Genomic DNA, 144,179 nt, shown 5'->3' on the forward strand with positions numbered 1-144,179 from the left:
AATGGTGATTGAGGGCGATGAAGGCGCTAGCCCAAGCCCATCTTTGGAGGGACTTACCCAGTCGTGGTAGTACCCTCTTCCTTCTTATTCCCTTTTTCTTTAGGTAGAGGCCTCTTCTCCTTTCAAGTACCTTAGATTGTAAAAACCCATTCATTGCCGAGGGCGATGAAAGCGCTAGCCCAAGCCCATCATTAGGGGACTTGCTCAGTCCAAATAGCACTTCCCTCTTTAATTTGAAAAACTTGCCCAGTCTTTTAGTTGTATATCCCTTAAGACCTTAGGTTCCTCTATTCATTGCATGGGCAATGAAAGAGACATCTTGAGCCCGCCCTTTAAGGAGACAAGCTATGTCTCAGCAGAAAAGTCAAACCTTTTGGAGTCAGGCTTTGTCTCTTTGGTCATAGTGTTCTCTCTTCTAGAAGACTTGCCCAGTCTCACTAACACCAAGTTTTGTCTCATTAGTGAGTCCATCCCTAGGAGACATGCCATGTCTCGTTTGCACCTCTCTTAGAGTCACCAGTTTGAGAGTCTGTCTTTAGCATAGGAGTCTGTCCTTAGTTAGAGAGTCAATCTTTCAGGAGTCAGTCCTATCATCATAGGGGTTAGGAATCTGTCCAACCTCTCGTCAAGTCAGGTGTTTTTCTATCCATTCTCGTAAGGTATAGGATGCTGTCCAACCCTTGCAGAGTCGTGATTCTGTCTTTTTCCCCCGCAAAGCATAGGATGCTGTCCAACCTTTGCGGGATATCAGGAGTCTATCCTACCCTTATGATGATAAGATTCTGTCCTCTTGTGTCAAAAATTCAAAAACACTTAAAAATATCTGAAAAACCAAAAATCTCAAAAATCTTGAGTCATTTAGGAGTAGTTAGGAAAATCATTTCCGAACTACGTTGGCTTGATCCCTTTCAACAGAGTACGTAGTGCAACTTGGGATTCATATCCCAAGTCCAGCCAAACCTTTAAAAATAAACCTTTCAAACCTTTCAAAAATACAAAAATTCTTCAAAACCTTTTCAAAAAGATCTTCCCCTAGAGTTAGGAATCTGTCCTAGATATTTGGGGTGTTTTAGAGTTAGGAGGCTGTCCTGATTTGTTTGATATGGTGTGTCATGTCATGTGAGTGTCCCTAGAGTTAGGAGGCCTCGAGTTGATCGGTTAGACATTTAGTCGAACCGATGGCTAGACTAGGAAGCATATAGTCAGCCCATGGTTTTCCTTAGAATGCACAGCCTAGTTACACATAGGATGTAGGGCCCACCTACATTAGCTTAAGGCTAATCAACTTGCATTAGTTAGGGCATATAGAGAGTTCTGAAAATTACAATTCGCCTGAACTTAAGCAATCGTACAAAAAGCTTTAAAAATTAGTTGAGTCTAGTGGATCGAGTCTTGGATAGCGGTTCTAGATGGCTAGGCATCGTAGTTAGAATAGGTCATCGAACTACGTTGACTCCGATTCTTCCCGAGGCCGGGATATGTAGAGCAGCTGGGATGGACGGCCATCTTGGTCCGAGTCAAGTCGCATTAGAGTTTTAGGATTCATCTTGTCCAGTCATATATAGAGTTGATTTGTGTTGTATGTTTTGCTGTGTTTTCTTACTTTCATGTACAGATCCTATACCTTTAGCTGTAGCATGCATGTGTTTGCACACCAGAACTTAGACATCAATTAGGTATGACACTCATAATCTAGCAATTCTTAGGCGACACTACTTCCATTTATTTTGTGTGTGCTTATTAATCATCTCCGAGACATACATGATTAGATAGACGTCTTCTCAGAGATATTCGTTCTCATTTCATATGACTTTCGCTCAAAACTCTTCAAAATCAATAATAAATGGCATAAGAGACCAGGTGCTTGCACTTGGGCGGACGAGGTGCTCTTTGGACCTTCCAAATTCGTAACCAGGCACGAACCTTATTTTATATCTCTGGTTATCCGTTGCAACAGAGCATAGTATGGGATCCTTAGCCCACTTCCTTGGATGACGACTCTTCTTTGTTTAAGGTACGCCTCGAATCTGGGCTAGTCCCCGAATCGAGAGGTATCTCACCTTTTATCGCCACTCATGCTGTGAGGGGCACTTCTTTCGAGAGTTCCTTGGTAGAGCTCTCCATTCACGTGGATGATCCTAAGACTAGTGGGGGGGCACGTCCCCCGCCCCTCTCGGATCGGGGTCCACAGTACTATATGCAATGATTTGGCAGCTATGGAAAGAACAAAACAATCGCATCTTCAAGGAGAATATGCAAGGATGGGAAGAATAGCATGAGATATTAAAGTTGACCTTATCCTTTGGGTTAGGTGCAGAATGAAGCACCGTGTTATAATGTTGGTGAGATTCCTCAGATTCCAACAAAGCAATTGGGTCTGCAACAAAGAAGTTGGGACTAGGCAGCAATGAAAGTGGTTTTTGGTAATTTAGTTATTAGCAGCATTTTAGATGATCTGATGGATTACAGCATTAGAGAGACAAAAATATGAAAACGTTGTGCCCACTATAGGCACTGCATAAGTTAAGCCATGTTGTCCAACATCTATTTCCATATATCCAGGCCCCAAGGCGTTGGAGCCAAAAAAAAAAATCTCTAGATGCACGCATTTACCATTTGAAACTGTGTTGTTGGCTCCATATGAAATTGGAATATTTATTAGATTATTAATTATCAACCACACATGTAGAGTTTGGACCATTAAACAGGTGGTCATCCTCTACTCTTGTCGGCTCTTACCATTTTGAAATGAAACATTTCTATTTTAGGCCCTGTTCACTTTCAGCTGTAAAATCACCACAACTAGTTAGTATGCTTTCAAAGATTGTAATTTATCAGGTTAAAGTAATGGGTATAATAGATGTCCTACTTTGCTTCTATGAAAAAATGACTTGAAATCAGTGTTCATATTCCGATCTTTGCTTTGCTCATATGAGAACAGTGTGATGATTTGGACTGTTGATAACAGATATCATGTTGGGACTATTTAATGCAACCATAAGACACTGTTTACAAATTTCATTCTTTGGTTTTGTGAATAGATTTCTATAATTCTTGTAATTCATAATCATGTTTACTGCCTTGGTTATGTGACTGAATTTATTATCTTAAATTAAATCTGTCATGTTTCAAGATACAATTATTGCTATATTCTCAGCTACACACACATCAGATAAAAAACTTAGATTTTGAAATGGAGTTAGGTTGAGTCAATAACCAGTTTTGTGAAACATCTGAGTTTTAGGCCCTATTCATTTTGGATATTGAGTCAATAACCAGTTTTGGACTTTAAATTAATACTCAAAATACAAAACAAATAGGATCTATGTGTTTAGTCTTGAGTTCAATAATCAGACGTATGAAAATTTGTACTCTTGAAAACACATGAACTACATCTCAGTGTATGAAGGAGAGAAGGAAAGGAATGATGATGTCCTTGAGCTTGCCAAATTAGGTTTCAATCTTGTACAAATCTTAAACAAGAGAAGGCTGAGGAACATCACAATTTAAGTTTCATTACCTAGGTTGTTCATAATATTGCACACGTTCAGTTAACCCTTTGGCTTTATCTATTGGAGTAGTAAAATGACCATCTCTATCCTTTCCACATTTTGCAGGTGGTGGAAGGAGATTCACCTTGCAGCAAAGCTACCTAGCTCCTTAAATTGCCGATATGTAGAAGCACCTTTTAGAAGCTGAATTCTCCATATGTATTCATCTTTGTTTGGGATTTGTAATACATTCGTAAAATTATCCATATGCTACTGTTTTGTTTTATACACGGGACTTGCGTAGATATTTTCAGTATTCTTTTGGGATGATTTTACATGTTCTAGTGTGAAAATAAGGACGACTTGCATCAAAGGCTATTGTGGTCTTTCAATCTTATTAGAAGATATACCAATAATCACTTGAGAAATGATGCAGGAAGAACACAATTATGCTATAATAGATTACTGTAATAATTCGCTACTCATAACAGCAATTAATTGAGAAATAATCCAACATACAGGGCCTTAATGAGATATGCTTTTGCTTAAGGTCCTGTTCGTTGTAGATTGTGATAACTGACTGTGGGCCCCAAACTGACTATTGGACTCAAAATTACTACGCACAATTGGTTGTCACGATAAAAAAAATGAACAGGGAGATTGTTTTGTAAGAAAAACATTTTTTGCTTGAAATTTTTTTTTCTTAGGAAGATAATATGTTTATGGTTAAGATAGAGCCATAAAGGGATATCATGGCAAATTGAAGTTCTACTTCAGGTTATATGCCAACGGTTTCAGGTTATATTTTTTTTGAAATGGTTGTTTCAGGTTATATTAATTGATTTTAGGTTGTTGACTTAGCTAATTTTAGGTTTATCCTTTGTCACAATATTCCTTGCAACAAAAATAAATATAGAATGAAGCTAATACTATCTTAGACGATAAAAAAAAGAAAAAATTTGTTCATTAACAACACCATACTCATGGAAATTTTAAAGAGAGTAACTCGACATGGACATTACATTTGCGTTTCCTATAACCTGTAACACACACCTTAAAATTATGAATCAAGACAAACCTTTCTTTTTAGTCAATAAAGTGGTATTCAATGAATAACCAACAAATAAATTCTGTCTTAAAAACTCACACTATACTGCTCAAGGATACTATGCCACTCAAGTCTCATAAATCAATTTCTTATGAACAAGTTATGATGAAGTGATTTAAGACATCTTTAGGGACTCGGTCTATTTCCTCAATGGCCAAGAAACTACCTTGCTTCAAATTTCCAAATCAGTCCTTAAATTACCGAAATTCAATTGAGAATACACAAAGAAAATCCAAATACTAAGGAGATGAAAACTGATTTTTAGAATGTTATCATGCAGTCAATGTGTCAAACAAGATGATAAAGTATTGTTGCTGTCCTGAATTAATGTTTCAGCAATTATCAGAGACTTTTGAAAGAAAGAATGCTTGAACTAAGCCTACTGGACCATAAGACAAATGATATAACTATGCGAGATTCCCAAAATTGAATGATATTTTAGAATTTTGAACACATGCAAGCAAATGATCCAAAATCGAATTTTGTACGTAGCAAATATTATATAACATGTACAGAACATACAAATAAGAAAACAGTGAATATCCTTTCCATGGATGTGAATATCTACTCAACAAAATCATGTACACGCATAAAAAAATGACATAAGCTATCAATGTATTAGATTATACAACTGTCATGCGATGCAATGTGCCACTACCAATTAAACCTACTGAATCTGATGACACTACTACCTTACTGGATATGGTGACATTGCTACAATCCAAATGACTTATATACACAAAGAATTTAATTCAACTAGAACCTCAATACAGTACACATACTCCAATGAAAACTCAGGATAAAAATTTGGAGGTAAATCCATATTATAGTGTAAAGTCGATCCCAAAGATGAATTAAACAAAGTTAATTTCAAGGAATAAGTCTTGACCTCCAAGCTCGAAGTAAACTTTCAAATAAAATTTCTTTTCTATCTCTTTTGTTTATTTACTCAACAGTCACATATTCACACACATGTATACGCATACATACTCTCACATACACACTCATATATGTATATGCACATACACATACATACTCACAAACACACATAGACTTGCACACACACACACACACACACACACACACACACACACACACACACACACCTATACGCTCACACACATACATACTCACACACTAGCACACTCACATATAATATTGTGGACCCCGATCCAAGAGAGGCGGGGGACGAGCCTTCAGAAGTCTCTAGATCATCCACGTGAATGGAGAGCTCTACCAAAGAACTCTCAAAAGAGTGCCCCTCACAGCATGAGTGGCGATGTAAAGTGAGATACCTCTCGATTCGTGAACTAGCCCGGATTCGAGACGTACCTAAAACAAAGAAGAGTCTCCATCCAAGGAAGTAGGCCCTGGATCCCATACTATGCTCTGATGCAATGGATAGCCAAAGATATAAAAAGGTTCGTGCCTGGTTACGAATTTGGAAGGTCTGAAGAGCACCTCATCCGCCCAAGTGCAAGCACATGGTCTTTTATGCCATTTATTTACTGATTTTGAAGACTTTTGGGCGAAAGTCATATGAAATGGGAACATATATCTTCGAGAACACGTCTATCTAATCATGCATGTCTCGGAGATGAAAATAATAAGCACATACAAAATAAATGAGAAAAGTGTCACCTAAGTAGGTTATGAGTGTCATGCCTAATTAGTGCCTAAGTTCTGATGGACAAACACATGCATGCTACAGCTAAAGGTATAAGGTCTGTACATGAAAGTAATAAAACACAACAAAACACACATCACAACTTGATTCCACACACGACTCGACACGAGAAATCCTAGACTCTAATGTGATACTTGACTCGGACCAAGATGGCCATCCATCCCGGTTGCTCTACGTATCCCGGTCTCGAAAAGAATCAGAATCAACGTAGTTCGACGACTTATTCTAAACTACGATGCCTAACCATCTAGAACCGCTATTCTAGACTCAATCAACTAGACTGACTGGTTTTTAAAGCTTCTTGTACGATTGCTTAAGTTCAAGTGAATTGCAATTTTTAGGACTCCCTATATGCCCTAGCTAATGCAAGTTAGTTAGCCTTAAGCAAATGCAGGTGGTTCTTATATCCTATGCGTAACTAGGCTGTGTGTCCTAAGAAAAACCATGGGCTAACTAAATGTTTCCTAGTTTAGCCATCGGTTCGACTAAATGTCTAACCGACCACGACTTGAGGCCTCCTAACTCTAGGGACACTTACACGACAAGACGCAGCAAATCAACATAATCAGGACAGACTCTTAACTCTAAGACACCCCAAACATCTAAGACAAACTCCTAACTCTAAGGGAAGATCTTTTTGAAAATGTTTTGAAGAATTTTGTATTTTTTGAAAGTTTGAAATATTTATTTTGAAAGGTTTGGCTGGACTTGGGATATGGATCCCAAGCTGCACTACATACCTCGTGGAAGATAATCAAACCAACCTAGTTCGGAAACAGACTTTCCTAACTACTCCTAATGACTTGAAGACTTTTGAGATTTTTTGGAATTTCTAGATGTTTTTGGAATTTTGATATGTTTCAATGTTTTTATATTTCAAATTTCTGATGTTTTGAATTTTCAAGAATTTTAACCCTTTTAGCCAAAAGGAAATAAGGAGACAACCAGAACGAAAACAACACTTTTGTGATCCATAGCCTGGAGAAGTGTCAGATGAAAAGATGGAACCCTTTTAGCCTAAGGTTGTCCTAAACAAGCAAATCGGTGTCTCAAATAGATGATAGAATTGGTGAAATCCTGAGAAGGTGTGAAAACCTAAGAAGACTAAGTCAGAAATGATATCTTGCACGGCTCTTTTCTGAAAGAATCTGCAAATGAGACAAAGCTTGTCTCTCAAATGAAAATGGTCATTATGATCAATGAGACATAGCTTGTCTCCTAAAAGAGAAGAAACGACTAGAGAATGAGACTGGGCGAGTCTCCTGAAAGAAAAAAGATGAGACTGTGAGAGTCTCCCTAAATGAGAATGACCATCTAATGAGACACTGAGTGTCTCCTATGGAGGGCTCCAGATGACTCTTTCATTGCCCGTGCAATGAATAAGGACCTAATGGTTTCAGGGTTCTTGTATAAAAGATTGGGCTAGTCTTATAATAAAAAGAGGGGAGCATTATTCAGACTGTGCAAGTCCCCTAAGGATGGGCTTGGGCTAACGCCTTTATCGCCCTTGCAATGAAATAAATGCTTAAAGGTATCCGAAAAACTAGGTCAATCTTTCTCTAATAAGGTAATGCTCTAGCATGAGACTAAGGGTTAAAACAAATGGTTGTATACATGTCATCATATAAAACCAAAATGGTTAATGCTCTAATGAAACCAAAATGATTTCCTTAAAGGATACTTTTCAACTGAGACAAAGCATGTCTCCTAAAAAGGGAAAACAATAATTGCAAGCTTACCAAGGGTTAAAACAAATGGTTGTATACATGTCATCATATAATGCAATGCAAGAAAAAAATAAGAGTTGGGCCTAATATTCTCCAAAACATAACCTATAAGAGTTAAGGCAAAAGAATGGATTTCTAATATGCTTGAGATGAAGACTACCTAGGCTGCATGAACAGATAGGTATCCCAAAAAGTTCTGGAAACCATAAATTTCACACGTCAGTAACAGATTTTTAAAATAAAAAAGAGGTAAAATAAATGTAAGATGCTTCATGAATCACAGTAATGAGAGATCCCTGAATTTTCTTCAAATTTTCAGTGGAAACCATCAATTCCTTCTTCCAATAAAAAATGATTTTTTAAAAAAAAAAATTCTTCAGATTGAAAATAGCCTCTTTTCTAGTCAAAATGGGGACCAAAGAATGGAAAGGCTTTGCTAAAAATAAAGCACCTAGAAGGCATTGTGGAAATGATGTAAGACAAGGCTAACCAATTTGAAACAGAGAGTAAAGGTCTATCTGAGGCTAACTTGAAGCTCATTCAAGAACTAACAATATATAAGATCAAGATGAATGGGGTATTTGCTAAAAATTAACTAAAGTCAAAGAGATATATGAGTAGCAACAAAATCATGCCCAAAACAAAACTTTGAACATTCACATCAAAGCTAATTGATAACAACCAAGTTATTTTACCTTATTGATGGCCATATTTTATTCACCTAAATATTTATCCTGAGCAATCTAATCAAAAGAATAACTCAAACTACACAAGAACCCGTAAATGCATCCAAAGCCAAACGTCAATATCACCTCTAAATTGCTCAATACCTTATTTTAATTTACAGAATATAGTATATAAAGTAGTTGGCAAGTAACTTTCATGAATGTTTAGTAATTTTTGGTCAATTCATAGCATTATCAATTATCGAAATAAAATTCATTTGCAAAACTTTGTGAGGAAACAACCCTAGTAACCTATGACAATCTGATCATGTGCATGACATTGTACATATTCATGCCACCATCAATGAGCAATAGCACTGATGAAGTGATCGGGTGTAGGGAATAAATGTTAAAAACATTTCTCACATGGATCCTTTTCCATTCAGGTGTTGACTACTATGGAGTAACAGGGAAAACCAAAGCATCAGAACTTATATTTCCTACTTAACTAATTATAAAATGATTTGATACCTAATTTTACTTTCCAAACAGTACTATTTCATCAGCCATGGGCACTAGAAGAAGTACATTACTAACCCCATTCCCACCAAATATCCATGATCTGTAGCAAATTGTAAACTCACAAGTGAGGCAGATTATCAACCATCAACCATTGCAACAATAATGTGTCACTACTACTTGTGAAATAAAAGACCAAAACTTCACAAATCCCTCTATGGGAGAATGACATTTAAAGCCCTTCCAAAGGATGCTTCAAATTCATAAGCTCAAATTATGGGTATCAGCTCAGGTCCAAGGACAGGGAACAAATGAAAAGGTAACATTGATTCCATGAAACAATTTACCATAGCAATGACATCACTACAATCTTGGCTTTATAGTCACACTCACACACACGCATGATCTACACAGGCACATTCACACATGTAGACACCCCTATTTTGCTTCGTTTTAAAAATCAAAAGATTTGGTAGTGTCATCGAGTCTTGAGTTTGTATTCCGCATTAGATTAGGCATTCATGCATTTTAGGGTAAATTTCATATCGTTATAGGAGTTTTGAAGTTGATCCGCGATCCTAAAGGTCTCTAGGGGGTTGTAGACACCCCATTTTGCTCTACCTTAATCGATAAAGAAATTAGGGTTTGTTTTCCGTCGGTTTTCCAATGTCTTTCTTTCCCGCATCCGTTTGTTACATTTCTAAATATTTTTGGTCGTTTCCGTCGTGTTTCGTATTTTCCCGCTAAATGTTGAGAAGGATTATTCAGAAAAATCTAAACCAGAGAGAATTGGGACCCGTTTGGTGGGCCCGCATTGGGTGCTTCGATTAAATTTGGATCGAGAAAGTTGGACCCATTTGGTGGGGCCGCATGATGCATTTTGATTAAATTTGGACTCGTTTGGTGGGCCCGCATTGAACATTTGTTTAAAATCGAATCAACCGAGGGCCCACATTGTGGGGCCCGCGTTGTGGGGCCTCAGTGGGGCCTCTTGTGAGGCCTCTTACGAAGAGCAATGATGGTAGCTCTCCACTAAGAAACATGATGGGCCCTCCACTAAGAGCAATAATGATGGACTCTCCACTAAGAAACATGATGGGCCCTCCACTAAGAGCAATAATGATGGACTCTCCACTAAGAAACATGATGGGCCCTCCACTAAGAGCAATAATGATGGACTCTCCACTAAGAAACATGATGGGCCCTCCACTAAGAACAATAATGATGGATTCTCCACTAAGAGGGACAACATGATGAGCTCTCCACCAACATATCTCTCTCTCTCTCTTTCTCTCCCTATATATATCTCCCTTCCCATCCATAAAAGAGAGGAAAAAAAAAAGAAATTTATCTTCCATTATCTCTTTCTCTTCCATTATCTCTTCTAATCACTCCCTCCAATCCCTTTCCTCAATATATTCTTCCATCCCTCTCCCTAATATTCTTCTTCCATTATCTCTTCACTCCCTCAATCACTCCCTCTAAACACTCCAGAGAAAGCGAAAGACGGCGGAGCGGATCGGCGGCGGCAGGATTTTTTTATATTTTTTGGATTGGGCGGAGATCTTCATCACAGGTAGGTGCATTGTTCTCAAAATATTTCTGTATTTTTCCGAATTTTTCTGATTTTTTCCGCAAATTGTGTTTTAAAAATGGAAAACTCTTCAAAAAACATCTTTTGACGAAGAAAAATTAAATTATATACCAAACAGATTCTAAAATTAATGAAATTTCGTGGGAAAATAATATGTTACTGATTCATTTTACCATGAATTTGTAAAGATTTTTGGAGTTTATTTGGTATATTATTTAATATTTTCTTTGAAACTTATCAGATTTTAGGAGAATTTTTACTAACATCAGATAATCATTAAAATTCATAAATTTTTTACAGTAGTCTTATCTTCCATATTACTTGTTACTGTAAAATTTTCGTGTGATTTGGATCTGTTTTAATATGGGATGTAGTGTTAATTTATAATCTGGTCTGGAAATTGTAAAATCCGAAATTGGTAGTAAATAATTTCTACAATTCATGAAAATCTCACTGCATGCTATTTTGATTCATATAGTATTTCTGTAGAAATTTCATAGAATTTAGAGTTATATTTCTACTAGTTTATGTGTTAATTGTGCAATCTGGACATTTAATGGTTTAATCAAGATTAAATGTGAATTTAATGTAAAAATATGCAAAACTCATCCTGTAAGCTACATACATTTTCATCTTGCTGCTGTAGAAATTTCAAATCATTTCGAATTTATTTACAACAATTTCACTTGTAAAACCGCTCATATGCTTAAAATTGATAAAATCCATGGAAAATTCGAAATTAATTGAAAATCATATAAAAATTCCTAAAGAACTTTAAAATTCTGTCACATGTTCACTCCTTAATCCATTGAAACAGAAATTTTAGGATCTTTAGATTTTCCTGGAAAAATGGCCCGTGCATCCATAATCGTATCCCAATTGCAACTTGATCTTTGACAATTTGAATATTTAAGTTATAGCATGTTGTTGGCTCCGAGGTTAGTGTCCACGGAAATCCTGAGATTCTGCCAGGCAATAAGATGCTATAACCTAAGTATTAAATTGCACAAGGAAAGAGCGCACGATTCCCTCCTTTGGATGCCATTCAAGGCCGAAATTGGTGAACCCTAGAACCATTGGTAATCCTTAAATGTCTAGAAACTGAAAATCTTCGAAATCTGAAACTCATTAACCTCGAGAACTTAAATCGATTTATCTTGTGTCTTTCGGAACCATTGGATTATGGTTTCCAATCTAAGAACCATTAGAGCCCAATTTAGGAACACTGGTGTCGTGCCGTGTCCTAGGTTTTAGGGAGTCCTAGAGTTAGGAGTCCAGCCTCATCACGGACGCTTGCTATGAATAGCAACCGTACCATAGGTCTAGTTACACTAGTCACCCAATCTTTCCTTAAGACAAGCCTAGTAAACTAGGATGTAGGCAAACCTGCATTAGTCTAAGGAACAACTTGCATTTAGATAAGAATCATACAGCATCTTAGATGAAATCCTAAGATAATAAAATCCTCAACTTGAATTAAATAACTACTTTTAAAACTGTTGAAACAGTCAAATCCGTTTAAGTCGGTGTCCTAGTTGAGTTAGGCATAAGTAGCTTAGCTTAGGTGCACCGAACTACGTCGACTCTGATCCCAGTGAGGCTTGGGTACGTAGGCAGCTTGGATGTCTGATGGCATACCACCCGCGAGTCGGCACCACAATAAATTGTGGTGTTTTGTATATTAATTTTCTTGTAAATACTTAATCAAATCAGTTAGGGTTTTCCATGAAATTAGAATTCTAGGAGAACTTTCACTTAGAATGAATCCAGACAAATTAATAAATCAAGATACACATCTAGGATTCACATTGAAATTAGATTCTAGGATGCATGTCACTTAGTTCGCACATTAACATAGAGTTGAATGAGCCATTTAAAATAAATTTAAAAGAGTTAGCTTTTGGAATCGAAGACCGATTATCGGACAAGAATGGTGCATGTGGTGGATAACTCCCCATACCTTCCATTCTCGTAACCAGGTAGCGAGTCTAGATTTCTGGTTAATTATGGGTCCTAGATCCCACATCTAGGTGGCGACTCTGTCAGTCTCTTTCGTGTGGAATTCGGATTGCCTTAGTGATCCCAAGTCCACAGGAAAGACGAATTCAAATCAATATTAAAATGCACACGCCAATCGCGTGGGAACGAGAGACCAAAGGAGAGCGCGCGGCGGCTCGCGCCGCACGCCCCTCTCGCGGGATCATGTCCCACAGGGGTTCCGTTGGCCTCCGAAAGATGTAAAATCAAGTTTTCAAGCAAGTGAAGAAACCTGCTATTTTTTGGATTTTTAAGGTTTCCTTCATTTTCGCCCATTTTTGCACTACAAGGGTATTTTGGTCATTCCCGGTGTGTCTTGTCTGACCCCCGAGTTATATTTGAGAAATCTTGAGTGATTTTACAAATTTTGAAAAAGCTGCTATTTTTGGAAACTCATGGGGCTTCCACATTTTCATCATCTTATGGATATTTCAACCATTTCTCATATATCCAAAACCACCTTGAGGGTACGGCTGATGGATTAGGAGTAATTTCGTAAGATTTGGGAAACCTGCTAAATTTAGATCTCTCAAGATTTTCTCTTAGTCTCGCACTTCGGGGGTATTTTAGACATTTTCAACATATGATAATATTTGGTCCCTAAGTTGTGTCTAAGAAATCTTGAGTCCGTTCATAAATTTTCAGAAATCTGCTATTTTTGGAATTTCTCAGGGTTTTCCCTAGTCTCGCCAAATTCTAGCACCTCAGGGTAATTTGGTCTTTTCCTGTGTAATTCTTTTGATCCCTGAAATATGTCTGAGAGATTATGAATGATTTCCTGATTTTTTAAAAATCTGCTAAATTTAGAATTTCTCAGGGGTTTCGCTTAATTTAGAAATTCTGAGTGTTGAGGGCATTTTGGGTGGGTATTTTCAGTGGATACTAAATGATCCTGTTTAATATTGCTCACCGAAAGGACCCAATTTTAAAAGTTTCTATTTTTGAAGTTTGACAACAAAGACTTTCCATTTTTAATTTTTCCTTTTAGGGGTGAACCAATCTGAGGGTATTTTGGTCGCATTTAGATGTCTAACAGTCAAATAGGGGCATTTTGGTCCGAAAAGTTATTTTTCAAAAAAGAAGATCCGATCATATGTGAGGGATGCATCATAAATGTCAAATGGGTTGGGTCCATATATAGAATGTTGAATTTAGAAAGATTTTATTGAATTTTTACGAAAAAACCTGAAACCCGTGTGAAATGGCCCATTGGGCTTTAGCCTGCAAAGATGGAGCTCATGTGGGTTCACCCATATGGGTCGACCACCATGGTGAGCGCCCCACATGGCTGACCCACATGAGTTGAGCACCCAACCTTGTGACATCATATTTGTTAAAAGAAAAATAAAAAGAATAAAAAATAAAGAAGGAAAGAAGGAAAGAAGGAAAAGATGAATGATTGCTTAAAAAGGTTTTCTTCCAAAAAAGTAATGTGGTATGAGAATAGCATGTCTTGAATGACAATAAATTAATATTGGAATTAAATCCAATTTTGAAACAAGAAAGAAAGAAAGCAAGAGTGGAAAATTGGAAACAAGCCAAAAATGGGAGCTCTCACATTGGAAACTACTATTTCTCTCCTAATCCTAGCTTTTTTGTATAAAAATCAAAGCAAACAATCCTAGAAAGGATCCCAAAAAAAATTCCAAATTCGTCCTTTTTCTCTCTCCTAAAAAAACAGAGAGAAAAAAACCTCTTCTCTCTTGAAGTGTTCATCTCTCTCAAGGGTTCTTCACAAAAAGGATTCTTAAATTCCCTTTTCTTCTTCAACAAATCACACATCAAGGATCTTTGGGGTGTTCTTTGGGTCTTCTTCATCATATAAAAGGGTGTGATAAAGCGTATACCTCGGATCTACGCACCCTAAAGACAATGAGCGCGATCAACGGTAGGATCTTTATCTTTGTAATATCAAAAGTAGAAAAGTATGCTAGGGTTTTACTTTTGATAGATCAAATCAATGAATTTTTTCTTAAAATTCTAGTATGTTATAATATAGATTATAATTTTTCAAAATCCAAAATTTCACCAAAAAATTAATTTTCCTCCATTTAATTATGATTTTCTTTCGTTTTTAATTCAATATGGATTTAAATCAGATTATCAAAGCAAGTGTTTGAAAACGTAGGTTTCTTTAAAAACTGATATTTTTTGGGATTTCTATAAAATAAAATACTACTGGAAACTTAATTTTCAATCGCGGTTTGGCCGTTTTAATTTTCATTCTATTTTTCAAAAAATAACCCCAAAAGGGGTTATTTCTTGATGAACGAAGCCAAAAGTATATCAAACCATGTACAAAATTTGTAAAATTTTGTTTCCAAACCAATGTTGTGATATCCAGACCACCAAAAAATTTTGGATGTTTTTGAATTTTTTTAATCCGGTTTTAAATTAGTTTAAATTTTGGCCATTTTTAATAAATATCAAAAGGTTTTAAAAATTGATGAAACTCTCCGGAATTAATGTTCAATAATAAATTGAATTTCTCATGATATTTTTTTTCGAAAAAAGGTTTTTTTTATTTGTTTTCTAATCGCTTCTTCGTTTTACGTGTCGTAATTCTTTTTTATATTAAATTAATAAAATTTCGAATCTTTTTCCTACAAACCAGTAGTTTAGGCCATTAGAAGGTTAGTGAAAATTTTAAAAAGATTTTACAAAGGTTTAATATGATTTCACAATTTTCTTTTAAAAAACCGGGTTTTAATTCCTAGGAAACGAAATCCCCATTTTATTTAAAAATCAATTTTATGGAGGAACATTAATTATTAGGTCTTGAAATTTTAACAGTAACTCATATAACCTATTTATATCTACTGAAATTTGTACATGATTTTAAGATATCATTTAATCTACTTTGTAATTGATTCATTCATTTTATCCGAATTTTGTGTGAATTTTATTAGCATCAAATCTTGATAAACACCTTTGAAATTTTTACAGAAGTCTAATACCATGATTCTATCTTTACTGTAACAGTTTTACTTGATTTGAGATTCATATGCTATGAGTTGATTCGTTAATTTGTAATCTGACCTAAATTTTGGAAATTCAAAAATTGATAGTAAAACTTATTCCAAATTCATGAAACTTTTCCATTCGTCTAAACACATTCATATCTTATTACTGAAAAAGTTGCAATGAATTTGGAGTTTGATTGCTTAGGGTTACTGTCTAATCCTAGCAATCTGGTCTTAATGTTAATAAATCACAACTTAATAGCAAATCAACACAAAAGTCAGTGAAAACTTCCAGAAAATCCTAATTTTTCATCTTATATTTAACCTTAAAATTGTTTGAAACAGAAACCCTAGATGTTATAGATTCCCTTTGTAAATTGACTATGCTGTGACCGTTTAACTGCCGAGATCGCATTCATAATGGTATACTAGTTGTGATCGTTCCTGTATAATTTGAGCATGTAAATTATAGTAAGTTGTTGGCTCTGAGGTCCACTGTCCACGGAAATCCTAAGAATCATGCCAGGCAATAATATTCTATAATTTATGTGTTAAATTATACAAGGATTGAGAGCACGATGCCCTTCCATGGATGCAACTCAAGGCTGAAATTTGCCGACCATAGAGCCTTTGGTATTCTTTAGATGTTAGGAATCGAAAATCTTTGAAAAATTAAAAATCATTAAGTTCAACAAATTGAGTTAACTCGATCCATTTCTTTGGAACCGTTGAATTGCGGTCTCCTATCGTAGGAACCTTTAAGGCCCCCTTAGGAACACTTACGTCACGTCATGTCCTAGGTTTTAGGGAGTCCAAGAGTTAGGAGTCCAGCCTCATCACTGCCGCTTGCTATGGATAGCAACCGTGCCATAGATCTAGTTACACTAGTAACCCAATTTTCCCATAAGACGGGCCTAGTTACCTAGGATATAGGTTAACCTGCATAAGTCAAAGGGACGTCTTGCACTTAGCTAGGACCATGTAGCATCTTAGATGAAGTCCTATGCTAATAAAATCTTCAACTTAAACTAAATATTTTTTCTTAAAACTGTTGAAACAGTCAATCCAGTCTAGATCGGTGTCCTAGATGAGTTAAGCATAAGTAGCTTAGTTTAGGTGCACCAAACTACGTTGACTCTGATCCCAGTGAGGCTTGGGTACGTAGGCAGCTTGGATGCTTGATGACATACCAATCACGAGTCGGCTCCACACATAAGTAGTGGGGTTTTGTATATTAATTTTTTTTTAATTCTTAATTAAATCAACTAAATATATAAGATTTCCCCCAAATTAGAATTTTAGGAGAACTTTCACTTAGATTGAATTCAAACAAATTAAGAAAATCAAGATACACATTTAGGAATTACATTGAAATTAGATCTTAGGATGCATGTCACATAGTTCACACATTAATATAGAGTTAAATGACCCATTATCGGTCAGGAATGGTGCATGTGGTGGTAACTCCCTGTAAGCCCAATGGTTCCCACCTTGACATTCCCATCTTATTTTGATGATTCCAATATACAAGTGATTTATGATCACTAATGTATTTGAATGTCTAAGTTGTAGATCTTAATTGAGCTAAGAAAACATTGCTTGGATTGAGGCCAAGAAGATCTCATTGGACCACATCATGAAGGTCAAAATCATCGAAGTCCAAGACGATGAAGACTTGAAGAATCGCATAAAGATCGAAGACAATTTAGATTGTATAAGATCCAATCTTAGCTTAGATTTTTAGAGGCATAATTAAGTTAATCTCACACACCCTAAATGTATAAGAGATTGTCCTTGTGGTGTTCCAACAATGTGGAACCCTCATAACAATCCAAACTTGGTGTAGAGTTGGAAGCCCAAAAACAGGAATTGAAAATCTGCTTGTCATAGGCTTCTCGGAGCTCCGAGCTTGGAACTCCGAGAGAATTCTCGGAGCTCCGAGCTTGGAACTCCGAGACATTCCTCGGAGCTCCGAGAAAAGGTCCAGTAGCCTTTTTTCAATTCTGTTTGTATTCCCGGAACTCCGAGATTTTTTCTCGGAACTCGGAGAACACTATAACAGTCGAATTTTTAGCCGTTGGGAATTTTCCAAGAATTACAACAATGCCACTGAACGGTCATATTTTGGTTTTCCTATAAATATGGGTATTCCTAACATACCAAAAATCAATCCTAACACTCTAAAACTTTACTTGAACATTCAAAGAGTGAATCAAAGCTTATTTATGCCTCTCATCTTCTAAGATTAGGATTTGGATCATAGGCTAAATTTGTACATCTTCTACTTCTTGTAAACCCTTGTGAGGGAATTTTTTTGGTTCTTTCTTTCTTATTCAAGAACTTTGTATCGGGCGAGTGTTCGGAGAAGCGTAGCCCACTCTCCGTGGTGAAGATCGCCACCAAGGTTAAAGGCGGTTGGAATTTTGTAATCGGCATTGATTTTCACCGAAGTTAAGAAGATCACATAGTGAAGCCATCAACGGGTTTGGTTGGTGGAGTGGAGTAGGCCTCGCGTTTTGAAGACCGAACCACTTTAAATCTCGGGTGCACTCTCTCTTGAACTCTAGCTCTTTATTTTGCATTGCACCTTTAGATTTAACTTGTGTGCTTGAATTTCATTGTTGATCTCTTAATTTCAAAATTAGGTTTGAGGTTTTTCAAAAGGTTAAAACTTGCTAGCAACCTAATAATTCTCACTCCTCATTTATTGCCAATTCGGGACCACCCTTGGAATTTCACTCCCCATACCTTCCATTCTCGTAACCAGATAACGAGTCTAGATTTCTGGTCAATTATGGGTCCTAGATCCCTCATCTAGGTGGCGACTCTGTCACTCTCTTTTGCGTGGAATTCGGATTGCCTTAGTGATCCCAAGTTCATAGAAAAGATGAATTAAATCACACCTTGCTAGGCTCGGTGGCTTACCCCTGCCCTTATGGGTACTAGGTTGCACGTTTGTTTGCACCCTATGGCTTGGTTGCTGTCTGCTTGGTTGGGTAATTAAAATCAATAATAAAAACCACACGCCATTTGCGTGGGTACGAGAGACCAAGAGAGAGTGTAGCGCCTTGCGTGCTGTCGCCCCTCTCGCGGGATCGGGTCCCACAACACATAATTATTTATACAACACACACACACACATACACTCCTACACCTACTCATACATTCATACACTTACTTAAATTCATAAAAAACAGAGAAAAACTCACACATACAAACACACAGGGATGTACATAGACATTTCTATGACTAAACAACAAAGGGAGGGCTGCTCATATCAAAATAATGTGGACTACCATTATCAAAGGTATGTGTTGGCTGCCACTATCATAAGGGTGAGGTGGTGGCTGCAAATACCAAAGTGAGGGGGCTGCCATTATAATAGTGTGAGGGCTGACAATATCATGATGAGAAAGCTGCCATTATCAAAATTGTGTAGGGGCTGCCAATATCAAAGGTATGTGGGCTTCCCTTATAAAAAAAACGTGGGCTGATTGCAGGAGTAGATGAAAGGGAAGATGAAGATGGGGATGATAGTAATAGGGTTACAAATACAGAGTCTAGGGGTAAGAAAGGTGAAGAAATTCCAAGAGTTTTGCGTAATTAAAATGGTGGAGTTGGAGTGAAGCAATGTACAGGTAATGAATTCCCAAACAAAGAGTAAGTAGATAAAATAAATGAATTCCAACAGCTAAGCCATATAAAAAAAACCTCCTAAGAGAACAACTTCAACAAGTTCATATATTTTTTTTTACAAGCTCCCTCCTCTTTCTCATTTTTATAAGGTTCTACTCTCATGTTAGGGCAATTTTATTTGTATTCTAAGGGTATGTAGAGAATCACCAAGTTGGCTTACACAATGAAAATGGCAAAACATTAACATATTCATATCAACAATATCATGTTACATTATCTTCAAAAAAACTATCTTGCACAGAAACATCCCTTGTATCAATTCATATGTACCAACGAGAGAAAAATCATATAAACTATATGCCGAGCAACATTTGATTAAACCGATATTATTCCACATATACTGATAGAAAATGGACCAGATAAACTCTAAATAGATCAAAGTATTGTCCACCTACTGTTATTTCACACGCATAAAAAAATGATCTATATACATATCCATGTTCAATATCCTCAGTACTTTGCAAAAATCATTTGGACTTCGAAACTAACCAAAAAGAAACAGGCAATGGTTTGCCAAATATTAAAGCATTATTATGATAACACCCCCCATGACCATACATAAAATACTACATGACCAAGAATGAAGCATACCTGACAATTTTCTTGTCACTTAATGAAAGAACAAAGTGTCACTGTACATCATCAAGTCTCAACGGCAAAAGAAGTTGCTATTGTGTAAGCATTTGTAATGCTAACATTCAACATGAAAGACTAGTGTAATTACTACCATATTTTAATAATAGTTCCCTTAAGTATAGCAATCTCAGTGTCCATTTTTCAATAAAAAGAAGCAGACAAAACGTGGATGTAAATAACAAGAGATTCCATTTAATCATATGGTTCTACACACTAGTTATATCGATGAAAAGTCAGAATAGAGGACCGACATCCCCTACATGAATACTAACAGTCCCAACCAACATATGAATGAGGAATCACATAATTAGTGTGCACAAACATCAGCTCTTTGAGCATGACATGAAAATGATGTCTTTTCAATCACATTTCTAAAATTATAACCTCTTATTTTAACTTTTACCACTCTAAAGATTAATCATAGCTTATCATTGAATTAAAGGAAAAGTAAGGAAGATCACCTAAAATGACAAATGGCAAACCAAACATATGCCACAATTCCAGGATCTTATTTTGTACTTCATAAACAGAAATAGACATTTGAATAAGAAGACTTACCTCAAGCTGTTAGATGAAGAAGACAATCCTCGGATCTGAAAATGGACTGATTTGAACTTCTTCTTTTTTCTTATTCTTCTTGTTGATTATACTTCGGCAATAAAAGAACTCCACAATGACAAAACCACAGGTGATGAAGCATCAACATGCAGAGCAATCTCCAATGACATCGTTAGACTTCAGTGAGGATCGTATGATCAGATCTGAATTGAAATTCTGATGCTTTTCCCTCCTCTTTCAGATTTGCAATGAAAATGAAGCTTCTCACACACAGTATTTTTCCTTTTCCGCTTAGATCTAGAGGTTGAAGATGATAAGGTTTCTAAAGAAAATAGTTGAAATTAGGATTTTTAACTAACAAAAGATGAAGAGGAAGTAGATCAGATGAAATAACAAGATGATATATAACTGAAAGATGTGCCAGAGATCAACCAAAATTTGAGCAAGGATGATAGGAAAAACTGAGGATTCAACTTGAAGAAGAAGAAGAAGAAGAAGAAGAGGAGGAGGAGGAGGAGGAGGAGGAGAAAATCAGCCTGAGCTTTTGGCTGGAATTGTGACCAGAGATTGAGGGAGAAGAAGGTGAATGGTTAGGGTTTCGGCAAAACGAGATCTTCTCTCTCTCTCTCTCTCTCTCTCTCTCTCTCTCTCTTTCTGCGATTTTTCTTTTTTTAGAAAAATGAGATTCTCGATTTTTATAGAAAAAGAAAGGCTCTGATATTGGCACTACCCATATTGATGGGCGCACGATTTAGCGAGAAAAATGATAGGCGCACGACTGTATCGTGTCCTATCCGGATTCGGATCGGCTCTCTCCAGGATAATTCATCCCCCTTTTTTGTATTTGTACCATGACATTACCTCGGTTCGTTCGCTAGGCAAACGCACTCGGATTTTGACGAAATTTTGCAGGGACCTAGATGGGACCCTAAGCTAGCTTAGGGTGAAATTTGGGGCTTTAAAACTTTGATTTGGTTGGGTTTTGCACAAACATGGGGGATTTAGGGCACGGTCAAAATGGGGTGTCTACAAATATACACACACGCATACATCTCACCTTACAAAAACCAACAGGGCTTGCAAAATCAAGGGTGTAAGGGCTTTCATTATCAAAGAGATCGCTGCCTAAACAAGGCTATAAGAGCTACCATTATCAAGGAGATGGCTGCTAATATAAGGCCAGAAGGGCTGCCATTATCAAGGAGATGACTGCTAATACAAGGCCCTAAGGGCTACCATTATCAAGGAGATGTCTAAGCTGCAATTATCAAGAGAGAGTGGCTGCCATTATCAAATGGTGTGTGAGGGCTGCCATTATCAAATGGTGTGTGGCTGCTATTTATCAAAAGGTGTGTGGCTGCCATTATCAAAGGGGTGTGGCTGTTATTATCAAAAGATGTGTATGGGCTTCAAATATCAAATTGATGAGGGCTGCTATTATCATGGGGATGCAAGGGCCCATCATCATAAGGGGTATTGGCTGACCAAATCAAGGGTGTAAAGATCAAATAGAGTCAACAACTAGGATCAATTTATGTATAAAGACACAAGAAGAAGCCAGTTGAGGAAATACAACTATCAAAGTACATAAAAAAAATGCCAATATCATAACTAGATGAACCGAAGTATGCTTTGTCTTAAAAATTCAACCATTCTTAAATTCCATGGTCCCATCCAAAACCTGATGTTTAAGCTCATCATTCATTTTTCTTCTTTTTGTTTGAACTGGCTGAAATTTAATAAGAGCAAACACAGACATACAAATGACTTTCTTTTGTACAAAGTGAATGAAGGATAACAAAAGAAAAAACATGTCCAATTACTAAAGAAGGACACATAAGAGGTGACTCAATTATGACTAATGCAATCCAATCCTCAACTGAATAACCCTCATAATCTTTTGGGCTCAAACATAAGAAGAATCTATTCAGTACAGAAAGTGAAAGGACCAAGTTTTGGGTTTAGAAATTTATCCTAAGTGATTTAGAGAGTGATGAGGTGAGATTAGTGTTTATTAATTATTGAAAGATATGGGGGTAGTTTGGTAACTATACCAGGGGATACAAGTGTAATTAGTAAAAAGGGTAAGGGGGTATTTTCGTAACTTCACAAGGGGACACAAGAGTAATTAATAAAAGGCTAAGTGTAATGTTCAAGGACACTTTGGGTATTAAATGTTAGCATGGCTTGGGAAGAGAGAAGAGTGACACTTGGAAATCCAAGTGTCATATCTCTCTCATGCACTCTCATGCAAGCATACAAATCAAGATTAATTCATTTTAATGTTGAAAAATTGAAGAACAATTCATGCAAAATAATGGAGAGATACATATAATGTGATTTATGGTCTCGAAGAGTTTGCAAGCAAAGTTTGATTTCAATAAAGTGGAAATAGAGAAGAAATTTCATCAAATTGTAAGTTTATTCTCATCTGCCGAGATTATTTTTATTCCTGTGAATTATACACTCAGTTTTAGGAATTATGATTAACTACAAAGTTGTATAACGTTTTCTTCTAGTATGATTGCATATAAATTTTTCTTGATTTGGTTTTGAATGGAGAAAGTTATAGCAGTTTTACTAAACTGCAGTTTAGAAAGACATGAAATGGTGATTTTCATCTTTTTGGGTTACTTCCAGAAAGATTTAGCCGGAGTGATTAACATAAAAGTTTCTGGAAAACTTATTTAGAATATGTTTTATGTTTATAACTTATTCTAGTTTTGAGTGTACAAATAGATATATGGATTTTAAGATTTCAGTTTTAATTGAAACCCTATTTCAAATATCAGGTAGGAAAAGTTACTTTTCCGGCAAGAATTGGCTGGAGGTGTTAACATAAAAGTTTTTGGAAATATTGTAAAAAAAATCTTTTATGTTTTATGATAAGACCATTTCTAAATGCTTCAAGAGTTATAGTTATTATAAGAGTTCAGTTTTGAAGGAAAAAGACAAATTTTGTGCAGTTTGATGTTTTAACTTTTACGGCCATTTGCTGTGTAATTTGGCCGTAGTTATATACTAAACAGATGTTCTTTGGTCTATATTCTACAAGTTCTAAGTTTACAAGTTTTAAAAATTCATCCATTTGATTGGAGTTTTTGAGGGTGCAAAATAGGGGTAATATGAACTTTTGTTTAAAAGTATATTTTGGGTTTGAATCGTAGTTCTACCACCACATATGAGTTGTGCTGGATGTTTAAGACCAAAGAAAGGTATTGATTTAGAAAATCCTAATGCTGTAGGATTTGAAGAAGAAAAAGAGAAAGAGGAGAGAAAGCGAAAGCGAAAGGGCAAGGATAAAGTGATTTCCTGTAAGTGATGTGGTACCTGTCAGTATGCATTACTTGTTATGCAAACCAACAAAGCAAAATGCCTGTGATGTGAATAAGAAGAATTAATATTTTATATATATATATATATATATATATATATATGTCCTTGTTTGAATGCTTTTGGTTTGTTTGACTGGTTTGTCTGACTAATATATGTCCTTGTTTGAATGCTTTTGGTTTGTTTGACTGGTTTGTCTGACTATTCTTCTTACTTGATAAGTTAGAAGCTGATGCAATGTGTTTAGATCCGTTCTGGTATAGTTATTTGACATACATCAAATTTGAAACTCTGCATCTGCACATTATAACATGGTCCCTCCAGTGGTGTATCTGGACATGGTCCCGCCAGTGGTGTATCTGGACATATGGTCCCGCCAGTGGTGTATCTGGACATTATAGTATGGTCCCACCAGTGGTGTATCTGGACATCATATTCATTTTTAATCCGAATCAGCATTTGAGTTTGAATTTGAAATTACACTTGAAGTTGTACTTGAGAATGAGCATGACTAAGATATATTTCTGTCAAGATAAACAAGTTATATTCAGTCTACTTTGATCTATACTGGAAAATGCTATATAATATCCTGCTCAGTAGCAGTTAGTGATATACTGCTAGATTACTATATTACTTACTAGCCCTGTGCTAATGTGCGTGATGTTGCACACTTCAGACTCCGAGGTATTTCCTGTCTTCGACCCGTCTGTTCCGAGGCCAGAGTACCGAGGTTGAGTTCAAGAGAACGTGGCTATACAAGAGTGAGTAGGGCAATGTATTTTGGTTTTGTTGTTATGTATATGTAAAGAGACCCTGTGAGGCTTGTATAAATGAAAGAAAGTTTCTTTCATTTCGTTGTCTTCTAGTTATTTGTGGATATTATGTTTATATTTGGAGGCCTTACACATTTGCCGGGTTCGCCTAGTGAGTGTGCGGCGCCTGTCTCGTGCCCCGAGAGTTCCCGGGTCGGGGGCGTGACAGGTAAGAATGGTATCAGAGCATAACGATTCATAAATATTAGGTGAGAGTCGTTAGATAAGGAGCAACTTATGGTAGCACAATTGACTTGAGTATGCCGGGGACGCCTGGTTAAAACAATAGTTAATTGTGCAAAAAGAAGTCAAACTAATAAACTTGTATCTGTCTGTAGCGCAGGATGAGATATGAGTGTGTTATCTTGGCTAGTTATTTTATGAAAAGAGCTCCATATAAGAGAGTAGTTATTTTAGTGACTTGTTCTTTGAAACAGGATGAGACCCCATACGAGATCGCAGGGACACGTCCCTGAGGTGGCCCCAGCTGAGAGGGTGGAGGCCAATCCCAGTCCGTCTGAGAGCCATCCAGAGGTTCTTCCAGATTCTGTTCCCCAGGAGGGAAGAGCGAGTGATTCAGAGAGTATTCGTGATTTGATCAGAGAGGAGCGTGTTTTACTTCGAGAGGTTGTTGGTATGGTTAGGACCCAGCAAGAGCAGCCCACCCAGTCGTTGAGCCGGACCTCTGTACTTGGTCACGGCATTTTGGATTACATGAGACTCGCTCCACAGGTGTTTCGTGGGCCAGGTACTGTCCAGGAATCTGAGTCCTGGATGGAGAGTGCTGAGATGGCCTTCCAGGCAATGGGTTGTTTTGATGAGAGAGAGAAGGTTCGCTATGCGACCTTCATGCTTCAGGATAGTGCTCTCCATTGGTGCAGAGGTGTGCTTGCTGACAGAGGTGAGGAGAGACCCTCAGTTACTTGGCCTGAGTTTCGTTCCGCTTTCCGAGATCGATTCTTTTCAGCCAGCAGAGTGTGCCAGCTTGAGCAAGAGTTTCTCTCGCTCCGCCAGGGCACGATGACTGTCGAGCAGTATATTGCCGAGTTTGATAGATTATTGAGATATGTTCCATGGATTTCTGTTAGTGCTGAGGTGAAGACCCGTCGCTTTGAGCAGGGTCTTGGACCTCATATTCGCCGAGGTTTAGCTTCATCTTTTGGAGCTAGTTTTTCTGAGTTGGTTGATCGGGCCAGATTCGCTGAGATTGTCTGGAGAGAGACCCGAGATGAGTTCAGAGAGAGTCAGAAGAAAAGAGGGAGCCTATTTGTTCAGGGATCGAGCAGTGGTGTGAGGCCTCGATCGTCCGGTAGCTATCAGAGTTCTGCATTTCCGCCTCGTCCGCCGAGTGTTCCAACTTTTACCCAGGAGGTGCAGAGTCGACCCCCTCAGTCTGTTTGTCGAGTTTGTGGGTTGGGTCATTCGACCCGAGTTTGTCGGAGAGCTTCCGGAGCTTGTTTTCGCTGTGGCCAGCAGGGCCACATGATTTCTCAGTGCCCCATGGCAGACTCTACATCTGCCTCCTCTTTTGTTCCGAGACCCGGATCTTGTTTTCGTTGTGGCCAGCAGGGCCACCAGATGGCTCAGTGTCCTATGCCAGAGTCTGCCTCTGCTTCTTCCTTTGTTCCGAGACCGCATCAAAGACCTCCTTTTCCATCGGCTTCTTGGGTCCCGAGAGGATCAGCACAGTCTGTAGGGGGCCAGAGACCCCAGTCTTCTCAGAGTTCATTCTATCCGCCTACTCTGATTGGTCACCAGAGTGGTGGCAGACCCAGAGCGCCAGGTCGCGTATTTGCTTTGACTCATCAGGATGCTGAAGCATCAGGCACGGTGGTGTCAGGTACGATATCTATTAATTTCTTTCCTGCTTATGCTTTATTTGATCCGGGGGCTACCCATTCGTTTGTTTCTACTACTTTTGTGCTTGAGCATGGGCTTCCGTCAGTTCCTCTTGAGGTTGACTTAGCTATCAGTACACCTATCGGTGGAGTTTTGTTGACAGATAGGATCTGTCCTCAGTGTTCTATTCGTATTTTAGATTGAGAATTTTCTGCATACTTGATTATTTTAAGCTTCCGAGATTTTGATGTTATATTTGGTATGGATTGGTTGTCTGAATGTTTCGCTTCCGTCGATTGTCGGGCGAAGAGAGTCTGTTTTCGAATTCCAAGAGAATCTGAGTTTTGTTTTTGTGGATCTGATAAGAGATCTCCTGTAAGACTGGTGTCAGCATTACAGATTCAAAAATTGGTTAGAAGTGGGTGTTCTGCATATCTAGCAGCAGTCGTAGACACCAGTATTTTTGAGCAGAAGTTAGAAGATATTCCGGTAGTGCGGGATTTCCCAGATGTCTTCCCTGAAGATCTTCCGGGTCTACCCCCGGATAGGGAGGTAGAGTTTGCTGTGGATCTTGCTCCTGATACCGTTCCAATTTCTAGAGCACCATATAGATTGGCCCCAGCAGAAATGAAAGAGTTGAAAGATCAATTGCAGGAGTTTATGGACAAAGGATTTATCAGACCCAGTGTGTCACCTTGGGGTGCACCTGTATTATTTGTTAAGAAGAAGGACGGTAGCATGAGACTATGTATAGACTACCGGGAATTGAATAAGATGACAGTAAAGAATAAGTATCCGTTACCACGGATTGATGATTTGTTTGATCAGTTGCAAGGAGCCTCAGTCTTCTCTAAGATTGATCTTCGTTCTGGGTATCACCAGTTGAAAATCAAACCTAATGATGTGGCAAAGACAGCTTTTAGGACTCGGTATGGGCACTATGAATTTCTAGTGATGCCGTTCGATTTGACAAACGCCCCTGCAGCTTTTATGGATTTGATGAACCGGGTATTTAGACCCTTTTTGGATCAGTTTGTCATTGTCTTTATAGACGACATCCTGGTGTATTCTATTGATCGAGCCCTGCATGAGAAGCATTTAGCAGTTATTCTTGAGACCCTTCGTCAGCATAGGCTATATGCAAAGCTGAAGAAGTGTGAGTTTTGGCTTGATCAGGTGACCTTTTTAGGTCACGTAATTTCAGGAGAGGGGTTAGCAGTGGACCCCCAGAAGATAAATGCAGTATTAGATTGGAAGCAGCCAAGTAATGTATCTGAGATCCGTAGTTTCTTAGGCCTGGCAGGTTATTATAGGTGTTTTGTAGAAGGCTTCTCCCGAATTGCAGTACCACTTACCAGACTGACCCATAAAGGGATCAAGTTTATTTGGACAGATGATTGTGAGCTTAGTTTTTCCGAACTAAAGCGTAGATTAACATCAGCCCCAGTGTTAGCACTGCCTATGTCTGGTCAGACCTTTTCCATTTATACCGATGCTTCAAGGAAAGGACTTGGCTGTGTATTAATGCAAAGTGGCAGGGTGATAGCGTATGCTTCAAGACAGCTAAAGCCACATGAGGCAATTTATCCTACCCATGATTTAGAACTTGCGGCAGTTGTATTTGCGTTAAAGATTTGGAGACACTACCTATATGGTGTATTGTGTGAGATCTTCACGGACCATAAGAGTTTGAACTACATTTTTACGCAGAAAGAGCTGAATATGAGGCAGAAAAGATGGCTTGAGTTGATAAAAGATTATGATTTGACTATTAGCTATCATCCTGGCAAAGCTAATGTAGTAGCTGATGCACTTAGTAGAAAGTCATCAGTGGGGTTAGCTTGTTTGCTAGCTCATTTACAGGTCCGACCTACTTTACTTGATCAGATCAGAGAGGCTCAGTTAGCAGATCCTGAGTTGCAGGATATTCAGAGGCAGCTAGAGACTGGTGTGGAGACTGACTTTGCAATGCACACAGACGGTCTATTACGTTTCAGATCCCGTGTTTGTGTACCCAATGATTTAGAGATGAGGAGACAGATACTTGAGGAAGCACATTGTACTGGGTATACAGTTCATCCTAGAGGTACGAAGATGTACAGAGATTTGAAGACCACCTTCTGGTGGAGTAATATGAAAAGAAATGTAGCTCAGTTTGTGGCTCGATGCCTTATTTGTCAACAGGTGAAGGCAGAACATCAGAGGCCAGCTGGACTGTTATGTCCCCTCCCTATTCCTGAGTGGAAGTGGGAGCATATTACTATGGATTTCGTGTTAGGACTTCCACTAACTTTCAAAGGGCATGACAAGATTTGGGTAATCCTTGATCGACTCACAAAGTCTGCTCATTTTCTAGCAATCAGGACAGGCATGACACTTGAAAGGTTGGCTATGCTTTATATAGAGCAAATTGTCAGATTGCATGGTGTGCCAGTGACCATAGTATCAGATAGAGATCCTCAGTTTGTAAGCCAATTTTGGGGTAGTTTACATCGTGCCATGGGCACCACTTTGTCTTTTAGTACAGCTTTTCACCCCCAAATCGATGGGCAGTCGGAGAGGACGATTCAAACTCTTGAGGACATGTTGAGATCTTGTGTTTTAGACCTGAAAGGATCTTGGGATGATCATTTGGCACTGATAGAATTTGCTTATAACAATAGTTATCAGGCCAGTATACAGATGGCACCTTATGAGGCCTTATATGGCAGAAGATGTAGATCTCCCATTTGTTAGGATGATGTTGGTGAGCGACAACTCCTTGGTCCTGAGTTGGTGCAGATCACCTCTGAGAAGGTGAAATTAATTAGGGAACGTCTTCGAGTGGCACAGAGTAGACAGAAGAGTTATGCTGATGTTAGAAGACGTGACTTGCAGTTTCAGGTGGGTGATGCCGTTTATTTGAAAGTGTCTCCGATGAGGGGTAAGATGAGATTTGGTGTTCGTGGAAAACTAAGTCCCCGATATGTGGGTCCCTTTGAGATACTGGACAAAGTGGGCGAGGTAGCTTACAGGTTGGCATTGCCACCAGCATTATCAGCGGTCCACGATGTTTTCCATGTCTCAATGCTTAAGAAGTGTCTCTTTGACCCGAGTAGTGTGATTGAACTGGAGCCACTAGAGTTGGCAGCTGACCTATCTTACGAGGAGGTGCCAGAGTGTATTGTTGATCGAAAAGAGCAAATTCTCCGTAGCCGTTCGATTCCCTATGTTAAAGTCAAGTGGCAGCATCACTCGACTGATGAGTCTACTTGGGAGCGTGAGGAGGATATGCGAGAACGCTATCCGTTTTTGTTTGAATAATTATATAACTTTTATGTATATATGTGACACTTGTTTTGATATTTAACTCTAATGTTGTTGTATATTTCTTTTAAAATAATAATTTCGAGGACGAAATTTTTGTAAGGTGGGAAGAATGAAAGGACCAAGTTTTGGGTTCAGAAATTTATCCTAAGTGATTTAGAGAGTGATGAGGTGAGATTAGTGTTTATTAATTATTGAAAGATATGGGGGTAGTTTGGTAACTATACCAGGGGATACAGGTGTAATTAGTAAAAAGGGTAAGGGGGTATTTTCGTAACTTCACAAGGGGACACAAGAGTAATTAATAAAAGGCTAAGTGTAATGTTCAAGGACACTTTGGGTATTAAATGTTAGCATGGCTTGGGAAGAGAGAAGAGTGACACTTGGAAATCCAAGTGTCATATCTCTCTCATGCACTCTCATGCAAGCATACAAATCAAGATTAATTCATTTTAATGTTGAAAAATTGAAGAAAAATTCGTGCAAAATAATGGAGAGATACATATAATGTGATTTATGGTCTGGAAGAGTTTGCAAGCAAAGTTTGATTTCAATAAAGTGGAAGTAGAGAAGAAATTTCATCAAATTGTAAGTTTATTCTCATCTGCCGAGATTATTTTTATTCCTGTGAATTATACACTCAGCTTTAGGAATTATGATTAACTACAAAGTTGTATAACGTTTTCTTCTAGTATGATTGCATATAAATTTTTCTTGATTTGGTTTTGAATGGAGAAAGTTATAGCAGTTTTACTAAACTGCAGTTTAGAAAGACATGAAATGGTGATTTTCATCTTTTTGGGTTACTTCCAGAAAGATTTAGCCGGAGTGATTAACATAAAAGTTTCTGGAAAACTTATTTAGAATATGTTTTATGTTTATAACTTATTCTAGTTTTGAGTGTACAAATAGATATATGGATTTTAAGATTTCAGTTTTAATTGAAACCCTATTTCAAATATCAGGTAGGAAAAGTTACTTTTCCGGCAAGAATTGGCTGGAGGTGTTAACATAAAAGTTTTTGGAAATATTGTAAAAAAAATCTTTTATGTTTTATGATAAGACCATTTCTAAATGCTTCAAGAGTTATAGTTATTATAAGAGTTCAGTTTTGAAGGAAAAAGACAGATTTTGTGCAGTTTGATGTTTTAACTTTTACGGCCATTTGCTGTGTAATTTGGCCGTAGTTATATACTAAACAGATGTTCTTTGGTCTATATTCTACAAGTTCTAAGTTTACAAGTTTTAAAAATTCATCCATTTGATTGGAGTTTTTGAGGGTGCAAAATAGGGGTAATATGAACTTTGGTTTAAAAGTATGTTTTGGGTTTGAATCGTAGTTCTACCACCACATATGACTTGTGCTGGATGTTTAAGACCAAAGAAAGGTATTGATTTAGAAAATCCTAATGCTGTAGGATTTGAAGAAGAAAAAGAGAAAGAGGAGAGAAAGCGAAAGCGAAAGGGCAAGGATAAAGTGATTTCCTGTAAGTGATGTGGTACCTGTCAGTATGCATTACTTGTTATGCAAACCAACAAAGCAAAATGCCTGTGATGTGAATAAGAAGAATTAATATTTTATATATATATATATATATATATATATATATGTCCTTGTTTGAATGCTTTTGGTTTGTTTGACTGGTTTGTCTGACTAATATATGTCCTTGTTTGAATGCTTTTGGTTTGTTTGACTGGTTTGTCTGACTATTCTTCTTACTTGATAAGTTAGAAGCTGATGCAATGTGTTTAGATCCGTTCTGGTATAGTTATTTGACATACATCAAATTTGAAACTCTGCATCTGCACATTATAACATGGTCCCTCCAGTGGTGTATCTGGACATGGTCCCGCCAGTGGTGTATCTGGACATATGGTCCCGCCAGTGGTGTATCTGGACATTATAGTATGGTCCCACCAGTGGTGTATCTGGACATCATATTCATTTTTAATCCGAATCAGCATTTGAGTTTGAATTTGAAATTACACTTGAAGTTGTACTTGAGAATGAGCATGACTAAGATATATTTCTGTCAAGATAAACAAGTTATATTCAGTCTACTTTGATCTATACTGGAAAATGCTATATAATATCCTGCTCAGTAGCAGTTAGTGATATACTGCTAGATTACTATATTACTTACTAGCCCTGTGCTAATGTGCGTGATGTTGCACACTTCAGACTCCGAGGTATTTCCTGTCTTCGACCCGTCTGTTCCGAGGCCAGAGTACCGAGGTTGAGTTCAAGAGAACGTGGCTATACAAGAGTGAGTAGGGCAATGTATTTTGGTTTTGTTGTTATGTATATGTAAAGAGACCCTGTGAGGCTTGTATAAATGAAAGAAAGTTTCTTTCATTTCGTTGTCTTCTAGTTATTTGTGGATATTATGTTTATATTTGGAGGCCTTACACATTTGCCGGGTTCGCCTAGTGAGTGTGCGGCGCCTGTCTCGTGCCCCGAGAGTTCCCGGGTCGGGGGCGTGACAGAAAGAACATAGGAAGACCGAGAAGGGATACTAACACGGGCACCCTAATCCTGGTAATAATGCAAAAAAACAATTTGTCTCTTTGTTATATGATGCAATGCGCAAAAGGCCCCTCAAACCCCATGTTTCGAACTCAATATGATAGATGGAGAAATAAGCAAAGGTCCAAGTAGCTCAACGATTATCCACATACAAACAACCTCTTAAACCACTTTACATTAATTATAAGGACAGTTTTAATGAAATTATTGCAATATTATCTGCTGAACATGCTTGTTTAGACAAGGATATGAATCAGAGATGAATGAGAAACCCAAAAGAAAAAAACGATGTGCAGGGACTCTAGATTGATTTCAGGATTCCAAGCAACACAAGAAAAATCATTGATCCATGACCATGTATTATGATTCTTTATCTACCACTCCAATGACAAATCATAAGAAAAAAAATGATTAAATTCCACTTCACTACTCTTAACTTTAAAGATTGAAAGCATGAGGAAGGCAAATAAATACTTACAGAGGCTATTCAGAGAAGATGGAAGATGACAATAGAGACTCGGATTTGCAAACCTTAGTTCTTCTCCTTGTGCTTGCCCTAGATCTCCACCATTTTGCAGCCACTTCTTCTCTTTCTCTCTAAAACCCTCTAAAATTCCCTCAACCCTTTTTGCTTCTTCGTCTAATCTTCCTCAAATAAGTTATAAAAATCCTGATGTCTTGAGAATTCCAAACCTTCAAACAAATGATTGCAATAATCTGAAGCTTTTGGAGGTGATGCCTTGTTGAAGAAGATGAAACATTTGGATCTTAGAAGAAATTAATGAAGCTTATTGATCGATTGAAGAGAAATACTTGGAATTGATCAAATCGGAGGGAAATAAAAATGACAGGATCTGGTTTTGGATTCGTCGGAATTCGAGAGATCTTGAAATTTCAAATCTGATATCTCATCTAGAGATGATCTTGATCACCTCTAATTATAGTTTCCAACACAAATTTGAGGCAAAACGAAGTAAAGCATGAGGTAAATCCATCAGATTCCGATCTCACTAATAAGAATTGGTCGGAGAAAAAGTATCGTTGAGGAAAAATAGAGGTTGAACCAGCCAGCCAGAATTTTGCAGAAATGGCAGGAAAAAATGGTGTTTTGCCGTCGAAAACAGAATTGGCTGGGGGAAAGATTGGCTAGAGCTTGAAAATGATGAGGAAGGGATTAGGGTTTAACAATATGATTTCTCTCTTTTTCTCTCTCTAATCAGGTTAGAGGAAACCCCAATTATAAAAAATGAGGCCTTAAGTGGGTATTTAAAGGCATAATTGGGGATTGATATTTGCACTATCAGTTGATGGGTGAACCGTTGGGTGGAAAATTTGATAAGTGCACATTGAAATCGTGTCCTATTCGAAAACTAGGTCTGCCTCTTCCAGGATAATTCACCCCCCTTCTGTAATTATACTACGACACTTATCTCGGTTCGTTCGCTAGGCAAATCAGCTCGGATTTTGACGAAATTTCATGGAGGCATAACTGGGACCCTGACCTACCTTGGGGTGAAATTTGGGGCTTTAAAACATTGATTTGATGAGGTTATTCATTTTCACAGAGAGGTTTAGGGCCCGGTCAAAATGGGGTGTCAACATCACTTTTTTGATTTTTTTTAACAAAGGCACCAATTCAACCCGCATATTTTCAATCCTACGCCTCCTTTATGCTTTTTAACAAAAGGCACCCATTAAAGCCACATAATTTCAATCCTGCCCCTCTTTATGATTTGTTAATTATGGCAACCTCTATAGATTGGAGGGCTAGGATCAGCCAATGGAAATGATTTTACTGGCACAACCTATGATGCTGTGTTCCATCACATGGACGGTTTGGATCAACCTCTGATATGGTCCGTTCAGTTTTCTTGCTGCCTCTCCCCGATATGTGTCCTTCAATCTGACGGTGCTTTTCCATCCAGAAATCTACTACAGTTCCTTCTTGCTGGAAGGTGATGGACGAGGGAGGTCGAGGTGGGTTTTCTAATTCAAGAGCGAGAGGACGTATTAATTCTTCCAGACGAGGATCTCCTCATTCTCACGAATCTGTAAGTTGTCTTTTCTTTTGTTCTGTGTTTTGTGTTTGTGCTTTTCCATCCGGAAATCCACAACAGTTCCTTCTTGCTGGAAGGTGATGGACGAGGGAGGTCGAGGTCGCTTTTCTAATTCAAGAGCAAGGGGACGTATTAATTCTTCCAGACAAGGATCTCCTCAGTCTCACGAATCTGTAAGTTGTCTTTTCTTTTGTTCTGTGTTTTGTGTTTGTGCTTTTCCATTCGGAAATCCACAACAGTTCCTTCTTGCTGGAAGGTGATGGACGAGAGAGGTCGAGGTGGGTTTTCTAATTCAAGAGCGAGAGGACATATTGATTCTTCCAGACAAGGATCTCCTCATTTTCACGAATCTGTAAGTTGTCTTTCCTTTTTTCTGTGTTTTGTGTTTAGCATCTTAGACCCAGTTTATTTTCTTCTTTAGTTTTTGTTGTATTGAAACTTCAAAATTGTCTATTTTAAAGATTGTTTTAGCAGTTGGGAATGTTTGATTACTGACGTTTATGAGGGAAATCACATGAATTTAGGAATCCAAGTTATGTTTCTTGTTCTGTTTAACAATTTAGTAAAAATTTTGAGATGGGTGTTGATGGTTACTTGGAAGATCAAATTTGATTATGTTGTTATTTCTTTTCATGCTTATTGGTAACTGTTTTGTCGACCAGAGATTGTGTGAATTTGGGATATTCGTTTGGAAATTTACAAGTTAAAGGAAAACATGCAAGCTTATCTTTTTTTGTTATTGGAATCAATTTCTTCATAGACTTGTATTTTATGATTATGTGGTATTTAAATGTTTGCATGTGACATCTATCCATATAAAGAAAAATGCAATATGAAACGTATCTGTTATGCAAACTGTTTTATTTTACTTTTAGGTTTTTGCCTTTTTTTTTTCAGAAAAATGTGAAATGGTATATGCTCAATAACAACAAGCTCAGAGATGGAGTTATCAATAAATCAAGTATGAAGAATCAGTGAAAATAACTGTAACCAGTTCAACAACTCAAGACAAAATCCTCACTAATTTGCACTGTGAATCAAGAGAATCATATAAGGACAGTGTATGATACAATGTTAGGATGGATGATTATTGCCGAAAAATAATAGTAACCTACAAAGATGCAACGAAAATAGCAACAGTCAACCATTGATGCCGGTTTTAATTAAAGGTTTGTTGATAATTAGTCCACAATGAAATTCAAGAATCTATCAGATCTCTATATGTGGCAACCTCAAGCAAGAATAGTGAGAAGGACAATGATTGCAAATTCCACACAATCAATATAATAACATATAACTATAGTTATCCTAAACAAAAATAATAAACGTGAACTAAGAACCTATTAGTCAAATTTATCATAAAAAAACCCTATGAATCAAATTTGAAATTCACATAGAAGTGAAAGAATCTTAGTTGCATTAACGAATTGCCTAAGAGGCTATCTAGGTGGGGTTGTTCCTCTAGCTCCATTGATTGGAAAGCTTTGTACCTTAACCTTGAGGTTGTAGGCTCAATCCTAGGTTACCTATGAAAAAAGATACAATTTGGGACAATTCAATAATAATCAACAAAGCACAAGATGAAAGAAGTGTTGAATTTGAGTATTGAGCAGGTTATACAATTGAAATGAAACCGTACCCAAACATGTAGTGTGCTGCTGCAAATCAAGGTGCCTATTAAGTAATGAATTGGTGTAACAATATTCACAACCAGGATATGGTAATTGTCACGGGGTAGTTTTGCTCACATGAAAAACACAACCTGTGATGGGTCTCAGCCAACTCACTCGAAACTGAAACGAAAGATTCCCAAGCCGGCAGAATTGAGCTTTTGAAGACTGCCCTTAACTCTTTCCAAATCTTCTGGTCCTCGGATTTTTGCCTTCCAAAGGGAACCTTAGACACTATCGAGAAAATCTTCTGGGATTATATTTGGGAAGGATCAAAAGGAACGAAGACATACCATTCCATCGCCTGGGATAATATATGCAAGCCGAAAGGTGAAGGAGGCCTCGGTCTCAGAAAGCTTGAGGATGTAAGCAAGGCCTTCCAAATAAAGCAATTGGGGCATCCTCTGCACAATAACAACTCCCTCTGGTCGATGTGGATTAAGGAAAAATATATCAAAGATAGAAACATTTGGACTATACCTATTCCATCGAAACCTTCCTGGGCCATTAGATCCATCTTAAAGTCAAAGGGACTATGCCAAATACCACAATTGCTATTGTGCTGGAAAGGAAGAGGACATTGATATTTGGAACCAGCCTTGGCACCCTAAAGGCATCCTCACTGATCTTCTCAAGAAGATGCACTGACTCCTCCCTGTCGGCAGCCAATTCCGTAAAGCAGCTCCATCATCATCAACAATGGATCCCTACTCTGGGAAAAGACTCCCTCAAAGTAGAATTCAAAATCCTCAATGAAGCTCTCTTTAGTATAGACAAAGAGAATCACCCTATCTGGAAACCTCTCACCGATGGCCCTTTCACAACGCAAAGTGGTTGGCACTGCATTCGCCGCAAATCCCCTAAGCCAGCATGGACCAAATCTCTATGGATTAAAGGCCAGGTTCCGAGATACTCCCTTGTTACTTTGGACCAAGCCTGACTCCTATGCAAAAAAAATTGGGAACCAAAGATTGATTGCACGTTTTGAACTCAACTTTGGACCAAGCCTGCCCCCCTATGCAAAACTGTGAAAGAAGATGTCAATCATCTTTTTTTCAAATACAGCTACTCGTCTTGGATAAGGAGATCAATCCTATGGAGATTTGGCACCAGGAGAAAACCATTTTCCTCTCTAGCCAAAGAAGAAAATGGCTCAGAGATCACTACCCAAATGAAGGTCAAGCCACCATTGCAATTAAACTCTGTTTCTCCACAACAATTTACAAAATTTGGACTGAACGGAATCTCAGGCTTTTTGATAATTGCCAAAATCACAAGTCTCGTATCCTTAGAGAAATCATCACCGAGGTAAAATTGAAAATCAACTGCCTGAAGATTGAAGAGGATTGCAGCCCATTAACCATCTCTGTTGCTTCAAACTTCAAGTGAAAGCATTGTCCAAAACAGAGCAGCCCAAAGAATTGCTACTGGTGAGCTTCGGAACTTGGGAAACTTAAAATCAACAGAGACGCCTATTTGGATGATGATGGCAGTGGTATCAGGGTCATTATTAGAGACAATAGAGGAAGGGAAATCGCCATGTTCTCGTTAAATATTGATCGTGAAACCATATACGAGTCTCGCCATCAAACATATTGAAATTGCTAACACACTCGGAGCCGGTACAATTTGGGTGGAATCTGATTCCAAGTATGCGGTCAGCATTCTTAATGGTACCTCCTGTCGACCTTCTTTCCGGACGATGGTATCCTCATCGTTGGTCGGCTCTTTTACATGCGACAGTTTCCCCGTTGACCTTCTTTCCGTGCGATGGTATCCCCATCGTTGGTCGGCTCTTTTACAAGCGACGGTTTCCCCGTCGACCTTCTTTCCAGACGATGGTTTCCCATCGTTAGTTGGTTATCTTCTTATCTTCAGGCGACGATGTTCATGCCGTCGACCTTGTCACCAGACAATGGTTTCCCCATCGTTGGTTGGTTATCTTCTTCTCCTCTTCTTCTTATCTTCAGGCGACGGTTTCCTCGACGACCTTGTCTCCGATGGTTTCCCATCGCTGGTTATGTTCTTCTATTAGCGTTGTGCTGCGTAGTGTATTCCCGCTCGTGGTGCTTTGTCGTTGCTCATGTGCGCACCTTTGGTGTGCCCTTTTTTGCTCGATGGATCGTTGCTAGCCTGTCGAGATGTCAGCACTCCCGCCGTAGTGCTGTTGTTCTCGACGATTGTACTCTCATGGTGGTGACCGTTATCTTTTATTATGCTTTCATTATGTATTCACCACACCAGTTTGAGGAGTGTTATACCATGCTAGATGTATGTATGAGATTATGTACTTTTTGTTATTTTTAGTTGTTGTTATAGTTTTCTTTGTACCATGCTGGAGTTCCATAGCATATATACTCTAGTAGTTTGAGGGGGGTGTTGAGTAGTGTGTTAGGGTAGTTAAGCCATTACTTGTAACATTAGGGGTATTGTAGTCATTGTACACTGTTGCCCTATTTGGGGCCTATATATACATCATATACATGAGGAGCTCCCTAGTGGAGACTCTCTATATTATCTACTCTTCTTCTTCTAGCCCGAACTCCATTTCTAACAGATGCATAACCCTAGCTTACCCATCAAAAAAAAAAAAAAAAAGAAAAAAAATGAAAAAGAAAAAGAAAAAACTCAAATGAAAGAGAGAAGAAGGAAACACACACGGGGACAATAATTTTAACGTGGTTCGACAACTCTTTCCCTATCCATGGGATATAATATTATTGCATTCACTTGGGATCACTCACCCTCACAACTTTTTATAATATCAGAAGGGAACTCAGCCCAAAAAGCCCCAAACTTTTAAAACACAAGGGAAACACACCCAGACATCTTGCCTTTACTGCATGGGCATATTCCTACATATTTGCCAATTTTACAACCACCCACGATCCACTTTGCACATGCATTGTACAATTACACCCAGTCTGCTTACAAGTGGCATAACTGCCTTACAACCTCCCATGCATACGTGACATGTGCTGCAACCATGGTTTTAAATTTCGGCTGGGACCGAAACTGAAATCCCCCTGAACCCGAAATTTCAGATTTTCCCAAATTTTGCCCAAAATTTCGAGAAATTAATTTTTTTTCAAAAATATAGTATTTTTCTCTTTTTTTATACCCAGATCTAAACCAACCTTCTCTGCCCTTGTCATCCATACATCCTAACCTAATCCTATTTTCACCCCTTTATTATCTTACCATATTTAAACATTGGTTTGGTACGAAGTTATGTACTTTTTGGTAGATCTGATTTTCTAGGACAGATTTGCCGGTGATTTGAATTGTATTTATTAGAAGACTATTCTGACCATTCAAAAAATAAATAAAAATCATTAGAAGACTATTTTCTTCGTTTGGGATTATTGTATGGAGCCTGTTTGGATGAATTGGGTTTCTTTTGATGGTTGAATTCATAAGATTAGTGTTTCTTTGAACATCCTTGCTGTTGTAGCCACCACAACACCTCCTTCTCTTCTCCTTTGTCTATCTATATCCTTTTCTTATTCTCTTTAGATCACTCTAGCCTACGACTGTGATTTGCTCTTTTTTCCCGTTCTTTCTCTTCTTTCTTCTATATTTCCTTCTGTTTTTCTCTCTCATATGTTTGTTGAGATTAGCCCCCTCTTCTCACTCTAGGTATTTCTATGCTCTTAAAAGTCACCTCCAGCAGGACGATCTAGGCCTTAGGCTCGGCATGCCATCCCTGGTACAGATGTCATCATTTTACTTCCTTATAGCCTACCTCATATTCCACTCCATTGAACCTCTCCCTTTATCTTTTTAAATGGAATGGATTTTGGTTTCCCTATATCTTTGCACATTCTTCTTCCCATAATCATCCCTACGCTTGAGACCCCATCACCATACCAGATCCACATATCCAACATTACTTCCTTACCCCAGTAGTCTTGTTTGGGCCATAGTTAGGCATTTTGTTATAGATCTTATCTCTTTAACAGACGTGATTGAGATATGGTTTTATTCATTAGTTAGCTGCTTTCCTTTTTTAACACTTATTGTATGGAACTTGTCTAGATGATTTAATTTCTCTCTCTTGAATGACTTTTAACGCTCTGAATTTCCACGAATACTCTTTCTGCCTTCGATTACCATGTCATGTTTAATCGGACTTGGAATGCACGTTGCTGCTTTTGTTCAACTAAACCCCATTTATGCTCCAAAGTTCCTAGGAAAGTATCTTGTGAACCCTAAGGTTTGCGCTAGATATGCTTGCCAGCACACTAAAATGTAATAAATCTCGTTAAAATGATCAGAGCATAGGTTTTAGTTGAAGTAAATATGCCTAAAATTATTAAAAATAAAATCAAACACAAAAATATGGTCAAATCTTACATATCTTTATGTTATGGGGTGCATTTGAATTTGCGCAAGTGATTCACAGATGCATCACTGACATGACCAGTACATATCTTTTGGTCTCCAGTCGATACAATGACTAATACCATTATTGATTCGAAAGGCCTTTTCTACTTTAAGCTTCCCATTTGCACGTCATAGATTGGTTTCCACATTTATATTTCGAAAATCTTAAGCGAAAGGAGCGTTTACGTCATTTGTAATTAATCACTTTAATTGTTAAGTGACCACAATGACCCACACTGTAACATAAGGTAGTCCTTGTATTTCTTGGGCTTGATGCGGATTAATTTCCTTGATGAATATGAATATTCCTAGTTTATTTGTAGTAGGATTAGATAGAATCAATAGAATGAGGTGCCTAAGTCAGTATGAGTTGACTGTGTTATTTGGTAGTTGTCTTGTTAATATTTTGTAGAAAATAAGAGTTCTTAGAGTGTTATTAATTCTGTTTGAAGAAGGAAATTCGATGAAAATGAGTCTTAAGTTGATAGGAGTCCTAATAGGGGTAGTAATTGGGGTTTACAACTTGATTTGGGTGAGTTTTAAGAGTCTTAATCCTCAATCATGAATTTCATGGGGTTTGACGTATCTATAAATTAAGGCTTATGGTCTAGGCTACCATGATATGATTGAATACAATTGAGTTTCAACTCCAAAGCTTGGTTGCGAACCATTGCTCTCTCTCTCTCTCTCTCTCCTTTTTTAAAGGAGCATCAATCCTCCATCATTCTCTTTCGTTCCTTGTATGCTCATTCTTTCTCTTCCAAGAAGAGTAATCTGCGAACCCCAAATTCTCATGAAGTCGGATGTACATTGTCAAACAAGTATTCAAGAGGCAATTGTCTTCACTCATCTAGATCCAAGTTTATATGAGAGGATTGGTGGCGTGACAATCACTCGACTTAAAACAACAAACGAGAGCCTCACTCGTGATGCAACGATAATTTTGACATTGCGTAGCCTGCTCATGTTATTTAAGGATTCGGAAAGCAGTCGTCATCCTTCAGAGTTGGTTCCGATAGAAGTTAGCCCATGAACACATAATAGTCCCACATTGGAAGCGGAGAGAGAAAGTTTCTGGGCCATATGTGTAGACCCCCACCTTCTTTGTGTAGATGCATTTTATGCGGAAAAGCAAAACCGGGGAGGGCTGCGGCCTAGAACCGGACAATATCTACGTGGTGGCCGGGGCGTTACAGAACATTATCTAGGGGATCAAGAGGCAATTTTTACTATTTAATTGCGATTGCGTGACTGGATGTTTACAAACCTCATGGAGCAGAGGATTTGCGTTTCTTTCTGCCTAAGCTGACACATTATTAGGAATGCATCAAAAGTGCATCTGGTGATCACACTAGTTCAAACCAATGACATGACTGTCCAAAGCTAGTTGTGCAGTGGAAGACTTAATCTGTTGGAAAGGACAATCATATACAACATGAGCAAATATTTCATGCAAAGAATTCCCACCGTCATTCTAAACATTATGTTCGACATGCTCAAATCTTTTCCAGGGGGTGGTATGATGTGGACCATCGTAGGGCTTATATTCTAATTTTAAAGTGTCCTTTAGTTGTCTTTGAAGTCTCTTAAGTTATAGGAGGGGTATCATGATCTTTTCCTACCACTATCACTTAGTTTCTTCAAGTTAAAGGTGCTTCAAATGGGGCTCACTATCACTTAGTTTCTTCAAGTTAAAGGTGCTTAAAATGGGGCCCACATACTTATTACGAAAAATCTTAAGTGATTGGGTGTTTATGTTATTTGTAATTAATCACTTAAGTTATTAAGTGACCATAGGGTCCCACATTGCAACATAAGGGAGTCCTTATATTTGTAGGACTTGAAATGGTTTAGTTTCCATGATGGGTTTGAAGAGTCCTAGTTTATTTGTAGCAGGATTAGTTATAGTTTATGTAATTGGAGTCCTTATGTCATTAGGAATTGGCTAAGTCATTTGTCAGTTGACAGTTGTCTTGTTACTATTGGTAGAAAATATAAGCCGTTAGAGAGTATTAAGAATTTTGTTTGAAAAAGAGAAGTCCACGAAAAAAGTCGTAAGTTGATTGGAGAACAAAGAGTAGCAATTGTGGTTTATAACTTGATTTGGGTGAGGTTTAGGTGGTCTAATCCTCCCCTATTCATGAATTTCCTGAGGTTTGAAGTAAACATAGTTATCAAACTCTTACGAGTCAACCCTCGAGTCGAGTTGAGTTGTTGGGCTTTCGAGTCGAGTTGAGTCGTTGGGCTTTCGAGTCGAGTTGCATGGGCGAGTCGCTTCAATTGAAGACTCTTACGAGTCATTTGGTGACTCTTACGAGCATGGTTTTAAATTTTGGTTTCGGTACCAGTTTCGGACCCCACCGAAATCGAAATTTCAGACGAAATCCGGCGAAACGAAAAAAAAAACATTATTTTATTCGTTACCAAATTTTGGCCAAAATTTCAGTAATTTCGGTAAAATATTAAATTAATTTAAAAAGAAACAGGTTTTTGGGTGAAATTTTGGACTTTCTAATGAAATTTCGAACAAAAAGAAATTTCGACCGAAATTCTGAAATTTCGGACAAAATAAAATACCATTTCAAGTAGGTGACATTTTGGTGCCGGTCCCAACCGAAACCCGAAATTTCGGATTTCGGTCGAAATTTAAAACTATGCTTACGAGTCGTTATGAGTCGAGTCGAAAAAATAAGACTCTTACGAGGCGTTCTTGTTTTGATGGTTGAAAACTTGGAAGTTGGAACTTAGAACTTAATTTTTTTGAATGGCAATTGCATTAAATGCGAAAAAAGACCGAGGAGGTCTATACAAATAAAGAGACAGAAAAAGAAAAAGAGAGACAAGAACAAGCTCCACTGCAAGGGTCAAGGAGGAAGGGAGTCAAATAGCTCAAATGTCTCCCTAGAGGCACCATTTCTAGCTAAACTGTCCACCACACCACTAGCTGACCGCCTAGATGGACATAAATCAATGCATCTCCCACCCTATCTTGGATCTTATCAAAGAAAGAGGCAAATCTCCTAGGGAAGGAATGAGAGCCACTAAGCTACCTTATCACATTGAGCAAGTCTCCTTCTACCACTACCTTATTCAAATCTTCATTCTCAAGACACCTTATTCCTTTGTAGATATCACACATTTCATCTTCATTAGTGCGAGCGACTCCAATGGGACCCGCAAAAGCCCATTTCATAGCTCCAAATTCATCCCTCAAGACCCCCCAATTCCAGGAAGACCAAGATTCCCCTTGCTAGACCCGTTAAAGTTTAGCTTGAAAAAGTCATGTGCGGGAGGCTCCCAGTCTTGGACAATCTTGTGTTCTTGGCCTGAACCACCACAAATTTCCTTCCAAACATACCATAAATAATGGGCAGATGCAAATCTAAAGCAAGGAAGGGTTTTCACCCATGATTAAGTCCTAACTATAACTTAATTATTTTTGTGCATGCAAGTTACAAGCATATAGTTATTTATATTCTTGGCTTAGTGCATCATCTATGTGCTTTTGGGTTATATTTTTTACATGCTTCATCTTTTGATGTATAATTATAATTTTTCAACTAAATTTCTATTCTTGTCAAAAACTCTTATGAGTCACGAGTTATAAAACTAAGAAATCGAGTTACAAGTCGAGTCACAGGTTGACAACTATGATTGTAAAGGTCTATGGCCTTAGCTACCATCTGTCACAAATATCATTCTCGGGAATTTCTCAGCAAGGGAAAATCTCGAGATGCATTATTTTTTAAATTTTTTGGGTTTATATTGGGAAAAAACGAGAAAAATAAAATTATTAAAAAATACATAAAAATATAAATTTAAGAAAAAATATAAAATAAAAATATCGTAAAAATATTGGGATAATACTGTCATATTATTGCGTTATTTCATGATACAAATGAAAATATTGCTATGTGTTTAAAATCTCTGGATTATTTCGGGATTTTAACGTTTTAACAAAATGTCGTGATAAAAACGCTATATTTTGAAAATATCGGAAATATTTGTGACACAAGCTACCATGATATGCTTGAGTAAAATTGATACTCCCAAGATTGGTTGCCGACCATTGCTCCTCTTTTTTCTCCCCTCTTTAAGGGAGCAGTAGCCATCCCTCCTCAATTTCTTTTTTTCCTTTTACTATCTTTCTTTCTCTTCCTATAAAAGTAATTACGACCCTCGGGTTCACATCACAAGACATGGTCACTATGACTATTTCAGAAGGAATTTACAGACTAAGATATCGTTTTGTCTATTAACATTTAAAATTGTATATAAATTTTCATCACAGTTCCCCTTCCCATTTTTTCATAGATTGCAATTACTTTTTCTTAAAATTTATTTTGTTTGGCTTTTTCAAACATGTGCCCACCAGACATTTAATTCTCTGGCATACATAGATCTCACTTGGTTCCAATCAACCCACCTTTTATTTGTCATGCCTAGGAAATTAAATCCGCACCTTAATGTTGGAAAACATACTATCCTCCCAGTCGAAAAATATGTCATTGAAGCCGTCATATCCAATAATCATGAATAGGTTGCCGCAAGGAGAACGGTTTTTCCCTATCAATCAGAGCGATTGTGAACTTGTTGAGCATGTTGGTGCCATTTTCCGTGTTAGAGGCACGACAAGTAAAAGGGATTGTGGATCCAGTGTGGTGTAAAAAGGGCATATTAAATCTTGTTGTCAATAGCCTGCAAAACATGAGTGTTTTTTGGGTCCTAGGCAATGCATTCGGTTTGCAGAAGTAGAAATTGTTCGGTCGCCTCTTGCTTTGGTGGAATGCTTCTAAGTTTGGAAGTTGTGTGCAAGGGTGGTCCAAACTTTCGGTGGGGCTATGAGATCAACGAATGGGAGCCCATGGGCCATGGCTAGATGTGATGGGTGTACGAGGTGGACGTCGCAGGTAGATTGCGCGTGGGCAATAAGGTTGTGGGTGGGGAGTCGATAGATTTAGAGTGAGTGATTTTTCTTTTGAATGATATTGAGAGTGAGTGATTGCCTATGAAGCACGGGTACGGGTACGGGGTACGGGTACGACACGACACGGGTACGTGGGTACGTGATTTGCCAAAAAAACCGGGTGCGGGTACGTTCGGGTACGCCGAATATAATAATATATTTTAATATTTTATTATATATTTATAAAAATAAAAATAAAATAATTGTAGAGCAATCAAATAACAATAACATCACCAAAATGGAAAATTCTAATATTACTCTTCATTTCATAAGTGATTAAGTTCCATATTTCATAACATGAGGCATCAATACATCATTCATTAGAAAAAAAAGTCTGTCACCAGTGTGTTGACCAGTGTCTGACAAGATGAATAATTTTTAGAGACCAAATTATGAGATTTTTTTACCGGACTTTTGGGATTTAATAATGTTTGGACAAAATAGATTTTATGAATTTTTAAAATTTGAAAAATACCGCACCGTTTGGAAGTTAAGAAAGTTAAAATTTTGACCCGACCCTTTTTCTTTGAATTTTGTACTAGAACTGGAGAGTTGACTTTTTTTCCTTTTAGATTTGGGTGTTGAAACTATTTTTAATAAATCCAAAAGGGGGTATTCCGTTATTTACATGTAAATCTTAAGTAAATGGACAATAAAATAGTAAAGACATTAAGTAAATGGACAATATATTTATTGTCCATTTACTTAATGTCTTTACTATTTTATTGTCCATTTACTTAAATGGTTTACATGTAAATACCGAGTGCAGGAAAGTAGAGAGAAGTACAGGAGAGGAAAGAGAAGCAGCAGGAGAGGAAAGAGAAGCAGCAGGACGTGTCGGGTACGCGAGGTGCGCACCCGACACGCATTTTTTTTTTAAAACAATGGGGTACGTACCCCGGACGTACCCGGACGTACCCGCACCCCATATGTGTCGGGTGCGGGAGCCCCGGGAGAGTACCCGTGCTTCCTAGGTGATTGCTTTCGTGTTTTATACTTTTATTTCTATCCTTTAATGTGTTATTGTGTATATGTTAAATAAGGGCATTTTTGACTTCATCCATCTCATTTAAATGAGTAAAAGAGCAAGCTCCACAATGGGAGGCATATAGTACACAAACACTCTTCTCTCACTTTCCTTCTTCTTATCCTCTATTTTCCCTCTTACTTTCCTCAAATTTCTACATGGTAACAAAGTGGTACTTAAAGGGAGCCCATATTTAATCTCTCCACTTTCGACCAGCATTTGAAAGCACTGCAGTGGCTTGTTTGGAGTCTAGACTAAGAAGAAGAGATTCTCCCTTTCAAGGCTTACAATTTACCTCATCACTATACGTCACATCAACTGTCAAATTTGAGACATGCTTTAAAACTGTATGCATTGTTGCCAGCGTGGGAAGCGAGTGCGTGAAGCGGGAGTGGGAAGCAATAGGTCTTGAAAAGAGAAAATACATGAAGCGAAAAACACGAAATAAAGTAAAGAGAAAGAGTGTGGGAAGCGTCAATGAACGTCTACATGAAGCTTGTAATAAGCCTTATTAGAAGTGAAAAAAAAAATGCATAGAAAGAGGGGGGTTAAATTAGGTTGCGTAGGACGAGCTAATGTAAGTAAGGATTACAAGTAGTAAAGAAGACTTCTAACTGATTAAACCTTAATATGATTTTTTAAGTTTTAAATACACTCTTTTATTAAATATGCTCCTTTAACATTGTCAAAAGGAGTAAAAACTCTCTTAGAAAAAAAAAATTGTTTAGATAGGAAGTGTACTATTAATTAGGAGGAAACACGTAGGAAATGTGTGGGAAGCCTGCTTCCCTAAATTTGGGAAGCAGGAAGAACTAAGCTTCCAAAACGAGTGTCCAGGGAAGCGAGCTTCCTACTAGGAAGTGTCCGGTAATTATGATTTCAACCATCGACTCACCTGACTCCCATGGCCGAGTTCTTGTCCGAGTTCGCATTTTGCCATACCAAGCAAATCAAAGCTCCTTTGACTCACTCGAGCTATGGTAGCATCAATCATTAAGTGCCCAATTTGACGGAGTACCCAGCCACATCACGTCATGCCTAGTTTATTAGGACTTGACTTCTTCGCATTTTGGCCCACATTCCATTTTTTTCTTCCCATGGAAAATCCTCCCATGCTCCAATTTCCAAAAACTAATGACATCCCTCTTCTACTGATTAATGACATTGATGGCTCCCTCTACTTGAATGCGGATCTTTCCTATAGTGATCCTACAAAACAATTCAAAGTTTATACTCGTAAAGAGAAAGTTGCTATTCAAACAACAACGTTAGTTCATCATCATCAATCAGGGGCCTTGTTTTCATGTATTGTAAGTATTGCTCATATCATATCTTTTTACATATCCATCTCCACATAATTTATCTCGTGACTACCCATTGCCTTGTACAAGTGTAAGCAATCTTGTACTTCTTACCATATCATTAACTCCGTTTCCTATGAGTCCTTGTCTTCCTCTTAAATAGCTTGTGTTTGATTGCTTCAGTTTTTATTTCCACCAAAGTTTTAGATGACTTGGCTCTTCAATAGTTGAAACGAGCAATGATTGAAGAAATACAAGCATTAGAAAAGAACAACACTAAAGATCTTGTTGATTGTCGAAAGCTAAACATGTGGCTGGTGATGATGGGTTTACGTTATTGATCATAAACCTAACTGTTCAATAGATGGATACAAAGCTCGATTGGTACTTTGGTAGCATAAGGGTTTACTCTAAACCTAACTAAGAGTGCTTCTATCATTGTCTGTCAACAGAGGCTGGCCTCGTCACCATCTAGACATGAACTACGCCTTCATTTAGATCTTCAAGAAGAGGTCTGTATGTTTATTCCTCTAGTTTTTTATCCTAAGGAGCGTGCGTGGCTGAAGGGAGGACGAGGAGAGAAAGGCAGGGTGTTTAGGCTGAAAAAAAGCAAAATATGGACTTAAACAAACACCTCGTGCATGATTTGACAGGTTCTGCTCAACAATGGCATGCATAGGGTCCGAGAGAAGTATTCATTAAAAGGGTGAAAGGAGCACCATGATCTTAGTGGTGTGAGTAGATGGTATATATGTAATGTGTGATGACGCTTCATTAAAAGGGATGAAAGGAGCACCACCATCTTGGATGAGTCTTTGACATCTAACACCTTGGCCATATTGAAGATTTTTTGGGAATGAGGTGGCCAGATCAAAATGTGGGATATTCATTTCCCAACAGAAGTATGTGCTTGACCACTTCAAAAAACGTATGTGTTTGACCTATTTAAAGGAACAAATAGAGCAACGATAAAGCCTACAGAGTACCCCATGGAGTCGAATCATAAATTTCATTATCAGCGGGGTGAATTGATCACTGATCTAGGATCCTACCAGTGATTTGTTGGTAAGCTCATTTATCTTAACTACTCGCGCTATGATCGTCTATGTTGTGCGCGCAGTTAGTCAATTTATGCATTCTCCTCATTCTACTTATTTGGATGTGGTTCTTGGGACATCTTCAGGGGACTTCCCGAAAAGATATCCTAAATGTCAAGTCGGGACGTATGAGCATAGAAGGTTATGCTGATGTAGATTGGTCCGGCTCGCGTACTAATTGGTGATCCACTTGTGGCTACTGCATGTTTGTTAAAGGTAGTGGGTCACATGATAAAGTATAAAAGTATGATGTAGTTGCAAGATCTAGTGCTGAAGACAAATAAGAGCTATGGCTCATGCAAATTGTGAGCTAATGTGGCTTCAGACACTCCTCGTAGATGGGAGTAGAGATTGACACTCCTATGCAGCTTATTATGACAACTAAGCAGCTTTTCAGATTACCTCTATCCCTTTATTCCATGAGAGAACCAAGATATAGAGCACTACCCTATGATCGAAACATTAGCTTGCTGACAAGGTGATGAAATTGATAGTGATTTATTGTGATTTGTGGTTGTGCAAGGAAGCTCAACACACCCTAAAGAACTAAGGAATCTGAATCAAGTCGGTGTTCCAATGAAAAATATGAGGACTAACATACTATTCTAGGATTAGGTGTGACTATTGGTTTTGGTTGTGTAGGCTATGACTACCATTGGGAATTTTGTTTTATTGTCAGTAATTTAAACATTTTATTCTATTTCAGATGGAGGTGCACTCCGTTGTTATGAAATGTTGCATGATTGAACTAAATCCGCATGTACAAATTAAGATATCGTTGGATGAGCGTAGAAGTCTTCCTTGTGAAGTGAATTTCCTCAGAAATTAGTTCGATGCTGTATGGACTGCTCCATTTTCGTAAAAATCTATTTCAAGATGTGAGATGTTTCATCTGTTTTTTGGGGTAAAGGGATTCTGTTTGTGGAAATCTAAATTCGGTTTCAGCAGAAATAGAATTCTCAAGTTATTGGCTTCTTTCTTTCTCAAAAACCTAGCACCCACTTCTCTCCTAAAATATAAGATCTGAGAAGTCTTTGAAAATGTGGACTCCATTTTTATAAGCTAGACTCAACTCAACTCAACTCAACTTAACTCAACTCAACTCAACAAAGCCTTTGTCCCAAACTAGTTGGGGCCGGCTAAATGAATCCTTGAGAAAAAATTCATGAAGAAGGTAAAAGGAATCTACCCGGCTCTAATCCTGGTTCTAGTTGGACGTGGATCATTCTCTTCCATTCTATCCTATCTAAGGTCAAGTTCTCTGTTATGTTCCTAGCTATCAAGTCTTTCCTCAATGTTTCTACCCAAGTTGTTTTTGGTCTGCCCCTAACTCTTTTTACTCCATCAATTTGGCACGAGTCGCCTCTTCTCACCGGAGTATCCAAAGGCCTACGTTGCATATGTCCAAACCATCTTAAGCGGTACTCTCTCATCTTCTCCTCAATTGGTGCCACCCCCACCTTTTACGAATGTCTTCATTTTTAATTCTATCTAGCCTTGTGTGGCCGCACATCCATCTAAGCATTCGCATCTCCGCTACACTCATCTTATGCACATGCTGCTTCTTGGTGGCCCAACATTCTGAGCCGTACAACATGGCTGGCCTCACAACTGTCTTATAAAACTTTCCCTTCAACTTGGTAGGGATTTTAAGGTCGCACAGAACTCCTGAGGCAAGCTTCCGCTTCAACCAACCTGCTCTTATTCTACGGTTAACCTCTTCTTCAATCTCTCCTTCCTTTTATAAGCTAGACAACAATGGAAAATAACAGAAAAAAAACATCCTCTCATGGAAACTGACAAAATATTCCTATCAATGGGGAAATGACAAAAATACCCTTATCTTATGATTGCCATATCCAGCATCTGACATCACCTGCACTAATCAGAATTTCACTGCCCAATCCATATAGTGCGGTAGGAGAGTCCAATCTGTAAAGAATTGTTATCGGTGTCAACTGTGAAAAAAATCAATTTAATGTCTAAACATAAATTTTAGTTTTATATTTTGACGGCAGGCAATCATCTTTTCATCGTCGTATTTTTATTTGATAATTTGATAATTTGATACCATATAGTTAGGCGACGAGTCAAGTTGGCGTCGGCTTCGGCTTCGGCCCTAAACCCCCCCCTCACGCACGCGCACACACAACCCACACACGCATGCACGCACGTGCCCCCCAGAGAGGACTTTTTTAATCTCTTGAAAATCAACTTGTAATGGTATTTTTGTCTTGTCATTAGAACGGTTTTATCCCAATGGTTTGACCATTTTTTCCTCTTATCCAAGACACGTGGAACATGTCTTTGGACTGCACTGGTAGTGAAAACGAGATTTCATTTTTCTAGAAATCCCCTATAATATTTTAGTAGCTGAGTTATTAGGTTGTACATACTTTTCAAAAAGTTAAATTTAATATAGAGCATTCACTGGATTTTCCAAACCATTTTGATGTCAGATGATGATTGTGAAATTGTTTTCCAAACAAATCTTATCCAAGTTTCATAAAAAGTAAAAGAATGTCATCTAAACAGTGTAATTAGATTTTTGTGGAAATGAAGGATGCCACCCAGACATTGTAAACTTATTTAACTGTGTGATCTGTAAATATATTTTAACTGAATTCCATATATTTTAACTGAATTCCATTTCAGGTAAAATCGATTTACACCTGCAATCTAAGTATATAAATGAGTTATAGAACCATTGTTACTATAGCTTATAAAGTAGGGATTTGGTAGGGACTTTAGCAGGAAGGCATTTTGCAGCTGGCTGTTTCAAGAGAGAGAAAACACCTCAGATGAATTAAATGAATAAGACAAAATCTGCTTAGAAGGGAGCCTGTGTGGTTGCTGTCCCATGCAACAGCCAGCTGCGAAATGCCTTTCTGCGAAAAGTCTCTAGCAAATCCCTATAAGGTAATATCATGTCCTACATTCTTTTAGATATTGCCTTCAAAGAATTGCCTTCAAATTGTAAAGTTTTTTAATAACTTGTATATGGTTTCCTTTTCTGGGTTGTTGAGATATTTGAAAATTTAATTTTGTGGGGTACTTCTGAGCATGTGGGGGATCTACTTTATCCTGCGTAATTAGTGAAAATGGTTTCTTTTATTATTATTGCCCTTGTGTCTAGTATCTAAAATCATCTCACATTTATTTGATTTTGTTAAACTATAATAACATATATTAGTGTATACTGGCAATTACCTGATAAGATTATTTAACTGAACATTCTCTTCTTGAGCTGCATGTTGCCAAGCTTTAACTGTGAGCTTGAATTGGCTTACAGGTTTCCTCTCATAAGGAATCCATTTTTAAAAAGGATGGGCCTTCTTCAACTGCTAGTGGTAATGATGACAAACCATCTCAAATTGGAGAACCCAAGAATGGGCAAAGTTTGCAGGACAAGGTAGTTGTTGACAGTTGTAGGTTAGAAAGTTCCTCTGGCTTTGATATCTGCCTGATTCCTAAAAGAAGCCCGGTGAAACTAAATGCTTCTCTACTTGCAAAAAACAAAGAAAAAAGAAAGCAACTTGAATGTTCTAAGGATGGTCCCAAGTCCTATGAGCTGAGGTCTGGAATGGTTCTTCTTAAGAACTTTATCAAGCTTAGGGATCAGGTGTGTTTCCTCCTGAAATTATTCTGTAAGCTGTGTGCATTCTGTTAATTTTTAATAATTTTCATCTATAGTTAGGTATTCCTTTTTCTTCAACTGTGTGCTATTAACTGCTATTTATGTCATTTAGTGTTGTGTTGTGTCTGGTTTCTTTTCAATTTTAGTTTTTTCTCCGAATGGTAGAGCATTTGTTTGAGAAAAAGAAAGGCTATGAAGAACTCATAACTGAGGTGGTCTCGTGCAAAGGAATAAAAACAAGACAAAACCACATCCTCAAGAAACATCATCAAAAGGGAAGAGGTTATGCTCATCAATTAACTAGGATGTTTGGAATGTCTATTGCGTTTGATACCATGCTGCTACATTGGAGTGTCTATTGCGTTTGATTCTATTTTAAGGGCCAAAATTATGAAATCTCAACAGCTAGAATTACATGCTATGCTTTATGCATAGTTGGAGTGCGGGAAGCGAAAGCAAGAAGTGAAATCTCTTGGGAAGGGAAGAAGCTGAAAGAAGTTGGAAAGCATCAAAGGAATTGAACAGGACGCGAAGAAAGTGATAAATACGAAAATTGAAATAATTGTGAAAATAGTGACGACTACAAATAAGTTTTAATAAATAGTAACTATACAAGTACATAACTACGTATACACACAATAAAGTGAAATAATGAAGTAATCGATGTCAATCTAATGATTCTACTCTAGTTACTTATTGGCTAGGAAGCACGGGTACTCTCCCGGGGCTCCCATACCCGTACCCGACACGTATTGGGTGCGGGTACGTCCTGGGTACGTACCCACATTTTGAAAGAAAAAAAAACCCAAATTTGGTTGTTGGGTGCGTGTCGGGTGCGCACCCACGCTTACCCGACACATCCTGCTTCTCCCAGTTGGTGTAAATCCTTCCTGCTTCTTCTCTCTCCTCCCCTGTACTTAGTATTTACATGTAAATAACGGAATACCCCTCATTTGGATTTATTAAAAATAGTTTCAAGACCCAAATCTAAAAGAAAAAAAAGTCAACTCTCATGTTCTAGTACAAAATTCGAAGAAAAAGGGTCGGGTCAAAATTTTAACTTTTGTAACTTCCAAACGGTGGGATATTTTTCAAATTTTAAAAATTCATAAAATCTATCATATCTAAACATTATTAAATCCCAAAAGTCCGGTATAAAAAATCTTATAATTTGGTCTCTAAAAATTATTCATCTTGTCAGGCACTGGTCAACACACTGGCGATATACTTGTTTTCTAATGAATGATGTATTGATGCCTCATGTTATGAAATATGGAACTTAATCACTTATGAAATGAAGAGTAATATTATAATTTTCCATTGTGGTGATGTTATTGTTATTTGATTGATGTCCAAATTTTTTTTTTTTAAATTTTTATAAATATATAATAAAATAATAAAATATATTATTATATTCGGCGTACCCGAATGTATCCGCACCTGTTTTTTTTGGAATATCACGTACCCATGTACCCGTGTCGTGTCGTACCCGCACCCCGTACCCGTACCCATGCTTCATAGCTTATTGGCAACCTTGGTCTATATGAAGTTATGAACCGTTTTTTTTTTTTTTTGGAGGTAAGTTGGGAGCGAACCTGTGACCTCTACTAAGGTAGTATGCTGTAACTATATATAAAATTAAGATTTAAATAACTATATGATTTTTATAATAGATTTATGATTCTATTTTAAGGGCCAACAATATAACTTCTTAGGGGCCAGTATTACATGTTATGTTTTAGGCATAGTTGGCAGCACGGGAAGCGAAAGCAGAAAGGGAAAGCTCTTGAGAAGGGAAGAATCAGGAATCAGGAAGATGTTGGGAAGCATCAAGGGAAGCAAACATGAAGCTCACAGACTGATAAATATGAAAAAATGAAATAATTGTGAAAATAATGACGATTACAAATAAGCTTTAATAAATAATAATTATATAAGTACATAACTACGTATGCGCATTAACAATTACATACCCAGTAAAAAGAAATAATGAAGTAATGGATAGTTAATCTAATGATTCTAATCTAATCAAGGTTTTAAATTTCGGTTCGGTCGGCAAGGAAATAGAAACATTTCGGTTTTGGTGGAAATCTTGTAAAATCACGGAAATGTATGGAAACATATCAAATGGTGAAATTTTCGGATGAAACTTTGGGAAATGCTAGAATAAGCACAAATACATACTTAGAAACTATCACATAAGCAAGAAAGCAATCCATAATGGTTTTATCACATGAACACCTAGTGACATGCGTTGGTCCCATCGATTGAGGCTGCAAGGGTTTTCAACTCAACACCTAGACAAATGCATAATTCATCTAGTCCAGAGTTTCAAAATCTGGGTAATGGGTCTAGAGTCTAGACTTCGATGTTTCAAGTGTGGAGAAGCAGTGCACAAGTCTTCAAACTGTGGAGGGCATCAAGTAATTGTTTGGACAAGGGAAAACAATGGTGATTGAAGAGGAAGAACCAAATTTATGGGGTTGATCACGATAAGGAACCAGTCTATCTGCTGCTGCCGATGGGCTTCCAAAAACTATCGCATTAGATAGATGTGTGGAGTATTTTGGAACCATTTCTTGAGCGATTCTATGGGAGAAGATGGGAACTGAGATTCAATATTCCAGTGACTACCATCCTTTGACCCTCGTGCCAAATTGGAGTAAAAAGAGGTAGGCGTAGACCGAAAACAACTTGGGTAGAAACAGTGAGGAAAGACTTGATAGCTAGAGAACATGACCTTGGATAGGATAGAATGGAAGAAAATGATCCACGTAGAAGAACCCAACTAGAACCAAGATTAGAGCCGGGTAGATTCCTTTTACCTTCTTCATGAATTTTTTCTAAAGGATTCATTTAGTCAACCCCAACTAGTTTGGGACAAAGGCTTTGTTTAGTTGAGTTGAATTGAGTTACCATCCTTAGACCGAAGATCAGATGAAGGTATTGAACTAAAGCCTTGGAAAACCTTTTGTGTGGTATAATTGATTGCCAAAAGACTCATTAGGACTTGCTCATTATCCAATCCAAATTTTCTTACAATGATTGAGTAAACTAGACTAGTGGAAAATTATCGTTTGAGATCGTTCATAGTGAAAGTTTGAGTCAGGTTCTCATTTGGTTGCTTTACCATTGCATGCCTGTCATAGAGAGAATGTTGAAGCATTTGCTGAACTTATGCATGATGACATCCGAGCTCATATTAGACACAAAATGACAGCTGGCAAAAACTAGTATTGGCAAATTATCCATTGGATCAATGACAAGCCGTGTACGATCAAACTACCAGAACATTATGAAATTTTTTCCTACATTTAATAACGTAAAATTTTTCAATATTTATAGAAAAAATGCTGCAAAAAAGAAAAAAAAACATCGCACTTCAATGAAATCAGTAAAGCTGATTGTCTATATTCTTGACAAAAATATCACTCGGACTTGAGGCAAGAACACTATCATATATCGTGTTCAATGGTAGAGCATACCTGCTACTGATGTCACATGGTGATGGGGACCATCCCAGTTAAATTTCTTAGGGTTTTAAGTTGTCAACATCGGACTATGGCAATATTTTCATTAGGGTGCCAATATCACAAAAGGGTACCATTGCTATTTGATGTCATCGTAATTGATTGGGTGTCACTATCATTCACCAATGCTTTTGACACTTATGGCCACTTAACTCACAAGAGGGCCCATTTAATTATTTCATGGGATTTAAATATTAGTTAAATCGAACCTATGGCATTTTCACATGGGAGTTATTAGGATTGACTTAGTCTTTGCCACATGCCGTATTCCTATTGGAGCTTGTTTATGTGATTAGGATTAGTGATTTATTTTAGAATGTTGAATAATTCAAGTGACAAGTGTGACAAGGCTATTGGTAGGATAGAATGCCTGTAGTAGGATGAGACCTGGGATTATTTAGGGTATGAGTCTATAATTATGCAAGTAGGAGTCAGAGTCCTTTTGCAACCGTTTATAAATGTAAGGCCTTTATCCCTTTTCCAAATCACTGTTGAATGATTGATTTAGTCCCAAACTTGGTTACTTTCATTCCCATGAGATCTTGGATTTTGCACCAGTGTGTATTCCGATCCTTTACTGTAGTACTTTCTTTGAGCTTTCTTGGTTTTAATCCTAGCCCTAGTATCGTGTCCATGACCTCTATATCCCCAACCTTCCATCTCCATACCCCTTACCAATCACCATCAACCACCTTTTTCACCTTTCATCTATCATACTAATCTGCCCTTTCCATCCTTTAAATCCTCAAGCCTAGAACCCAAAACCCTAACCCACGACTGTCTTGCATATATTTTACAGGAGACTTTTTCAGATATCTACCTAGATCGAGAGAAGTGGAAGCTTGCCTCAGGAGTTCTGTGCAACCGTAAAATCCCTAGCAAGTTGAAGGCAAAGTTTTATAAGACAGCTGTGAGGTCAGCCATGCTGTACATCTCAAAACGTTGGGCCACCAAGAAGCAACATGTGCATAAGATGAGTGTAGCGAAGATGCGAATGCTTAGATGGGTGTGTGGCCACACAAGGTTAGATAGAATTAAAAATGAAGACATTCGTAAGAAGGTGGGGTGGCACCAATTGAGGAGAAGATGAGAGAGCACCGCTTAAGATGGTTTGGACATATCCAACGTAGGGCTTTGGATGCTCTAGTGAGAAGAGGGGACTCGTGCCAAATTGATGGAGTAAAAAGAGGTAGGGGCAGACCAAAAACAACTTGGATAGAAACAGTGAGGAAAGACTTGATAGCTAAAGACATGACCTTGGATAGGATAGAATGGAAGAAAATGATCCACGTGGAAGAACCCAACTAATCCAGAGCCGGGTAGATCCCTTTCACCTTCTTCATGAAATTTTTCCAAAGGATTCATTTAGCCGATCCCAACTAGTTTTGGACAAAGGCTTTGTTGAGTTGAGTTGATTTGAGTTGAATTGAGTATACCTAGATCAAGAGATTAGGTGCTGAAGTTGTTGAATCAGAATCCGTGGGAAAGCCACACAAATATTTTTTTTTTGAATGGAAGAAAGCCACAATTATTGATTTATGATATTTTTGGATTTCTAGGGATCCATCTTGATCTGATATAATTTAAGTCAGAAATTTTCTACAAACTACTGTGATTAATATTGGGATTAATCATGTGATTGTGCAATTGCCGATGTAGTTTTCCCCCTAGGGCATCGACACTAACCATGAACTGCATTAGTGTAGTCACAGTTATCTTTTCTTAGTTTGCGTCTGTCCTTTGTTGTCATTTTACATCAGTGGTAGTTTTTCTAGTTGGATTTTAGTTGTAGAAGGTTGTCTATAAAATTCCTTTAGTCCTTTCATTTTGTAGGAGACTTTGAATTTGAATATGAATTTAGATCTGAGATTTTGGCTCGGAAAATTTTCTGCAGGGAGTAAAAATTTCCTGCTGAGATTTATCTGTGGAAGAAGAGAGTCCTAGGCAGGTGAACTTAGCCTTTCTCTAGGCAGGTAAACTTTGCCTTTCTCTCAGTTTCTCTGCACTTTCTCCTTGTTTCATGCAAGGATTTATGTTGCTTTAGAGGAATTTTCTTCCCCTCGCAATTCCAATTTAATTTCAATTCAAGATCTTTGGAAGACCCAAAGTTCAGCAAATTCTGCTATTACAAAAGTGTTCTCTGTTGATGTTTGCTTTCTCATTGAAATTTGGTTTAGGTTTCATTCGAAATCATGCGATCTTTGAGTGCATTTCTCACTTCTCTGTTACATTTCAATTTTGTAAGAAATTATGTGGAATTGAGCTTGGGATCTACACAGATTATTGTTCTCGGTTTGTCTTAGCTGAAATTCGTGTGAACCGAGAGCCAGATCTGAAACTTGGAAATTTTCTTCAGATCTGGAGCCTAGCCACTCCAATTCTCAGATCGGGATTGAAATTCATCCCCGAAACTCGTTTTTAGGTGAAGTCTTATTGGATTTGCAGGAACCGAAAAATCATTGAATCTATCGTAGCAGAACTCCCCTACAAGATTTGCTAAAGTTCACAATTACATTGTTGTTAAGAGATCTGCACGAGTCTTTGTTACATCTGAATTTTATGATGGAAGTCCATTGGATTTGAAGAACAGTTCCTTTATATTTTCCTGAGAGAAGAAACCCTAGATCTTCTAATTTTGGCTGCTGTTAATTTGTGCCAGAAAAGTCTCAGCTGAGAGCTTAGTTGTGGTCTGAGAATAGGGGCTTCTTGTGATTGTTGGTGACACTTCGATCAATCCATTTGAAGGGCCTGTCTTTGTTAATTGGCTCTGATCTTCTATAGAAGCGTATAATTGTGGAGTTTAATCACAATTGATGACTAAAAATTCTCAGCTGAGAGCCCTGCTAGGCCTGAGAATTGTAGAAACCAGTTTTCATTTTTACTGAGAGCCTCTGTTAGACTGAGAATTGAATTTGAGTTTTTCCATCACAGATATAAACATTATTTGAGGGCTATTAGTTTGATCTGAGAATTGAGGCAATTTAGATTAAAATTTGGCTACCACAAGCTCTAATCGAGAGCTAGTTTATGTCCTGAGATATGATGCATATTGAGTACGGAAATCATGATTTCGTCCCTTAGGGGACATTTGGATATGTGGATTTTAGAATCCAGGTTGTAGCTTGAAAAACAGTGTAAAAGAGGGTTCATGATCAAGCTCATGTATGCTCTCCGGACAGTGTTTCTTGGATTTTTAGTAAAAAATCCAAGTTTTAGAAATCTCTCCCACATCCTGAGATTTATAAAACCTGGAAACATGGGATGATCTCCTGCTCTCTTGTTGACGAAAAGAAGGGCTAGAAACGGCGGCTGGTCTCCTCTCGTCTCCCAACCACGATTTGGAGGAAATCCAATATTCTAAAATCTGCGTATCCAAACGGCCCCATAGACTTTTGTTAATGGTTGATTTTAGTTGTACTAAAAGGCTGCAGCCCTTCCCATTCTAGTGACAGGTTTCAGCACAACAATGTTATGGTTTTCAAGGCTTTTATAACCAGATGCGATCCTTTTATAGTTTCATTATCTTTGAGGGCGTATATCTTCTTTACAGAAACTACTATAATTAAAATTTTCTCACTACTCGAGTTATAGTAATTAGTAATCAGTGACTTGATTGGTTATCATTTCTCTATGTACTTTTTATATTTTGAATTATTGTGTTATGTTGAACATCTTCATCTGTATATTGATTGCAGGTTGAAATTATCAGAAAATGCCGAGAACTTGGGATTGGTTCTGGGGGTTTCTATCAACCGGAGTTCTATCAACCGGGTAATATGGATGGTACAAAAATGCATCTACAGATGATGTGTCTTGGTAAAAATTGGGATCCAGAAAGAAAATTATATGTAGACCGACGCCCATTTGATGATGCTAAACCTCCTAGTATCCCAGTTGATTTCAAGCATTTAGTTGAGGAAGCAATTCAAATTTCTCGTTCCTTTATAAATAACAGCTCCAACGACGTAGAACATATGCTTCCTAAAATGTCACCTGATATCTGCATCGTCAACTTCTATACTAACAGTGGGAAGCTTGGTCTCCATCAGGTGTGTGAATGATCTGAATTTTTTTAATTAATATCAATTGAATTATGTTCATTTTATTATGGTTGTTTTGAATACGTTATTCATAATGGGTCATTTTAAATATGTTGTGCACTTTTTGTTTTTAATGCTTTCCATTTGAAGTGCAAAAGTTTCCCTTTAGTAGCCCTCAAACTCACATAACTGTAAATAAATTCACCCATAACTGTAAATGACTACCTCGATACAAATATTATGTAGGTCTGCCGGTAGATTATATTTTACTTGACATGTTCTACTTTGTGCACTTCTAATTTCACCATCGCTGCAACAATGAAAACTTTTTTGACTTGTTCCTTGTAATGAAATTATGTAAAATTGTAATGTTTTTTAAGCTAAGAACTACATTTTCAGTATCAATAAAATTTATGATTTTTTGGCAACATTGGTTGTTCTTCACATAGACAATTTGACAAAAGTATACGAGAAAGGAGTCATGCTACGAAGCACTAACTGCTTTATCATTTTTAGGTTGTCAGTCTGTGTCGATTGTTTGGACCACCATGGGTCGTGTCCATTGCCTCAAAACCATGATTAGATGATCCTAAGCCATTGATAACACCTTTATTAAAATGGCATCTTTTAAGATTCTATTTTTTTAATGAAAATGTTGAACGACTTACGAAAAGTATTGAATCCTGAAATGTTAGAAATGTACGAAATCTCGAACTTCTGAGAATCTCAGAATTTGAAGCTTGTCGGATTGTGGACCAAGTCTTCTACGGAAATTGCAAATTCAGGGAGTTATATGAAAAGTTCAGAACACTGAAATTTCAGTGTCTTAACGAAATTCTCAGGCAATGTATACCTCATAAGGTTCCCATGCAGACTGCTTCTTTCACGGACCATGTAACCAGTTGTAATGATATTGGTCTTTTGCTTCCATTTGGGAACTTGCAGACCACTACTTCAACTTGTTGGATATCTATGTGTGTTTCTATGTATGTATGCCATAAGGGCATAGTAGTCTTATCCTCTTTCCCATCTTATATATACTTGAGTGAAGGGGAGAGACCCTAACTCATTATATTCTCTCATTTTGGTTCTTCTCCAACATGGTATCAAAGCCTTAGGGTTTTTCTGCCGTAGGGACCAAATTGGAGATTCTTCTCCTTCTTCTTCTTCTTCTTCTTCTTCTTCTCCACTCTCTCCACCCAACCCTATGACCTAAACCCATTTCCCACTCTCTCCACCCAACCCTTCCCTCCTCTTCTTCTTTTCCTTCTCCTTCCTCCTCTCGCCCCCCCTGGTTGCCCCCCTGCATCCCACTGCTGCCCCTTATTCTTCCTCTCGCCCCCTGCGCCCCCCTGGTTGCCCCCCTGCACCCCACTGCTGCCCCTTCTTCTTCCTGCGCGCCCCCCTGCGCGCCCCCCCGGTTGCCCCCTCTCTCTTTCTTCTTCTTCTTCTTCTACCTCCTCCACTCCCGCCCCCCCACCTGCTGTCCATCTTTCTCCACTCCCTCTTTTCTCTAAACCCTAAACCCTATTCATTACCTTATCTAACTCCAACCCCATACCTCTCCAACACTCAATCCCTCTCTTTCCCACCTTCTCTATAACCTAAATCCCCACCTTTCTATCCCTCGTCTTCGCGGCTCCGCATGACTCGGTATTGGCCCGAGCCTTTTTCCTCTTTGATGCTACATGTGGCTTGTCTTTCTATGCCTTTTCTCATTCTCTTTTGTCGTCGGAGCCGCGCTCGTTTGATGGAGTTGCCCTTGTGACTTCTCTTTGTCTCTTTTATTTCATCTCCTTTCGGGCCGTCATGAGCATTTTCTCTTCCGATGGATCCATCGAATACTTCAGATCCTCCTCTCACCCTCCCTTACTGACAGTGTGACTGATCCTCCCGGGGCTTCTTCTCCTTTGAGCTACCATCCCACAGTGTACTCTCCCTCTGTTGAGCATTCCTTTCCCCAGATGCCTTTGGAGCGCCTTGATGGCTCCAATTATCTTAGTTGGAGGAGGGCTGTTGAGACCTATCTTCTCGCTCGCGGCAGAGTGTCTCTTATTGAGCGGGGACCTCCACCCTCCTCAGATCCATCCTACGACCGGTGGCGTCAGGATGGTGCGATGGTTCGCACGTTACTATGGCAGAGCATGGCTTCTCATATTTCTCGGCCGATGATGGACTTGGCGACTACCAAGGACATTTGGGAGCATGCTGCTCTCATGTTCTTTGGGGTTGATAACCTCACTCGCATCCGTGCGACCTACTCTGAGTAGATTCGTCTTGAACGTCGCGACTTATCCCTCTCCGACCATTACAGCCGGTTTATCTCTCTATGCCCGCAGTTCGATGTATTTATGCCCCTCACTTCAGATTTGACGGTTCTAGCTCGTCAGCGGGATCAGCTTAGGGCTATACACTACCTTGAGTCCTTGGGCCCGGACTTCTTACCATTCCGTCAGCAGATGATTGGCTCAGGGGCCATCCCCTCTCTCCCAGAGATTTACTCCCGTGCTCAGCAGTGTACCCCGGGAGCCTCCTCCACTATGCTTCCTTCAAAGGGTTCCGCTCTTGCTTCTTATGATACTGGGACTTCTTTCGGTCGTGGCACTGGTTCTTTTGGTCGTGGCACTGGCTCCTTTGGCCGTGGTCGTGGTCGTGTGATGGGTGGTGGCCGTGGTACAGGTGGTCGTGGTAGGCCATATTGCACTCACTGTCAGAGGGATGGTCACCGTGTTGACACTTGCTTCGTGCTTCATCCAGAACTCCGTCCCCTACTGATGGCACATTCCAGTCTTCTGCTTCAGATATTCCAGACGAGCCTTTTGAGTTCACCAAAGCTGATTATGAGGAGCTTCAGCGTCTCCGCCTTAGCAGCCACCCTCCATCCGCGGGGGTTGCCCAGTCAGGTAGTGCACCTGCTTCCCTTCTCACTAGCTCCAGCTCCTGGATCATTGATTCTGGGGCATCCAACCATGTGACGGGTAACTCTCAATCCCTTACATCATTTCAGTCCTTTCCTTCTCATTCTCGTTTTGTCACTCTGGCTGATGGTACCAAAGTCCCCATTTCTGGTACTGGTTCTCTGTCACCCCATAAGGGTCTAACCCTATCATCTGTCTTGTGTGTTCTCACATCTCCTTTTAATATGTTATCAGTCAGTCAGCTTACTAAATCCCTGTTCTCACATCCAACCATGTGACGGGTAACTCTCAATCCCTTACATCATTTCAGTCCTTTCCTTCTCATTCTCGTTTTGTCACTCTGGCTGATGGCACCAAAGTCCCCGTTTCTGGTACTGGTTCTCTGTCACCCCATAAGGGTCTAACCCTATCATCTGTCTTGTGTGTTCTCACATCTCCTTTTAATTTGTTATCAGTCAGTCAGCTTACTAAATCTTTGCATTGCTCTGTCTCATTTTTCCCTTCATATTGTGTTTTTCAGGATCTCTCGACTGAGAAGATGATTGGAACGGGTCGTGAGCTGGGCGGCCTCTATCACCTCCAGTGCCATCCCTCTCCCACCATTTTGCGCAGCTCTATTGATGCCTATCAATAGCATTGTCGTCTTGGTCATCCATCTCTTCAGCGCCTCAGGCAAACTTCCATTGTCTCCTCTAGCCTTCAGCCATTTCAGTGCGAGTCGTGTGAACTCGGGAAACGCCATCGTGTGTCGTTCCCTTCTAGGCCTGATAGTAGAGTTTTGAGACCTTTTGGGTTGGTTCATTCTGATGTATGGGGTCCCTCGAGGACCAAGTCATTTTTTGGATATACATACTTTATTGTCTTTGTGGATGATTTTAGTCGAATTAAATGGGTTTACTTAAAAATCGTTCTGAAGTGTTTACTGCTTTCTGCACCTTTTATGCTGAAATTACTACTCAACATGATTGTCCCCTTAAGTGTTTACGAACAGATAATGCTAGAGAGTATTTTTCCTCTTCGAGTGGGTTTCAGGACTTCTTAGCCACTTGTGGCATTCTACACCAATCCTCATGTGCATACACCTCTCAGCAAAATGGTGTTGCTGAGAGGAAGTTGCGCTACCTTCTGGATATGACACGTACTCTTCTTGTTCAGATGCATGTTCCTAAGGTATATTGGAGTGATGCCATTCTTACGTCATGCTTCCTCGGAAACCGTCTTCCTTCGTTAGCCTTAAGCAATCAATCCCCATTTTTGGTCCTTCACCCTCACGGTGAACCATTTCCTCTTACCCCTCGCGTGTTTGGCTGTGTGTGTTTTGTCCACAACCTGGGCCCAGGTGTGGACAAACTAGACCCCCGGGCTGAACGGTGTGTATTTTTGGGTTACTCCCGCACCCAAAAAGGATACATGTGTTACAGTCCTAGCCTTCGTCGGTGCTTTGTTTCTGCCGATGCTACCTTCTTCGAGTCTGTTCCATATTTTGCGAGTCCGCCTTCTCCACAGGTCCCTTCGGTTCCTCTTCCTCTCCCAGTGCTTCCAGATGTGGTACCCTCTCTTCTTGCCCCCACACAGGCTCCTCCGTCTCCACCTCCTCCTCCGCAGGTTCTCGGCCCCGTTAGGATCTACCAGCGCAGATCCCGTCCTCAACTGTCTCCAGCTCTGCCTGCGCCAATCTCGTCCCAACCAGAGATCACAACACCTACTTCACAGGTATTGCCGCCTTCTGGCCCTCCACTAGATTCTCCCATTGCATCTTGTACACGCTCACGTACTACTGCTCACCCTCTGTCGTCTTATGTCTCTTATGACTGTTTCTCACATGCATTTCGTGGCTTTGTAGCTTCGTTGTCTTCTATCTCCTTGCCTAAGCCTTTGCAGGAAGCACTGACACACCCTGGCTTGCGGGATGCTATGGACGATGAGATGAGCGCCCTTCAGGTGAATCAGACTTGGGCTCTTGTTCCCCCTCCTCCTGGAGTTCACCCAGTTGGATGCCGATGGATCTATGCCATCAAATATCTTCCTGACGGCACAGTTGAGCGCCTCAAAGCGCGCTTGGTTGCTAAAGGATACACTCAGACTTATGGGATTGATTACACTGACACATTTTCCCCTGTTGCCAAAATACCCTCTGTGCGTGTCCTTATCTCATTGGCAGTCAACTATGGGTGGCCTCTTCCACAACTTGATGTCAAAAATGCTTTTCTCCATGGCACTTTGGTTGATGAGGTGTATATGGAGCAACCTCCAGGGTATGTTGCTCAGGGGGAGTTGACCACCTCTGTCTGCCGTCTTCACAAGTCCCTATATGGCCTCAAACAATCCCCTCGTGCTTGGTTTGTTAAGTTCAGTGATTCTCTCATAGGATATGGTTTGAAGCAATGTGAGGTGGACCACTCTGTCTTTAACCTCAAATCTGATGCTGGATATGTCATTCTCATAGTCTATGTAGATGACATAATCATTACTGGGAGTGACTCTTGTGGCATTCAACTATTGAAGAGTTTTCTTCAGAAGCAGTTCTCTATGAAGGATCTTGGTCGCCTTCGATACTTCTTAGGGATTGAGGTATTGTACTCTGGTACAAATGTTTCCCTATCTCAGTGAAAATATGTGTTGGACCTTCTGGATGAGACTAGATCCTTGGGGATCAAACCTGCTAGTACTCCCATGGAACCAAATAAAAAGCTCCTTCCAGAAGAGGGAGGCTTATTAGAGGATCCTGACAGATATATGAGACTTGTTGGAAAGCTCATACATCTTACTGTCACTCGTCCTGATATTTCCTATGCTGTAGGAGTGGTCAGCCAATTCATGAGTGACCCTCGTACCTCTCACTGGGCAGCTGTAGTGCATATCCTTCGTTACTTGAAAAGTGCTCCAGGGAAAGGGCTACTTTTCAAGAAACATAATCACATAAAGATAGAGGCCTTTTGTGATGCTGATTGGGCTGGCTCTCCAGCTGACAGACGATCCACTACTGGATATTGCACCTTTGTTGGGGGAAACATTGTGTCATGACGTAGCAAGAACAAAATGTTGTATCTAAGTCAAGTGTTGAAGCAGAATACAGGGCTATGTCTCACACTTGTAGTGAGCTCATTTGGCTACGTTCTCTACTATTTGAGATTAGGTTTTCTCCATCTTCTCCTGCAGAGTTGTATTGTGACAACAAGGCGGCTATCTATATTGCGAACAATCTTGTGTTTCATGGGCGCACCAAGCATATTGAGGTGGACTGCCACTTCATTAGACATAAGATCCAGCAGGGCGTCTTACGCACTATTTTCACTCGATCGGCCAACCAACTAGCGGACACCTTCACCAAACCATTGAGCAAAGCTAAATTTATTGATATTTGTAACATGCTAGGAATGTGTAATATATACATTCCAGCTTGAGGGGGAGTGTTCGATATCTATGTGTGTTTCTATGTATGTATGCCATAAGGGCATAGTAGTCTTTTCCTCTTTTCCATCTTATATATACTTGAGTGAAGGAGAGAGACCGTAACTCATTCTATTCTCTCATTTTGGTTCTTCTCCAACACAATTTTCTTGAATACAAATTGTAATGACCCAAAACTAGATCGGGTTACTACTAGTAAAAGAAGCAGCAAAAAATCACAAGAGTTTTTTTAAAAACAGAAGAGAGGGTTGGCAGCCGGCCGGGAAACTTTGCCACTCTTCTAATTACTTCGATAAGTTGTTTAATGGAGAACCTGTAACGAATTTGGGAGAACTTGATAACACTTTTGATGATACAAATAGGAGGTTTGTTTGTAGAATCCGAACATCAGAGGTAAGAGTAGCTATGAAAAATATGAAATAGAAGGTTTGTTTGTAGAATCCGATATTCCTATTGAGACTTGGAGATGCTTGGGTGATGTGGGTTTGGTTTGGTTAACTAGATTATTTAACAATATTTTGAAGACTAAGAAGATGCCTGATGAGTAAAGGAAGAGTACATTAGTACCTATTTATAAGAATAAAGGAGATATTCAGAGTTGCACCAATTATCGGGGAATTAAGCTAATGAGTTACACCATGAAGCTTTGGGAGAGGGTAATTGAGCATGACTAAGAAAAGAGACTATGGTGTCAGAGAATCAGTTTGGCTTCATGCGTGGACAATCGACTAAGGAAGCTATCTTCTTGATTAGGCGGTTAATGGAGAGATTCAGAGAAAATAAAAAGGACCTTCATATGGTTTTCATTGATTTGGAGAAAGCGTATGATAGAGTTCCCAGGAGTGTTAAGTGGTGGGTCCTTGAAAGGAAAAAAGTGCTTACTAAATATGTTGATGTGATTAAGGATCTGTACGTTGGAGCAATAACTAGTTTTAGAACCATGGATGGCACGTCTAGTGAGTTTCCAATTATAACAGGACTGCACTAAGGACCAGCTCTAAGCCCTTATCTTTTTACGCTAGTTATAGATGAGCTTACGGAGAGTATCCAGGATGAGGTGCCGTGGTGTATGTTATTTACAGATGACATAGTATTAATTGACGAAACCAAAGTAAGAGTAAATGCTAAATTAGAGTTATGGAGAACTACTTTGGAATCCAAAGGTTTTAGATTGAGTAGGACTAAGACAAAATATATGAAATGCAACTTTAGTAATGTAAGGAGGCGGGATGAGGATGTAGTAAATATGACTGGACAGGAGGTACCTAAGAGGGATATCTTTCGCTATCTTGGCTTTATTCTACATAAGGAAGGAGAGATTGAAGAGGATGTTAACCATAAAATAAGAGCAAGTTGGTTGAAGTGGAAGCTTGCCTCAGGACTTTTGTGCGACCGTAAAATCCCTTCCAAGTTGAAGGGAAAGTTTTATAAGACAACTGAGAGGCTAGCCATGCTGTATGGCTCAGAATGTTGGGCCACCAAGAAGCAGCATGTGCATAAGATGAGTGTAGCGGAGATGCGAATGCTTAGATGGATGTGCGGCCACACAAGGTTAGATAAAATTAAAAATGAAGACATTCATAAAAAGGTGGGGGTGGCACCAATTGAGGAGAAGATGAGAGAGCACCGCTTAAGATGGTTTGGACATATCCAACGTAGGCCTTTGGATGCTCCGGTGAGAAGAGGCGACTCGTGCCAAATTGATGAAGTAAAAAGAGGTAGGGGCAGACCGAAAACAACTTAGGTAGAAACAGTGAGGAAAGATTTGATAGCTAAAGACATGGCCTTGGATAAGATAGAATGGAAGAAAATGATCCACGTGGAAGAACCCAACTAATCCAGAGCCGGGTAGATCCTTTTCAGCTTCTTCATGAAATTTTTCTAAAGGATTCATTTTGCCAACCCCAACTAGTTTGGGACAAAGGCTTTGTTGAGATTGAGGTTGAGAAGAGAGAATCAATTACAAAAAAAAGACCAACTAACAATTTTATTCCATTTAATCAATGTCCATTACATCATGATCTAATAAAACCGCAACTAATATCATAAGCCAAATCCATAAAACTGAAATAAATCTAAAGTCTTGCATGAAATAAATCAACTACTGGATATGACGAACTCGTCATTCCCAAAACTCTACAAACTCTCCCCATCGTATGCTGTTTTATTTATGTTTCTTCATATGCAAAAACTCCATCTTCCTCTCCTACAAAACCTTTAAGGGAAGTTAAAAGCAAGTTCATCTAGCGGCTCGCAAAATACGAGTAACAACAAGAGTATCGAAATTACAATAGAATTTCTTATGAATCATGAATTAACACTTTAAGACAATATGATATAGAAAAGTGAGAACAATAGTGTATATGATAAACTGAATGGTGATGCAACATCCACGTGAATATGTGTGTGCAATAAGTGTTGTGAGACCGCTACCCCCACGTTCATACGGCAAATCACACCCCTTTTTTATTTTCATTTCATTTCATGGTATATATAAATATACCGGCTGTCAACCTAGACCGCAGGGAGCTCCTACGACCCGCCTATAGGTAGGGCCCTCTCTAGGATTTCTATCCGGATCACAGTAATCTGCCCATGCGCTTTAGGGGTGATCCCCTGGCAATATGCATCACCAACCAAATGCCGTACGCTCTCCTCGGGCTGGGCTTTTGACATCTCTTCCAAGGTTAGCCCCTTGCCTCCCTCTCATTCCTACTTGCTATGCACACCACATGTAATGTAAATCATATGTACCTCTTCTCTCTGTCATGAGAGGAATAAACTGCACCTGTCAATTGTTGGCCATCCTTTTTTTTATTTCCAACATTTATTTTAGATAGGATGTCAATCAATATATTTAACAGCTCTATGAGAAATATGCCTAAATAACAGGTAGCAAGAGGATCATCATGACGAACCTATAATGTAATGTCAAGACCATTATTGCAACCATTATTATACGAGTCAAGCTATCACTTGCCTTGGTGCTTTTTGAACGTGAAAAGAGATGAAAGTCTTTAAATATCAATCACAGGAATCAACCTAAAATGATTACATAGTCATGGTGTTATTTAAGCTACCTCAAAACCATCATTCCATAAGTTATTTAGGATTTATTATTCCCTTCAAGTTTCTTTTTGATCGCTTTTCGTTATATACTTTTAGGATTACATATGGATTACTTCTAAGATAACTCCTCATTCATACATATAACTACCATGCAAAGAGTCTTTCTTTATATAGTTATAACATAAAGATAACTTCACCTAATGCATCAAAATAACACTTTTAGGTGCTGATTTTCAAAAGCATTAAAGTTCTAATACTATGCAAGTCAAATGCATATTCCGACTTGATTAAAACATCCTCTTACACTATCCAAGACACACACCAAATCTGATCTTGAAGAAATAGCTAATCGAATCTTTATTTACCTCTCTAAAGGCTAGATTTTCAAGAAAACAAATTGCCTACTACATCCATGTGACACGCATGGACTGATTTTTACAAAAACAGTTGTATTATGGCTTAGTTATCATACGTTCAAGCTGATTTTTCCTCAAATACATTCTATATATCATAAAGATCACATATGTTAAGCCCAAAATTGGTAACAGATGAGGCAATGACGAAGGAGCTGATCTGGCTGGTCCAAACTGCTGAACTGATTGAGAATTATGTCCTGCACAGAAGTACACGAGGTCAGAAGACCAACCTGGAGTCGTAGCTCCGGACGGGCCCTTCAACACTCAAGTCAGTAATGGGCACAAAATTGGGAAAACCAAAGCGAGAGATGATGGCTTTTTTAGGGATTCGGTCCCCTACCTTTGAGCCTTAGGAGGCCTTTTATAGTGGAGTTTTGGGTATTGGATTACCCTTTTGCCCTTGGGGACAGGTGTCAGTCTTTTAGTGGATCAAACTTTACCCTTTCCTTCATGCCCTTTGATAGGTGCAAGATTGTGGTTGGGCAAGGTTTACACTTGATCTTTCCTTTTTTAGGCTGTAATGACCCTATTACCCCTTATTGGGTGATGAGCATGTGGACTTGCCTTGGTGCCACGTGTTGATCTGTGAGTGGGGGATCTTTTTACACCCCATCAGATGCCCCCCCACTTCCTTAGACCGGTGAGGGGTGAGGAAGTAGTTTTGCACTATAGCTTCTGCAGTTTGTCTTAATATGCTTATCTTCTAAGTCGACCATGGTAGGTCGGTTGGCTCAGGTCGGCTGATTCAGGTCGTCCGGTTAAGGTCGTCCGGATCAGGTCGACGGATTCAGGTCGGTTGGCTAAGGTCGGCTGGTTCACGGATGAACTGGAAAATATTTCAGGTCGGTCGATTCAGGTCGTCCGGCTCAGGTCGGCTGGCTCAGGTCGTCCACCTCAGGACTACTGGTTCACGGATGAACTGGAAAATATTTCAGGTCGGCTGATTCAAGTCGGTTGACTCAGGTCGGCCGAAAAATCAATGACCTACAACTTAGCCTCCTGCAGGTTAAGTTTTACCCACACGTTATATCTAGTTCGGCTGAAGATGTTCTGAACGGCTTGAAGAACTGGATTTTAAGGCCAAATATTTTGGTTGGCCGGAGATGTTCTGAACGGCTTGAAGAACTAGATATTGAGGCCAAATATCCTGGTCGGCCGGAGATGTTCTGAACGGCTTGAAGATATGGATTTTGAGGCCAAATATCTTGTTCAGCCATACTTGTTCTGCATGGCCGGATGAACTGGATTTGCAAGCCAAATATTCTGTTCAGCCTAAGACGTTCTGGTCGTCTTGATGAACTGGATTTGGAAGCCAAATATCCTGTTCGGCCATACTTGTTCTGCACGGTCGGATGAACTGGATTTGGAAGCCAAATATTCTGTTCGGCCTAAGACGTTATGGTCGTCTTGATGAACTAGATTTGGAGGCCAAATATCCTGTTCGGCCTAAGACTTTCTGCACGGCCAGATGAACTGGATTTGCAAGCCAAATATTTTGTTCGGCCTAAGACATTCTGGTTGTCTTGATAAGCTGGATTTGGAGGCCAAATATCCTGTTCGGCCGAAGACGTTCTGGTCGTCTTGATGAACTGGATTTGGAGGCCAAATATTCTGTTTTGCCATACTTGTTCTGAACGGTTTGAAGAACTGGATTTGCAAGCCAAATATTCTGTTTGGCCTAAGACGTTTTGGTCGTCTTGATGAACTGGATTTGGAGGCCAAATATCCTGTTCGGCCTAAGACATTCTAGTCGTCTTGATGAACTGGATTTGGAGGCCAAATATCCTGTTCGGCCATACTTGCTCTGAACGGCTTGAAGAACTGGATTTTAAGGCCAAATATTCTGGTCGGCCGGAGTTGTTCTGAACGGCTTGAAGAACTGGATTTTGAGGCCAAATATCCTGGTCGGCCGGAGATGTTTTGAACGGCTTGAAGAACTGGATTTTGAGGCCAAATATTCTGGTCGGCCGGAGATGTTTTGAACCGCTTGAAGAACTGGATTTTGAGGCCAAATATCCTGGTCAGCTTGAGATGACCAGAAATTTGTCGCGCAATATCCTGGTCGGCTTGAGATAACCAAATTTTTGTCGCGCTATATCCTGGTCGGCTTGAGATGACCAGAATTTTGTCTTGTAGCGGATGACGCTATATCCTGGTCGGCTTGAGATGACCAGAATTTTGTCTTGTAGCGAATCATGCTATATCCTGGTCGGCTTGAGATGACCAGAATTTTGTCTTGTAGCGGATGACGCTATATCTTGGTCGGCTTGAGATGACCAACATACAAGGTGCTGATTTTCACTTTCAAAAAACCCATTCGTTGGTGGCCAAAAGTTCGCACGCATGGGCTGTTTTTGTGCAAAACAGTGGCTTACCACATATACTTAGCATGCAGGCATTGATTTCGCAAGAGATCATCTTAGTACATCTAATTCACACGCATAATGCTGTTTTTATGAAAATAGTTGGTCTATAGCATACAAATTAATACACAAAATCTGATTTTTGGAAAACAGATTTTATGCATGATAAATATCATGTGGTGATTTATGTGAAAAACAGCCACCTAGGGCTAATAAACTACACGTATACTCGAATCTTATATAGCATGCACATGATGTAACCTTGGATAAACAGTCGATATAATATAGTTATATAATATAATAAATCTGATTTCAAGAAAACAGATTCTATAGATGATAAAACTCAGACATATGCTAATTTTTATGAAAACAACCACTTTAGGCTTGATAAAAACACGCATATAATCTTATTTTTGCAAAAACTGCCCTCTATAAGGCTGAAATAATAACGCGCATGGATGCTTTTATAGGGATTTGCTAGGGTCCATCGCAAAAGGCATTTCGCAGCTGGTCTGTCGCATGTCAGACCAGCCACACATGGGATCCCCTAAGCCATCGGATGACATTTAGGAAATCCCCTTAATTATCATTTTATCTAAATTCACTATAAGAATTTTAATCCTTGGTGGAGTGCACGCATCTCCGCTCCATTTGAATCTGCCACCCCAATTGGTCCTACAAAAGCTCATTTTACAGCCCCCCATCATCCCTAAGAACTCCCCCTATACCTGCCCAATCCCGGATTACCAAGAGTTGATCCATCGAAATTAAGCTTCAAGAAACCTAGTGGAAGTGGCTCCCATTCCCGGATTACCAAGACTTGATCCATCGAAATTAAGCTTCAAGAAACCTGGAGGAAGTGGCTCCCATTCCTGTAATATAGAGATTCTCATCTCCGAGCTTTCACACACCTCTCTCCATTCATGCCACCATTGAAAAGCACAAACAAATTTAAAGCTTGGAAGGTGTTGAAGAGAGTTGAAGGGTATATTGGTCATTACATGTGTTATGAGGGGTATTGTAGTCTTTGTACTAGGTTGCCCTTAGTTGGGCCTATATATACATCATATTACATGGGAGCTGCTTAGTAGAGAATCTCACTCTTCTTCTCCTTTTCTTCATCATCTTCTAACATGATATCGGAGCTAAGATCCTAAGGGAGGAAAGAAAGGAAAGTCCCTTGCCACCATCTCCATCTCCAGCGGCGACCTCCACCACCGGCGGAATCTCTGGCAACCACCACCTTCTTCCACTACCCCTATCTCCACCACAACCTTCGCTTCTCTCTCTTTTCCAAACCCTAAACCCTAAATCTGAGAACCCTAAACCCTAAATCTATGAAACCCTTGCCCTAAACCTTATGTCCCTAACCTTTCCCTTCTTGTGAACCTCATCCTTTTTTGTAAATACCATTTGAGAATCAATCCATTTTCCAGAAAAAACAAAACAAATAAAAAGGTCTCATCTTGTATATTCTTTTCAACCTTTCCTGTCCCTTTTTTTTATCTAAATCCGTAAATCTCTTTCTTTTATTATCTTTATCCATTGTTGAGTCCTTTCTTGTTTTTCTTTTTTCTAAATCCCCAAATCTGTTTCTTTTCTAGATCTTCATCCATTGTTGTGTTCTTTCTAGTTTCTTAACACACTCCCTGTATGGTTTAAATCCTCCCTTTCTTTCTCTTTTGGAAACCTCCCCCCATCCACTCCATCCTACTCTTTGTTTTCCTTCCCTATATTCATTGTCTTTTATGGCCTTTATCTTGATCTCAAAGGTGCACACCAGGTGTTTGGTGAATTGTTCGGGAGAGGTGTTGTGCCTTGAAGTTGTTCTTTTCGTTGCAAGTTGAAGGCCGTCGGCCTCAACTTGTGGGGGAGTGTTGAAGGAAGGTTCCATGGAAGGAGTGTTGTATTGCTGTCTTGTTGTTGTATTGTTGTTGCCTTGTTGTAGTCTTGGTTTTTGGCTTCTCATTCATCAACATTGTGTTGTCGTCGTTTCCGCATGATGTTCTTCATCCTTCTTTGTTGGTGATTTGTTGGTCAGTTGGTTCCTTCTTTGCGTTGTTTGTTGTTTCTTTCCGCTTGGTGTTTGTTGGTGGATTGTTGGCGGATCCTTTTATGTGGAACCCTTGTTGGTAGTTCTTCTTCGTGGTTGATCTTCCTATTTTGTCTTGTTGTGTCATTGGTGGCTGCGGTTTGCTATAGTTGTGCCCTTTTTATTGGTAGTTCTCCTTGTTGGTATGATTCCTTTTATGTTCTTTCCCTTCTTTGTTGGTAGTCTTGTCGGTGGTTGTTCCACATGGAGTTCCTTGTTGGTGGTTGATGGGGGTAAAAATAACGACCCAATCATAGGCTGACCTGTGGCAAAGGGTACCTACGTAATCTTACCCAATTTGGAAAGTTCTAGACCAAGCCCTTGCCACATTGCCCAATCACAAGGCGACACTTGTCCAGGGGCATTAAGGTAATCTCACACTTAACCCCTCTTTAGCCTACTACTATAAATAGCCTCCTAAGGCTCAAAGGTAAGGGTTCGGATCCCAAAAACTTACTTTTCTAGTCTATCTGTCTATTATCTGTTTCAGTCACTGACTTGAGCATCGGGAGGGTCTTCCTTTAGTAAAAAACTCCGGGTTAGCCTTCTAACCGTTTGCTACGTGCGCATGCAGTTCGTAGCTCTTCCGACGCCACATCAACATATCATTGATTTTGGCCGCAACAGATTGACGCCATCCGTGGGATGAACAAATAGCCGTTAGTTGATCTTAACATAGCAGCTCGGAAGAGCGCAGGCACAAGCCCAGCTCAGCGCGCTAAGTCCGCTCGTAGAAACGATCACCAGGGGCGACACTTAGCTTCTCAAGTCGTTGTTCCCCCTCTATCAGAGGAATAGCAATCCCCTCGCCCAGAGCCTTCAATACAGACAGCTCCACCTACCGCAGAGCAGTTCAACGCATTGGTACACCAAGTTGCGACTCTAACTGATCAGTTCAGATACCGTGAAGAGCACCACTCTCCTGGAGCTTGGCTGAGGGAAGGTCAGCACATCAAGTGAGAGTAGCGACAGAACAAAGACACGCACACACGTATCACGTGCGCCATCCCATGTCATCCAACCGACATCCCCATCATACCTATGAGCGACATGCGTCCCCTAGTTACCATCCACTCCATCATAGGGAACGCTCGAGGTCGAGGGATTAGCATTCGCGCTCCCGAAGAGGTCATCCGGACCCAATAGAGCGTCACCACCGCAGGAGAAGTCCTGAAAGCTACTTAGACTCAGCCTCGAGCCCACACCTGGCAGGAATGGTTAGGAGGACAGCTGTCCAAAAACCAGAGAGTAGATAAAAAAACTGCTCACATGGAGCGCAAGCTCGAAGAGATGGACCATCGCATTGGGCTGCTTTTGATGGGGGGGCACCCCTGTCGGAGAACATTCGTTTTTAAGTAAACCTTCCTCTACAAAAGGGGTTCTCCATGCCTTTGCGCCGCGCGAATTCAGAATGCCACAACTACCCCAATACGATGGAACCACAAATCCAATCGATCACCTGGAGACTTTCAAAACATTGATGTTGCATGGAGCTTCAGATGGATTCCTTTGCAGAGCCTTTCTGGCAACTCTTACTGGAGCCACTCGTGATTGGTACTCCGAACTCCAGCCCGGGTCTATTAGTTCCTTTGAGGAGTTTGGAGACAATCTTGCTCGCCACTTCATGAGCAGCAGAAGGCAACGGAGAACGGCCGCATCCCTAATGGCAGTGAAACAAGAGAAAGGTGAATCTTTGAAGGATTACATCAACCGATTTAACAGGGAAGGCCTCGAGGTCCCAAATCTGGATCCATCAGCCGCAATGAATGCCTTGTTGACAGGAGTGAGGTTTGTGGACTTTAGACTATCCATAGCCAAGAAGACTCCTTCCTGATCGCCCAGGCTGAAAAATATATCACAGCTGAAGAAACTCTAGTTGCCCTAAACTTGAACATAGTTGGCCAGAATGATGAAAAGAGAAGTTTGGGATGAAGATAAGAATGGGTCGAGGTTGCTCCAAACCTCCGTCGCGGCGAGAGGCAACCCCATAGGGAAAGAAGCCCACTCCGCCGGGAAGAAGAGTACATGCCCCTTAACACAAGGAGGAAGCAGATCTTAACTGCCATCGAAGGAGAACGGTTCCTCACATGGCCTCAAAAGTTGTGGACGCCCTGTGACAAGAGAAATAAGTCGAAATATTGTCTGTTTCACAAAGACCATGTCAACACAGATGAATGCCACCATCTCAAGAGATCGAAAACCTTATACAAAGAGGATATCTCAAAGATTATGTCAAAGACGGAGGGTGCCCCAAAAAGGAACCTCGCGCACGTAGCCCTTCAGAATGAAAAAGCCCTCAGTGACCTCCTGCTGCGGAGAGTCCAAAGAGATCTCCCCCACCTAGAAGCCCTCGTAGAGAAGAACGACGTCCCCAGCCTGCTGGGGTCATTGATACTATTGTAGGTGGCCTAGCAGCAGGAGGGTTGTCATTAGCAGCAAGGAAAGCATACGCCAGACAGATCAGTTTAGCACACGTGCCAAATAAAAAGCAGAAGGTCGACCAGGTGTTCTCTTTCTCAGAAGAGGACCTAGATGGGGTCCTACTAATGCAACGATGCTATGATGATCACAATGCTTGTCGCAAACTGGCAAATGAAGAAGATATTGGTGGACAATGGAAGTTCTGCCGACGTTCTTTATTATCACGCTTTCAAGCGGATGCTCATAGGAGATGACCGTCTTACACCTGTCGACACAGACTTATACGGTTTTGCGGGAAATGCAGTTTAGGTTCAAGGATCCATTGAACTGCTAGTATTAGTAGGAACTGCTCCCCACTTAGCAACAACTATGATCAACTTCTTGGTGGTAAAGGCTCCTTCTGCCTATAATGCAATTTTAGGCCTCCCAGGGCAAAATCTCTTGAAAGCAATCACGTCGGCGTATCATCAGAAGATGAAATTTATTACCCCTAGCAACACTGGGGAAGTTCGAGGAGACCAAGTCGACACTAGGGAATGTTACGTTACAACTCTTAAAGGAAACGGTGGGGGGCCAAAGTGCTCCCAGTTGAGATGTTTGACCTTAGAGATGAAACCCAAGTTGCCAGAAGCCAGCCGACAGAAGATCTTGTGAAAATACCACTATATGAGGAAGATACATATAATACGATTCAGATTGGCTCGATGCTAGGGGAGCCACTTCGCACCGAGTTAGTTGAATTTCTTAGGAAGAATGCAGATGTGTCTACGTGGTCACCCGCGGATATGCCGGGATTGACCCAGAAGTTAGTATCCATAGCTGAATGTAGATCCAACTTGCAAACCTGTCAAACAGAAGAGAAGACACTTCGCCCCGGAGCGACAACAGGCCATCAAAGAAGAGGTAGATAAACTTCTTCGTGCAGATTTTATTAGGGAAATCTGATATCTAGACTGGTTGGCCAACGTCATCATGGTGAAGAAGGCAAATGGAAAATCAAGGATCTGCATAGACTTCACCAACCTAAACAAAGCCTGCCCCAAAGATAGTCTTCACTTGCCTAAGATAGATCAGCTCATTGACGCCACTTGGGCTCATGAGTTGTTGAGCTTCATGGATGCTTTCTCCATATTCAACCAAATTTGAATATACAAAGAAGATATACTGAAAATGGCGTTTGTGACAGACCAGAGATTGTATTGCTACTATGTGATGCCCTTTGGGTTGAAAAACGCAGGCGCAACTTATCAGAGATTAGTCAACAAGTTGTTTCAAGCACAGATTGGACGGAATATGGAGGTCTATGTGGATGACATGCTGGTAAAAAGCTGAAGGCTGCAGACCACATAGTTGACCTAGAAGAAACATTTGAGGTCCTAAAGAAGTATAAGATGAAGTTGAATCCTACAAAGTGTGCCTTCGGTATCACATCGGGGAAGTTTCTTGGATTCATGGTTAGTCAGAGGGGAATAGAAGCAAATCCCGAAAAAATCAAAGCAGTCCTAAAAATGGCTCCGCCAACTACCATTTAAGAGATCCAGAAGCTCACAGGGAGGATCGCCACTCTAGGGCAATTAGTTTCGAAATCAGCAGAAAAGTGCCTCCCCTTCTTCAAAGCGCTAGGAGGAGTGAAAACTGCCCCTTTGGTGCAAACTCGAAGGCTCGCGAATAACTACCAGGATTCTAGGAGCTCAATGGGACCAAACTATCACATTCATATAGGCATATCCACATCCAAAATTAAATGAACAAGCACTAAAAGATGATTAATTGCAACTTAAAGAGTCAACAAATGGCTTTAAAGAGAACTCATGATTGGGAAAACATTCTATACTAAACATAAATGCATAAAATAACATAATTAATGTAAAAAGAAGAGGATTTAAGGTTCAAACATCTAACTTTTATTCCCTGATATGTCCACAAACAAAAATAAAGATCTAGGGCCCAAATATTGATGAGAGAGTAGCAAAGGTTCTAAATATCCTAGGGTAGTTAACTAGGGATGTTACTAAGGATTTCTAAAGGATAAAAGGGTCGTAACATGGCTGAAAATATAGGTAAATATTGCCCGGAAAACGCAGCAGCCCTTCCACTTGTAGATCTTACGAGCAAAGGTCCAAGGTGATGATGGAGAAGCCCGTGATCGCATTTCCAAATACCGGACAGCAAAAGGCCTCCAAGAATGGAGGTGAAATGGCCATAGAGAGTGAGTGAGGGTAGACAAAGGGGATAGAGAGAAAGAGGAGATCAAACGAATGAAGGAAGAGAGAGGGAACGCGAGAGAGAGAGAGAGAGAGAGAGAGAGAGAGAGAGGGAGGGAGAGAGAGAACATGAGAGAGGGAGAAAGAGAGATGTGAGAGAGAGAGGGAAAGATGTGGGAGAGGGAGAAAGAGAGATGAGAGAAATGTAGAGAGAGAGAGAGGGGGAGAAGGCTACCTTTTGCCTCTTAGGGTTTCTCAAATATTCTTCTTCAAAACTAGGGCTCTCTTTCATCCACCCTTTATTTATAATCTTTTGCTAGCAATTCTCCAAGTGAAAGGACCAACATACCCCTCTTGTAATAACATAAAACAAGGTGATAAGTAGGGGCATAAATGGAATAGTGGATAAATAAAATAAAACAAGGGTGAGTGATGGGTGCAAAAATGGGCCCTAGATGATGTGGACAACCCCCACATCTAGGCATACTAAATAACCAATAGATAAATCCAATGACCAATAATAAAAGCAAAAATGACAATCCAAAGCGCAATAATGATGATCCAACGGTCGGATCACATCCCCTTGGACTCAAGATTGTTAAGAAGCGTTCGAAAAGTTTAAGGAGTACCTCGTATCACCTCCACTCCTCACCATGCCAGAGCTTGGAGAAGAACTTATCCTCTATTTAGCAGTCGGTCCAGTTGCTATTGCTGCAGTGCTAGTGAGAGAAGAGTTGGGGCAACAGAAGCCTGTGTACTACGCTAGCTTAGTGTTGCACGATGCCGAAACGAGATATCAGAATGTCGAAAAACTAGCCTATGCTATTGTGATGGCAGCATGGATGCTCAGGCCTTATTTTCAAGCTCATACCATTAAAGTTTTGACTGATCATCCGTTGAGGTAGTAATGCAGAAGCCAGACCCAAAAGTCAGCTGGCCAATAGAGTTAAGTGAGCTCGACATCTAGGACCAACCCCGTCTAACAATAATGGCCTAGGTCTTAGTAGATTTCATTGTGGAGTGCACCATCCCTGGAGAGATACCAACAAGTCAGGAGGCAGATTTCAACCAGACCTAAGATAACATTGGAACACCAACACTCGGGGGGCAGGAATCGAACTCAGACCCAGGGATGGTTGAAGAAGGGGAACAAAGCTTAGAGAATCGTACTCCGAGCGAACAATTCGAGAAACCCATGTGGAAGCTTCATGTGGACGAATCATCCAGTTCACATGAGAGCGAAGCTGGCTTGATTTTGTCGGGACCCGACGGGTTCATTGTATAGTATGCTCTCCGATTCGGCTTCCACCCATCTAAGAAGGCGGAGTACGAAGCCCTAATTGGAGGAATGACCTTAGCTACATAGGTATACGCCGAGGGTCTGAGAGCCTATAGTGACTCCCAGCATATTGTGAACCAAGTTAAGGGCGAATATGAAGCTAAGGATGAAAGAATGGCGAAATACCTGGCAAAATTCAAGCAGATAGCTACAAAGTTCTAGATGTTTGAAATTCTCAGAATCCTATGGGCAGAAAACATGAAAGTTTATGCCTTGTCTTGGCTAGCGGCATCAGGATACCATAACTTGGGGAACATCTATGTTGAATTTCTAAAAAAGGCAAGCATTGAGTCAGCTGAAGTAGAGATCATGCAGATTGATCATGAACCCAGCTGGATGGATGAGATTATGTAATACCTGAAGTTAGGGAAGCTACCTGAGGACCGAAAAGATGCTCGCAAGGTTATCCAGCGAGTTGCCTGATTCACTCTCGATAGGGAAAATTTGTTCAAGAGGTCTTATACTTGGCCGTACTAGAAGTGCCTCCGCCCTAATGACGGGGCTAATATACTCCAGGAAGTTCACGAAGGAATCTGCGGCGAGCACTTGGGGGGCAAGGCATTAGCTTTGAAGGTCCTCCGGCTAGGTTACTATTGGCCTACATTGAGACAGGATGCACTGGAACTTGTGCGAAAATGCAAAAAGTGTAAGAAGTTTGCTGCAGTAAGTCACCAGCCAGCCGTGGCCCTCGCTCCCATTATCAGTCCTCTGCCCTTTGCTGTATGGGGAATGGACATCCTCGGACCCTTCCCTCGGGCTTCAGGACAGAGGGAATTTGTTGTTTTGTCCATAGACTACACAAAATGGGTAGAGGCAGAGCCACTGGCCAAGATTATTGAACAAAACATTAGGACATTCTTCTGGAAGTCAGTAATATGCTGCTTCCGAATTCCTCGAATTCTTATCACGGATAACGGGAAACAATTTGATAATGCCATGTTTAAGAAGTTTTGCCAAGACTTAGGAATCAAGCATCGATTCACATCGGTAGCGCATCCGCAAACTAATGGACAGACGGAAGTGACAAACTCGATTCTTCTCCAAGGAATCTGAAAGAGGTTAGATGAAAGAGAAGGGCGCTGGGCTGATGAGTTATACAATGTCCTCTAGGCATACTGCAAAACACCTTGTACCTCGACAGGCGAGTCCCCGTTCAACCTCACCTTCGGCACGAAGGCTGTCATCCCAGTAGAAATTGGAATTCCGTCATACCGATTGGACAACTTCAACGAGCTCCGCTATAGCGAGGGACTGAAGGCCAATCTCGACCTGCTCGAAGTAGCCCGAGAAAGAGTATAGCTAAGGGTCGCAGCGTACCAGCAAAGAGTGGCAAAGTACTGTGACTCCAAGATAAAAAGCAGAGAGCATCGAGTGGGAGATCTACTCCTCAGACGTGCAGCTGTATCGTAGCCAAAGAAATCCGGCAAACATTCCCCTACTTGGGAAGGACCTTACAGGGTCACCCAGATCATTCGGCTAGTGACATACCGACTCGAGACACTAGATGGCCCACAGCTCTCGCATACATGGAACCCCAAGAACCTGCGACGATTTTATAAGTAGTCCGACCAAGAGAACCTTCAAGGGCCGCTGACAAAGGGCCCTAGACTATGATGTAAGGGACCTACAGGAACACTCGATGTAGTCCCATCTATCTTTTGTTTTCAATAAAAAGAAAAGAACCCAGTCTTGATAATGCATGTAATCTCCCCATTAATCAATTAAAATTATCTATTAGCTTGCAAAAGTACCAGAGTGTTCTTCTATCTTTATCTTGGCAACAACAAAGGCCTACGGGCACCAAAGACCTAAGCTCCCAACCTTAGGCTCCTAAGACCTATGGGAACTAAAGACCTTCGGGCAAACCTTGGGCTCTTAAGGCCTATGGGCACCAAAGACCTAAGCTCTCAACCTCAGGCACTAGACCTACGGGCACCAAATACCTAAGCTCTCAACCTTAGGCACCTAAGACCTACGGGCACAAAAAACCCTAACTCATAATTTGAGCTGGCCGACCTGAATATTGGACCTCTAAGTCCGAGATTTTGATAAAAATTCTTAGTCCCAGCTCATATTTTGAGCTAACTGAACTGAAAGTTGGACCTCTGAGACCGCGATTTCTATAACAATTCTAAGTCTCAATTCATAGTTTGAGCTGGCCGAACTGAAAATTGGACCTCTGAGTCCGGGATTTCGATGAAAGGGGACCTCTGAGTCCAGCTCATAGTTTGAGTTGGCCGAACTCAACATTCGACCTACGAGTCTACCAATTTGAGAAATCTCACAAAGCTTAACTCATAAGAAACCATAACATGAAGTCAAAGACATTCTATTGAATTAAGAGGAGCTCATAAAGAGTTTCAACCAAATCTCAAAAACCAACACAAACAACCATACATGTCCAGAAAGTCATAACCACGTCAAAAGGAAATCCATGAACAAAGCTCCGTAACCAAAACAGGATGATTGGAGCATCTCCAACAGAAAGAAGAAGATCAAGACATCCTAGAAGGTGGGAGACTCGGATGGATTCTCATCCACTGGAAGCGGATCAGGTGAAACCTCATGGTCGCCATGAGCAACCTCGTCATCATCCCTCTCATCATCGGAAAGGTCAATGTGGTCCCAATTGGAGTCGGGATGCTTCTCCATCAACCTCGCTCGACAAGGGTTGTACCCTTTCAACCACACCTTCCCAGAGAAGCTAACCTTCTCGGCGTGACATGCCGAACCACCCTTGTACTCGTTGACCGCCTCCGCCTAGGCCTTAGCAATCACAGCCAAGAGCTCAGGTCCTCCCATGTAATCCTCAATCACCCTCTTCTTAGCCTCGAGAGAGTTCACCTCTAACTTTTGCAACTCTGATTCTGCGATCTCAACTCGACAAGTTGTCTCGGTCAGCTTCTGGAGGGTCGATTTCCAGGCCTGTCTCAAATCGGTCACCTTCTGCTTCAGACCGCCATTCACCCCCTTCAGCTGAACCTTCTCTCGCTCTAAACCCTTGATAGTCTCATCATCCTTGTCAATGCGGGCCGACATTTTGTCGAACCGATTCATCAACTCGCAGTTGTAGATTTGGCCCTGCACCCAAAGCAGACATAAACTATTAACAAAGTTCAACACATACGCTAAATGAAGCAAAGAAGAAAAATAGAAGGCAATTGAACTTACAGAGTACGTGGATCCCCAAGACTCACGAGGAACACGAGCCTTATCAGCACTCAGTCTTCCCTTCATGATGAGCTCGCGGCGAACCAAAGCGTCACCATGTCTTGAATCAGTCTGCCTGACCGTCCAATCAGGACGAAAGATCTTATCATAGCAGCCCCCTTTGTTCTGCAGGGACATTGGCACCAACAACCACCCATGTAGAGGTGACACTCAGAGGAACAACATCAGGAGATGAAACGACTGGCTCACTGAAATACAGGTGTGACAACCCAAGAGGGGGGTGAACTAGCTAATTTAAAATTTGGAGCTTAATTATGAGGATTATTAAAATTAATTTACTAATTAAGCACTAGTTAGTCTAACCCTTGTTCAAATAATCAATATAGTGAAATCTAGGGTTTAGATGTTACTTTATGCTTATATACTCTAACCCTTGTTCAATGAACCATAAATGCAATTAAAGGGTAGAGATTACCAATCACCAAGTGCAAAGAGAGGGAGAAGAGAAAGCATCCACAAGGCACGAAATTTATAGTGGTTCGGTCACAACTTGACCTACTCTACTTTTCCAAGTTTACCTCCTTGGGCGCTCCACTAAATATGAGATTCTTCAACGGGTGAATCTCCAAGCTGCACACCAACTTCTCCCTCAAAGGGATCACACCCTTTCTGCACGAAGCCTTGCGAGGGCACACTCCTTCTTACAATGATTCACCTTTCTTAGAGGGCCGAATCGGAGACCCTCAAATACAAATGAAGAAATAAAAAATGAGAACTCTCAATGCCTCTAGATTAGGCAGATTACAAATTTGATAGCTCACAAACACTCAAAGGAATTTAAAATGTAAAGCCTATGGAGTTCCTCTTGAAAGAATATAAAAATACAAGTTCAAAGAGGTTTAACCTTTCATGTAAAAGTTTAAGTTCAAGAAGATAGGATTTAATCTTGCAAAAGGTTGTTTTGAAAGGTTTAGATAGTGTATATATAGCCCACAAGAAAATATGACAGTTTGGGGGTAAAACTGTAAAATACAGGGTTGAAAAAGTCAACCTGTGCAAGCCCCAATGACTTTATTTCCATGTCACGGCGGTCGACCGAGGCACGGCGGTCGCCCGCCCTTATCGGGCTCTCAATTTGAATTTCAAATTTCATACCGGCGCGGTCGACCGGCCCTATGGTGGTCGCCTGGCGAGGGCAATCTGTTTGAATAAAAATTCGGCTAAAAAACACTATCGCGGTTGACCGGACCTATGGCGGTCAACCTTCAAGCCCAACCTGGATGTTTTCTGGATTTCCAGAAAACATCTCTGCCGTAGCCCGGCTTACCCCGGTCCTCCAATCTTCAATGCATGTTGAGGTATCTGAGGTGTCACCATGGCATGTTCAACTCCAAGCTCCTTCTTGATACTTGCTAGGGAACTTGTGGATCTTCATGTTGAGCTCCTTGACTTGATCATCTCCAAATGGTGATGACTCCAATGTAGGTGCAAGCTCTTTGTTCCTTGCTTTCTTGATCCACAAGCTATGTGTTAAGTTGAATTGTGTAATGGCGATTATGACATGAAATTTCTGTATATGACACAACACCTCAATGCAACACATTAGTCCATAAAAGCTAATCAATTTAGTTTGCTAGCATCAAAACAAGAAGGTAAGGTGAATGATTAACCCATGGGAACCCTTGGGCTTACACTCACTTAGTAGGTCATCCTGCTCTACCCTTCGCTGGCTCGGCCCTATCTGCACTCTCAAAGCCTCCATGACCCTAGGAGACTTGCCTCCTTGGGTAGAACGGGAAGACTTAACCGCCGATTGGCCTCCAGAGGCACGATTCCCGGAAGCCTTCCTCTTAGCTACCTTCGCTGCCTTCCTGAGAACGATCTTGGTAGCGGCATCCATCTCTGAAATGCATGAGAAGAAATAATCAGAAACAGGAAGGCGAAGTGAAGAAATAGATAGATAAAATGAAGAAATAAATAGACAAATCATTGTCCAACTATTTTAAAGCACCTACGCACTTTAGTAGCCGAACTGACCCCGATCCACTTCAACTGATCTTCTGTATTAAAATCCTTGGCAAGGATAGGGTCGTGACCCACTATTTTCTGATAGATCGCCTCCTCGTCCACCTCTAGCTGAGGAGGGACATTGAGAGCCTCGATCCTCAAGTCGCTCCAACAGTTGGGGAACACTCAGTCACCCCGTTGACCAACAAAGAAGAACTTATTCTTCCAGCCATGAATTGTGGAAGGCCTACCATCCACAATGCCAATAGAGGAATGCTGACTAAGGTAGATCTAGCGAGATTCCCGATGATGTCGTTTCAATGAAGCACACCTACGAAATAGGTCAAGAGTGGGGGTCTTTTTGTGGAGCGTAAGAAGGTACATGAAGCTGAACAAGGTCCGCCAAGAGTTTGGCGCGACCTGGGCAAGGACTAAGATATAGAAATTGAGCACCTTAGCAACAAAAGGATGAACAGGAAATTTGAAACCTCCCTTCAACGTTTCTTCATAAACACAAACCTCAGCAAAGTGATGGCAAGCCCTCTCCCATGCTAAAAGGAGCCTAAATGTAAAGTCATCAGGAATGCAATACATTATTTTGATTCTGTTAAGGTCCTCCTCAGTCAATCTATTCGGCTCATCCAGGGCGGCGACCTTGAGCAGAGGCTTTGCATCCATTATTGCCTCCGCTTGAACGTTGCACCGTCTCTCGTTCATAACATTAGGACACGGGAAGATAATCCCATCAACCACTTTGGCCTCATTGGCATCCATGGCCTCAGCCTCATCCTGCATGTCAGAATTGACGCTTGAAAGCTCATCTCGATCGGACTTGTCGCTACTCCCACTCATTTCAGAGGAACTGTCACTCGTCGCTCTAACGGCCCTATGAGGTAAGGAATCAGAGACAGTTCTCTCAGATGAGGAGCTAGGTGCGGGACTGGGACCCGCACTAGGAGCGGAGTTGCTCCCAACAAAAAATGTAACTTTACGAAACTTCGAGAACATAAGAACTCAATTAAAAAGAGAAAGAGAGCAAGGATGGAGCACTATACTGGTCAAATAGCAAAGGAAGTCGAAGACGCTTCAAGCTTGTATCCCACTCAAAAATGGTGAAAGCCCCCTAGCTCCAAACGCTACAAGTGCAAATGAAAAGGAACAAATGAGAGGATCCACTTCCTTTATTGAGAAGTGGAAACGGAATCGAGGGCCCATATCGATTTCCTTTAAATCCTACAACAAAAACGTGCCATGTGCATCTCTCCCATTGGCCCGAACAATCAGCCGCACAAGGCACAAGAAAAAGGGAAAAATCGAAAACCCACTTTCAGGTGCGACCCTATCCGAAGTGGGAAAAACGTCTTAAGCCAAAATCCGCCTCAAACACAACAAAATCCGAGATAAACGGAGATGAGTTCTCAATGAAAACTGAAATCCTCGAAAGACTTGCTCGCAATGGTGACCAATGCACATGGAGAAGAGTTTGCGATGGCGCTCGAATGCCACACGAAACCCTCAAATACCAACGAGCTTGAGAACGTGGGAAATAAACCCACCACGGCCAATGTTGAAGCCGAACACAACAAAGTTTAGTAGAGAATAGAAATGTCCAAAGACACTAAACCCATTTCGGATAATCCGGGACCCCGATCCAATACGGTGCGATGGGAGTCATCACGGCATTGAAGGAATGCAAAATCCAGAAGAGCAACAAGCTATGGATTAGCCCTGGCAAATACCGAGCTCAATTTGAGCCTTTGAAAGGGCTGGAATATCAAAATCTCGAGCAAGAATGCAGATGAACTTGTGAAAAGGAGATGAAAATATAAAAAAACTCTAAAACACACTTTGGCAAAAATGCAAGCCGATCACAATATTGCCTTTTTAGTGGGGGTGGCAATATAAAAAACTCAAAACAAAACAAACATGTTATAAAGACATGAGGGGTGGCAATGAAGACATGAGGGGCGCCTTTTTGGTTGGTTCTTGATCCATGTTGTTGTGAGCTGAGTTTATGTCGCCCTGTTTGTTTGTTGGTGGTTGGTTTCTCTCACCTTTCTAGTTGTGGGAGTTATTCTATTGGCGATGTGCTGCTCAACTGATGTCTCTGCTCGTGTTGCTTCATCGTTGCTCGTGTGCACACCTTTGGTGCGTATTTTGTTCGTGGTTCGTTGATGTTCTCTGTTGCAAAGCCTATGTTCGATCCTTATTGGTATGCAAATTTGTTCGCCTTGCTCTGATTCAAGGGGAGGCCTTGTTGTGATCGTTGTTGCCATCGTGCTGATTCAGAGGGAGCTGTTCTTTTTTTATGGTCATTGATCTCATCATGTACTCATTGTGGTCGTTGCTCTCTTTTGTTATGTTTTTCATTATGTATTCACTACACCAGCTTCATGGGGAGTGTTGTACCAAACTGGCTGGTTGTATGGGATTATTGCTTTTTTGTTGTATGGTATTTTAGTTGTAGTTTTCTTTGTAACAAGCTGAAGTTACATAGTATACACACTCCAGCTTGAGGGGGAGTGTTGAAGAGTGTTGAAGGGTATATTGGTCATTACATGTATTATGAAAGTTATTGTAGTTTTTGTACTATGTTGCCGTAAGTTGGGCCTATATATACATCATATTACATGGGAGCTCCTTAATAGTGACTCACCGTCATCTCCCTCACTCTTCTTCTTCCTTCTCTTCCTTATCTTCTAACAAAATAGTTCTTACCCAAGAGATTGTGAGGGCTATAACCTTGCTGAATAGGAAAGAGGGGTTCTTAATGAATCCCTTGAAGACTAGTAATTCGCTCCTTCCTTAACACTCAAACGACTGCTAGGAAGGAGGTCTTCCATAGGATCTTGCCGTTTTTCCTCCAGGGGCTAACTTGCTAACATTCCAAGAGGGTGCTAAAATCCTAGGGAATACCAAACAGATCCCAAAATGTTGCAGTATACCCCTCCATATCTACCTCGCTACGAGGCAATGCATAATTAGATGATCTACATAGTCCCTCTTTAATACATAAGTCGCAATGATCAACAATTAACATTTTTCGCTCCCGTAGGAAATCCACCGCCTGAATGTGCTTTTAGAGTGCAACCCACCCAAAAATCCCAAATAGTGCCTTGGTTGACTACCTGTTTGTAAAATATTTGCAAGTAATACTCGATTACGTCAAGATTGTCTAATGCTCTATTGGGTTGCACTTTAGAAGTATAATTATTAGATTCACACATACCCTTCTCAGCCCCAAATGTTGAAGGCTTGGAAGCTTTGTCCAGAGTCGGATCTCTTGTTTTTTCTCCTCTACAATCTTTAACATCATGGCCAGTTTTGGAACAGTGGGAACAATAGCTTGGAAGGAGATCCACCTCTATGCATAGCCTGGCAGCATCTATCTTCGTACCCTTCATAGATAGATAGTGAAGCAATTTTTAGGACAGATCCAATCAGCCCTCCAATGGACTTTATCATGTGTTCCGACACCCCTTGATGTAGGCTGGAAAGAGGAAATTAGAAGAAGAAGGAAGAAGAAGAATTAGGGGGAGAATAGAGAGAAGAATAGGGAAGAGAAAGAGACGAACACAAGAGGGGAAGAAGAATTCTCAATACTAATCAATATTCATCAAAAGTACCAATAAACGTTGGTTTATGGCTTTAAATAGCCAAATACAACCAACAAAAATAGAATCATACTAAAACTAAAACTTTAATAATTAGAAACCTACTAAAATAGAACTCTAAGAGATAAAAGACTAAAATATCCCTAACAAAGCTAATAATAACAAAAAGGCCCATGTGGGGCCTAAATAATAACAAAAACAACTCTATGGGCCTCTCGGAGAGCGGGCCCGTCTCGAATAGACGCGCAAAGGGCGCTGATCTCCATCATTTCCCTCCTGCTGAAAAGAACTCTCCTCCGGAGAGTGAAGAGAGTGGTACTGCTCCAGGGTGTCAGGATCTAGACGGCGAAGGTCGTCCTCTGTAAGCCAAGTAGCGTCTGAAGGAGGACGAGCATGCCACTGAACAAGATAACGCTGACAACCACCATGGCGGGAGGAAACGATCTGATCGTCAAGTATAGCCTCAATCTGGTCCGAAGGAAGTGGGGGCACTGGTGGAACCACTGGCACTGGTGCTGGAACAGAAGAGCTGGCAGTCCAACCTGTAGAAATATCTGTAGGCATAGAAAGAGGCTCAAAGGTTCCTCAATATGGGATTAGATCTTCAATATTGAAAACAGGACTAATATTCATATCAGCAGGTAATTCAATTAAATAAGCATTCGGGCCATATTTACGAAGAATACGAAAAGGTCCGATGGCTCTAGCATGCAACTTTTTAAAAGAATGGCGAGGGTAACGCTCGGGACGAACACGAACCATTACATAGTCACCTTCATTAAATTCAAGGTTCCTACGATGTACATCAGCTGCTAGCTTATAGTCAACATTACTAGTAGCAATCCTGCGACGTATATCAGCATAAAGGTCATGGATGTGTTGGGCAAAAGAATCTGCTGACTGAGAGGGACGGGCATCAGGTGGTAAAAGTATGAGATCAACAGGCTGACGAGGGTTGACGCCATGAACACTCTCAAATGGGCTCTTTCAAGTAGTCCTATTGATGGAACCATTGTACGCAAACTCAGCAGTGGGTAACAACAAATCCCATGTACCAAGACGATCGCCAACTAAACAACGTAACAAATCACCTAAACTACGATTAACTACCTCTGTTTGACCATCAATTTGTGGGTGAAATGCTGATGAAAACTTCAACCGTGTGCCAAAAAGTTTTCAAAGTGTCCGTCGAAAATGGCTAACAAACTTTACATCTCGATCTAACACAATGGAGATAGGGAGCCCATGAAGTTTAACAACTTCCTTAAAGAACAGCTTAGCTACCTGTACGGCATCAGTTGTCTTGCTACACGGAATGAAGTGTGCCATCCGTGAAAAACAGTCCACCACAACCATGATAGAGTCATGTCCTCAAGCTGTCCGAGCCAAACCAAGGACAAAGTCCATGCTGATATCTTGCCATGGAGAGTGGGGAATAGGCAAAGGCGTATATAATCCAGTATTTTGTTTCGTAGCCTTCCCTAATTGACATGTGCGACACTGTGACACGATTTGCGCTACGTCTTTCGTTAACGATGGCCAATAAAATCTATCATCGACTAACGCGATCATCTTATCACGGCCAAAGTGTCCTGCTAGGCCTCCAGCATGCATTTCCCAAACTAAGAAATCGCGAAGGGAAGTGTGGGGAATGCATAGCCTAGTACCTCGAAAGAGATAACTGTCATTTATCAAGAAATCAACATGTTCCCAACGGTTACCATCATTGACATCTTGAAAGATGATGCCAAAATCAGGACACGTAGGATAGAAGTCCTTCAGCCTATCAAAACCTATGACTTTGACACTCATGGACTGTAAGACCATAACTTTACGACTTAAGGCATCGACTACTTTATTATCAATTCCTGCCCGATGATTGAGTACAAAAGTATACTCTTGGATAAATTCTATCCACTTAGCGTGACGTTGACTTAATTTCTTCTGTGAATGAAGGTATTTCAACGCTTCGAGGTCAGAATATAAGACAAACTCCTGAGGTAAAAGATAATACCTCCAATAGAACACTGCCCGTATAACAGCGTATAACTCTTTATCATATGTGGAATAACGTTGTTTAGCCTCATTAAGTTTCTCGCTAAAATAGGCGACAGGGTGTCCTTCTTGACTCAAAACACCTCCTATCCCTACACCTGACGCATCACATGATACCTCAAAGACTTTAGAAAAGTCAGGATGAACTAAGACAAGATCTTCCATCATCTTCTGCTTGATATTTTGAAAAGCTTGTGTAGCAGAAGAGGTCCAACGGAACTCACCTTGCTTCATGCAGTCCGTTATGGGAGCCATAAGGGTACTAAAACCCTTAACAAATCTGCGATAAAATGTGACCAATCCATGAAAACTTCGAACCTCAGAAAGTGTAGTAGGAACTGGCCAATCATTGATTGCTCGCACTTTTTCAGGGTCTGCAGATACACCCTTTTCCGAGACGATAAAGCCTAAGAATATCACCTGGGTTTGCATAAAGGAGCACTTCTTGAGATTTGCATAAAATTTAGATTCTCGAAGAACCTCAAGAACTTGCCTAAGGTGATCGAGATGTAATCCTTTTGATCGACTAAATATCAAAATATCGTCGAAGTATACCACCACGAATGTGCCTAAGAACGGACGTAATATCTGTGTCATTACCCTCATGAATGTGCTCGGGGCATTAGATAAGCCAAAGGGCATGACTAACCATTCCAATAATCCGTCTGGTGTCTTAAAGGCGTTTTTCCATTCGTCTCCTTGACGAATCCGAATTTGAAGGTATCCACTATGTAAGTCGATCTTACTGTACCAACACGGCCCGGCTAATAAATCAAGCATGTCCTCAAGACGGGGAATGGGAAATCTATACTTGATTGTGATTTTATTTATGGCGCGACTATCCACGCACATTCTCCATGATCCGTCTTTCTTGGGTGAAAGTAATGCGGGTACAGCACAGGGACTAAGGTTGTCTCGAATCACACCACGCTCTAGTAATTCCTCTACTTGTCGACGTAACTCTGCTCGCTCAAGAGGATTCATGTGATAGTGTGGAAGGTTGGGCAATTGAGAACCTGGAATCAGGTCAATCGCATGCTAAACATCCCTCATAGGTGGTAATTCTGTAGGGAGCTCATCAGGAATCACGTCGTGGAATTCTTGTAATATCTGGTTGACCTCAGGTGGTAGGTCAACAGGTTACTCAGAAGAGAGCTGAAGAGTTCCTTCATCCACTAAAGCCAACATGTGTCCTGTCTCTTGACTTGCTCCTTCAAATTCTTTACGGTTCAGGATATGGAGACTCTTTTGTTTAGCTGGCTTTGAGGGTGGAGTAGGTTTAGAACTCTTAACTTTCTCGACAGGTAGCGCGGATTTCAACCTAATTGTTCTACCAAGATGCTTGAAGACATATGAATTTTCTCGCCCATGATGAAGTACGTCCATATCATAAAGCCAAGGGCGGCCGAGTAAGATGTGGACAACATCCATGGGTAGGACATCACACCATATCTTATCTGAATAATCTCCCATGTTGATGGGGACAAGACACCTCTGTGAAACAGGTAAGGATGTCTTATCAACCCAAGCGACTTTGTACGGTTGTGGGTGTGGTTCAGGTTTGAGTTTTATTTTAGAAACACTCGCTTGGGAGACAACATTCATGGAACTACCTCCGTCGATAACGATTTTACACACTGTGCCTCCGCAGGCGAGATAAGTATGAAAAATGTTAGTGCGCTGACAATCATCTTTTGTTGCAGGCGTAGACAAAATGCAACGCACTACACCAACACGTGTGCCATCGAAGTCATCTTCATCTGCCGAGTCGACAGGATCAAGAGGCTCTACTTCTTGCTCGTCATCTTGGTCCTCGAAGGGTTCACCATGCTCCTCCTCTATAGTAAGGGTGTGATGTGGACAACGGGAGGCAATGTGACCTTTCTGGTGACAGTTAAAACACTCAGGACCTTGGGGTACTTGTCGGGAATTGGAAGTTACAGGTCCTTGACGAGAAGTAGGATTTACCAGTCCTTTATCTCGATTAGTGCTAACTGCTGAACCAAAGTTATTGCTTCCTCTAGAAACAGTGGTGGTGTTTCTTGAAGCAGACGAACCGGATTGGGCAACTCTACCAGTCTGCTGGGAGGACCATGATCTACTCGTTTGGTTCTCTCTCATTTGGGACATTCCACCTCTGGGGTTAGAGTACTTAAAGTACTTTTCATCATCAAGAGCCCTATGAACAGCTTCCTCCAAGGTCTCTGGAGAATGGAGGTCAACCTCTTTCATAATATCCTGTCTCAACCCACGTATGAACCTGGAGACAGTCCTGGAAGAATCTTCCTGTATATTGCATTTTAGCGCTAATTCTTCAAACTTAGTCAAGTATGAAGCGACCGTCAGGGTCGATTGTGTCAAGTCCAACATTTTCCCTATAAGTTGAGACTGATAGAAAGGGGGAACATACTTATTCCTTAGTCTAGACTTCATCTCCTCCCAAGTGAAGCCGTCTAGTTGTCCTCCAAGACCTAGATCCTTTTGAACAGATTGCCAATGACGCTTGGCTGATCCTACCAGCTTTACCTTACAAAATCGCACGTGCTGGTGGTCATTCATATTATACCACTCAAAGAAGTCTTCGAGGTCTGCTAACCGGTCAAGGAAGGCACTGGGATCCATCCTTCCATCAAAACTGGAAACCTCAAGTCTGACATGTTTAAAGACATCTTGTTGGTCATTGTTATTCCGATCGAAAGGTCGATTATCGAGACGCCGATCCTGCTATCGAGCTTGAGGAGTAGGATGAGCATAATTGTATTGATCGTCTCGATGAAATTGTGCCTCTTCAACATAATCATCAGCGGTTTGGTTGACAAAGTGTTGTCCACCATTGTGACCTTGCAAATGGACTGCCCTATGGTTGACTTCTCTTGTTAGAGGTTGTTGGCCCTGGGGAAGAGGAAGAAGGGGGCTTCTTTGACCTACGGGGTGTTCAACAGTATTATCTGATCGGCCCATATGTGACTCAGGTCCATCCACATGAATGGCTGGCCTGTCACCTAACTGACTCTCTGCAGGGTGGTGTCCCCTGCGATTCTCATTTGCCTAAGTTCTTCTAGAATTTGTCGCACCGAAGCTTCGATTGCTGTAGTTCTTCTCTCTATTCGTACTTGTGAATCCTTAAGAGTGTTCATTTCGTCCTCCAATGATTTAAGGCGATCTTCCATTTTGGTTTGTGACCGTGTTTGGATGCTCATGAACTACGGGTAAGGAAAGAATGGGATTTTGCTGATATACGACGCAAAATACTAAAATTAATGCAACTAAACTATGCTAATGTAATGCAAGGAAACAAGTACGTAATAAAGGAAACTACTTAAGGTTTGTGTAGAAATAGGGTTCGAAAAATCAAGGTAAAAGAGGTTTTAATGTGGAGGAAACAAGGGTTTGATGAAAATAAGGTGAATATGGGCTCTAAGTGCAAATTTAATTACGATCTACTAATAGGAATATTAAATCTTGATTTCAGTAAAGAAGATGCGTACCTCGGAAGCCTACGAGTAGCCTAAGAAGTCCTGATGGTCTTCCTGACAGCAGATCTGTCGCGGATCGTCGATCGGATAGCTGGAAGATGTGGATCGGATGAGGGAACGTGATCGACGGTTGTGATTGCTCCTGAAATTGTGTTGAAAAATCACTGTCTGCTGCGGGAACGAATACGGGTGTGCTCCACTACTCAAGTACTTCAACTTCTGTGTTGAAGTCGCGGGCCAAATTCGAGCGGCTATTAAACAAGAGAGAGAAAGTAGTGATAGAGAGGAGAGAGAAAGTTTAGAGAGAAGGAAGAGAGAAAAGGAAAAACAGATAATTGAATTTCTATTTTTTTTTTTTGGCGGGGGGTGCCTACGGAAAAGAAGAGGGGTTGAATTGCTGTGCGCTAATTGGAAAGGGGGTGCCTAGGGGAGAAGTGGGATTAAGTATTACTTTAAAGAGGGGGGTGCACTAAGGAAATCAAAGGGGGCTGTTATACCTTAAATTATAGGGTATTTAATAACCTTAAAGAAGGGGAGAGGGTGTCCAAGTAATAAGAGGGGGTGTTCTTTTAATGCTTAGGAAAAGAAAGAATCGAGTGATTCTTCTCTTTCCTTTTCTCAACAGAAGTTAGAAAAGAAACCCACGAGGGTTTCCTTCCCCGACACAAGCAGACGATGGTGTTGGGGCTCGACGGCGAGACGGGGCGTGGCACTCCGGCGGCGGGAAGATCCGGCGAAGTTTGACGACGGCGGCTCTCCGGCAACGGCAAGATTAGGCCGGCCTTCTTTCTTTTTTTTTGGCTCAAATCGGGCTGATTTTTTTTTGGATTTGAAGGCAGATTTTGTTTGGGGCGAAAGTTTCCAACGACTTTATTGGTTTGAAAGGCAATATAATAAGGGAGGGTATGGATCTGTTTTGGGGTGGCTGATAGAAAGGCAAAAGATAGATGTTGTTCTGGGTTTTTATTTTGGTTAGGGTATTAAAGGTAGGTTTGCTGGCTGTTGTGAAACCTAGCTGAAACAAAGGGGATATAAAAAAAAAAGAAGACTAAGGTTCTGTTAGCACAAAGATGTGGTTGGTTTAGGGTATGATTTTAATAGAGGGTTTGGTAGGGTTTAAGGTGGGTTTTTGGACTGGTTCGTGTTTGGAAGAAAAATCAGATTTTGTGAAATTCTGTTATTCTCGAGTTTATTCGCAGCAGAGACTTCGGGGACTTGGATCTTCGCTTTGATACCAATTTGACGTAGGCTGGAAAGAGGAAATTAGAAGAAGAAGAAGGAAGAAGAAGAATTAGGGGGAGAATAGAGAGAAGAATAGGGGAAGAGAAAGAGACGAACACAAGAGGGGAAGAAGAATTCTCAATACTAATCAATATTCATCAAAAGTACCAATAAACGTTGGTTTATGGCTTTAAATAGCCAAATACAACCCCCAAAAATAGAATCATATTAAAACTAGAACTTTAATAATTAGGAACCTACTAAAATAGAACTCTAAGAGATAAAAGACTAAAATATCCCTAACAAAGCTAATAATAACAAAAAAGCCCATGTGGGGCCTAAATAATAACAAAAACAACTCTATGGGCCTCTCGGAGGGCGGGCCCGTCTCGAATAGACGCGCAAAGGGCGCCATCTCCATCACCCCTCCAATGGACTTTTATCTTGTCTTTGTTGGAGAGAGAGAGAGAGAGAGAGAGCAACAAGGAATGACAGATTGTTCCGGTCCACCCTTGAATGTTGCTGTCCAATGCATGAACCTAAACAAGTATTCCTTGATATACAAGTGATCCTTCAACCAAGCATTCATAAAATCATTCTCATTAACAAAAACAGTAATGGCGTTGCTGATCTAGAATAATTATCACAAAATCCAACTGCTAATGAGGATTCTTGATGTGGTTCTTAATATAAAAGGCATTAGATCTTCCATACGAGCATTTAGCAACAATGAAGAGTTTAAAAGCCTCATTTGACCTTTCTGATCTCATCTTCCGAATATAAAGGATAGGCTTATATGATGTGGTCCTTGACAGTTTTTTCATACCACGAGTATGAGGAAGTAACATGTTCTTCGTGAGCATCGGAGCAAATGACTTGGTTTGCGAGCTTCCTCCCATAGTCCATAGAAACCTGAGCAAATGACTTGGTTTGCGAGCTTCCTTCCATAGAAAACTGTTTCTTCGAGGAGATGGCAAGTGGAACGGATTTGGACTATGAAGCAGTAATAAGATTCGTCTCAGCTAAGGAGGGAAATCCATTTGCTGCAATGAAGATTGATGATGATCAACATGGGCAAGAATAAGATTTCCTCCCAAACACAAATACACAAGACTGGATCTGGGCAAGCATGACAGATTTATAGAAACTACGTGGTTGGGAGCCCTCCCGACAAATGGGGAGACTCCACGGCCGTGGCAATGGCTGATGATGAGATGGAAAACCTTTGGGTTTACGATGCCAAGAAAGTGATTAAAATCCTCTAACTGCTCTAATTGTATCTGACCAAAATAAAATGCTATCAAAGCAGCTGGGTGTATATTTGTGCTTATTCTATCATTTTCTTAGTTTTCATCTTAAATTTTCATCGTTTCCATTGATTGTCATAAACTTCCATAATATTTACAAGATTTTCATGGACTTTCGTAGACTTTTACAAAGTACTTCCAGTTCTGAGGAAACCAAAGGCCATATCGAAACTGATCGGAAACCTTGCCAAAGGCCTAAGGTAGGAAATAAGGGTTATTTCTTGTATGGGACTTAGATTGTATTTGAGGGGTATTTATGTCCTTATCATGTTATTTTGGGTTTTATCATCAATTTATAAGAATAGCCTGAGGTGGGACTATTCCATATACTCCATCTTCTCTCTCTCTCTCTCTCCAACAACCCCAACTTGGTATCAGAGCACTGGATTTTCTTACATTTGTTTCAAGAGAATCAACGCCATTGACTTTTTCTGACACATTGGTGACATCATTAGGCCATACGACTAACATCAACAGTCGTACGACCATGTGAGTAGGCATGAAACCTACATAGCTTGGATGCACATAATATTTTCACTATGATGGTGATTTTTTATAATTTTTTGGAGTTATTTGATATTTTTCTGATTTGACTAGAAGAAAATCCAGAAATCCCGTGTTTTGGCTTGATGAGAATTTTCTCTCAACTCGGGACTTGTTTCAAATGGGGTTGCTTCATTCTAGGCCTTTTTTTGTGATAGGCATTAACTATATGGAATGAGCCTAGTCTGCACGGATGTACATTGGTGGGCGGAGTAGCTTGGCTATGTTAATATTCTTGTGTAGAAACCCAAGTCGGACGATCTGAAACATGATAAATGGGAGGAAAATAATTTTATGATAATATCACGGTTGCTTTATTCGATACAACCGCATATCAGTTGCACCCTCCTATTCTTGAGAGCAGCTAAAGATATTTGGGATGAGGTTGAGATGACACATGCACAAAAGGGGTATGATTTGTGGACACGGACACAAGTGTCGTACGTCGACATGGACACGGAGTGTCGGACAGGGCAAACCCCAAAAATTTAGAAATGGGGGCTCGGCTAAAATAGAAAGTACACATGATGCAACAACGAAAATATTAGTTAAAGAAGAGCTAAAAAAGAGTTTATAATAAAAGAAGAGTTAAATAATAAAAAAGGTAAACGCAATATACAATAATAAAAAGAATATCACACTTGACATGGCACAAAAATGTGTCCACAGACCCACATTAAGTCCAGCACTTATAGCAATACATTTAAAAGTGTTTAAAGGAGTGTTAACATGGGTGGACACGCGTGTCGTGTCGGACACAAGAGAGGACACATGTCAGCAATAAATTCAAAATGTTGGCTAAATCATAGCAAAAAAGAAATATCGCTTGAGTTTATCAGCTTTGGCAGGAGATTGGGAATCTTAGACACAAATAAAAGAGTATCTTCTTACTTCTCAACTTTTCGCTGCATATGGGAAGAGTTGAATCACTTTCAGCTGTTAAAGTGGGATACTGAGCCTCTTGTATGGCCGATTTAAAAAACAAGTAGTAGGAAATCACATTTTTGATAGCTAGTATGAACCCTGTATTTGACGTCACTCGAGATCAAATCATAGGCCGCGATACTCTTTTATCAGAGATTTGTCATACTTGAATGTGTTCTGTCTAAGGAGATTTGTCTAAAGTCGTACTTGAATGTGTTCTGTCTAAGGAGATTTGTCTTGTCACTGGTCATCAACTCGATGCCTTGACAAAAAGGAGTTGTGAAGTCCCATTTTGACTTTATTTTAACAAAGCTGGGCGTGATTGATATCTATACTCAACCTGAGGGAGGTGCGGGAAATGAGGGTAATTTCTTGTATAGGGATTTGATTGTATTTGGGGGGTATTTATGTCTTTTCTTGTATATTAATGATAAAACCCTATATGATATGGAAGACATAAATACCTCCCAAATACAATCTAATTCCCATACAAGAAAAAACACTTATTTCCTACACTCCTCACTATCCCTTTTGGCAAGACATCAGCTGGTGGATGATCAGTAGGACTTTATAAGACAAATCTCCTTAGGCAGAACACGTTCACGAGTGAAGTGCCTATCCACCTCAATGTGCTTCATGCGATCATGCTGGACAGGATTATTTGTCATGTAGGGTTTTATCATTAATATACAGGAATAGCCCATAGTGGGAACTATTCCATTCACTCCATCTCTGTCCTCTCTTCCTCTATTACTCTAACCTCCGACTTGATCGAGTTCCTAGATGGATCTCATCCTAGTTACTCATGAGAAAATAATCTGACTTATGATGGGATCTCATCCCTGTTGTCACTCTGCATACGGGGTTAATCTATGTTTTTTCAGAAATGGACACAGCTACCGCCTAACCACACCCCCCCCCCCCCCCCCACCCCCCCCAAGCAATATTATGCCATGTTACTTATATTTGTAGTCGACTAATTCCCTTCCAATATTATGCTATGTTATATTATTTGTAGTTATATCTCCCATGTGCATGAGAATAAAGAAAATTATGACAATTGAATACAACAAAAGCACTGTATCGATCTTCTTAACTGGATGTCCATATTTACTTTATAATGATTGGTTGGCCATGCGGAAGTCATGAGCAAAATTATCACAATTCAATCCAACAAAAGCAGTGTATAGATCTTCATTACCGGATGTCCATATTTACTTGATAATGATTGGTTGGCCACATGGAAGTCCTATCTGGGTCTTTGTGATCTTCATTTTATTAGTTCTCTTGTCAGTTTCTCAGTTTTATCATCTTTTATGATGAAGTTTTATACGTATTGTATATGTATATCCCACTACCACTATTTTCTATTGAAGTTATCAAAAGGTAATTACTTATTATCTCTGGTTGAAGTTTGAATTTCACCGAGCAAACCTGTCTCTAGGATGCTAAAAATGTCTTATATTGGTACCAATTAACTTCACAGCTTCAATTATGACCTCATTTTATAAAGATACTACACATGCAGGATAGAGATGAGAGCAAAGAGAGCATTTCTAAAGGATTGCCTGTAGTTTCATTCTCCCTTGGCGACTCGGCCGAATTTTTATACGGAGTTAATAGAATTGTGGACCAGGCAGAGAAGGTAATACTGGAATCAGGTGATGTTTTAGTATTTGGTGGCGAGTCAAGGCTTATATTTCATGGGGTTCCATGCATTCTACCTAAGACGGCCCCGAGGCTCTTAGTTGATGAAACAAATCTCCGTCCAGGACGGCTCAATCTGACTTTCAGACAGTATTAGCAACGCCACTCTCTCTTCCTCATCTCTTTGGTATATATACTGATTCACTGATTTGTTGATGTATGAATTTTCTTACAGTAAAAACTTGATTTTGTTGGGTTTAGTTTCATCTCAAACTCTCTACTACAGAAAATAATCCATCGAATTGGTACCCTAAAACTGGCTTTTGTGTATATTTGATAAAGTAGATACAGAACATTGAAGTTCCTGTTGATGAATATTGTGCATGTTTTGTGTATTCCGCAAAATGACTTTACGGCCATGTTTGGCAACCTTGATTTTTTTCTATTTATAACTAGCTGAGAGGAGAGACACGAGAGGGTGAGAGGCTGAGAGGCTGAGAAAAGGCTAAAGTGCTTCCAGATTTTTTTTATCCTTTTTTTCATACCTCTCCTCACCCTTTCTTAGGTCTCCCCCTCGCCTCCCTCGGCCTTCCTCTATCCAAACAGCCCATAACCTCTCATTCTCTATCCCTATCAAATCTCGATTTACATCTGACCTTAGGTGAAAGCTATCATGATTATGGCAAACGGTTTTTTAGACTCATCTAAAGTGTGTTGTTTTCTTTTTCTTTTTTTTTTGGCAAAATCCAAGATGTGGTACGACAATAGGACTATAACGATGTTGAAGTTGTTTATATTTGTGGCTTGCAAAGCCAACGACTATCTGTCGCAGCCGGAAGCCATTTAGGAAGTTTACTTATATAGTTCCAGATATCTGTATGTATAGTTCCTGATACACTGGTTCGCCAAAAACTGGTTGGGATCGGTTTAAGTAAAAACTAGGTTATTTGGAGGTTAAATTGCAGAATCTAGATCATGTAAAAACCAGGGTATTTGGGGTGGTTAATTGCAGAACTTGGATCAAGTAAAGTAAAAGGCTGCGTATTTTGTGTGTTTAATTGCAGGACTTTGATCTAGTAAAGTAAAAACTAGGGTAATTTGTAACTGGACTGTTGCAGAGATAGGCAGGGTATGTTGGGTTTTGGCTTGTTTTCCACTCTAAGTGGGTCTCTTCTTTTTGCTATTGACCTAGTATAATTAGGATTGGTATGGAGCATACTACCTAGTCTGACTAGAGGAGAAAGAATAGGGGTCTCTTAGTCAGAAGAGCTGGGGTCTCAGGTTAAAAAACCCATACATCTGTTGGCGAGAGGGAAATTTTGAGCGTGTGTGTGTGTGTGTGTTGGGTTTTTCTCTTGTGGGAAATTGAGAAAGGGATTTTTTTCTCTTTGTTTTTTTTATTTACGGTCTTCATTGAAGAAAACAAGGAAAAGGTTGTTGTTTGTGGTTTTGGGTTAAATCAATGTAACACTATTTTATTGTTTTCTCAGAGATCGTGTTCTTGCCAGTGAACATAAGACATTTTGGCCGAATGAGGTAAAAGTCAGAATTTCTTTCTATTTATCTACAAATGATTGAATATGATTTTACATGTCGATTTTTTCCACAAGTAGTATCGTAGTTGTTGGATCAATCTAATCGGGGAAGAATGGAAGTTAGCAAGATTATTCGGGAATCTTGTTTGAGGTGAAGTTACACAACAATGTATTTGTTATCTAATCGTTACTTTGTAATTTCGATAAGTTGTTGATTCTATAGAGAGTTTTAAGTTGATCAGTGTCTGAAAAGAGAATACTACTTGTCTTTCCCATGTTTCCCATTTTGTGTGGGGTGACCAACTTTAAGAAGTGTTTTTTAGAAGTGTGGAAAACCTGAAATGGTGGTAGAGGGCCCAACCGTGAAATTTGAGATTGAGAAATTTGAGAGAAATGAGAGCTTTACTCTTTAGTAGAGAAGATTGGAAGACGTTAAATGAAATGATGATAAGCTAACGAAGATTATAGATTCTGATAAGGTGAGATTTAGTCCAAGTGGGTCAGTGCAATTCAACTAGCGGAAAATGTTATGTTCAATATTATGAAATAAAACTTTAGTACCCAACTGACTATCTAAAGGAGTAATTGAACATGTTAAAGACGCTAGAAGGCGATAATCTTTTGAAATGCACGACTATGTTCAACATGCTTGTGGATCATCTCTACAAGGTTGAAAAAAAAAAAAAAAAAGATGAAGACACTGCTCCACTTCTTGATTTGTACGAGGTAACTACATTATTATTTAGTAAGGATACGCAAAGTTGGAAGAAGCTACATGAATGCTCTTATCAACTGAGATTAGGTAGAGGGCTAAACAAGATGTTGGTCGAATATTCGGTTGCTTAGTTTTGGCAAGAATCGAAAAAGGAAGGATGTCTGGCAAGAGATCCAAAAAAGGCAGGTCATGATTTAGAATCAGTGGTAAAAGTATGCAATGTTATCGTTGCAAGGAATACAGTCACATCAAACGGCCTTGTCTGAAGCGAGCTGACAAGTTGGACAACGCTACTACAAATATGGTTGTGATAGTAACAAATGAACATAGCAAAATAGTCGGAAATATTTTAATAGTCTTCACACGTAATCATACTCCCCTTCATGATGAGTGTATTCTAAATTCACGTACTATATTCATATATACTCTGAAGAGAATATGTTGATACGTCGCGGGAGATAGTGGCAAGTGTAGTGTCTTTGGGTGGCAGGTCTACCTGTGATGTCACATGAATTGGAAAGGTAAAGATCAAGATGTTCGATAAAGTGGTTCCCTAGATTGGGCGGTCTATTGTATGTCCCAAATATACAAAAGAATCTAGTATGTAGGTATTCAGCTGCATGTGGAGTTATGAAATTATACACAAGTATTTGGTCTTAATGAGAAGAATTAATGTTGGCAAATTATATTCTCTTTTAGGGAATACAATTTCTAAAAGGATTCTTATGATCTTGATGATTAGTTGGAAATAGAGTTGTGTGCGCAGGCATAAGATCTCTTTCGCAGTAGATATAATGATGGGTATCCAGGTTGCAGATAATGGTGAGTGGTTAGTTCATGCTAGTGTAGAGGATAGATCAAGGTTTGTTTTCAGAGTTGACTAGGAGAGTAGGCCCAATGTAGCCACACATGTGCATTAGTTGTATTAATTGTCAGATGGAGTCGGGATCTCGGGATCAGGATGATTTGATGGTGTGTAGGCTACGATTCGAAAGGCTAATGGTGGTTTCTGGCAACAACGGACTGGTGTTGACGGCCATAGAAAATCTGCTTATGACTAGAAAACCAGCCAAGTTAGATATTGTTCGGTTTTACCTTGTTTTCTACTCTACGTGAGTTTCTCCTTTTGGTAGTTACCTAGTGCAATTAGGATTGTTATGGATAGGGGTGTAAATGGATATTCGAAAATTCGATTACCATCTGCATCCGAATCCGTTTAAAGTGAATATTATCCGAATCCGTTTCAAGCGGATATTATTCGAATCCATTTATGAGATATCCGGCTCTTAGCGGATGGGAATCTGGTAAATGGTATATCCGATCCGTTTAACATCCGAATCCGAGAAGTAAATCCTTTTTATTTATTATTAATAATATCATTAATATTTATTTTTAGTAATGACACACTACCTTTTGTTTCTAAAACAAAAGTGAATTTTCTTTTTAGAAAAAAACAAAAAGCAAAACGTGTTTTGGGTAGGAAATGAAGTAATCTCTCATTTTAAGGGCATTCTTGGAGTTTGACATTGCTTCTTTATGAAGGAACAAATGGGATGTAGGATGAAAGAGACAAATAGATGATGGTGATTGTAAGAAGATGTCATAGCTTCTAGAGAATTCTAAAGCAAAAATGCTATCTATGTCATTGATGGTAAATGGACGGCTCAGATCAATTTTCCAACTTAGGGTTATATAAAAACCCAAAATGCAATTAAAAAAGGGGACTTCTAAGGTTTGTAAGGAGAAGCAAGAGAGAGGAGAAAGGAGGAGGCTGAGACACCATCTCCGGCATTCCTTGGTGCCTCCAACCCCCACCAAAATCCACCGCTGCCCCTTTCCACCTTCTCACAGCCACCTCCATCACCGCCAATCACCTCCATCCCTAACACAATCCCCATCTCCATCCCCATTTCTCTTCATCTTTCACCATCAGCACTCCCACTTCCCATGTTCAAAATAGCCCAAACCCATTCCATCATATACAAAAAAAAAAAAACCCAAAGACCACTACCAACACCATCATTTATCCCCACCACCTCTCTCTCTGCCTTTGTTTTAAAAGGAAGAAGATGATCTCATATATTTTAGGATTTGAGAGTTACTTTTGTGAAGAGAATGTAGGGGTCAGGTTTTAGGGTTTGGAAAATTCATTCGAGGAGTAAGAAGGAGAAGAAAGATAAAGTGTTGCAATAAAATGTTCGAGTTTACCGGATAAACGGATACGGATAATATCCGAATTCAAACAATATCCTGCGGATACGAATTCGGTAATAGATATTAAATATCCGTCGAATTCGAATCCGAATCCGAATTCGGATAGTGTATACTGTAATATATATATAACCATATCCGCTTCAAATTCGATCCGTTTACACCCCCTCGTTATGGAGCATAGTACCTAGTTGGACTATGAGAGAAAGATGGGAATTAGTCTATATGTCTCCTAGTTAGATAAGAACTAGGTCTTAGGAACTATGTGTATATAACTTATCTACACATGTGTAGGAACCGTTCTCTCTCTATATATATATATACCACTATATAGCTAGAGAAAAAAGGAATTTCTTTTCTTTTTCTCTGAGATTTACACATCAGCATTACTCTTTTACCATTAACCCCTTTGCTGATATCTAACATCTATCTCTATGAGAAATTATTTGAGGGTAAAATCGTAATCTACATACGAAAAGTACCGACCCAGGGTATCTGTCTATGACAATTACGGAAAAAACTACCAAGAAGAGGTAAAGACATATGACAATGACAAAGAACTACTTTATATTACTCATGCAGGACACTTGCAAAATATTGATGGATTCCGGGCACCTGAAGAGGAACAACAATTATGGAAACCTCTATCGATTGGAGGGCTAGGATCAACCTATGGAAATGATTTTAAAGGCACAACTGATTGATGTTGTGTTCCATCACATGGACGGTTTGGATCAACCTATAACCCGCTATAGATCGGAGGGTTCAGATCAACCTATGAAAATTATTTTTGGGGCACAACCTATGTAGGTAGTGGCCCATCTAATGGACGGTTTGGATCATCCTATGGTACGGGCCATACCGTACATTTTAATAAAGTGAGGAGTGCGATCATCAAAATACGGTGAGTAGTGCTATTATAAAATATGGTAGTGAGGACATTAGCATTATATATAATTTGAAACCATCGTTGTTATTTGGATGTTCCCATGCGGGTCGGGTTCAACCCGAACTCGACGGGTTCAACCCGAATTTGGGTTGGGTTGGGTTAAGCTTTTTCGCAAATCGGGTTGGGTTGGGTTGGGAAAAATCAACCCGAATTGGAAATCGGGTCGGGTTGGGCTGTTGGGCAACCCGACCCGAAACCCGAATTTGGGTTCCATCTGAAGAAGTTCTGTATATGTGTATTTCTTTTTCAACATTGAAATAGTCTCCACAGTCCACAATGGACGGTATGGATAATCCTATGGTGCGGGCCATACCGTACTTTAATAAAGTGAGGAGTGTGATCATCAAAATATAGTAGTGAGGATAACATTTTCCTTTGTTAATTGTTAGTCCCTGTTTGGTTTGGATTTTTAGAACCGATTGTGAGTTAAAAACTTATTATTGGTGACTCACTATTGGTTCTCAAAATCCAAAACAACCCGGCTTGAGTTGAAGTGGTCAACAATTGGTACCATATCAAATCGGGTCAACCCGACCCAACCCAACCCAACCCGAATTGGAAATCAAGTTGGGTCGGGTTGAGGAAATTGCAAATCGGGTTGGGTCAGGTTGAACCCAGTCGGGTTGGAAATCAGGAACTACTTTTCCTTATTCACTATGTGCGGGTCAAATTACGGAAAGTTTGATATTAAGAATGCAGGACACCTGTAAAAATATTGACGAATTCTAGGAACCTTAAGAGGAACAACAATTATGGAAACCTCCATAGATTGGAGGGCTAGGGTCAGCCTATGGAAATTATTTTACGGACACAACCTATTTATATTGTGTTCCATCACATGGACGGTTTAGATCAACCTATGATGTGGTCTGTACAATTCTTTGTCAGCCCGTGTATCGCACGGGCTTTCAAATGAATGCTTTTGGTCATCCTAACAAAGTGAGCCCGCATGAGTTTGGGGCCCTCGACGGCACCTAAGCTTTGTGCGGTCGACTGTACAATCATTTTTCTCATATATATATATATATATATCGAGAGATCGAGAGAGAGAGAGAGAGGAAAAGGATTGTGAGCTTGAGCGTTGGAACCTTATGGTGAGCTTGAGCTCTCAAACCAATGAGGCCCACATTGTTAGGATGATCCAAAGCATTCACTAGAGAGGGCCTTACATAGATAAGGTGTGTACAAAAAATCAGCTCCATAGGATCATCCTAACCTATCCATTTGTGGAGGTCAAAATGGACAGACCACAAATCTGCCTATTTTTGCCCTCCACTTTTGAAGGGGTTAGGATGATTCAATGGAGCTGATTTTTGGTACACACCCTATCTATGATAGGGCCTTGCAAATGAATGGTTTGGATCCTCACAGAAATTGTGGGACCCATGTGAATGGTGCACTCAAGGGCACCATCTGGTTCCAACGCTCAAGCGCACGAACATATTCCTCATATATATATATATATATATGAGATGGAGAATATGAATGTGAAGGGAGGTTGTTGAGAGAGAGAGAGAGAGAGAGAGAGTTTCCTTCGTGGAGCTGGCAAGAGTGGTGAGAAATTGGGTTTTTTTTTTCATCGTTTTTTAAGTACTATCATGGTCGAACAATTCAAGGGAAAGGGTTGCGATTTGTGCTTTTGGGATAAAACTGTTATAATCCTACTGTATTATTTTCTCACAGTGGAAAGTTGTGTTCTCACTCGTGGGCGTAGGTCTGTTGACCAGACCATGTAAAACTCGGAGTTTGCATCTTGTGAATCATTTTTTTTCTATTTCTTTATGCACGATTAGATCCTATTTTGCCATGGGATTTTTCTGCTGTCAAGATGAAATCCCCTACCATTTGGAGACTATGTTATTGATCCAATTGCTTTCAGTTTCTATAGAAATATCCAAAAGAAAAAATCAATTTGAACCACAAGTAAAGGCAATAAAAACCACCACACAATAATCGGATAAAATGATTACACAAATTGCACACACAATTTACATGGTTTGATAAAAAGATACGCGATCATGATTTTCTTCTATAAAAACAAACAATGCAAGGATTATAAAGAGATTAACCCAAAGCCCACTTCTCTCTTAACAAAAACTGTTAATTATACTGCAGATTACTGGAGATTATCAATCCGTCACCTTTTATGGGGTATGAAAAGCAACGACCAATTAGCTACGGACACGTGGCCCTTAAGGGGCTCACCACGAATTCAGCACTGGCCCAGGGGTAATCTGGTAATTACTTGAGAGTAGGTAAACCTAAACCCACAGAAGGGCCGACACCTGTCCTGGGGTAGGTAATTCAACCACCCCAAGCCTCCCTCTATAAAAGGCCTCTCAAGGCCCAAAGCAAGGGGTAATAACTTCTAAGCTACCACTCTTAAATTTTTGGCTCTGCACTCCTACTCATACTGACTTGAGTGTCGAAGGGTCCATCCGGAGCAACGACTCCGGATTGGTCTTCTGACCCCGTGCGCTCTTGTGCAGGACTCAGTTCCTTCACTTCAGCTCCTCAGGTCCTCCAGCTCAGCTCGCACGTCACTACCGTATCTGTTACCGATTTTAGGCCTAACAGATTGGCGCCATCCGTGGGACCCAACTAAAAGCTGTTCAAATCCCGTTTATGAAATGACAGGACGGAGGAGCGCCCGGGTACGGACTGCTCTGACAGCCCGAGCGGAAGCGCCTCGCAGGACTCAGAGCGAACGAGTGGCCTCACAGATAGTGGCTCCTTCAGCAATAGCGGAGCAGAGCCCCGCTCATTCGGAACAGCTCAACCCTGCTCCCACTCTAGAGCAAGTTCAAGCTCTCTTTCAGCAAATGACCACTCTTGTTGGTCAATACCAGAATCTAATCCAAGCGCCTCCCCAGCATCACCCAGCAGCCTCAAGGCCTGCGCAGGAAAGGTCGAACGCCCACAAGAGGGAGCCCGCACCTCTCAGTAGAGATCGGACCCACCACTCTACGAGGAGAGTCCATCATTCTAGGACCAGGCATGCCCACACGGAACCTCGCCATCACCACAGGTCACGTTCTCGCTCAGTGCAGAGGCACCGAACTCAGGAGGACCGTGCACCCCGAGAGAGGCCCAGACACCGTAAAAAAGGCTCGGAAAGTCACTCCGGCTCCGCAGCTAGTCCCTCTGTGGAGAGAAACAGATCAGTGGACCGAGCAGACATGAGGGATGATCCAATGCTGAGGAGGATAGAAGAGATGGACCACCGTATAGAAGAGCTGGCAAAGGATCAAGGCTGGCCTGCCGCGAGGACGTTCTCAAGCAGACCGCCATTCACAGGCGTTGTTATGAACGCGCCAGCGCCCAGAGGGTTCAAAATGCCGACGGTTCCGCAATATGGCGGAACCACCGACCCTGTGGACCACCTGGAGATGTTCAGGACTATGATGCTCCTCCACGGCGCCTCTGACGGGTTCCTCTGTAGAGCATTCCGACCACACTGACCGGTGCAGCCCGGGACTAGTACTCGAGGATCAAGCCGAACTCCATTAGCAACTTTGAGGACTTTGGGGACGACCTGGTCCGCCATTTTATGAGCAGCCAGAGGCCAAGGAAAACAACAGCATCCTTGATGGCCTTGTGGCAGGAGAATAATGAACCTCTGAAAACATTCGTCAGCCGTTTCAACAGAGAGGCTCTCCAAGTTCCAAATTTGGATCCTTCAGCCGCCATGAACGCACTTCTCGCAGGGGCCAAATCCAATTATTTTCGCAAATCAGTGGCTCGCCAAAACCCACACTCACTAGCGGATCTGATGGCTGGAGCCGAGGTGTTCATAGCCGGGAGGAGACTCTGGCGGCCTTAGATTCAAACCGGAGGAGAACCTCTGAAGAAAAAAACCCTACCAAGCAATGTAGGGATGATAAGGCCCCTAGAAGAGAGAGGTCCCCCCATAGGAGGGAAGAGAACTTTACCCCTCTCAATACCTCCTGGCGACACATACTGGCCGCGATCAGAGGAGAAGAATTCGTAAGATTGCCGACCAGGATGATCTACAAGGGAAACAAGAGAGACAAGTCTAAGTATTGTCGGTTCTACAGGGACCACGGGCACGACACAGACGAGTGCTGGCAGCTCAAGGAAGAAATCGAGCTGCTGATCGGCCGGGGATACTTGAAAAAATATGTCAAAGATGACGGCCACAGAAGAGAGCGCAGGGAGAAGAGTCTCCAGGGCTAGAGCCCTCGGCGGTCACAGCGGTCCCCTGTACGGAATCAATCTCCCCCACCATTGAGCCAACAGCCGGAGATACACCGGTCCCAACCCAAGGGGGTCATCAACACAATTAAGGGTGGACCGGCAGCCGGGGACACATCATCTGCTGCTCGAAAAGCCTACGTACGCCGAGTCAATGTTGTGCACACATGCAGCAAAAAGATGAAGACGGAGAACGAAATCGCCTTTTCAGATGCAGATCTTGACAACTTGATACTACCTCACGATGACGCACTGGTCCTAACCATGCTCGTCGCGAACTGGGAGTTGAAGAAAATCCTTGTTGACAACGGGAGTTCGGCCGATATCCTGTACTATCATGCTTTTAAGCAAATGATGATAGGAGACGACCGCTTGAGGCCAGCAAACTCTGACCTGTTCGGTTTCTCGGGAGAGATCGTGAAAGTAGAAGGACAGATTGAACTCCCAGTCCTCATCGGGGAGCCGCCCTGTCAAGCCTTCGCGATGGTCAACTTCCTGGTAGTGAGGGCCACCTCGGTCTACAACGCTATCTTAGGATGACCCGGCCAGAATCTCATCCGCGCCGTCGCCTCAACATATCACCAGAAAATGAAGCTTATAACACCAAACGGCGTGGGTGAAGTCAGAGGAGATCAACCACAGTCCAAGGAGTGCTATGCCATGGCACTCAAAGGCAAAAACGCCTCAGAGTCGCTGCCGATTGAGCTACTTGATCTGAGAGATGAAGCCCAGATGAATCAGCCTGCCGAAGACCTCATCTCCATCCCTCTGTACGAAGGCGATAATGAGAAGCTCGTCCAAATTGGCTCCTCTCTGGACAGTAGCACCCGGCAGAACCTCACCCAGTTTCTTCAAGACAATGCAGACGTCTTTGCATGGGCTCCTGCAGACATGCCCGGCATAGATCCTGAAGTCAGCACGCACAGGCTCGGTGTCGATCCCACCTGTAAGCCGGTGAAACAAAAAAGGAGACATTTTGTCCTAGAAAGGCGGCAGGCGATCAGGAAGAAGTGGAGAGGCTCCTGAGGGCTGACTTCATTCGAGAAATTCAATATCTGGACTGGTTGGCGAACGTGGTCCTAGTGAAGAAAGCCAATGGAAAGTGGAGGACATGCGTTGACTTTACCGACTTGAATAAGGCTTGTCCCAAGGATAGCTATCCGCTCCCAAAAATCGACCAGCTAATAGATGCCACAGCAGGTCACGAACTGCTGAGCTTCATGGACTCCTTCTCCGGGTACAACCAGATCAGAATGTATGAATCAAACATACCAAAGACTTCCTTCGTAATAGACCAAGGGACGTATTGCTACCACGTCATGCCTTTTGGCCTAAAGAATGTTGGGGCCACATATCAGAGGCTCGTAAACAAGCTCTTCGAAAAATAAATTGGCCGTAACATGGAATTCTATGTAGATGACATGTTGGTCAAAAGTCGAAGCGAACAAGATCATGTCTCCGACCTGAAAGAGACATTCCAAGTCCTCAGGGAGCATAACATGAAGCTCAACCCCACCAAGTGCACTTTTGGTGTTAGCTCGAGAAAATTTCTGGGATTCATGGTAAGCCGGAGAGGGATCGAAGCCAATCCGGAAAAGATCAAAGCCGTGGTGGAGCTCACCCCACCAAAGACCATTAGGGAAGTACAGCGGTTAACCGGGATGGTGGCCGCACTGGGGCGCTTTATCTCAAAGTCTACAGAAAGATGCCTGCGCTTCTTCAACGCCGTCAAAGGAATCAAGACAGCACCTTGGACAGAGGAGTGTCAAGTCGCATTCGAAGAGTTGAAGCAGTATTTGTCTTCTCCACCGCTGTTGACAAAGCCGGAGCCGGGGAAGGAGCTGCTTTTGTACTTATCCGTAAGCCCCTGGCCCTGGCAGCTGTGCTGATCCGAGAAGAGTACAACCAACAGAAACCGATCTACTATGTCAGCAAGGTCCTACACGACGCTGAGATCAGGTACCAGCGGGTTGAGAAATTGGCATACGCCCTGGTCATGGCGGCCAGAAAGCTGAGGCCGTATTTTCAAGCCCACACAATAAAGGTCCTGACCAATCAGCCGCTTAGACAAGTTTTCCACAGACCAGACACCTCAGGACGACTTGTGAAATGGGCCGTAGAGCTGAGCGAATTTGATATCCAGTACCTGCCTAGGCCGGCGATAAAAGCTCAAGTGCTGGCAGATTTCGTGGTCGAGTGCACCATCCACCAGCGAAGCATCGAATCTGAAGTTGTCCAAACCCCATTTGTAGAAAAGGTAACTATAGCTGGGGAACGAGCGGAAGCTGATACTGAACCAGAGGGAACGAAAAACATCCCTATACCAGCAGAATAGAACCCATCGTCCAATGAACCGCTCTGGGAAGTGTATGTGGACGGATCTTCAAACATGGTTGGTTGTGGAGCCGGTTTGATTCTCACTGGGCCCGATAACTTTGTTCTGGATTATGCGCTAAGGTTCGGATTCCGTGCGTCCAACAATGAGGCAGAATATGAGGCTCTCATCGCCGGAATGAACCTAGCAGTCCAGACCAGCGCCCAAAGGCTGAAGGCGTATTGCGACTCCCGGCTGGTCGCGAACCAGATCCAAGGAATCTATGAGGCCCGCGACGAACGCATGATCAAGTACCTCTCCAAGGTCCGCCAGTTGGCCAGAAAGTTCAAAAGCTACGAGGTCATCAGAATCCCTAGAACGGAAAATGCAAAAGCGGATGTGCTGTCTAAGCTGGCTGCATCCGGTTACACCTCTCTTGGGAGCATATGTATGGAATTCCTGAAGAAATCCAGTATCGAGAATGAGGCCATCGAAGTAATGCAGGTCGAGCACGAGCCGTGCTGGATGGACGAGATCATTGAGTACTTACGTAGCGGGAAGCTTCCTGAAGCCAAGAAGGAAGCCCGTAAAGTGATACAGTGAGCAGCCCGGTTTTCCCTAGATGGTGAGGGTCTGTACAAAAGGTCATACACCCTTCCGTACCTAAGATGCCTCCGGCTAAGCAACGCCACATACGCTTTGCAAGAGACGCACGAGGGAATTTGCGGAGAACACCTGGGGGGCAAGGCCTTGGCCATTAAAGTGCTGCTGAGAGGCCTGTACTGGCCGACCTTGAGGCAAGACGCTCTGGACCTGGTCAAAAGGTGCGAGAGATGCCAAAAGTTCTCTCCCACCATCCACCAACCTGCTGTATCCATGGCCCCGATAATCAGCCCACTCCCTTTCGCAGTATGGGGGATGGACATCTTGGGCCCCTTTCCACCAGCCTCCGGAAGACGTGAGTTCGTCGTGGTGGCCATTGACTATATTACCAAATGGGTGGAGGCTGAACCTCTGGCCCACATCACGGAACAAAACGTGCAGACCTTCTTCTGGAAGTCAGTCGTTTGCAGATTCGGGATACCCCGCATCTTGATAATGGACAACGGCAGACAGTTTGACTGCCGGAACTTTCAAAAATTCTGCTCCAACTTGAAGATCGAATAGAGATTCACTTCAGTGGCGCACCCTCAGACGAATGGGCAGACTGAAGTAACGAACATGATCTTACTCCAGGGGATCAAGAAGAGGCTGGACGAGAAGGCAGGCCGATGGGCAGACGAACTTTATCATGTCCTATGGGCGTATCGTACCACCCCGCGCACCGAGACGGGGGAATCCCCATTCAACTTATCCTTTGGGACGGAGGCCGTAATACCCGTCGATGTTGGCGTCTCGTCTCCCAGAGTCACCAACTTCAACGAGCAGCTCAATGGAGATGGGCTCCGCGCAAACCTTGACCTAGTGGAATAAGCTCGGGAAGAATCCCGAATCAGAGTCGCGGCCTGCAAGCAGAAAGTGTCCAACTATCATGACCTGAAGATACGCCCAAGAGAATTCCGAGCAGGGGACCTAGTCCTGAGAAAGGATGCTATCTCCCAACCGAAGAAGGTGGGCAAATTCTCCCCGACCTGGGAGGGACCTTATCGAGTGAAAGAGGTAATTCGAACAGGGAGTTACAAACTGGAAACACTTGGTGAGCACCTACTACCCCACACTTGGAATTCGAGGAACCTCCGAAAATACTATCAATAGCTGGCCGCTTGGCACGAAAGCAAATACCGTTGTAAGATTCTGAATGTGAATGATGAAGGATACTGTTTCTTTGCAAATCTCCGAGCACTCCGGTTCACTAAAACTTGGGTACTCGCTGCTTGGTCCGCCTCGGCTCGTCTCCATAAAAAATGGGAGCGCACTCCTGGTCAGGAACGGACCCAGGCAGAAAAAACAAATCTACTCGGAAACCCAGTTCACTAAAACTTGGGTACTCGCTGCTTGGTTCCCCTCGGCTCGTCTCCACAAAGACTGGGAGCACACTCCTGGTCAGGAACGGGCCCGGGCAGAAAAACCAAACCTACTCGGGAACCCAGTTCACTAAAACTTGGGTACTTGCTGCTTGGTTCACCTCGGTTCGTCTCCACAAAGACCGGGAGCGCACTCCTGGTCAGGAACGGGCCCGGGAAGAAAAACCAAACCTAATCGGAAACCCAGTTCACTAAAACTTGGGTACTCGCTGCTTGGTCTGGCTCGGCTCGTCTCCACAAAGACCGGGAGCGTACTCCTGGTCAGGAACGGGCCCGGGCAGAAAAACCAAACCTACTCGGAAACCCAGTTCACCAAAACTTAGGTACTCACTGTTTGGTTCACCCCGGTTCGTCTCTACAAAGACCCGGGTCAATAAAAACTTGAATGTCTGTCCGGAGTGCCGTTCTGTTCGGAAACAAACTGTTTTACAAGTATTATTGGCCCACAGGGTTGAGTTAATCAATATTAGCCAAAGGCAGACATGAGCGGAAACAGTGGACAGCGAAATGTGACTTCTATTCATGAAATGGTGGGCCTCGAAGGGCCATTAAAAAAAGTAGGGCCTCCAAGGGCCATTACAAAAAGAATCAAGAAACTGTACTAAAAAGGGGAAATGGGGAGCTCAAGACACCCCATGACCACCATCCCGTGGAGGATCTGCCCCCGGGACCTCTGCTGCTGCGATGTTGCCCTGCTCGTCATCGCCGGCCACCGGCGGATCAGGAAGGATAAGGCCCGTCAGGACGACAGCCGAGTTGGATCCCTTGACCTGCTCGAGGCAATCCATGAATTCCAGCTTGTAGGATTCAGTAGACAAACTAATGAGTTCATTCTCTTTCTTCTGCACGGCCTCTTCGACGGCCGCTATCTGCCTCTCCCGGGCTCTTTCCCTCTGTGCATTAAGGGCTTCGATGGCCTTCTGCTTTTGGGCGGCCATCTCGGCCTTGAGCCGCTGTATCTCCGCGTCCCTCTCCCCGATGGACCTATGGAGCTCGGCTGCCTCCTGCATCAGGTTGTGGCTGCCTCCTGCATCAGTTTGTCGTTCTCCTCCTCGGACTTAGTGATAGCGGCAGAAAACTTTCAACTCTTCTCGCAGAAGTCACTATAATACAATCCGATTTGATAAAGCGAGGAGAAAATGGCCTCATCAGCCGCATCTGGAGGCTCGTTCAAAATTCGGAGCTGGTCCTGGTTCAGTAGGCCTTTTGTGATGATCTCCATAACCACCCGGCTATCACCCAGGCCGGTGTCGCTCTTCTGAACGGCCCAGTTAGGTCGGAAGACGTTGTCCCCGAACCTCACGGGGGTGGGACGGGCTCCGATAGTTGTGTCCCCTGACTTAGAGCTCCCCGCTCCCCGGCAGTAGGAGCTGACCAACCTCACAGTGGGCTTGCCCTTGGGGAGCGGTGCGTCCTTAGTTGACGCGGGACTTGAAATCTCAGGGGCTTTCCTCTTCTGGCCCCTGCCGAAGGCCCCTTGCCTCACCTTCTCCAGCTTTGACTGCGTCTGCATTTCTGAAAATTCAACAGCACAAACAAAAACCGGTCAGGGACAAAGAAGAGAAAAGATGACTTAAAATCAAGACTAGCCATATACGTTCCGAGGTCGCAGTACTGATGCCGAGCCCGACCAGAACCTCTTCCCTAGAGAAGTCCGCGCAGTGAATAAGGCTCTCCCGATGTAACTCATCAAAGACTAGGGCGAACGTTCTCACATCCTCGCCCTCCAAGAGCGGCTTGCGGCTCAGCGCAAGTGTGTCCGGGGTGTCCCACTTCAAAGGAACCGGCTAGGGCTCAATGAGCTAGCAGTCCTCGACATAGAAGAACCTGTTCTTCCATAGGTGTATGGAGGATGGAATGCCAGTGATCATTTTCACCTCAGGGCGTTGGCTGATGTAAATCCAACCTCCATCCTTATGCCTCTTCAGGTGCACACACATCTGGAACAGCAGTATGGACAAGCTCCTTTGGAGCCGGCCCTGGACGAGGTATATGAACCCGACCAGCATCTTCCATGAGTTCGGCACAACCTGAGCCGGAGCCAGGCCGTAATATCGAAGGACTGCGGCGAAGAACGGATGCAAAGGGAACCTGAACCCGGCTTTTAACGACTCATCATATATACAGACGTCGGTACTGTCGTTACAGGCCCTATCTCCCTCTATCGCGGCCCTCAGCTTGAACCGTTGGGGAATACAATACCTATCTCTAATGTCCCTTAGTCTGGACTTATCAAGGATATTCTCCTCGTAAAGAGCCTGAATATTATATTTGGGATCGGCGTCCATCCGAGCCCTAGCAGTGACCTCGACGGCCCGGCCCAGAAGAAATGTGGTGGACGCCTCGGCAGCATCACTACCCGCACTCACCTCTGCTCGGAAGTAGCTATCCGTCAGGGGCGGGGTGGTATTTAAATCCAAAATCACCTCGTCCCCACTATCTACGACCTCTACGCTAACATCAGGACTCGCCATATAAGGGCCGGGAATCCTTGTCGGATTAGTTTGAGTCCTCTCTGACGAACTAGACCCTGAGCCACTAGAATAGGCGGACTCCCCTGAAGAGGACCTAGAACCGGACTCAGAGCTAGAGGTACTACCAGACATAAGGGACACAGGAAAAGAATCAAATAAAGATGAGCTGAAAGAAGATTACCGGTCTGGAGAGAAATGCTTCTAATTCGCAAACGACCACAACCACAAGCTACCCAAGCCGAACAGGCAGAGAAGGCAGAGTGAAAGTAAAAGTGAAAATATGAAAGGTGAAAACCTCATTTTATAGCCTTGAGACTGAAGGCGGTTCGCATTCGTGAACCAGGTGATGCCACGTGTCCCTCATTAATGAAGGGCACACACTTCGAGGCAAGGGCATGAGTAAATACGCACGTATAGACTACGCGCGTACGATATGGATGCGGGAAAAATCTCCAAGGGGTTAAGGGTTGTCCAATGAAGTGCTTGAGTTCGGGGTACCTTCTAAGTGATTGTGCCCATCTAGAAAATGTGTCCGTCCCAAGACGGCCAGAGTATGACGCATTCGCTAGACGACAAAAATGTGTCCGTCCCAAGCCGGCCAGAATATGACGTATTCGCTAGAAGACAAAAATGTGTCCGTCCCAAGCCGACCAGAATATGACGCATTCGCTAGACGACAAAAATGTGTCTGTCCCAAGCTGACCAGAATATGACGCATTCGCTAGACGACAAAAATGTGTCCGTCACAGGCCAGACAGACGGCTTAGCCGGACAGATTTTACACTTCAACCTCTGGTCGTCACAGGCCGGACAGATTTTAGACTTCAACCTCTGGCCGTCCCAGGCCGGACAGGTTTTACACTTCAACCTCTGGCAGTCACAGGCCAGACAGACGGTTTAGCCGGACAGATTTTACACTTCAACCTTTGGCCATCCCAGGCTGGACAGACGGCTTGGCCGGACAAATTTTACACTTCAACCTCTGGCCGTCCCAGGCCGGACAGACGGCTTGGCCAGACAGATTTTACACTTCAACCTCTGGCAGTCACAGGCCGGACATACGGCTTGGCCGGTCAGTTCCAGTCGAACCTCTTACTTCATTTCATCGAGCCATCCCGAACACCGGCTCGCTCTACTGTCCAGGAACATAACTCCTCGCACTTCCCCAAATCACTATAATGACTTGGAGAACTTGGGGGCAACTGATGGGGTATGAAAAGCAACGACCAATTAGCTATCGACACGTGGCCCTTAAGGGGCCCACCACGAATTCAGCACTAGCCCAGGGGTAATCTGGTAATTACCTGAGAGTAGGTAAACCTAAACCCACAGAAGGGCCGACACCTGTCCTGGGGTAGGTAATTCAACCACCCCAGGCCTCCCTCTATAAAAGGCCTCTCAAGGCCCAAAGCAAGGGGTAATAACTTCTAAGCTACCACTCTTAAATTTTTGGCTCTGCACTCATACTCATACTGACTTGAGTGTCGAAGGGCCCGTCCGGAGCAACGACTTTGGGTTGGTCTTCTGACCTCGTGCACTCTTGTGCAGGACTCAGGTCCTCCAGCTCAGCTCCTCAGGTCCTCCAGCTCAGCTCGCACGTCACTGCCGTATATGTTACCAATTTTAGGCCTAACAACCTTCATCAAAGGTGGCGTAGCTAAAGCCTTCACCGGTGGATAAAATGTCCACCAGAAATTACCTTTTATCGGCGGTTATGACCACAGCTGATGTTCTTTTTTCCCAAAAACAAAGTTATTTTTGCTTTTATTGGTGGTTTGACCACCCTTGTTCTTTTTTTTCTTTTTAAATTTGCTTTTATCCGCTGTCTATGCTTATTTATCTTTACCGGCAGTTAGTAAAGGTCAAACATAATCTAAAAAAGCGAGATGATTTGTTTGCCCCCCACCCCTAGTAGGATAATGCACCTCCCTTTTAGCCTGATTCGACATAAAAAAGCGTTAAAGTCTGCCCACAATTCACATTAGAAGGGGGCGCATTATCCAACCGGGGGGAGGGGGCAAAAAATCATCTCCCTTTAAAACAAAGCAACAATTTTTATTAGACCATTCAAAAAAATAATTTATAAATTAAGAAAAGCCCCAAAAATAGAAATTGTAAGCCTTTTAACATGTAAACCTTCTGACTAAAATTATAGCATCCTCATGGTCCTTGGGTGCATATACCAAGGAGAGAACACATCAGTGTAAGTTTTTGCAGAATTCAAAGAAGGAGACCAAAGTTAGATAATATTCGATTAGCTCTCAGTTGCATGTGAGCATGCATTGTTTATTATGCAAAAGATTACATTCGATGACCCCTGCCAATCATCTTTTTGGCAAAACTCTTCCCTCCAATAAATAAATAAACTTTCATTACTTTTCATTGAGTTATATAGGAAATTCTTCCTTTTCATTAAAATATATAGGAAATTCTGGAAACTTAGAACAATCTTATGGTAAGACCCAAAAAGTTCAGTGTCAGTTTTATGACTACAAAGATTTACTAGGTTTGCTGCCAACGGCATGATCTGATATATATTGTCACATACCTTATGCATTTAAAGCAATTAAGCTTTCATTTTTTATTAAAAATAAATAAATTGACATAAATGTGAATAAATTATAGGTGATTTTGTATACTTAGACGGGATTTAATAGGCTCCGTTGCAGAAGGCATTTTGTGGACAGTCGGTTGCATGAGAGAGCAGCCACATAGGTCACATTTCAACAGATTTTGTCTTTATTCATGAGGTGGCTGCTCTCTCATGCAACAGACGGTCCGCGAAATGCCTTCTGCGATGGACCCTAGCAAATCCCTACTTAAACTGCTTTTGCCAAACAAAAAATGGTATTATATCAGTAGATTTTATAAGCCGGAACCACATTTTCTACGTCGGAACCATTACGGAAACACATTTTTCACCCCGAAACCATTAGGGAACCACATTTTTCACTCCGTAACCACTAGGGAAGCACATTTTATAAGCCGAAACCACTACGGAACCACATTTTCTATGGCGGTACCATTACAGAACTACATTTTTCACCCCAAAACCATTAGGGAACCACATTTTTCACAACGGAACCAGTAGGTAACCACATTTTATAAGCCGAAACCACTAGGGAACCACATTTTCTATGGCGGAACCATTACGGAACCACATTTTATACCTCGAAACCATTAGGGAACCACATTTTTCAACCCGGAACCAGTAGGGATGCCCATTTTATAAGCCGAAACCACTACGGAACCACATTTTCTACGTCGGAACCATTACAGAACTACATTTTTCACCATTAGGGAACCACAGTTTTCACCCCGGAACCACTAGGGAACCACATTTTATAAGCCGAAACCAGTACGGAACCACATTTTCTATGGCGGTACCATTACAGAACTACATTTTTCACCCCGAAACCATTAGGGAACCACAGTTTTCACCCCATTAGGGAACCACATTTTATACCTCGAACCCATTAGGGAACCACATTTTTCAACCCGGAACCAGTAGGGAACCACATTGTATAAGCCGAAACCACTACGTAACCACATTTTTCACAACGGAACCAGTAGGGAACCACATTTTATAAGCCGAAACCACTACGGAACCACATTTTCTATGGCAGAACCATTACGGAACCACATTTTTCACCCCGAAACCATTAGGGAACCACATTTTTCACAACGGAACCAGTAGGGAACCACATTTTATAAGCCGAAACCAATACGAAACCACATTTTCTACGTCGGAACCATTACATAACTACATTTTTCACCCCGAAACCATTAGGGAACCACAGTTTTCACCCCGGAACCACTAGGGAAGCACATTTTATAAGCCGAAACCAGTACGGAACCACATTTTCTTCGTCGGAACCATTACGGAACCACATTTTTCACCCCGAAACCATTAGGGAACCACATTTTTCACAACGGAACCAGTAGGGAACCACATTTTATAAGCCGAAACCAATACGAAACCACATTTTCTACGTCGGAACCATTACATAACTACATTTTTCACCCCGAAACCATTAGGGAACCACAGTTTTCACCCCGGACCACTAGGGAACCACATTTTATAAGCCGAAACCAGTACGGAACCACATTTTCTTCGTCGGAACCATTACGGAACCACATTTTTCACCCCGAAACCATTACTGAACCACCTTCTTCACCCCGGAACCCAGAAGGATGCCCATTTTATAAGCCGAAACCACTACGGAACCACATTTTCTACGTTGGAACCATTACAGAAACACATTTTCACCCCGAAACCATTAGGGAACCACATTTTTCACCCCGCAACCACTAGGGAACCACATTGTATAAGCCGAAACCACTACGGAACCACATTTTCTATGGCGGAACCATTACAGAACCACATTTTATACCTCGAAACCATTATAGAACCACATTTTTCAACACGGAACCACTAAGGAACCACATTTTATAACCCGAAACCACTACGGAACCACATTTTCTATGGCGAAACCATTACGGAACCACATTTTACACCCCGAAACCATTAGGAAACCACATTTTTCACAACGGAACCAGTAAGGAACCACATTTTATAACCCGAAACCACTACAGAACCACATTTTCTACGTCGGAACCATTACAGAACCACATTTTCTACGTCGGAACCATTACAGAACCACATTTTTCACCCCGAAACCATTACTGAACCACCTTCTTCACCCCGGAACCCAGAAGGAAGCCCATTTTATAAGCCGAAACCACTATAAAATGTGCTTCCATAATGGTTCCGCGGTAGAAAATGTGGTTCCGTTTCGGCTTATAAAATGTGGTTCTCTAGTGGTTCCGGGCTAGAAAATATGGTTCCCTAGTGGTTCCGATGTATAAAACATGGTTCCCTAGTGCTTCTGGGATATCAAATGTGGTTCCCTAGTGGAGCCGAGGTATGAAATCTGGTTCCTAATGGTTCCGGGGTTGAAAATGTGGTTCCCTAGTGGTTCTGGGGTGGAAATTGTGGTTCCGTAGTGGTTCCGAACTATAAAATGTGGTTACGTAGTGCTTTCGGCTTATAAAATGTGGTTCCCTAGTGGTTCCGGGATAAAAAATGTGGTTCCGTAGCGATTCGGAGGTATAAAATGTGGTTCCCTAATGGTTCTGGTGTTGAAAATGTGGTTCCCTAGTGGTTCCGAGGTAAAATGTGGTTCCGCAGTGGTTCAGGAGTATAAAATGTGGTTCCGTAGATTACCATACAATGTCCCAGAACCATCACCACAACCATAGAACGTGACATGTGCACTACAACCATAGAAAGTGACATGTTCACTACACCATCCACTTTCACAGCCATGAACAGACCTAAACATGCTGAGAAGGGCTGCTAGCCAAGAAAATCCATGACAGAAGTCTGAAACTGGAAGTCTAGTTGCACAAAGGGGAAACCCGCCTTCTATGACGATCTCGGTCTCCTCTTCTGATAGTTTCATTAACAAATTTTGCTTCATCTTCAAAAAAAAAAAAAAAGAAGAAGAAGGGAAAACCCAAAAAACTTCTACTCAACTGTCACCAACTTCATATAAAATCATTAAAGAACAGAAGATATAATGAAATATCTGAAGATTTTCTAAAGAAAACAGTCTGAAATATAAATGAGATAACCAACAAAACCACAAACAATAAAATCCATGACAGGCGTCTAAAACTGAAAGTCTAGTTGCACAGAGGGGAAACCCGCCTTGTATGACCATCTCGGTCTCCTCTTCTGATAGTTTCATTAACAAATATAAACCATAGTAACATATCACTTCATAACAAATATCAACCATATAACGATCAAAGTCATCCATGGTACCGGGCCAGAAGAAAATCTCGTCGCCTGTGGTGGGAAGAGAGTTGACTTCACAAAACTTCTCCATGGTCATGCGAAAGGTTTTATTATTGACTGTGGACTGGAAGAACTTATAATCTTCGTCGACTCTATAATTGGCATAGAATTGTTTCACAAGAGTCGGGTATGAATCGCAGTGTACTCCGAGAAAATTGACCCATCCAAAGGCCACAAAAAAGGGATCGAACATCATATGCGACAAGATTTTCAAAGACGATTTTCCTACCTCGCAATATGCCCTTCCTTTCTATACGACGAACGGAGGATGCCGCCTTCACGGACCCGACCTCGACATCCTCCTCTCCTTCGCCCGTATATTCGGCTTCCTCGGAGGGAGGGGAGGGAGGGGAGGGCTCACGGACAGCCTTCCCTTTCCGTTTGCGGCTGGAAGAGCCTTCGGGCACAGTGGCAGTCTTCTTCGCGTTCTTCGTGTTCTTCGTGCGCGGCATGATCTCTATATTGGGGTTTTGGCTTAGGTTTTTAGGGGGTTGCAAATACGAAAAAGAGAACCACTTCCACTTCTTCTCTGCAGAAACCAGGACAAGATACTTGAACGAAAAGAAACTTCAAACACACTATTATTCCATTCACAAAAGTACGATGCAGTATAACACACTTCAAACCACATTTAATTACTATTACACACATGGAACACTATATAGATACTTGAATTTAAAACATTTACAAACTTCAAACAAAACCACTCTTTACAGACTCCGAACCACTTCAAACCACTGTCACAGGATCCTCGGAACCACTAAAACAACATTTCGAATCACATATTATGAAATTGGAATTAGTATTTACCGCAGAGAGGATCCATTCATACCATTGAAACCACTCAAAACCATTGAAACCCCAAGTGAAAGCCTTTAACGCATTGAATGAAACCCTTTCACACCGAAAATGAAAAATGCTGAAATACCAAGTCAAATGAAACCCTTTCGAACAACAATTTCGACAGTTGGAACCACATATTAGACTGTTGGAACAGATTACTGATTAGCGGATCCAGGGAACCTTAAATTACACAGTTGGAACCAATATTACTAGATAGAGGATCCATCGAATACTGCTTCCAACTTTCTAATATTTGGTTCCATGGATCCAACTTCCATGGAATACTGGTTCCAATTTCATAAGCCCTAAATAAAACCCTTTCAAACCCCAATGCAACCATTGAAACCCTAATGCTCTGTTTGGTTGCCGGGTTTTTTTTGTTCCTGGGAGTTATGTGGGAGAGAGTTAGTTAAATTTTGGTCCCATCCCATGTTTGGTTGCCTTTTAGCACTAGGTTTATTTTAATCCCACTCTTGTAATGATTACTTGTGGGGTGAATTTTTTAATCCCACTTTTGTAATGATTGCCTTTTCATCCCATCCCAAGATAACCCCAGGAACAAAAATAAACTCAGGAACCAAAAATAAGCTTCGGAAGAATTTTTTTCTACCCAACAGTTCAACCAACCAAACAAAGGTTTTTTTTTTCCCACCATATCTTCCAGGCTATTTATTTCTCCCACATAACTCCCAGGAACAAAAAAAACCTGCCAACCATACAGAGCATAAATGAATCCTTCAAACCATTAAATCCATTAAAACCCTATATGAAACACTAATGCTCTGTTTCGTTGCCCGATTTTTTTTGTGGGAGTTATGTGGGAGAGAGTTAGTTAAATTTTGGTCCCATCCCATGTTTGGTTGCCTTTTAGCACTAGGTTTATTTTAATCCCACTCTTGTAATGATTACTTGTGGGGTGAATTTTTTAATCCCACTTTTGTAATGATTGCCTTTTCATCCCATCCCAAGATAACCCCAGGAACAAAAATAAACTCAGGAACCAAAAATAAGCTTCAGAAGATTTTTTTTCTACCCAACATTTCAACCAACCAAACAAAGGTTTTTTTTTTCCCACCATAATCCGGTCAACCAAACATGGGATTTTTATTTTACCAGGAAACTTCTAGGACTTTTTTTTTCCCACCTATCTCCCAGGGTATTTTTTTCTCCCACATAACTCCCAGGAACAAAAAAAACCCGGCAACCATACAGAGCATAAATGAAACCATAAATGCAACCATAAACCATTGAAACCTTTTCAAACCTTAAATGAAACCCTATGAACTAGAGTGAAATCCAACATGAAATATGCCGAAACCATTGAAAACCTAAATGAAACCATTGAAACCCATTGAAATCCTAACTGAAACCCCTTAAACCATTGCAAGCATTGAAACCCTAAATGAAAGAATTGAAACCCCAACTAAAACCCTTACTCAAACCATTGACAACTATTGAAATCCTAAATCAACCCTAAATTTTACCCTAAACCATTGAAATACTTTGAAACCCAAAATGAAAATAATGAAACCCTACATGAAACCCTTTCAATCCCAAAATGCTGTTTGAAACCCTAAATGAAACCCTTTCAAACCATTGAAACCATTGAAACCAAACCCTAAATTAACCCATTTAAACCACTGAAACCATTGAAACCCTAAATTAAAGCATTGAAAAATCCTACATCAAACCCTAAACCATTCAAACCCATTGAAACCCTAAATGAGATCATTGAAACCATTTAAAGCCCTAAATCAAACCCTTTCAAACCAAAAATCAATGCCCAACCATTGAAAACCTACAAACCCTATATCAAAATATTTTGTTCCTAACAATTAATAGTTCCAGCCCATTGAAACCCTCAAAATTCCAAAACCCTCCAAATGAAACCCCTTCGAAACCATTTCAAAGCCTTAAAAATTACATACTAATGCATATCCGTCTCACACACTAGTCAAGAGGCACTTAAAAGAGCTTCACAGAGCAATGTAGAGCAACATACATTGTTAGAAGTGTGTGAGATCCAACCCCTAAAAAAAACCCAAAATAAACTAAACCCTAGAAGAAATATTTGAAAATTACCTTCGTGTAGGGGAGAAAACTGAATTCCGGCGAGAGGGGGTGGTTTCCGCCGACTATGTCGTGGTTCCGGCGAGTAGAACGGGCTTCGGGAGAGACGTACGAGGTCGACGGCGAGTTTCTCCGGCGAGATAAACCGTCGTTTGGGAAGAGAGAATGGGAAAAGTGACAAACGGTGAAAGTTTATGGGTCTCCTGCTTCCGGCGAGTACAACGGCCGTCGGGAGCGACGTCGGAGACGAGGTCGACGGCGAGTTTCTCCGGCGAGTCGTTTGGGAAGAGAGAAACAGAGAGAAGGTTAAAATGAAATGTAAAAATAAGGGTTAAAAGTTAAAACTAATGGGTTAAAAGTAAAACTAAAGAAGGGTATTTTCGTCTTTTAAAAACCTGACAACCCCTCTTTTAAAAATTCTGCAACTCTACCCTTACTTCACAATATCATGAAATCTTTGCATTTTCCTAACAAATTTCCCTTTATTTTATTTTGGGTTATTTATTGTTGCTTGTTGAAGTCTTGAAAAACATAACGTGAAAATGCCGGTTATTGAGAAAACTCTTGTAAATGCTAAATTTTAAAAGTAATGAAATTTCTTGGACAAAAATGCCCTTAGGTTACTTTGGTCTCTCTTTTACATTTTTATTAGTCCCTCTGCAGTCATTGATACGGGTGTCCCAAGTAATCCAATGGGGCGGATATATCTTTTTCCCATTTTGCTTTCTTTCTCACAATAATCCCTCATTCTTCAACGGTCAAGAAAAAAAAACCCTAGAAACCCTAACCCTAGAGAGAGAAGGAGACTAAGCAAACGAAGAAGATACAGTACAATTTCGGTTTTGTCCCTCTGGTTTTTCGAATCACAAAGAGAGGGGAAGGAGGACGATTGGATCTTGTCTTAGAAAATCTAGGGTGGTGTTAGAATCAATTTTCCTAATTTAGATTGTCTTCTTTATTTAAGTTATTGCCATATTAGAGTAGGGTTTCCTTTTTTCTACTCTGCTGATTTCTGTTTCTTTATTTTGCTTCCCCTAATTTCTATATGATGAAGATAGCGTATGGTTATTCAGCAAGGAATAATCACAATTAGTGCAATTAGCATATTGGAGGCCGAGTTTCCTCGAATTAACTCATTGGAGGCCTGAGTTTCCTCGAATTAACTCATTCTTTCCCTTTTCTCTATCATCTTCTTCCCTATTTTCTTTTCTGATAGAACGGTGTCCTATCAAGTTGGTATCAGAGCGGTTTCCTAATGGATGCCTCTTAAGCGCCGTCAAAAGAACGAGATTGGTATCAAGGATTTGAAGGTGTATTACGTGACTATAGGAAAAAAAGAAAAGGTTGTCCTCAGAAGAGCAAGCCTTGGAAGCAAAGTTGGATACGAGGGATGCGTGGATCGAAGAACGACTCCAAGCCCTTGAAGCGAATTTGTTAAAGATGTTTAGAGAATTTATTTCTCAAAATCCCAATCCTCCTCAGGTGATGGCACTGTCACTTGGCGTGAAGTTAGAAAAGCCTCTAAGTGAAGAGTTCAGTGAGAGCACCGTCGAGAAGGCTTACACAATAAAAAATAAAAGACGAAAATGAAAAAAGAGAGAAAAGAAGACGAGAGAAAGAAATTAGATAGAAGAAAAAGCAAAAAAGCCACAAAAGAAAGGGGTTAATGATTATCAACGTTCTCGAGTCCAACAATGTCGACGGCGAAATGTTTGCCATGCCTCTCAACCTTTCCAACACCATAGAAAATATCCTCATCTGAAACCATCCGTGAATCAATCTAAAAGAATACATCAAAGAAGCTTTGATGAACTGCGTAATGGGATCTATTTGCAATTGGAATACCCTCAACTTTTGATGATGACATGCAAAATGGTGACTAATTAATAGACATAGAAAAGGCAAGGAGGGGGAAAGAAAAAAGAAAAAGAGAAGAGATTTGGAAAGTCTTGCACAAGATCAACTCCTCGAAACTTAATTTCCAACCTTGAGGACAAGGTTGAATCAGTTTTCCTAATTTAGATTTTCTTCTGTAAGCCTAAGGGTGCACATGGGTTCAATCATTCACCTTACCTTCTTGTTTTGATGCTAGCAAATACAAATTGATTAGCATTGACAGACTAATATGTTGCGTTGTGTTGTATACAAGACGTTCATGTCATAATCGCCATTACATAACTCTTCACAACACATGACTTGTGGATCAAGGATCAAAGGAACCAAGAGCTTGCACCTACAGTGAAGACATCCTCATTTGAAGATGTTCAAGTAAAGAAGCTCATCATGAAGAAGATCTCACAAGTTCCCTAAGCAAGTGTCAAGAAGAAGCTTGGTGTTGAACAAGTCATTGGTGACACCTCATGCACCTCACAACATGCAGTGAAGATTGGAGGATGTCACAAGAGCCAAGACAAAGTCAAGATAATCACCCAAGCCGAAGAAGTCCAAGAAAGTGCAAAGGACCCAAGACATTCTAAGAAGACTCAAGGTTCTTATTTTTAGAATGTATTTGGAGTCCTCTTGATTTTATATAAAATGCACATTCAAAAGGTTTTCAAAATGATTTTTATACTTAACATTTTACATCTTTGAAAACCATCAACACACCAAAAATGTGTTTGAAAACCTTGGACTAAAGCCCAAAGACCATAGCCCAAAATCCCCTGGATTTTAAAGTTAAAATGGAATTTTACTCAGGGCTGGTCGACCGGGCTAGACCGGGCAACCGCGGGATGGAACCTGGAAATTTAGGCCATCTCGAATTCTATCGGGCTGGTTGACTGGGGCAAGCCGAGACCGTAAATACGTTTCTGTTTCAAATAGAAACAATCCAGTATGGTGTGGGCGGTCGACCGCGATAGTGTTTTGAGCGAAAATTTAATTCAAACAGTAAGCCCTCGTCGGGCGACCGCCATTTGGCCAGTCGACCGCGCCAGTATAAATTTTGAGTTTCAAAAGAAGAGCCCGATAAGGGCGGGTGACCGCCGTGCCTCGGTCGACCGCCGCGACTGGGAAATAGATCCGTTGGGGCTTTCGCAGGTTAACTTTTTCAACCCTGTAAGTTACAGTTTTACCCCCAAACAGTCATATTTCCTTGTGGGCTATATATACAATATCAAAAACCTTTCTACACAACCTTTTGTAAGATCAAATCCCATCTTCTTCAACCTAAACTTTTATATGAAAGGTTAAACCTCTTTGAACTTTTAATTTTACATTCTATCAAGAGGATCTCCATAGGCTTTACATTTGTATATATTCCATTGAGAGTTTGTGAGCTTTAAATGTTGTAATCAGCCTATCAAGAGGCATTGAGAGTTTCTTTCTTTTTATTTCTTCATTCTATGTTTGAAAGCCTCCGATTTGGCCCTAAAAGAAAGATAAATCAATTGTACGAGGTAGGTGTCATCGGAAAGGCTTCGTGCAGAAAAGGGTGTGATCCCTTTGAAGAATGAGTTGGTGTAAGGCTTTGAGATTCACCCTTTGAAGAATCGTATTGGTTAGTGAAGAATCCCAAGGAGGAAAACTTTGAAGAGTGGAGTAGGTCAAGTTGTGACCGAACCACTATAAATTTTGTGCCTTGTGGATGCTTTCTTCTTCTCCTTTTCATTTGCACATTGCGGTGATTGATAATCTCTAACCCAACTTATGCCTATGTTTTAATTGCACAAGGGTCAGTGAATGCATATTTAAAGTAACATCCAAACCCTAGCTCTTAATATCCTTATTGATTGATCAAGGGTTAAACTTGTTAAGGCTTAATGTGTAAATTGATTTTAGTAACTCAATTAATTAAGCCCCAAATTTCTAAGTAGCCAATTCATCCCCCCTCTTGGGTTGTCACCTTGTATTTCACTTGGTATTAGAGCTAAGGCTCTTAAAGAGATTTTTAAATTCAAAATCTACAAGAGATAAAGATCCATGACCATCCAATGGATTTTGAGCTAGGCCAATCTACTATAATTCCTCCATTTTTTTGTGGAACAAATTTTAGAGGTTGGAAAATTAGAATGCTTACCTATCTCAAATCCATAGACTTTGACATCTTAGATGTCATTGAAAGGGGATTTTCTATTCTAAGGAAATGCACTAAAAATGATGCAAAATTATTTTCATTAAATTCAAAAGCTATTATTATAATATGTTGTGGACTATGTCCCAATGCTTTTGAGAAGATTTCATCATGTTCCAATGTAAAAGATATTTAGACCAATCTTGAAAATGTTTATGAGAAAAATGATATTCTCTTTTTAAATGATAAAAATACTGTTGTTGAACAAAAAGAGAATCAACAAAAATCTTTTACAAAGGAGAATTCTTTTAAATATTCAATTTCCGATTTAGAAAAATAAATTGAAAATTTGAAATCGGAAGTTAATGATTGTTTGAAAAGAAATGAAAAATTACGTCATTTGAACAAAATCTTGATAAACAAGAATGATGATTTAATTAAACAGTGCAATATCCTTGGAAAAGAAAAGGAAAGCCTTGAAACCACAAATAAGAATTTAAATGAAGAATATAAACTTGTTTGTGAGAATGAAGAAAAATTAAAAACTAATTTATCTCAACAAACAGATTGCTTTGAAAATCAATTGAATGAGATCAAATTAGTTAATAAAGAACTCTCTATAAAGAACCAAAGAGTACAAGAAGAAAAGGACAAACATGTTTGTCATCATATGTGTAGACACCCCCATTTTGCTCCGCTTTAATCAACAAAGAAGTTAGTGTTTTTCTATCGGTTTTCCAGTGTTTCTATTTCCGTGTCCGTCTCTTATATTTTCTCGATCTTTTCGGTTATTTCCGCCATGCTTTGCATTTTTCCGCCAGGTGTTGGTAAGGGTAATTCATGAGAATCCAAGCAAGAGAGAATTTTGACCCATTTGTTAGGCCCGTATTGAGCATTTTGATTAAATTTGGATCGAACAAGTTGGCCCATGTAAGAAACATTCAAGTCATCTGTGGAGCTTACTATGGGTATTAACGATCAAATTTTATGAGAAGAGTAAGTTTGCCCAACATGGAATGGGGACCACATTGTGATGATCTAGGTCATTCCTCGATAATCCATAAGTTGATCGGTTCAGATCAGCCTATGGATATGATTTAGGAGGCACGAATAATTTAAATTGTAGACCGTCAATTGGATGCTGTGGATCAGCCCATGGAGGTGATATTTGAAGGATACAACTTGTCTATGTCGAAGCTTTCTAAATGGACAGTTTAGATCATTTTATGGAAGAGGTTGGCGGGGTACGACCTCCCGTGTTATGACCCACCAATAACTGTTTGGATTGCCATATAAGGAATGATTTAATGGGCATATCTCATTTAAATTAATGACTCGCTAATCGGATGGTTCAGATTATCCTATGGAGTGGGCCCCGCCAATTTTAAAATAATAAAAATAATAATGAGGCAAGATGCAAAATTCGGCCATACAACATGGGACCCACTTGGGGTTGATGCCGAATCCAAGGAAATGAATTCCCATTAAGTCTTGGTTTCTATCTAAAGGCCATGAAAAGAAGGCATAAAAATAACGTTGAAAATAAGGTAAGCAGCTCTCTAGTTTTGGGGAAAAGAGTGAATCAAATAAAGCTCTTGCTAAATCGATTTGAGGGAAGCAGGTTTAGCAGGCAGAGTATATATATGGGAGAAGCACCTTGAAAGAAAAGTAAGGAAAGAAACTTTCTTTGAAAGTGACATCATCGGAATTCTGTATAGGTAAGATGCCACACAAGCAGCTGGTGTTAGTGTTATTTTGGATACAAATAAAACGTGAGATATGGGAAGAATATATATTTTATAAGATGTGTTCTTTTACCTTCTTTTTTTGAGAAAGACCATAAGTGGAAGCTTGATATTATTCAATTTTTGAGGTTTCTTTTTGGTGAGGGGCAGCATTAAGGAAGTTACAAGAAGTGCATATAGGGAGTGGTTTTAGTTTGAGGAAAAAAAAAAAAAAAACCGTGGCCTTGATCGCTCCCTCGGTTTTTCCCTCTTCCCCGGACAGCTTCTGTGTTTTCCTCTCCCCTCAGAGGCCCGGTTTTGATCTCTCCTCTCATAGGCTCAGTTTTGATCTCACACAGACCCCCTCTGTTTCTCATCTCACGCAAACCACCCTTTGTTCTTCATCTCACACAGATCACCCTCTGTTGTCTTTAACCTTCCTATTCTCTCAATAAGCCCACGTGTTCTTCCATCTCTCTGGAATACTCCCACAAAACTCAAACTTCATTTCAAAGAAGAACCAGAGCGTCGGTTTCTTTTTCAAAAATAAAAAATAAAAAAAAAAACGGAGTGCCGTATCTGTTCCCATCACCTTCCCCTCTCAATCTCTCTCGATCATTCTCAACTAACACCACCCATCTCTTCCTCACTCTCCCACTTGATATCTTCTCTATATACTCACCCCTCCATCTCTCTCACTTTTTTTTTTAGCCCACCTAAAAAAAAAAAAATACGAAAAAAAACAGAGTATCGTTTATACTCTGTTTTTTTTTCTTCTTCCACCATCTCTCTCTCTCCACGTTCTGTGCTTCTCCCCATTCCCTCTCTGTTATTCCGTTCCCCTACCTCGATCTCTCCCTCCAACCTTCCCTCTGCAACAGCTTTTTTTTTTAAAAAAAAAAAAAAAGAGGAAAAACGTGGAAAAAAACAGAGCAAACCTTCTCTCTCTCCATCTAGCTCTCTCTCTCATTCTATCTCTCTTGCTCACTCTCTCTCTCTATCTCTCTCTCTCTCTCTCTCTATCTCTCTGTCTTGCTCTAACTCTCTCTCTCTCTATCTCTCGGCCTCCCTTATTCTCACCCTCTCTCTGTCGACTTTCTCCCTCTCTCTTTTGATCTTATTCTCTCATACTCTCACACTCTCTATCTCACTCATCCTTCTATCTTTCCCTCTCAAAGTCCCTCCCTATCTCTCTCCCCATCCACTTGAGAAAACAAGAAAAATAAAAGGAAAAACAAAGAAAAAAAGAAGAAGGAAGCGGAGCGGATCGAGTGGCGGCGGGATTTCTCGGACTTTCCGGCTCTCGGATTCGGCGTGGAACTCTATCACAGGTAGGTGTACTGTTCTCGAATTTTTCCGAAATTATTTGGTGTTTTTTTAGATTTTTGCATGATTTTTAAGCATTTAAATGATTTTAATTCAATATTAAATGTGTGTGCTTAAAATCATGATCTGCATGAGTTTTTGAATTCCGTTTCGTCTCGAAATTCAATACAATGTTCTACTAAAATGGAGTAAAATAACTACCGGATCGGATCGGATATTGGATCAACGGTTTTTTAGAATTTGAGTGAAGAGTGGTATTTTATTTAAAATATTGGCTGAGTAATTACGAAATTCAAAAAAATAGCCATCTCAGGACGATCTGTTTTTTGGAATTTTAAATTTTTCTTGTGTTCATCACATCAGAACAAGGTTGGAGGACGTTTTCTGGAACCGTAATTTTCTCGAAAATCGTGTTTTAAAAATAGAAAACTCTTCAAAAATATCTTTTCGACGAAGAAAAATAAAATATATACTAAACGAATTCCAAAATTAATGAAATTTCGTAGGAAAATAATATAATGCTGATACATTCTACCATGAATTTTTGAGAATTTTTGGAATTGGTTTGGTATATTATTTTATGCTTTCTTTGAAAATTATCAGATTTTGGGAGAATTTTTACAAATATCAGATCACAGATAAAATTCCCAAAATTTTTACAGTAGTCTTATATTCCATATTTCTAGTTGCTATAAAATGTTCAAGTGATTTAGATCTTGTTTCATATGGGATGTATTGTTAATTCATAATCTTGTCTGAACATTAAAAAATCTGAAACTGATAGTAAATGGTTTCCAAAATTAATGAAAATCTCACAGCATGCTATTTTTACTTATATCTTGTTACTGTAGAAATTTCATTGAATTTAGATTCCTATTTCTAGTAGTTTCTGTGTTATTTTTGTAATCTGATCAATTAATTGTTAAATCAAAATTAAATATGAGCTTAATGTAAAAATCTGTAAAAATCTTCCAGTAAGCTACATCTCATCATATCTTGCTGCTGTAGAAGTTTCAATTCATATGATTAAAATTGATAAATTCTATTGAAAATTCGAAATTAATTAAAAATCAATTTAAAGCTTCTAAAAGAACCTTAAAATTCTGTCACATGTTCACTCCTCAATTCATTGAAACGGAAATTTTAGGATCTTTAGATTTTTCTGGAAAAATGGCCAGTGCATCCATAATCGTATCCCTATTGCACTCGATCTTTGACAATTTGAATATTTAAGCTATAGCATGTTGTTGGCTTCGAGGTTACTGTCCACGGAAATCCTGAGATATGCCAGGCAATAAGATGCTATAACCTAAGTATTAAATTGCACAAGGAAAGAGCGCAAGATTCCCTTCCTTGGATGCCATTCTGGGCTGAAATTGGTGAACCCTAGAACCATTGGTATTCCTTAATTGTCCATAAACTGAAAATCCTTAAAATCTGAAATTCATTAACTTCAAGAATTGAAATCGATTCATTTCGTGTCTCTCGGAACCATCGGATTATGGTTTCCGTCGTAAGAACCATTAGAGCCCAATTTAGGAACACTGGTGTCGTGTCGTGTCGTGTCCTAAGTTTTAGGGAGTCTTAGAGTTAGGAGTCCAGCCTCATCACGGACGTGTGCTATTTATAACAACCGTGCCATAGGTCTAGTTACATTAGTCGCCCAATCTTTCCCTAGGACAAGCCTAGTAAACTAGGATGTAGGCTAACCTGCATTAGTCTAAGGAACAACTTGCATTTAGATAAGAATCATATAGCATCTTAGATGAAATCCTAAGATAATAAAATCCTCAACTTGAATTAAATAACTCCTCTTAAAACTGTTGAAACAGTCAAATCCGTCTAGGTCGGTGTCTTAGTTGAGTTAGGCATATGTAGCTTAGCTTAGGTGCACCGAACTACGTCGACTCTGATCCCAGTGAGGCTTGGGTACGTAGGCAGCTTGGATGTCTGATGGCATACCAACCGCGAGTCGGCACCACAACAAATTGTGGTGTTTTGTATATTAATTTTCTTGTAAATACTTAATCAAATCACTTAGGATTTTTCATGAAATTAGAATTTTAGGAGAACTTTCACTTAGATTGAATCCAGACAAATTAAGAAATCAAGATACACATTTAGGATTCACATTGAAATTAGATCATAGGATGCATGTCCCGTAGTTAGCACATTAATAGAGAGTTGAATGAGCCATTTAAAATAAATTTAAAAGAGTTAGCTTTTGGAATCGAAGACCGATTATCGGGCAGGAATGGTGCATGTGGTGGATAACTCCCCATACCTTCCATTCTTGTAACCAGGTAGCGAGTCTAGATTTCTGGTTAATTACGAGTCCTAGATCCCACATCTAGGTGGCGACTCTGTCAGTCTCTTTTGTGTGGAATTCGGATTGCCTTAGTGATCCCAAGTTCACATAAAAGATGAATTAAAATCAATAATTAAAATGCACACGCCAATCGCGTGGGTACGAGAGACCAAGAGAGAGCGTGGTGGCTCGCGCCCCACCCCTCTCGCGGGATCGGGTCCCACAATATGTATTCTTGTGATTCTAGTTGCTCTTCATCTACCCATACTTATTCATGTTCATATTGTGATAGATTAGGGCTTCACAAATCTAGCTGTAGGCTTAGATTTGTGAAATCAAGCAAGTTTGTATGGATAAAAAAAGATACACTCCCACACACAAACTTGATTGGAACCAAATGGATTTGGGTTCCAAAATCTCCCACTCAACTTATTATTTAAAATTATTAATATATGGGGTTATGCTTAAATTGTTATATCATATGAATTCTATCTAGATACTATTTCAATAGTGCATTCATTGTATGTAGATCATTCGCGCTTTAATGACATATCATTTTATAATCAAGCATTGATACATATCATTAGTTATGTATTTAATAGAATGTATTCTTGCTTATTGGGCTTCATGATTATATCATATATCTCATAGTCTATGTAGAAAACAATAAACTACTTTTCTAGACTATGCTTGTGCTTTATTAAAAATCTTTTTAGAAAAATCAATCTAAGTGCTAAAACACACATATATGCACTTAGCATCCACAACTAGAAGAGCTAACATGTCAAGCATTGCTAGATATAGATCAACATGTATCATATTGTGTATCTAGCAAAATTCATTTAGTGCATCCACAAAGAACTTCATTGAAAACATATGTCGATTCATCCATTCGAGCTTAAATGATAGGAAATTAGAAATGAATTTTTAGGAGTCCTCATATTGTCTTGGGATCGAGTTTACACGTTCATTAGAATCCCATAAATGCAAGAAAAATAGGAGAAAATCGACTTGTCCACAAAATCCCTTGAAAAATATCAAGAAATTAAAAACAGGGATGTGGCGGTCGACCGAGCCTCGGAGGGCGACCGTGGAAGGCAATCTGGACAAAAATAAAAAGGAAAATAGATTTGTCTCGGCAGACGACCGCGGTAACCGATGGTCGTGAGTGAAAAATAAAAATGGACAGTAGCATCACGGCGGGCGACCGCGATAGCCCGGTCGACCCAACGATCGAAAACGGCTTTTAAAGGGCTTCCGCCGTTTCATTTTTTCACTCCTACCATTTGTTTTTCTCTTAGGATTTTTGCTCATCTTCATCTCTAAATCAATTCTCAGTGCCAAAGCTTTAAGATTAAAGGGTTCTAGTGAGTTATCTTCCATTTCCTCCTCTTATTCTCTCACTTTCTCTTTTCCATTTCTCATTCTCCTTCTCTCTTCTTAGTTTCTCTCCATTAAATCGTTCCATTGTTCTTGTTCTTCATTTCCCTTACCATACCCCCACTAATCTCTCATCTTCTTTGCATTTTCATCTCTTCATTTCATTTTTCGTCTCTCATCTCTGTTTCCCCTTTTTTTTTTCTCTCACAAAATCCGAACCCTAAAATGGAATCCTCAAGAAGGAAAATGCTTGCGCATAAAGACAAGAGACCAAGATTCAAATCAAAAGAAGAGAAATTTCCTAATGAACATTTCTTTAACCAACAAGCACAAGAAAAGTACGAGCTTCTCAAGGATACACCGATCATCTCGGGAAGGAAAGTCGAGATTACTGACCTTATAGAGTTTGATATCTTCAATCTCTTTGCAGCACAAGGATGGGTAACATTTCTAGAATCTAACTCCTTAATCTTCCTCGAGCTTGTAAAGTTCTTTTATTGAATAGCTACTGCAAATCACAGCTTGTGTTGAATGTGGCAGAAATTTGTAATATTATGGATGTCCCTAATGGTGGGAAGAGAATCTTCTTTCGGGGAAAAGATGACATTGAGAATCATCTCTTCCTATGGAAGGATGTTTACGAAACTCTAGGAACGTTCCCCCCTACAGGTGAAAACTTTAATGTCATGTGTAATCAAATGAATCATCAGGCCAGAATAATCCATAAAGTTGTGATTCACAATCTTACTCCAAGAGCTGAAAATCTTGATACAGTCAAGCCATTTGAAGCCTTTTTAACTTATTGTATTATTAAGAAGATTCGACTGAACCTCAGTACCATTATCTTAGGATTCATGGATAAGGCAGTCAAGAAAAGAAAATGAGGTCTACCCTATGGAATGCCTATTACTAAGCTACTCAAGTATAATGGAGTAGATTTGATGAAGGCCCACTTCACACTTTCAGATCCTATAATCGATTCCTCTACCCTAATTCAAATAGGAATAAGAAATATCCCAGGAGGAGATAGCAGTAGAGTTGGCTCTAGTGAAGTACTAAGAGGTCAGACTGAAGATGAGCAAGGTCAAACTACTCAGCCTCAAAGATTATATGAGCATCTTGTCAGACGAATTGACCAGATGAGCACAGAAATAGGGCGACTTGCTAGGGCTGAGACTCAGAGGGCTACTGAGTATTCTCAAATAATGGATACCGTAGCAACAGACAGGAAAGTAAGAGCTCGAGAGCATGACGAGCTATTAAAGGCTATATCAGGATCCCGTCCGCTTCGATATTACTCCTCGACTCCTCCCAATGATCAACCTCCTTCAAAGACATGATGGATTCTTCAGTGCATTTTGTGTTAGCAGAAGAACTGTAGTTGGTACACCAGAAATGATAAACTATAGTGCTGCTAGGATATCCTTCTCCAGTTCTTTCTTCCTGCCCAGTTTGGGCTTTTGGACATTGTATCTTCATTTTCTTAGATGATGGTTATGCCAGATGTGGGCTTTTATTTTGGTCTGTACATGCCAAGTATGGGCTTTATGATATGTGGATGAATATGCCTTGTGTGGCATGCTTATGGATGTATAGGATATCTGCCCAGTAACGGGCCTTTTTATGCTATTATTGTGTTTTTCATGTCTCAGAGATTGTATGACAATATCTATTGGTGTGGTGATGAGCTCTTGTTTCTCATACCCATCATTTGTGTATCTCTGTCATGTAGTTGTAATATGAAGAGGGTGTGTCTCTTCCATCATTCATTCATGTATATGGGATCTATTCATGTCTCATCTTTATATATATACATGAGTTCTTTTGGTTGCCATGGATATGTACTCCTTTGATTGTTTATTATTTTGGTGTCCATGTGTTTATTAGACTATAGTTGTTTCAATTTTATAATCCTATGTCTAATAATCATCCATTCTAATTCAAAGTGTACTTTTCATTTGAATGAAGCAAAAATTGAAATGGGTAAGGTGATTAAAATCATGGGCTTATGTGCTAGAGTCAATTACATTTAGATTCATCGCCCATAATCAGGGAGAGCTTTTCACTTACAAATGTATAATCATTTAGGGCCAAACAACTCAAACCTCAAAAGTTATGTTATAGTTCTGAGCATGTTCATGCTCAGGAAGAGACTTCTCTGCCCTATGATAAGAAACCCCCGTATGAAGCAATTTGTGAATCTCAATGCTTATATCATAAATCTGAGCATATTCTTGCTTAGGTATAAATTCAATTGCTTTCATAATTGGAAATGTAACCCAAGTGTTCAAATCAATCACCTTGCATCATTGTACCTTGTCATGCCCTTCAACACAGGTTTCACCTAGGGCCAATGACAAATTCATAGGGGGAGAACTCAATGGTTATATATTCATGATTATATAGATCAATGTGATGTGCTCACATGGTTTACATCCCCTTTTATTGTGCTTAACTTCCAAATCATTTGATAAAAAAAACAATTTTGGCTTATCATGCATTTCACTTTTGTTTTTCTTTGATAAGCATCCTTTTAGAGCTTAAATGTATTATCATGTACAAGGCACATAGCTAAGCAAAGCTATTATTCATCTTGACACCTCACTTGCACTTTCACTTGCTGATTCCTACCTTTTTATTGTTGCCAAAAGGGGGAGAATTTTGGGAATTGATTAGGTAGTCCAATTGTATATGCACCATATGTTTTTATAGTTATTAACTATACTTGTGCATATAGTGAGGGGGAACTATGCTCTATTGTATATATCATATCATACTTATTCATCTATTGATTGATATCTCATTCCTCCCTAATCAATTTGTTTACCATCATCAAAAAGGGGGAGAATGTAAGCCCAAGGGTGCACATGGGTTCAATCATTCACATTGCCTTTTTTTTATGCTAGCAAACACAAATTGATTACATTGACAGACTAATATGTTGCTTTGAGATGTTGCGTTGCATACAGAACTTTCATGTCATAATCGCCATTACACAACTCTTCAAGACATGACTTGTGGATCAATGATCAAAGGAACCAAGAACTTGCACCTATAGTGAAGACATCCTCATTTGAAGATGTTCAAGTAAAGAAGCTCATCATGAAGAAGATCCCACAAGTTCCCTAAGCAAGTGTCAGGAATAAGCTTGGTGTTGAATAAGTCATTGGTGACACCTCATGCACCTCACAACATGCAGTGAAGATTGGAGGATGTCACAAGAGCCAAGACAAAGTCAAGATGTTCACCCAAGCTGAAGAAGTCCAAGAAAGTGCAAGGAGCCAAGACATTCCAAGAAGACTCAAGGTTCTTATTTTAAGAATGTATTTGGAATCCTCTTGATTTTATATAAAATGCACATTCAAAAGATTTTCAAAATGGTTTTTAAACTTAACATTTTACATCTTTGAAAACCATCAACACACCCAAAAATGTGTTTGAAAACCTTGGACTAAAGCCCAAAGACCATAGCCCAAAAGCCCTTGGATTTTAAAGTTAAAATGGAATTTTGAGTGAAAATTTAATTCAAACAGTAAACCCTCGCCGGGCGACCGCCATTTGGCCGATCGACCGCGCCGGTGTAAATTTTGAATTTCAAAAGAAGAGCCCGATAAGGGTGGGCAACCGTCGTGCCTCGGTCAACCGCCGCGACTGGGAAATAGATCTGTTGGGGCTTTCGCAGGTTGACTTTTTTCAACCTTGTAAATTACAGTTTTACCCCCAAACGGTCATATTTCCTTGTGGGCTATATATACACTATCAAAAACCTTTCTACACAACATTTTGCAATATCAAATCCCATCTTCTTGAACCTAAACTTTTATATGAAAGGTTAAACCTCTTTGAACTTGTATTTTTACATTCTATCAAGAGGATCTCCATAGCCTTTACATTTGTATATATTCCTTGGAGAGTTTGTGAGCTTTAAATGTTGTAATCAACCTATCAAGAGGCATTGAAAGTTTCTTTCTTTTTATTTCTTCATTCTATGTGAGGGTCTCCGATTTGGCCCGGAAAGAAAGGTAAATCAATTGTACGAGAATGGTGTCCTCGGAAAGGCTTCGTGCAGAAAAGGGTGTGATCCCTTTGAAGAAGGAGTTAGTGTAAGGCTTTGATATTCGTCCTTTGAAGAATCTTATTGGTTAGTGAAGAATCCCAAGGATGAAAACTTGGAAGAGTAGAGTAGGTCAAGTTGTGACCGAACCACTATAAATCTTATGCCTTGTGGAGACTTTCTTCTTCTCCTTCTCATTTGCACATTGTGGTGATTGGTAATCTATAACCAAACTTATGTCTATGTTTTAATTGAACAAGGGTCAGTGAATGCATATTTAAAGTAACATCCATACCCTAGCTCTTAATATCCTTATTGATTGATCAAGGGTTAAACTTGTTTAAGGCTTAGTGTGTAAATTGATTTTAGTAACTTAATTAATTAAGCCCCAAATTTCTAAGTAGCCAATTCACCCCCCCCCCCCTCTCGGGTTGTCACCTTGTATTTCATCTTCATTATTTAAGTTGTTTTCATATTAGAGTAGGGTTTCCTTTTTTCTATTCTGCTAATTTTTGTTACCTTATTTTGCTTCCCCTATTTTCTATATAATGTAGATGTCGTATGGCTATTAAACAAGGACTAATCACAATTAATGCAATTAGCATATTGGAGGCCGAGTTTCCTCGAATTAACTCATTAGAGGCCTGAGTTTCCTTGAATTAACTCATTCTCTCCCTTTTCTCTATCATCTTCTTCCCTATTTTCTTTTCTGATAGAACGGTGTTCTATTAGGTGGACTTTTGAGAATCTCACCCTCTTTCAAGAGATATTTCCTTTCAAATTTGATGGAGGAAGGGCGAACTTATTGGATGTGGTAGGTTGTCACTGAGCATTCCTAGTCACATGGGAAGGGAGGTCAAATGGCAAGGCAAGGCCATACGCCCGTGTGGCTCCTCACGGAGTATAGTTCACATCCAAACATCTAGTTGGCGACGCTTTCGTTTGATTCTTCGTAAACCCTCTCTACAATTTCTTAGCACAGTAGTTTTGTCTTTCTGTTTCTTTAATTTTCCTTTTCCTATTTGCCAATTGCAGGTTTTGATCACATCGAATCATCCTTCAAAGGAGCGTACCCAAGTTAGATTCAAATGCTGCTCCATGCCATCATTGCTATACTTATCTCTCTTTTTTTTCCTTTTTCCTTTTTTCTTCTTCTAGGGATTAAGGCCCTGTTTGGGTTGCATGAAAAACCATTCTGATGGAAAAAAAATTCTCGAGATTTTTTTTAATCATCTTTGTTTGTTTGAAATTTGTTAAATACATGTAACATGTTTGTTTAATGATAATGAGACTGTTTTTCTCTGATTTTTTGCATGTTACTAGCTCTAGAGTTGGTTTTGAGAGTATAAAGGTATATGACAGACTGAAGGAGTTGGTCCATTGAAATTCACAAAAAAGGATGTTCAGTTGGTAACTGTATATATAACTAGTCCATTGAGGGTTGTGCAAAACAATAACAGGGGAGTAGTCTGTTTGTAGACATCAACATTGAAATGATTGAAATAGACTGCTCTGTGGATTCCTGATATTAGGGGACAACAAGGCACGTGCTTCTCAGACGATATCGAATGTGGAGAAGACCAGTGTATTGTTAATCAGATTGTTTGTTGCATAAAAATAACCAGATTCAAATAAATAGCCTTTGTTTGTTAAGACTTTTATTTACACTAAAGGAAACTCCCTCGATCTAGTGTGTTTGTATACAACAACACTGAAATAATTGAAATAGACTATTCTGCGGATTTCTGATATCAATGGGGCAACAAAGCCCATGCTTCCCAAACAATATCGAATGTCGAGAAGACTAGTATATTGTTAATCAGATTGTTTGTTGTGTACAAATAACCAGATTCAAAGAAATAAACCTTTGTTATAGAAAGAGAGAGAAAGGGATGGGATTTACGCTATTTGGAGCCAAAGGATCCCCAAATCCTATATCTACCCTCAACCTGTTTTTTTAGAGGAAGTGCAGAAAGCTGTAAAAATACCTAATTAGAGGTTGGTGCTGCTCTAGATCCTCAGAAAAACTGGCAGAATTCTGACGTCCGGTTATATATAAGAGGGAATTTCGGCAAAACTTCGATACCCGGCGATAAAGTAAAAGAGATTTCAGTAGAAACTGGTTCTGAAAATCTCCCCGAGCTTCTCTCTCTTTCTCTCTCTAGGGCTTTCTAAAAACAAAAAGGAAATGAGGTGTGAATACCAAAAAGGGAGGGACGCTAATTCTAAGGAGTGGTGTACTAACTAAGGAGAGGGGGTGCTAAAACTAAAAGGCATGTACTAACCAAAAAGGGGGGATTATTAATTGCTAAATGAGTGTACAAATCAAAATAGGGGTTTACAAACCAGAGCAAAACGTAAGTGGAGAGGAAAAGGGATGAAAAATGAGGGAAGGGGTGGATCGCCTTTTATAGATTTTTTGTGTAAAATCGCAGGAGGGGAGTCCCCTGCAATTTTATAGTTCCCTAGGACTTCTCCCGGTGACTCTAAAATAGCAGGGACAACCCCTTGCGATTTTGCAGGTGGGCCCCACCTCCCGATTTCCTGTTTTTTGGGTTTTTTGGGTTTCGGTCAAGGTTTCGAGGCTCCCGGAATGGCTTTTGGGATTCTGGGAGTGATTTTCTGGCTCTAAGGATGCTTTTCAGTTCTAGAAAAGTTGTTTTGGAATCCCAAATTGATCTCCAGTTGCCGGAAAATGGTCCCGAGCAGTGAAAAGTAACTTCTGATAGTTATTTTATGGCTTTTGGCTGCAAATAATTAGTAAACTGCTCTGGGTTTTTGGCAAATGGTTTCTGGTGGCCAAAGAAACATCTTAGGTATCCAACTTGGATATCTAGTTCTTAAGAAATATTTCCTGATACCCGAGGATGGTTTCTGGTTCCGAGAAAGTGGTTTCCGGTGACCAAAAGTAGTTTCTTGGCCCTGAAAATGGGTTTCGGATCCTTGAAAGATGGTACTGGGTTCCTGGATTTTAGTTTGGGTTTGTGGGTGGCTTGACAAGTGATCTTTTGCTCTAAGAAGGTTGTTCCTAGTAGCCAAACGGGTTTTTGGTTCCCAAAAGATGGTTTCTAGGTCTCGGAAATGGGTTCTGGGTCGCTGGAAGTTGGTACCGGGTTCCCTGGTTTTGGTTTGGGTTTGTGAGTGGCTTGACAAGTGATCTCTGGCTTTAGGAAGGTTGTTCTTGGTAGCCAAAATGGTTTCTAGTTCCCAAAAAGTGGTTCTGGTGACCGAAAATGTGGTTCCGGTTCCCAGAAATAGCTTCTGGTAGAGTTCTTCCTAAGATTTGGTGTTTGGATGTTTAGGATGTTGTGTTTGCTATAAAAGTGGGTGCCAATATATTGGGCTTTATCCTTGGGAACTTTGTTTGGCCATTTCAGGGCTCTTTCGGAAGGTTTTTGGTAAACCTAGATGGTTGTTTGGTTGTTGGTTGTCTTGGCAAATTAGTTTGATTCACCTCTCATCTTGCGGTTTCGCTGCAATCTCTTCCGGGATTGCATCAATATCTTTCTAGGGAAGAACTAAGAAACATAGGACAATGTCGATTTCGCTACATGAAGTAATGAAGATACCCATTTAAGAAAGATTGATATCAAGAAGTGTTTTAAGTTTCATATGCTAATTGGACTGACAAAATTACTATAAAACAGTCGAGCATGTTGTATCTGAAGCTGAGAATCTGATTTCAAAAGCTTGATATCTTGGTAAGAAAAAGATGAATTTATAAGCATACCAGTCTTTTATTATTTTATCAGCCA

General features: G+C 40.5%; 2 protein-coding genes across 2 annotated transcripts; both read left to right on the plus strand.

The window, feature by feature from the left end:
* The first annotated feature begins 34,374 nt into the window (after positions 1–34,374).
* LOC143878561 (DNA N(6)-methyladenine demethylase ALKBH1C-like) lies at positions 34,375–100,784 on the plus strand. Its single transcript, XM_077380833.1, has 6 exons — positions 34,375–34,549; positions 34,633–34,728; positions 34,812–34,907; positions 52,295–52,624; positions 59,865–60,218; positions 100,289–100,784. The coding sequence occupies exons 1-6, from the start codon at positions 34,457–34,459 to the stop codon at positions 100,562–100,564; spliced, it is 1,245 nt and encodes a 414-aa protein (XP_077236948.1). The 5' UTR covers positions 34,375–34,456; the 3' UTR covers positions 100,565–100,784.
* Positions 100,785–112,544: 11,760 nt separating this feature from the next.
* On the plus strand, positions 112,545–112,949 carry LOC143878937 (uncharacterized). The gene has a single exon (XM_077381154.1). The coding sequence runs from the start codon at positions 112,545–112,547 to the stop codon at positions 112,947–112,949; it is 405 nt and encodes a 134-aa protein (XP_077237269.1).
* The last annotated feature ends 31,230 nt before the right edge of the window (positions 112,950–144,179 follow it).

Source organism: Tasmannia lanceolata, unplaced genomic scaffold (genome assembly GCF_043159265.1).
Source record: "Tasmannia lanceolata isolate RefF3 unplaced genomic scaffold, GAP_Taslan_0.1 ptg000006l, whole genome shotgun sequence".
Classification (NCBI taxonomy): Eukaryota; Viridiplantae; Streptophyta; class Magnoliopsida; order Canellales; family Winteraceae; genus Tasmannia; species Tasmannia lanceolata.

Coding starts and splice junctions, on each gene's coding strand:
- LOC143878561 (XM_077380833.1), top strand. CDS start 34,457: ATGGACGAGGGAGGTCGAGGTGGGTTTTCTAATTCAAGAGCGAGAGGA. Junction 34,729..34,811: donor CTCCTCAGTCTCACGAATCT/GTAAGTTGTCTT, acceptor TCTTGCTGGAAG/GTGATGGACGAGAGAGGTCG. Junction 34,908..52,294: donor CTCCTCATTTTCACGAATCT/GTAAGTTGTCTT, acceptor ATTGGCTTACAG/GTTTCCTCTCATAAGGAATC.
- LOC143878937 (XM_077381154.1), top strand. CDS start 112,545: ATGAACCTAGCAGTCCAGACCAGCGCCCAAAGGCTGAAGGCGTATTGC.